The sequence below is a fragment of the Glycine max genome, chromosome 16 (genome assembly GCF_000004515.6).
Source record: "Glycine max cultivar Williams 82 chromosome 16, Glycine_max_v4.0, whole genome shotgun sequence".
NCBI classification, from domain to species: Eukaryota; Viridiplantae; Streptophyta; class Magnoliopsida; order Fabales; family Fabaceae; genus Glycine; species Glycine max.
In genome coordinates this window covers 33,875,087-34,007,767 of record NC_038252.2, presented here as the reverse complement: position 1 = coordinate 34,007,767, position 132,681 = coordinate 33,875,087, and the positions used below count along the sequence as shown (strand labels likewise).

Sequence of the window (132,681 nt, the reverse complement as noted above, 5' to 3'; positions counted from 1 at the left end):
TATTGGTGCTTCATAGATTTTTGTAGTAAAAGTGAAAACAAAAAATCCTCACTTGCTCACAACATACAGCCCTTTATTTGTCTTGCATTCTGCATTCATACAAATATTTATGAAAAGAAAGACAATTGTTAAATGCATACCTTGGAATGTATTTGCATCAATTATTAGAAAATTTGTTAACATATGTTCAATGTATATTTTGGAGTGCAGAGTGGGATCGTTGGGGTGTTCCCAAGCATGTTCCTCTCCCTACAGAATTTCACAAGACGCTAGAGGCACTTACATCTCAATCAGGGAATCATACCGCTGCTGCCAGCTCTAGTGAATCACCATCAAAGGCATGATTTCCACTCACATTAGAGCTTTGGTTTCTCAATTTGAGTATATTTTTATTTTCTTTCTATTGAACTGTTTGCGTGAAATAGTTTCAGACTCGAAGCAGTTTTTGTGGGAGAAAACATGGGCTCCTAAGAATTATTGTTTCACTTTACAAGCACATATTATGCATGAAATGACTTAGTTCACAGGTCCATAATTAGTAATATTCAGAATTTCTGTTTGATCTATTCAAATTTCTCCATCCTATATAATTTAACTCATTAGTTCTGGCTCCTAGTTTCTGAATGACGCACCTTCATCTATGATTAGGTCAGGGATACATCTATCTTAACATTAAATTAGTGGTCAGAATATTAGCTTTTCACAATTATACTTGTTCAGACATCTCCCCACTCTTAACACTTTAAGATGATCAGAACGACTCATGTCAGGAGTTTGTTAGAAATCCTTCATTCTATCCTCAGGCTATGTAACTTCAACATTTTCTTTGGGTTATATTTTGACTGATGAAAAGGAGCAAAAAATAATACTTAGTTCCATTGTTTTTTTTTTTAAATCACTAAGTTTCATTGTTAGACTGATGAAAGGGCCATATTTAGATTGCATCAAAATGTTTTTAACTTGGTTATTAATAGTGCACTATAGTGATGCAGAGTAGCTGTGTCCAGTTACAGAATTTGAATGTTGTTGTGTTATTGAATTGTGGTCATAATGGTGTCAGAGTGTGAATTTTTGTAAAATCTACTTTTGCCCTTAAAATAACATCGTTTTAGGTGCCCAAAATAGATATGGTTTTTCATGCTTCTATCTATTATGCTGATAGAGACAGAGGGTGGGGTAGTGCCTTTGTTCAAGGCAAGGCTCCTCCTAAGAAAGTCTGAAACTGATTCTAAACTTTTCTGCATGCCTTTTATTCATTCATGCAACTCTTACATACTGCAATTATTTACATGTATAACTAATTAAACAAACTAATGGTATTAACAACTAGTTGGTAACTAACCCAACAGATTTAACTAACTATTTACTATGTTTTCTTGGCTGCAATAGCTTCTTCTTAACATTCCCTACCCCATCAAAAACACCTTGTTCTCATGGTGTTGGGTAATGAAAAAAATGGAAATAGGGAAATTCGCAGCAAAAGTCCCACCGGGATAAAAAATGAGAGCATTCTTTGCACCAAAGCTAATGGTCTTTTTGTGGAGTCCATTAGCAATGGCAGCCAACATTCCACTTCTACCTCTAAGAAACTCCTCCACCAGAGGTTTCATCATTCTCTCGTACACTTGAAACTCAGATGAGTCGGAAGAGAAAACACGTGAGAAGCCTCCATAAGTTTCTGATTTGATTCGCTTCGGATCTATCGAGCTTACAGGAGTTGATAGCGTCATCGACTGTGGGTCGTTAACCATTAAGCACGCGGTGGGATTCTTGTTCTTGGAAATTCAGCACCTGGTGGCGCGTTGTTTTTGACGGGGTTCTGAGGCCACGCGCTCTTAGGTCTCTTGCACGGAGCTTGAACGGGCGACAAAAGGAGGGGTCGGATTTGAAGGAAAACTTTTAGATTTTTGTTTTCCGGTTTGGGGAGAGGCGTTGGCGGGGTTTCTAGTGTTTGTGCTGTGGACAAAACGTTGTCGTTTGGGAATGGCGTGATCTTGGGTAAGTGGAAGCTTTGCGGCATCGTTTGGGGAGTGACGCGAGCTCTCCAGGGAACGGTGATTGTGTCGGGGCACCATGGTGAGGTGTTCGGATCCATTGTGTGGTGATGTTCCAGCAGTGCCGTTGGCACTGTGGAATCCATGGAAGGTGGCATGGTTTGCAGAGCTGTGGTACTAAACAAGCTTAACAGACGGTGCCGAGTACTTGCAAAATCAATCCCAATGGATTGAGCTGGATGTACAGAAAGAGAAGGAAGGGATGGCTCCTGCAGGGGTGGTTGTGGGTGGTGTGTTATGGCATGGCCGGGAGTAGAGGTGGAGGCAGTCATGGGCGGCAGGTGGGTGATCGAGAATCGCAGGATATCTAATTTGGCTACATTACGTTGATGGAGGTGAGTGTTGGAATTGAGATGATTATGGTTGGGTGACCGCAGGTGGAGGTGATCGAGAATCGAGTCCACCTTGCCAGAAAGTTCTGCGTATTTGTCATTGAGGGAAGCTTGGCTGTTGGATAGGCGAGCAACTGCGTCTTCAAGTCTTTCCATCGTGGTCTTTCTGGTTGTGTGGTCAGCCATGGCGATACGACAGCGACGACAGGTCGGACCAATTGATAGAGACAGAAGGTGGGGTAGTGCCTTTGTTCGAGGCAAGGCTCCTCCTAAGAAAGTCTTAAACCGATTCTAAGCTTTTCTACATGCCTTTTATTCATTCATGCAACTCTTACATACTACAATTATTTATATGCATAACTAACTAAACAAACTAATGGTATTAACAACTTGTTGGTAACTAACCCAACAGATTTAACTAACTATTTACTATGCTTTCTTGGCTGCAATGGCTTCTTCCTAACATATGCGATGCTTATACTATTTGATTCACACTAACTCATCTTTGGCAATATTTTTCTCTACTCTGAACTCTAATTTGTTTTTGTACTGAGCTCAGAACCTTCAACTTGCTCTACTTTTCATGTGCAACACTCATTTTATATTTGAATGTTTAAGTTGTCTGCATATTTGAAATTGATGACCATGAAGAATTAAGTTTATCTAATTGGATATTTTATACAATATCTTGTTCCATCTCCACCATGTGTGGGTGGGTTTACAATGTGCATTATGGCATCTACTTTTATCATGTATTTTCAGGAGACGGTTGTCTATGCAAACCATATTTTGGTTCAAACATTCTCCGGGAAGTCTCTTGATATACATGATCCATTTATTTGTAAGATAAGAGAATCCTTATGCATATACCATTTTTGTTGATCATTTCACTCAAAAGTTTAAATTTATTATTATTATAATTAGGGGAGAGAGACACTCCCAATCTGTTTACATATTTTAAATAAAAATAAAAATAAAGAAAAGGAAAAGATTTAGAAGTTAAAATAAAATAACTAACAACATGAGAATGATGGATAGTTATTAGGAAAGAGTAGTAGAAGTTTAAAAATTGATAAAATATATAGTTGTCTAAAATTTGTGGAGCTGAAAAGGAGTAGATGGGGCCTCTCCAAATTTTAAATAACAAATCCAACAATTAAAAAAACAAAATTTAAATACATTTAATAAAAAAATGATAGAGTAAAAAAGATTAACAATATAGAAGTAGTGGAAAGTTGCAATAGGTTAGAAGAAAATTTTCAAAATTTAAGAAATGATTTAAAGATAAAATTATCTAATGAAATGTAGATATCCAATGGAGATATTTCCTTTATTATTAATATAGATTAATAATTAATAATATAGATTATTATTATTATTTCTTAAAATAAAAGGCATGCACAGTTTGGAAATTGGAGTGATCTCCATATAGTTTAAACATATGTGATCAAATTATTTTGTTCTAATTATGACAAAATTATGATGATAGATTTATTCATTCAAAATATGTGCCTTCAATTTTCTAATATCTTTGATTCTTAAAAAATTGAAAATAAGGCCCTTATCAAAATATTCAACTCAACAATGTCTTTGACAAACTGAAATTTTGATTATGACAAAGATGCACGTAAATTAATGATATAATACATAGTAATTTATATTTCATTACTAGCACAACGCTAATAAAACTAGAGTCTTCTTGAAATGATCAAAACATGATATAAGTATCTCAATTGCTAGTGAAGAAATGTAAAACAATCATAATTTCCAACTTATTGCCTTTTCCAAGCCTTAACAAGCTTAGACATTGGAGTCATCCAAGAGGGCCAGTGTCTTCAAGGGATTGAATTTTCTAAAAAAAAAAAAAAAAAGAAAGAAAGAAAAGGGAAACAGAATGTTAGATATCAAAATGTGCAAATGAAAACAAATAAAATTCTTATACCTATAAAAAGAAATTTGGAGAAATTAAAGTAATCAGAATAATAACATCAAGTTAATGATAGATTAAAATCACAATAGTTTATAAGAAAAATATTTATGGTAATAATGGAGATCATTAATATTTTAGGATTAAGTATTAAACATCAATAATTATGAGTTTAATGATTATGCAACAATAGTATAATTTTATAGGATAGTTTATGGTAATAATGGAGATCGTTAATATTTTAGGATTAAGTATTGAACATCAATAATTATGAGTTTAATGATTATGCAACGATAATACAATTTTATACCATTAATTAATCTTAATATAATTTTTGTAAAATTCCACAAACTTATCATATACAAAGTTATAAATGATTGGATGACAATATAAATAAATTCTCCGGTATCTCTTCAAAATTAATTATATTAAAAATAGTTCAATGAAATCTTATTGTCACACTTCAAAATTATATTATGTATGAAATCTTTCATGTATATAAACTATATGAAAAGCAAAAGAAAGGACTACAATATTATTACCTGTTAAGCTTCATCCATGCACCTTTGATATTTTATTAGCAAATACTGCTACCTTGACATAAATATTGTCTGATAGATTGTTCAAGAACTTGAAATAAACATGTCTCCAAGAACGCTTTATTAATATTGAGCCAAAGACTCCCCAGAAGCTTGTAACAAATCCAATTGCCATACTAATGTAAAATTCACGGGCAAAAAGCAATTTTTCATCTTCAAGAAGTTTAACAATTGGCTCCTGTGCAGGCTTCCCATCGATACACAATTTCTTCAGTGGCGGTCCACAAAGATATAGATTATCTTCATAACATGAGGCATTGAAACTCTGTAATTGTGTACCAGTTGGAATTTCTCCAGATAGATTGTTATGTGACAAATCTAACATAGAGAGTCGATCAATTTGAGTAAGACTTGAAGGAATTGAACCAACTAGCTGGTTTCTTGACAAATCAAGAAAGTCAAGTGATGTTAACTTCCCAATATTTGAAGGAATTTTTCCAGTCAAATTGTTTCTTGATAAATTTAATGAAACCAATTCAAATAAACTCTCTATTTCTATTGGAATTTCTCCAGAAAAGTGATTGCTTGAAAGATCAATGCCTTTTAAAAGTGATAACACATTCTTTTTGAACATTTGTTCTGAACCTTTCCACATCAAGTGTACATTAAAATCACGTAGTTCAATGAAAAATATTGTTGCAGATGTCTTTTGAGTCATTGAAGTAAAAATTTTTATGCATTTAGGAATTTGCCCAGACATGTTGTTTAGTGAGAGATCCAAGAGTTGAATGTTACTTAGGTAGCAAATTTTCAATGGTAAACTTCCATGGAAATGATTTCTTCTCAAACTTAAAAATTTTAACTCTTGTAATTCGCTCCCAATCCAATCAGGGATAGATCCTGATAACCTATTTTCTGCAATATCTAGCACTACCAGATTTGTGCAACTCCTCAAGGAGAAAGGTATCTCATTTGATAAGTTGTTGTTTCTCAATAGCAATGCTCGAAGATCAACAAGAGATCCCATGGATGTAGGTATCCTTCCTGAAAAATTATTGTGACTTAAGTCCAAATAAGATAATGACTTGAAATGACTCCAACAATCCGGAATTTTTCCAGAGAAATGATTATTTGATATGTCAATATACTCAATTTGATTTTGTGTATTCAGCCATTTGGGAAATACTCGACCTAGCTTGCAAGATCGCAATCCTATGTGGCTCAACTGAAATGGTGGAACCCAATTTTGGCTAAATGCCAAGGCCAATAAAGAGTTCTCAGATAAGTCCAAGATGTCTAACTTAGACATATTAGCGAAATGATAATCAGTGAGCACACCCTTTAAGGAATTTGATTGCATATATAGTACCTCCAGTTGAGGTGGAAATTTAATATCTTTTGAAATCTCTCCATTTAGCTTGTTCCCATAAAGATATAATTCTCTTAAAGATGAGAATATTGAGAGGTCGGGTAGTGTGTCATTGATTTGATTCATGCCTAGATATAATTGTTCCAATGAATATCTAGCACATCCAGACAAGTGATGGATTATCATTGGAAACTCTTCACTCAAGCTATTATTAGACATGTCCAATGAGCGCAAAGCACATGCATTCCCAAATGATTTTGGAATTCCACCTTCTAAAATGTTTGAAGTGATTGACAAAGACTCCAACAGAGATGGCAATTTGGTACTCTCTGGAATTTTGTCATTTAATTGATTTTCTGAAAGATCCAATGTTTTTAAGGCAGAAAATATTGAAAGGTCAGGAAGCGTACCATTGATTTGATTTCCTCTTAAGTTCAATTCTTGCAGCGAGAATCTGGCACACCCAGACAATTGATGGATTATCACCGAAAGCTCTTTATTCAAATTGTTACCAGACATATACAGTGAGCGCAAAGCACATGCATTCCCAAATGATTTTGGAATTCCACCTTCTAAAGTGTTTGATTGGATTGACAGAGATTCCAAATGAATTGGTAAGCGGATTCCTTCAGGTATGTTTCCACTTAATTGATTCATATCGAGAACCAATATTTTTAGAGATGAGAATACTGAAAGGTCAGGTAAAGAGCCAGTGATTTGATTAAATGACAAAACCAAATCTTGTAATGAGTGTCTAACACAACCACTAGACAAATTATGAAGGATTGATGGAAGGTCTTCAGTCAAATGGTTTGCTGGCATGTATAAAGAATGTAAGGTGCATATATTCGCCAAGGATTTCAAATCCTCACCCTTGAATATATTATATGAGAGGTCGAGGTGCTCAAGAGAATTCATTACACGGCCAAAATGGTTTGATGTGGAACCCTCCAAGAGGTTATTACTAAGGTCAAGCTCAACAAGGTTGGAAGTGACGTTGGACAGCCACTGGAGTATCATTGATGACGTGAAGCTGTTCCAGGAAAGATCAAGTCTGGAAAGAGAACTAGAAAAATTGAATTTGGAGGGCCTCAGTGAAAGGATAAAATGATCGGAAAGGCTACAATGAATTAAACTCAGTTCTCTAAGTTTTGGTAGCTTGGCAATCATTTGGAGGAAGCTATGAGAAGTGTTGAGATTAGATATGGAGTCGAAGGAAAGATGGGTTAAGGAAATGAGATTAGACAGCCAATGATCTCCATCGTCAATTTTGAGAGCACCATCATCGTCATAATATGATCCTCCAAGATAAAGCTTCTGCAAATTTGAAAGGTTCCCAAGTTGGGACGGTATACTTCCTTCAAAAGAATTGTAGCTGAGATCAAGATGCTGCAACTGGGAGAGATTTCCAATTTGAGAGGGTATATTTCCTTCAAATTGATTGGCCCTGAGATCAAGATGCTGCAACTGGGAGAGATTTCCAAGTTGACGTGGGATTGAACCCTCCAGATAATAATTCCCAGCAAGATTTAAGTATTTCAAATGAGAAAGAGAGCCAAACTGAGTTGGAATTTTTCCTTCAAAATCAGAATGTGACAGATCAAGGTATCTCAAGTTGGTGAGAGAACCAAGAAACTCTGGGATTCCTCTGCCTTGAAAAGAATTCCAACTGAGGTTTAAATAGTTTAATTGTTGCAACTCCATCAACGACTGGTGGATCTCTCCTCTGAGGCCTAAACTGTGAAGGTCGAGCATTAGAACATGGGCGGTGAGGTTGGAGCAGCGAATCCCTTGCCATTGGCAGCAATCAGAAGTGGTCCAAGAAGAGAGCATGCCATAGTGATCCAGAAGTGCAGCCTTGAATTGGAGGAGTGCTTCTCTCTCAGTCTGAATGCACATAATATGGTCTTGAGCAGAAACAACAACCTGCAACATCATCATCATAAATGTTATTATGCCTTCCATGAATTTCAAACCAACTGGATTAATGGTTGGCATTTTGGTGGTTATGATGAGAAAGGCAAAGTGATTGATGAAATGAATCCACTCAATATGAGAATTAGAATGATACTGATGACTTTAGAATGATAATGATGACTTTAGCACTGCCAATAGCCATGCATATATATATATAATATCCAAAAGTTTTCGAGCGTTTGGTTGAGATTAACTGTTTGCCAACGTGTTACATGTTGTTGTTATAAGTATGGTTTTTTTAATATAATATATTATTTGTCTGTAAAAAAAGTGTTCATAAGTGACAAAACTGACAAAATAAGAAACACATGATGGACGACTTCAAAAAGTCCTCTAATTAAACAAAACAAAATAAAAATAAAAGACGATTTTGAATTGTCAATACGAAAGTAACAAAGCTACTTGCGTACGTCTGCTTGAATACCTTAATAATTATTTTAAATTGGCATTCATCTAAAAGTTTTGTCCCAAAGAATAGCATAATTAATCTTTTTTTTTTATGTAGAATCAATAGCTTTTTTTATGTTTGTTATGCTATAAAAGAGCTATTTGAATGTAAATATTCTAAAGCAAAGCAGACTAAAATAGAAGCTAGCAAAATTTTGTCATGACCCTAATTAAATCAATTTATCTTTTCTAGAGCTAACTTTTTTATTATTTCTACTGATTATTCATCATATAAAATTTTATATTTATATTAATTTACTTTTGATCAATTTTATTAGTTCATACTATTTTTTTTTTATATTAACTAATAAAATCGGTATATATTTAAAAGAGAATTTATGAATAAATTTCACTAGTTGATACTATTAAATACTTCAAATTGAATCCATTAGCTTATTTATTTTCAGCTTTCATTTTTAACTATTCAACTTTTAAACTTTTAAATTTTATTTGAAGTTTCAATTATCAATTAATGATATTTTAAGTAATCGTCCTAAACACAACCTAAATCTATGGTGGCAAACACTTTGAGCAAGATTTTGTGTACTAATTACTTGGCCAATATTTTGTTATGCATTTCAACTGAAAAGTTTTCAGTTTAAAGATGCTAAACGTAGTATATATATTTTCTTATGAGTAAAAGTGACGAAAACTACACAACAACACAACTTTTATTTTATTTTTCAATTTAATATCTAACCAATTAAATAAAAAATAAGACTTGGAAAGATAATTTTAGGAGAGACTCATCAATAATGGAGATATACTGCTGAGTTTAGCAGTGCCAACAGCCACATATATAATATCCAAAAGTTTTCGAACGTTTGGTTGAGATCTACTGTTTGCTAACGTGTTACATGTTGTTATAAGTTTGGTTTTTTTAATATAATATATTATATTATTGGTCTATAAAAAAAAGAAAAAAAGTTTTCAAAAGTTACAAGACTGACAAAATATGAAAAACATGATCGACGACTTCAAAAAGTTCTCTGATTCAAAAATAAATAAATAAACAAAAGACGACTTTGAATTGTGAATACGAAAGGTAAACAAGCTGTTTGCGTACGTCTTCTTGAATACCTGAATAATTATTTAAAATTGGCATTCATAAAAAAAATTGCCCCAAAGAAAAGCATAATTAATCCTTTTGTATGTATAATCAATAAATAGCTTTTTTTATTTGTTGTTCTGTTATAAAAGAGTTATTTGAATGTAAACATTCTAAAGCAAGGCAGACTAAAATAGAATCTGGCAAAATTTTGTCATGACCCTAATTAAATCAATTTATCTTATAAATTAGGCAACAAAAATCATTTTTAGGATATTTAATTTTTTAAATGTTGTAATATACGAATCAAATATAAAAAAAATATATTCAATAAAATTTATGAAATTAGTTATAAAAAAAAAACATTTACACACGCACGCTATGAGAAGGGATACCACTAAAGTCAACTATCAATTAACGATATTAAGTAATCATCCTAAGCACAACCTCAATCTATAGTGATAAACACTTTGAGCAAGATTTTGTGCACTAATTACTTGATCCATATTTTGTTATGCATTTCAACTGAACAATTTTTAGTTTAAAGATGCTAAACGTAGTATATATATTTTCTTATGAGTAAAAGTGACGAAAATTATACAACAACACAACTTTTCTCTTATTTTTCAATTTAATATCTAACTAATTATATAAAAAAATAAGACTTAGAATATAATGTAGTATTCTAAACTATATATATCAGGTGCAGACTAGTAACATTTTAAGAGAGACTCGAAAAAGTCTTCGGTCAAGAAATTACAAAAAAGTTTATAGTATTTCTTCGTAATTAAGGTAATGACATTCATATTTAAAATAATTAGAAAAATAATTAGCACAAAATTTGCAATTTATGAAAACAAAAAACTGCAGTTTGAAAAAAAAAGTGAAAATATAACTCATCCGTAACTTTTACAGTTTGTTTGGATTAGAGGTGAAAGAGAGAAAAATGGAAGAACGAAAAAAAAAAGAGAGAGATAAAAGAGAAACTAGGTGAAAAATTTATATTATTTGAATAAATAGAAATAATAAAAAACTGAATGATTTTTTTTTACCAATCCTCCCATAAGATTAGCATTGCTTCACACAAAATCCTTTCATTTTACCACTGTTTTTTAGGAATCATTTTTTTGGACTCCACTAAATTTATTTTATTTCATTTTCATCCAATCAAAACCAAAAGTTTCTATTTTATTTCCATTCATTTCTTCCCAATTTATTTCCTTTCAAACCATCCTAAACAAGTGGAGGACTTCAAATTATATGTTATTGACATTAAAATGGTGTTGTGCTTTAAGTGACATTCAAATTGAATTTGGCTAAAAAAAGTGACCATGTTCTTAATTAAGAAGAAAAAATTGGGTTTAAAAATGTATACCCTACTTGAAGGGGCTATCAAATTTAAACACAAAAATGTATACCATGCTTGAAGGGGCTATCAAATTCAAACACTCATTTTATAGTTGAATGTTTAAGATGTCTGAATATTTGAAATGAGCATTTTCTTTTTAGTTTGAGCACTTATATGTATATAGTATAAGTTATTTAATATCTAACCAATTAAATAAAAAAACAAGACTTAGAAAATAATGTAGCATTCTAGACGATATATATGAAGTGCAGACTAGTGACATTTTAGGGGAGACTCATCAATAATGGAGATATACTGCTGAGTTTAGCACTGTCAATAGCCACATATATAATATCCAAAAGTTTTCGAACGTTTGGTTGAGATCTACTGTTTTCCAACGTGTTACATGTTGTTATAAGTTTGGTTTTTTTAATATAATATATTATATTATTGGTCTATAAAAAAAAAGTTTTCAAAAGTTACAAGACTGACAAAATATGAAAAACATGATCGACGACTTCAAAAAGTTCTCTGATTCAAAAATAAATAAATAAATAAACAAAAGACGACTTTGAATTGTGAATACGAAAGTAAACAAGCTGTTTGCGTACGTTCATGAAGGACTTGAGAGATCAATACTTTTTAAAAGTGACAACCCATTATTCTCTATTTCTATCGAAGGTCTTCAGTCAAATTGTTAAAAGACATGTATAAAGAATGTAGGGTGCATACATTTATGAAGGACTTGAAAACCTCACCCTTGAATCTATTAAAGGAGAGCTCAAGGTGCTCAAGAGAATTCAAGACCATGCCAAAATGATTTGATGATGTGAAAACCTCCAAGATCCAGCTCAACAAGGTTGGAAGTGATGTTTGACAGCCACTATTCACACTCTTCCCATGCTCTGAACATTGTAAAATATACAATGTCATAATATATATGTAATGTACTATATAAGTCAACAATTCTAAGATACATGTTAAATTATGATTTAATGATAATATAAAATACTATTTTATACTAGGAACATATTTTATTTAAATTTTAATTCACAGACTCTTTTTTATTTTATTTTTTCTTCAAGCTGAGCTCTGGGAAGAATTACATAATACTCTGTTCCAAGAAGAGTTTCTCTGGTTTTAGAAGTTCCATTGCAGATGGATGAAATTTGGGAATAGAAGGCAACTGAACTTTATCCATAAAATTCAGAATAGCAGTGGAGAGTGGATAACTGATATTTCTTAAATTCATCAGGAGATGATAGTATACTTCTTCAAAAAGAAGGTAGTTATGAGCCTTTCTGCTTACAAGGATCTTTCCCCGGGTTTGAAAAGTGCTAGGTTGGAGGAGTTGGGTCGTGATGATGACTAACCAGAGAGTCTAGAGATACATTAATTCTTTTCAAAAGCTTTGACCCATTCCTTGTTTGCAAATCTCTTAAAGAACTAGCTTTACCATGCATCCACCTTATATTGAAACATATCACTCAATGTGAAAATATTAACATGCAAATAAATATTGGAAAATGCTGAATGGTATGAAAACTACGAATGACACCAATCATGTGGTGTCTCATTTACTCTAACCGTTCAGAGTATTATAATATTTTCTTATAGAGGACTAATAAATTTTATTCAAGTGGGGTACAAGGGGTATCATACAACAGATAAGAACCAGCAAAAAAAAGCCTACATACAGGAGTTAGTCCTTTACATTAAAAGTGTTCCTTGTACTCAGCTTCTACTCTAATGCTATAGAGTATGTACTAACCCCGATCCTTCATAAGTTGTATTTTATGAACGCACCTAGAACCTGAAAAAATAAATTAAAAGCCCCAATCCTTCACATGTCTCATAAAAGGGCAAAATGATCTGCAAGTAAGCCAACCATGCATCCTAGATCATAAAAGGGGGTGATTATATCATGGTTCCCTGGTGCAAACTGTAATAATTTTGTTCAACAAAAGGTCTCCTCTGTAGAACTGTTGAGCCAAAATAAGTGATGAAGTCATAGCTAATAAGAAATAAGGAAGTAGTAAAATGTGATTTTAAATTATGAAATCATAGAAAATAAGAGAAATCAAAGAAAAAGTATTGAGGAACTATGCCATGCCAAACTCTCTAATGACTTTACAACAGGGTATGTTGGTCTCTCTAATGACTTTACAACACCGGTCATTGGGGGTTTAGCAAAGACAAACACTTATATGGTTGACGTGCTTATAGTTTGTAAAATGATATAGCCACTGTAATGTAATGACATGCCAGAAAAAAACAAATAATAACCAAACAAATGAGAGAGAAAATAAGAAAAAGTATTGGGGAAGTAGCTAAATACCCAATTTTTTATATAGAAAAACAATTTAGCGAGAAAATAAAAAAGAAAAACCATTCTCACTGTGCCATGAATCTGAAGTGTTGAACAACTCCTCTACGTCTAGAATTCCTAAGGATAAATTTAATTATGAATGCAAAAACTGAATGAAAATCAATTGATTACATTTCCGTAGGAATATGAATTATACCAGAGCTTGTGAAAAAGGCACTATGTCATGCCAAACTCTTTCGAAAATCATACTTTAGCTCTGATTCTAAAGATTACAGGTCCCTTTTCCCCATGTTTGCTTCCTTCATATCCTCAGTTTCCCCATTGATGAATATGGTAAAACCATCAAGCTTCTTTCTCATGTCTGAAGCCAAATCAGGTTTCAACATCATCAGTTATGACAGCAACAAATTCGAACACTTAGTAGGGGGTACTATTTCAAGGCTTAATTCTACATTGAACTATTGCGTGCAGCAGGGTATGAAATTCATTTAAATTTATTTTTAGCTTCTAATGATTCTTACTAATTAAGCATGAGGCGAAAAAATGTAGTAATGATGCGTAAGCCTATTGTTGCACATCTCAGAAATTATATATTATAAATAGATTGTTGCATTTTTTAGTATCAGTATCTGTTGCGTTGGAAACAGGGCAGCTGCAGGAGATGAATGATGCATCTTTCCTGATAAATACGTGGTGTTTTTCTGAATCTGATATCATACTTTAATGTGTAATTTTTGTAATCAAAAGATGGCTTATGTTGTTATACAAATGTTACCTAGTGTGCACGTAACACTTATTGTTGATTTGTTATCATTCATATTAGTTTTCTGGTTAAACATAGCACTATATTTGAGATTAGAGCGTCACCCTCTTTTAGATGATGGAACAATTGTCGTTTGCACTTTTCTATGCTTCTTGTCTACTTAAACATAGTTGATTCTGAGCATATAAATGGTGATCAATAAATCAGCACACCCAAATTCAAACAGAGCTATATTGCTTTTTGGGCCTCCTGGTACTGGAAAAAAATGCTAGCAAAGGCAATTGCTAATGAAGCTAGTGTTCAAGTTTCATTAATGTCTCAATGTCAACCATCATTCACATCAAAATGGTTTGGAGAGGATGAAAAGAACATTCGAGCTCTGTTCACACTGCCTGCTAAGGTTTATAGTATGATTGGACAGAGGACTAGAATAGGAGAGCATGAGGCCATGAGGAAGAGAATGAAAGACATGGTAGCTATTAAACAACTTCTTCTACTCTTTTAAGTTTGACATCTCCATCCATGCAAATTTTGGTATGAGCTGAAGATCTAACTAAATATATGTTGCATCATATTTTAGGAAAAGAAGCAAAGAGAAGAAGAAGGCCAGAGCTCCGAAGATGCTTCAAACAATAAAGACAAGGAAGAACAAGAAATTAAAGCGAGGTCTTTAAACATGGAAGACATGAGACAGGCTAAGAGTCAGGTAGGGTGAACTTTAAATTTCATTCAAATGTATACGGAGTACTTGATTTGGGCATTTGTACAATACTGCACGAACTAGTCAAAAGTGGATTTTTAAAATCTAGAAATTAAAAAACGTTGGTTCGGTTGAATACGGTAATAGATATATGGCACTAGGGTCATCTGATCCATTTTTTTCCACTTAAAATGGTAACTTGTAACCAAAGATTTCATACTAAATATCACACGAGTGGAAGAAGGAAAGTGTTATTTGCAATAGAATATCTTTTCCCATCTACATGAACTTACATATATCTGATTAAATGCAAGTGGATGCAAGTTTTGCATCAGAAGCATCCGTAATGAATGAGTTAAAGCAGTGGAATGATTTGTATGGAGAAGGAGGTTCAAGGAAGAAACAACAGCTGACTCACTTCCTTTAGATTGTGGAATGCTACTTTTATTATTGGATTTGTGACAATTCGTCTTCAATGATACATTTCAACAAAGGAAGGAGTCCTTCACCAGAGATGTTGAACTCAAAGCATGCCTAAATGTCTCACTATATCCCAGATGTCACAGAGATATCATGATTCCCATGCCAGAAAAGCACAAGTTCTGCAACATGCATCTATTCTCTAAAGGACGTGTAGATCATTATGCACTATGTTTAGGAATGGGTTCTCGGTTTTCGTTTGAGTTGTCTACAAACAAATGAGAACCTGTATTAGGGGATTCATGTTATGTCATGCATGGTTTTGGAAGATGCAATGGCTTTGTAGGAAGTAGGAATATTTTACACACAACATTTTAGGTGTGCTGTATTATATATGACAGTAGAATTTTGTAAATTGAATTGTCTTTAAACTGTACTGCTTATACAGTTGTGCAACTGAAATGAATTTTCTTTAAATGGAACTAGTTGAATGCTATTGGAATTGAAAGAAACTCTGAATTTAAATTTGTAATGAAGTTAGATATTAAAAAGAAATTAAAATGAATTACCTAGAAATTTAGTCAACTGATTTAAAGTCTTTTGCAAATGATGAAAGAGGGTTATGTTTTGATTTTTGGGATTTTAAGTAACGACCTAACTTTCACCTAATCCAAACGACTGTGCTCAAGCCTAAGATCATTTTTGGCTAAAGTAGTTCAAGTTCAATTCCTTGACAATGAACCTTTTCAATATCATACAACTTAATTCCTTAAAATGAAATCATACGACTAAGGTAAAAAAGCACAACGAAATTCGTAGCTCAAACACCAATTGTTTCTAATTTCTACATAATCAAAGAGCATGGTCAAAAATCAAGAACCAATAAGCAAACAAATCATTTCCCAATATTATGAAGATTCATCAACTTCATACAAAACAGTAAATTAAGATTTGAAGGACAATCTATCAACAAAATGCTTAGAAAAAAAAATAACTAGATCACAATTCCAATTGGCTCCCTCAAGCCCTAGCCCAAAGAAAATTAGCAACCCATTATTAACTCAAAATACATAAGACATAGGATCCCTTAGTCATCCACTTTTAAAGAAAATAATAAATCTAGAAAAGCCTTCCTTTATTCTCTCTCCAAATCCAACTGTGAGAGATGCCTTCTCACCTTCAAAAGTGGCTCTTTGCATTTTTTCACATCAACAAGCTGGCACCTATAATCCAGAATTTTTCTGCCAAAAATTAAGATATCCTTCAAAAGTTTTCCTCAAATAGATACAACAAGAGAATAAAAAAAAATATGAAATCCCAAGGAGAAAAACTACCCCCCTCAAACTTATGCTCAATTTGACACTAAATAACTTCCAAGGAGAAAAATGATATATAAAAAATGAAGAAAAATAAACATTATTCATATGTAGTTTTTGCGATCAGAAAATAAGTAAAAATTTTATAGCCTACTCCACTACTTAAGTTTTATTACCATCATTGTTTATTACATTTATTTAACTAATACGAAATGATATAAAATTAAATATATTAATATTAATGGATGTCATTTTAAAACTCTAGTAATTGAAGTTAATAATAGTAAAACTCTTTCAACACATTATATACTTTTTAAACAAATAACTTATCAAAAAATGATAATCTTACGTTATTAACATAATCATAAATGATTTGTAGTTTTAAAAGACATTTTGAGATAAGAAAATAGTAAGATTTAGATTGGAGATCTTTCCTTGAATATATATATTATTTTCAAGCATCCTATCATCATTGACTATTAATTAGAAATTAATATTTTGTAAACAATTTAATCTATATTTCAGAAATGCAATAAAATTATTCTTGTTCATTTTTTTATACTTAGATGTTCATCTTTTGTTATTGAATAAATCAAGAAATATGAAACCTCGTAAAAGTGGTGGAATAGGGCCATCAAATTGATTTGATTCAAGAATTGGGGAATATTGAATATACTTTTGTGGAAAATTTGGAAGCATACCCTGTAGATAATTATACCAAAGATCTATTTCCATCCACTTTTCCACAGCTCATTTAGCCAGAACCACTTTGGAACAAAATCTGATACTCCAGTTTTTGAAATGTCAATATAGCTAAAGTCATTTGGGAAATGTCTGACCTAACTTGCAAGATCTCAATCCTATCTAACTCAATGGAAAACATGGGCCCGGTTTTGGCTAATTTCCAGAGCCAATGAGTTATCATATAAATCAATGACTTTAACGTAGACATATTAGCCAAATACAAGTCAGTGATGACACCGTTCAAAGCGTTTGAACTCAAATCTAGTTGTTCTAGGCGAGCTGGAAATCCAACCTCTTCAGAAATTGTCCCATTTAGCTTGTTCCTATAAAGCTACAATCTTCTTAAAGATGGGAACACTGAGAGAGAGTTTGGAAGAGTGCCATTTGATTCATGCCCAAATCTAATTCTTCCAGTGAGTATCCAATATATCTAGATAAGTTATTGATTATCAGTGGAAGATTTCCACTCAAACTGATATTGGATAGCATTGCAAATAACTTGCATTTTGAAGTGATTATGGAACTCCACCCTTTAATTGATTCCCTGATAGAACCAATGTTTCCAACTTCAAAAACATTGAGAATTCAGGCAGTATGCCGTGGATTTTATTCCAACCTAGATTCAGTTCTTGCAATGAGTATCCAAAACACCCAGACAAGTTATTGAATATCACTGTCAGTTCTTCACTAAACTTGTTACCAGAAAGATCCAATGACAACATTGTTTTCACTAGATCCTCTGTTTTTGAATAATAAATTGTAACCTTTTTGGAATCTTTTTTGACAACATGTTTTCACTCATTCAATTTTTTTAGAATAGGAAACAGTAACATTTTTTTAGTAAAAGTGAAAACAAAAAATCCTCACTTGATCACAACAAACAGTCCTTATTTGTCTTGCATTCTGCATTCATACAAATATTTATGGAAAGAAAGACAATTGTTAAATGCATACCTTGGAATGTATTTGCATTAATTATTAGAAAATTTGTTAACATAAGTTCAATGTATATTTTGGAGTGCAGAGTGGGATCGTTGGGGTGTTCCCAAGCATGTTCCTCTCCCTACAGAATTTCACAAGACGTACAGGCACTTACATCTCAATCAGGGAATCATACCGTTGCTGCCAGCTCTAGTGAATCACCGTCAAAGGCATGATTTCCACTCACATTAGAGCTTTGGTTTCTCAATTTGAGTTTATTTTTATTTTCTTTCTATTGAACTGTTTGTGTGAAATAGTTTCAGACTCGAAGTAGTTTTTTGGGAGAAAACATGGGCATAATTGGTTATTAATAGTGCACTATAGTGACACAGAGTAGCCGTGTCCCGTTACAGAATTTGAAGAATGTTGTTGTGTTACTGAATAGTGGTCATAATGGTGTAGGAGTGTGAATTTTCGTAAAATCTACTTTTTCCTTTAAAATAACATCACTTTAGGTGCAGGGGTTGCAATCTTGAGATTTTCCCTGATTTTAAAATTAAAGACATTCCAAAATAGATATGGTTTTTCATGCTATTATGCGATGTTATACTATTTGACTCACACTAACTCATCTTTTGGCAATATTTTGGAAATATTCAGTTGGATATTTTATACAATATCTTGGTTCATCTCCACATGTGTGGGTGGATTTACACTGTGCATTATGGCATCTACTTTTATCCTGCATTTTGAGATGATTGTATATGCAACCATATTTTGATTCAAACATTTTCCGGGAAGTCTCTTGATATAACATGACCCATTTATTTGTAAGATAAGAGAATCTTGATGCATATGCCATTTTTGTTGATGATTTCACTCAAAAGTTTGAATTTATTATTGTGAATGTATGAATACATGATTTCGAGATGCCAAAGAATAATCAAACAAAATTATTTTCAAGATTACTTCAACAAACATTCAAAGGTTAAATATTGCTTCAAGATTAATACAAGTTTTCTTCAACAAATAAGTATTGTTTCAAGATTAATTCAAGATCAATTTTTTGTCTCAAAACAAAGTGTTTACTAGAGATTAAGGCTCTGGTAATCGATTACCAGACAGTGTAATCGATTACTAGAAGATAGATTAATTTAAGATCAAGTTTTTGCCTCAAAACAAAGTGTTTACAAGACATCCAAGACTTTGGTAATCGATTACACTGAAGACAATTTTAAAAAATCAGCTTTTAGAAGAATTTTGAAATTTGAAATTAAAAGTTGTAATCGATTACCATTGATGTGTGTAATCGATTACCAGCAACGAAACTCTTGAAATTCAATTTGAAAAGTCTTAACCCTTCAAAATATAATTGTGTAATTGATTATCAAAAACCTGTAATCGATCATCAGTGAAAAATTTCAGAAAAAACTTTTTGAAAAAACACATCCCTTCAAACCATTTTTGAAAAGGCACTATGGATCTATATATGTGTGTCTGACTTCGAAAAAACAAGAAAAAATATTCCAAGAGAACTTAATTATCAAATGCTCTCTCAACAGCTCTTAGTCAAACACTTGCAAATCTATTAAGAATTCATCCAAGAACTTTAAATTGTATTATCATCTCTAAAAGAGAGAAATTTCTTTTGGAACTTCAATTTGTATCATCCACTCTAAAGGAGATAAAATCTTTTTGTTCATCTCAGAAAGTCAATTGTAATCAAGAGATGGGTTGTCTCTTGGAGAATCTTTGAACATAAGGGTGAGAGATCCCAATGCGTGTTGACTGGACGTAAGCACGGGGAGTGGCCGAACCAATATAAATCGACTTTGCATTTTTCTCTTTCATTATCTCATTTATGTTATTGCAATCAATTTTATCTTGCGCACTTAGAAGAACATTGTCAAATTGATTCCTTCTTCTTCTTCGTTATGAGCCTATCAAATATCAGTTAAAGGCGGGGTTAAAATTTGTTAGTGGAAAATTTTATAAGACTTAATTCATCTCTCTCTTAAGTTATTAAAGTCACTTGTCCAACAATTATTATTATTATTATTATTATTATTATTATTATTATTATTATTAGAGAGAGACACTCTGAATCATTTTACATAATTTAAATAAAAATAAAAAATAAAGAAAAGAAAAAGATTTAGAACTTAAAATAAAATAACTAACAACATGATAATGGTGGATAGTTATTAGGAGAGGATAGTAGATGTTTGAAAATTAATAAAGAATATAATCGTCTAAAATTTATGGACACTAAAAAGGATATTTCTTTTATTAATAACTAGATAATAGATTACGTCTTTCTAAATTTTAAATAATAAGTAAAATAATTTAAAAAGTTAAAAAAATACATTTAATAAAAAAAAGTGATAGAATAAAAAAAATTAGCAATATAGAAGTAGTGGAAAGTTACACTAGGTTAGAAGAAAATTTTTAAAATTTAAGAAATGATTTATAGGTGAAATTATCCAATGTAATATGGATATCAAATGGAGATATTTTCTTTAATAATTAATAATATAGATTATTGTTATTATTATTGTTTCTTTCTTAAAATAAAAGGCATGCATAGTTTGAAAATTGGAGTGATCTCCATATAATTGAAACATATGGTGTCAAATTATGTTGGTCTAATTATGACAAAATGATTATCATAGATTCATTCATTCAAAATATGTGCAAGAAATTTTCTAATTTTATTCTTAAAAAATTGAAAATGAAGCCCTTATCAAATGTTTAACTCAATAATGTTTTTGTCAAACCAAAATTTTGATTAAGAGAAAGATGCAAGTAAAGTATTGATATAATACATTGTAATTTATATTTCATTATAAGCATAACTCTAATAAAACTAGAGTCTTCTTAAAACTATCAAAACATTATATAAGTATCTCAATTAACAGTGAAGAAATGTAAAACAATCATAATTTTCAACTTATTGCCTTCTCCAAGCATTAACAAGCTTAGACATTGGGGTCATCCAAGAGGGCTAGTGTCTTTGAGGGACTGAAAATTAAAAAGAGAAAGAAAGAAAAGAAAAACAGAATGTTAGTTTCCAAAATGTGTAAATGAAAACAAATAAAATTCTTATACCTATAAAAAAAATTCTAGAAATTGAAGTAATTAGAATAATAGCATCAAGTTAATGATAGATTAAAATCACAATAGTTTACAAGAAAACAATTTATAGTAATAATGGAGATCATTAATATTTTAGGATTAAGTATTTAACATCAATAATTATGAGTTTAATGATTATATAATGACAATATAGTTTTATACTATTAATTAATCTTAATATAAATTTTGTAAAATTCCACAAACTTATCACATACATACTAGAAAATAATTAGATGACAGTATAAAATAATTTAATATTATTAATACACAACTTATTTTCTATAATTATATCTCTATTTTATTTTATTATCATGAAAACTTTTCATCCAAATTTTTAAAAGATTACATAGGACATAGATTTATTAAAATAAAGTATTGAATATAAACACTAGACCACCCAACCACATTTTCAATACGTTTTAACTTCAGTATATATATATATATATATATATTCATATCATCTCTCAAATAAACTTAATTAATTTAACTAATCTTGCATATAACTTACGGGTCTAACTTTCTAGTAGCTGTTGACTTGAAATTATCCCATATCTCTTCAAAATTAATTATATTAAAAATAGTTCAAAATTATGAAATCTTACGGTCACAATTCAAAATTATAATATATATGAAATCTGTCATTTATATAAACTATATGAAAAGCAAAAGAAACTATATATATGGAAGGGCTACAATATTATTACCTTGTTAAGCTTCAGCCATGCCCCTTTGATATTTTATTAGCAAATATTGCGACCTTGACATAAATATTGTCTGATAGATTGTTCAAGAACTTGAAATAGGCATGTCTCCAAGAACGCTTGAATAAGATTGAGCCAAACACCACCCAAAAGCTTATAACAAATCCAAATGTCATACTCATGTAAAATTCACGATTGAAAAGTGAATATTCATCCCCTTGAACTTCAACATTTGGTTCTTGTGCTAGCCACTTATCAATACACAATTTCTCAAGTGGCGGTCCACAAAGATCAAGATTATCTTCATAACTCGAGTTGGAATTTTTCCAGTTAGATGGTTATGTGACAAATCTAACACGCCGAGTCCATAAATTTGAGTAAGACTCGGAGGAATTGAACCAACCAACTGGTTTCTTGACAAATCAAGAGATTCAAGTGATGTTAGCTTTCCAATCTTTGAAGGAATTTTCCCTATCAAATTGTTTCTTGATAAATTCAATGAAATCAATTCAAATAAATTATCTATTTCCAGTGGAATTTCCCCAGAGAAGTGATTGCTCGAGAGATCAATGCTTTTTAGAAGTAGTAACACATTATTTTTGAACATTTGTTCTGAACCTTTCCACGTCAAGAGTGCATTCAAATCATATGATTTCACGATCCGATAAGTTCCAGTATTGACCTTATATGAATGACCTTGATAATCTCTTGAAGATGTCTTTTGAGTCATTGAAGTAAAAAATTTTATGCATTTAGGAATTTGCCCAGACATTCTGTTTAGTGAGAGATCCAAGAGTTGAATGTCGCTTAGGTAGCAAATTTGCAATGGTAAACTTCCATGAAAATTATTTATTCCCAAACTTAAAAGTTGCAACTCTTGTAATTCGCTCCCAACCCAAGCAGGGATAAGCCCTGATAATCTGTTTTCTGCAATATCTAGCATTACTAGATTTGTGCAACTCCTCAAGGAGAAAGGTATCTCATCTGTTAAGTTGTTGTTTCTCAATAGCAATGCTTGAAGACGAAGAAGAGATCCCATGGATGTAGGTATCCTTCCTGAAAAATTATTGTGACTTAAGTCCAAATAAGATAATGACTTGAAATGGCTCCAACAATCTGGAATTTTTCCAGAGAACTGATTATTTGAAAGATCTAATTGGTACAAAGTTTCATCTGTACCATTAGCACAAAAAAATGAAAGAGAATCTGAGAATTTATTTTTGGATAAATCAAGAAACAGGGAACCTCGCAGAAATGGTGGAATAGGGCCATCAAATTGATTTGATCCAAGAAATAAGGAATGGTAAAGATTCTTTAGTGGAAAATTTGGAATTATACCATGAATATTATTGTATGAAATATTCATTGAAATGAATTCTCCAAATGCTAATTTAGCCCAAAACCACTTCGGAACCATATCTGCAATTCCAGCATTTGAAATGTCAATATCCAAAAATTGATTTTGTGTTTCCAACCATTTGGGAAATACTGGACCTAGCTTGCAAGATCGCAATCCTAAGTAGCTCAATTGAAATGGTGGGACCCAATTTTGGCTAAATGCCAAGGCCAATAAAGAGTTCTCAGATAACTCCAGGAAGTCTAACTTAGACATATTAGCAAAATGATAGTCAGTGAGCACACCCTTTAAGGAATTTGATTGCATATCTAGTTCCTCCAGTTGAGGTGGAAATTTAATATCTTTAGGAATCTCTCCATTTAGCTTGTTTCCATCAAGATCTAATATTTTTAAAGATGAGAATATTGAAAGGTCAGGAAGTGTACCATTGATTTGATTTCCTTTTAAGTTCAATTCTTGTAGCGAGAATCTAGCACATCCAGACAAGTGATGGATTATCAGTGGAAACTCTTCACTCAAGCTATTATTAGACATGTCCAATGAGCACAAAGCACATGCATTCCCAAATGATTTTGGAATTCCACCTTCTAAAATGTTTGATTTCATTGACAAAGACTCCAACAGAGATGGCAATTTGTTACTCTCTGGAATTTCGCCATTTAATTGATTTCCTGAAAGATCCAATGTTTTCAAGGCAGAAAATATTGAAAGGTCAGGAAGCGTACCATTGATTTGATTTCCTTTTACGTTCAATTCTTCCAGCGAGAATCTAGCACATCCAGACAAGTGATGGATTATCATTGGAAATTCTTCACTCAAGCTATTATCATTGGAATTCCACCTTCTAAAGCGTTTGATCCGATTGATAGAAATTCCAAATGAAAGGGTAAGTTGATGCCTTCAGGTATCTTTCAACTTAATTGATTACTATCAAAAAGCAATGATTTTAGAGACGAGAATACTGAAAGGTCAGGTAAAGAGCCAGTGATTTGATTAAATGCCAAATCCAAATCTTGTAATGAGAGTTTAACACAACCACTGGAAAAATTATGAAGGATTGATGGAAGGTCTTCAGTCAAATGGTTTGCTGGCATGTATAAAGAATGTAAGGTGCATATATTCGCGAAGGATTTCAAATCCTCACCCTTGAATATATATATTATTTGAGAGTTCGAGGTGCTCAAGAGAATTCATTACACGGCCAAAATGGTTTGATGTGGAACCCTCCAAGAGGTTACCACTAAGGTCAAGCTCAACAAGGTTGGAAGTGACGTTGGACAGCCACTGGAGTATCATTGATGACGTGAAGCTGTTCCGGGAAAGATCAAGGAAGGAAAGGGAACTAGAAAAGTTGAATTTGGAGGGCCTCACTGAAAGGATAAAATGATCGGAAAGGCTACAATAACTTAAACTCAGTTCTCTAAGTTTTGGTAGCTTGGCAATCATTTGGAGGAAGCTATGAGAAGTGTTGAGTTTAGATATGGAAAGATGGGTTAAAGAAATGAGATTAGGCAGCCAATGATCTCCATCGTCAATTTTGAGAGCACCACCATGATATGATCCTCCAAGATAAAGCTTCTGCAAATTTGAAAGGTTCCCAAGTTGGGACGGTATTTCCTTCAAAATGATTGAATCTGAGATCAAGATGCTGCAACTGGGAGAGATTTCCAAGTTGATGTGGGATTGAACCCTCCAGATAATCATTCCCAGCAAGATTTAAGTATTTCAAATTAGAAAGAGAGCCAAACTGAGTTGGAATTTTTTTGCCAAAATAGCAATATGACAGATCAAGGTATCTCAAGCAAAGCAGACTAAAATAGAAGCTGGCAAAATTTTGTCATGACCCTAATTGAATCAATTTATCTTATAAATCAGACAACAAAAATCATTTTTTAGGATATTTAATTTTTAAAATGTTGTAATATACGAATCAAATATAAAAAAAAATCTATTCAATAAAATTTATGAAATTAGTTATATAAAAACATATACACACGCAGGCTATGAGATGGGTTCAGCACACAGCTAATTTCCAACCAGACCTCATATAGGTACTACAACGGGTCTAAATAATGATTGACTTATGTGGTCTTGTTTGTTTCTACTAATATAAGACTATTTTTAGAAAAAATAGCGATTTCAAAGGAAATTTAATTTCCGAACGAAAACTTTCATCTAGATGCCATTGAATTTTTATTTTAATTTTAAAATAAAATTTGTTCCTACCTTCTCTTTTAAATATTTACCAATTTTATTAGTTCATATTTTTTTTACAAATATTTACTAATAAAATCGATATATTTTTAAAAGAGAAGTTAGGAGCAGATTTTATTAGTTAATACTATTGATTACTTCAAATTCAATCCATTAGCTTATTTATTTTCAGTTTTCATTTTTTTAACTATTCAACTTTCAATATTTTTAATTTCATCTAAAGTTTCAACTATCAATTAACAATATTTTAAGTTATCGTCCTAAACACAACCTAAATCTATGATGGTAGCAAACACTATGAGCAAGATTTTATGCACTAATTACTTACCCATATTTTGTTATGCATTTCAACTGAGATGCTAAAATGTAATTAATGTAGTATATATTTTTTCTTATTAGTAAAAGTAACGAAAACTAAACAACAACGGTACAATTCCTGCTTCGGTTCTCACTTTTCTTTTATTTTTCAATTTAATATCTAATCAATTAAATTAAAAAAATAAGACTTAAAAATAATGTAGCATTCTAAACGATATATATCAAGGAGAGACTAGTGACATTTTAGGGGAGACTTGGAAGTCTCCCGTCAAGAAGTTCCAAAAAAGTTGATCCTATATCGTAAGAGAGAAAAAGTATGTTAAAATTACAATGTTTTTATTTTTTTCATTCCACCCAACATAACTTTCTTTAGACCCAGTAAGCATAATAAAAAAACTAAAATATCTTTAAGTTAAAAATCAAATATATCATTCCTTTTTCATATTAATCACTCACGTCATTGATGTCTCCTTTTTTTCTTGTTGTACCACGACATCGGACACCATTAACACCTCCTTCTCCTCCTTGTTGCGTCGTGAGTATGTTCCTCCCCTCCTTGTTGTGTTGTGAGTTCGTCCATTTCCTCCGTCGTAATCAACCTACATTCTTTCATTCCATCACACATTCCACCCTGGGTATCCCCTTCCATACATCTTCATTTTTTATTATGTTAAATCATATGAATTGGCAATTCGCATGATGTATGAGGGAATCCGTATGAGCATATGAATTATCCGTAAGGTTCATATGGATTGTCAATCCATATAAAACATACAGATTAACAATCTATATGAAGTAAACAAAGACAATCTATATGGAGGACAACAAAGAACTATCGGAGGAAAAATTAAGGAGGAGTCACGGACGACAAACACACACCGTGAACAATATCAACACTAACTTTGCATAGGAGAAGAAAGAGACCAACAAATGCATAAAAAATTTCAAATGAAAAGTGTCTTGAAAATTGTCAATCCATAGGCTATAGGAATAAAAGAGAAAAAGAAGGGGGAAAAAAGAATAAGTAAAAAATGATGAAGTTAAATTTTTTTAAAATATATTAAATGTAAAAAAAATTGTTGGTATAGGAAGAATAATCCATACTTCACATGTTATTGGATTCCAAAGCACATCCTGAATAGTTCACCTACTTATTCAGTAGGTTTCTTTAGGCCTCTAGGCCTCCAATGCAGAAAAACAAATAAATAAGGGAGAGATCTACATGAATTTTCAAAGCAAAAATATTTATATTTTTATTTTGGCATTTTGAATTTGGTACTAAATTATAATGAAGTAGTATGCAATTTCTCCCCTTAATTTAGCTTTTTATTTATTTTTAAATAAGTTTAAAGATAGCATGACATAGGATTAAGTTGGGACTAGAAAACACGGTCCTAAAGGAATGCAGGGCAGGTCGGATTGCCCATTTTTACTGACAACTCTAGCAATGCGAAAGGAAAATGAAATGAAACGAGATGATAAGTCAGAAAGTAGTGACACTCGAAAGCTTCAAAAAATATTTAAAATTACATAAATCCCCATCAATTTAAGCTCATCTAAAAAAAATGGTATTTTTGTCTAATTGAAAAAGTGTAAGTTGTTAATATAGTCCCACTAAAAGTTTTAGAAGGTGTATATTAGTAACTTTTAAAAAATTTAATTTCATGTTGAAATTAGTTTTTTTAAATATGAATTTGACCCATCCATTTAATTAGATTTAGATTGAATTTTTAAAAATTTAATTCATATCATCCTTATCGAATCCAAAGACATTGGTATCGACCCTTGTGTCCTAACCATTTAGTCATTTACCGCAACATGGACACCTCTACTCAATACTGACCATTGATATAGTGGTATAGTATGAGACTCATCGAGGATAGATGTGTGATTTAAAATGAGACTCTTGCTTAGCATGTCCCTCTTATCGCCTTTAAATACCAACAATTGTCACCTATTGTAAAAAAAAATCATGTTATCACTAAAAAATTAAAGATGATGAGTTTTGATACTATTTTTATTCGATGTTGAACTTCACCACACCTCTTCTCATGTGAGTTTTTTCATGAATTTAGTTCAATCCTATGAAATCGACTTGTAAGGTGAGGATTACTCCCCACTTATTATCTTGACTATCTTCTTCTCGGACTTTACTACACCTTTTCTCACTCTCATCAAAACTACATGCCTAAAACGTGACAATCATGAGGATAATGGAACTTTTACCACACCTTCCCTCACACTCATCAAGACTATTTGCCTAGAGCGTGACAAAGATAGAAATCCTTCCACAATAGCATCTATACATTAATAGTTAAATTTTAATATTATATTACTATTGAAAAGATTGTGACTTTTTTTTATTAAAAAAATCAATAATTTATTTATTTTAATTTTTTGGACTATCATAATATTAATGTGAAATATTTATTAGTTTATCTAATGATAGTCTCTATTAAAAAATCTAATTAATCATTGGTTATGAGATCAAATTTCTTAGTCATATTTTTTCATCACAAAACTGAAATTAAACCTTGAGATGATCAAACCCAATTTCTCTTGGCCAAAGGATAATTGATAGTTTATTTTAATGTTTATCTTTCATGATAGAATGTAGCAATTATTTGTTTTCCCTCACATAAAAATAACCCCGTCACACACCAATTATATTTTAGATGAGTTAGATCAGTATTTTGTAATTTAATTATATTTTATGTCAGTTAGAACGTGTAAACTAATCATATTTTAGATCAGCTCGGCCTGATTCCTGGTTGTCTTCTAATAAATTTTGTCTGATCAATTTAGCTTGAGATTCACACACACAATAATTATATTTTAGAACAGATGTCTAATTAATTTAGCTTGAGATTCCTCTGCGATATCTTGCCCAATTGCATATGGTTTATATGCCAAACATGATTTGATGCTTCTTCGGCCTTTCCATCACCAAATGCAGCATGGTTCCTTATTTGTTGTACGCCCTTAAATCAACGCTTATATACTTAGTTTTTTTAGGTACTAGGCTATGACTTATGAGTGTCTTACAATGTGGATCAATTATTAACTTTGTTTGTGATGTATGATTATAGTTTGATCTATAAAAAAATATACAAGGTAAAAATTAAATAACACATATTCTCATGCATGCTAAAATTATTCTCCCACAAGATGTATACCATTACGTAAAATATAAAATACTATTATGAAAAGGTTTCAATAAAAATAATCTATAATATATATTATAGATTATAGATTATTATTAATGAAACTTTCTGATAGTACTTTATGTTTTATCATCAGGCGATATGGCATTAACACATCACAATACATGATAAAATATTATACTTGTAAGAAAAATACTATATCGAATCTCTATTCTCTCCTTTTCCACCCTCTATACATAATTTCAACATTGGTATATATATATTACTTTTACCAAAAGAAAAACCAGGAGTGGTTTCCTGTGCATTTGGTTGATTATGTAAATGGGTTCTAGGTACCCTTTTACCTATTTATATTATATTAATATTATTTTGTTGATTAAAAAAAACTTTTACCAAAAGAAATAACAAAAGGAACAACCATCATTGACATGCATGACACGTATACCAAACATATCCCATTACTTTTCTTTTTCATAAATTCTTTTCTTCTTCCCTTCAGCCTTGTTATCAAGGGAAGAACCAATACTCTTTGTAAGTTGTCATTTTCTCTTTATGAAGAAAACGTAAACAGCAGATTCAAGAGTTACTTTATGATTGATCGAGTTCATTTTCTCTAGTTTGTTTGAATCTAGTAAATATTAAATATTAGACTTATATTTAATAAAATTATCCAAAAAATTAAAAAAAAATTAACTAATTGAAAGTTAAAAAATTAACCGCACGAATTCTACCTGCAGAGTGAAACATTTTGGCACTGTGCAAAAAAATTTGGAGCCGTCATATCCATTAAATTTTAAATGAATGGTTGGAAATTTTTATTTTCATTTTCCATTTTCTTTATCTTTTTGTCTTTTCCAATTTAACTCTGGCCCTGTCCTCATCTCTCCCACCTGGAAATTACGAACAACACCCCACCTCCTCCGTTCAACAATGGCAGCCAAATTTAAACACAAAAACAAAAACAAAAAAACAGTCAACAAACACCACCGCTTTCTCTTTCACAATCCTCCTCCAATCGTCGGCGCCACCGGAGCCAACACCGATGACGACCTCGATGTCAAAGTCTTCCCTCCTTCTAGTCTCCTCTTCAGACCTCGATTCGTTTCCAGCACTGAGCCAACGACGACGACACCGTTGTGGCCACACCAACGTCATCGAAGGAAACCACCGCAACTTGCCAAGAAACCCACCACTAACCAACACCACAAACCATCGCAAGCCACTACTGTGCCACAACCACGACAACATGTCTCACTCTTTTTCTCAGATTTGGAAGCCACACTCCCTTTCTCGATTTTTTTTTAAAAAAAGACATCTTTCTCAAATCTACAAAAAAATAAAATAAAAACAGAAAAACAGACACACCCAAATAATCAGCGACTCACTTCTCCCTCGACCCCGACCAAGTTACCGGTGTCTTTGTCATCGAGGTCAAACCCGAGATCGAAGACATACCATCACCATCAGCATCCACGCTTAAGAGGAATCATCAACAGCTACAGATCTGTGAGGTAGCCATTGAAACGGAGGAACTCATTCAATTTTGTTTCAATAAACCCCATTATGGTGTTGTTGGCAGTAGTGTGGAGAAAAACAGACTAGGTCTTGTGAGGGAGAGGAGAGATCATCAAAGGGGTTTCCACATCACAAATTGGAAAAAAGAAAAATAAGAAAATCATCAGCCATAGATTTTAACTCTAATAATATCCAATTTCAATGCTCTGTAAATCTTTCCACAGTGCAAAAAGTGTTTTGCTTTCGCACCTAAAATGTATTCCTTAAAATTAGTTACTGAAATAGTTTTAAATATAATTTATTTAAAAATAATAATTAAAAAATTAAATAAATATAATTGAGAATAATCATAGAAAAAAATAAAAATTAAAAACTAACATTTTAAAAATGAATACTTTAATAACATTTTAAAAACCGTTAAAAACTATTTAAAAAATTTATTTATTAAATAATCAAATAAATTTTTATCTAAAAAATTAACTAAAATAGCCTGACAAACATAACCTAAGGAGATTAGTTGTTGGGTTTGACAGTTGGTATAATGTAAAAGCCATCTATGGCCAAGAACGCGCGCTGGTATTTTCGTGGACATTACTCTAATTAATCCCCATGAGTGATATATCGTTAATCTTTTTTAAAAGTGTATATCGTGTATTGAATTTTAAATATTTATTCAGTTCATATTTTAATATTGATATATTAATTATATAAATTATTATTTTTTAAATGTGAGTGCATAACTTTTTTTAGGTTATCACCCTCAAAACTAGTTAAGATAAGAATATGGGTTACACCTAATATAAATTTTTTATAATAAATAATTATAAATAACATATACAATATTTTCATCTAATTATAAATTATTATATAAGATAAATTTATTAATTTTGATAATAATTAACTTAAAATAAGATACTTTTACACCAATTATGTATGTTTATTAAATTCTTTATTTTAATATGATTATGTGTTAGAATTTTGACAAAAGTACCAAATCACTTAATTAATATAGTAGTATGTAAATATCATTTTCACATGGATTTATGCATTAGTTGAATAATCAATCACAATTAATCAGATAGACCACGGAGATTTAAGTAATGAGTGCAAAGAGAATTACAAAAATTAAATGAGTTTACAACAAGAAAACTTTGGGAATTTTGTCAAACAGTTTTTAGTTTTTTTATTGGTTAAAAGTTTTATTTGCATGTTCCATAAACAATTTTTTTAAATAATTTCTTAGTAGTTTTTGGCGTTTTTTTAAAACGTTAGTTTTTAACTTTTAATCTCTAACTCTAATTTTTTATATTTTTTATTTTTATTCTCAATATATTTATTCAATTTCCTTATTATCTTTTTAAGAAAATCATGATTTTTTTTATCATTTTTTAACTATTTCAATAGTTAATTTTACTGAATACTTATAATTTAATAAACTAATTTTTTCAACGTTCCATTAACAACTAGTGACTTTCTACTAGTTTCTCAATTTCTAACTAATTTTTCAGTTAATTTTATCAAACATAATTTAAAAATTTGAGTTGTTATGATCAAATGGAATAGTAATAGTTAAAATCAATTCTAATATTATAATTAAAAGTTTCAACATTTGTAGTCTCAACTCTTATAGTTCTAACATTTGGAGTCTCAATATTAGGAGTATCTAAAGTTAAACTAAATAACTCTAAAAAATTTTATTGGTTCGGTTTAGTTCGATTTTGGTCTGATCTATAAATCTAAATCTGTGACCCAATTCATACATGAACAATTTTTGGTTGGTTAGGTTCGGTTATGACTTAAATACATACATGACTCAACTTAAACTATTCACATAATAGTTTGGGTCAGTTCGGGTTAGTGGGTGACTCATACCCGTAAACACCTGTGGCTAAATCCAATCCAATCCAACATGACTTGTGAACACTCTTGTTCTTAAGTGAGTTCATCGCTTTAAAAAAACTATATTTCTTAAAAATAACCTTCTATCATAATATAAATACTTTATGTATATCTAAAATATAATTTATAAATTACAATAAATTTATTTATTATAAATTTTAATTATTATATATATGATTATAAAATATTCATTTATTTTAAAATTTAATTATGCAAAATAATTCAGATTTACTTGTATGTTTAACAAACTAAAATATTAATAATATCAAGTTATATAAAGATTTTTTTTGTCTTAATCTTTTGATTCATTAGGGGATATGACAGTGACATCCGGAATTCGACCATGAAACTTGGGTAATACCCAAATAATTCAACCTCAACTTCAACACATTAATCATTTATATCCAATCGCTTGATTTAAAAATATCTTTGTAGACCAACTAAATTTTAAAAAGATCATAATCTTAATCAATCTCAATTTAAATTTACTTCTTAAATCTTAAACTTTTGCACACTATATGGGATCAAATTAAAAGTTAATAAATATAGAAATTAACATGCATCTTTATCCAAACAACTTATTCCCATAATTTTATCTTTAATTTCAAAAGAACATATCTCTTAAATTTATTCTTACCTCTTAAATCTCTACTCTTTAATCTCTAATTAAACAAATTCTTAATAATTTTAGATTAAATTACTCATTTGGTCTTTATATATTTATGATTTATACTTTTTATTCCCATGCAAGTGGTATTTTTAGTTTTTTTAATTTATATTTTAATTATCTTTTAGTTTATATAGTTCTAAAAATAATATTTTAAGTTCATGTGATTTGTATTTTTATTCTTTTTTAGTTCTTATACTTTGAAAGTGATCTATTTAGTTTCTATTATTTTAATTATCTTTTACTCCTTATTAAAAAAATATAAAAATAATTAACTACAAATTAGTTATAAATTATTAATTATTTTTTTATAAATTATTTTATAATAAATTAATTATAAATTACTTATTAATATTTTTATAATTAATTGTAATTGATAATACTACTCATGTTTTGATAGTAAGAATTATAAAAGAATTAAAACATAAAGTATAGAAAATAAAAAGATCAATTTTAAATTATAAGGACTAAAAAAAATAAAATACAAATTATAAAAACTAAAAAAATTATTTTTAGACTGCAGGGACTAAAAAAGAATTAAAAATTTACTTAAAAAAATATAATAACTAAAAGATAGAAATCATCAAACTATAAAGATTAAATGATTAATTAAAATATAATTTTATTTGTATTTTCAAAGAAAAATCTTATTACTATTAATTATAAATAATATAATGATTTTGGGAAGACTTGCCAAAGTCTACTCCCTTCCTCTTGCAGAGTTTGCCGGTTCCATTCTCTCTATACCCACTCACCTCTCATTCGTTCTGGTCAATCAATCATTCATTCATTCCTATTCCTTCTTCTTTCTCTTCCAATTCCAAATCACGATCCTTCGTTTTCCCTCTCTAGAACCTTCCTTTTTCCTCTTTCCGTGTCTGTCTGTCTGTCTCTCTCTCCCCCATGGCTTCCGATCTCGAAGCAAAAGCCAAAGAGGCCTTCGTCGAAGACCACTTCGAACTCGCCGTGGACCTTCTTTCTCAGGCCATTCACCTCGAACCCAACAAAGCCGAACTCTACGCCGACCGAGCCCAAGCCAACATCAAACTCAACAACTTCACTGGTACACCATCTCTCCCTCCCTTGAAAAAAGTTTGTGTTTTTCGAATACCCTTTTGCCTGTTCTGTATAAAGCATCGGGTTTTGCTTGCGACGGAATCTGTGTTCAATTGGGTCATCATGGTTGAAGTTGGTTCATTTGACCAAGATGAAATTGTTTTTACTGTCTAATGTCTTGTTTTTTTTTTTTTTTCTGAAGAAAAACAAGAAATTTTGGTATGGTGTTTATTTTGTGTTCATGGCGTCCTGTAGACATGTGGTTGTAATGTTTTACTAATTACTAAATTTTGGGAACTAAATTTTCTTGCTTTTGTGCAGAGGCTGTTGCTGATGCTAACAAAGCAATTGAATTGAATTCTTCTCTACCAAAAGCATATTTGCGGAAAGGGTAAGTACCCCGTCACCTTGTCCTTTCCCTTTCTTAATCATACTATAATTATCACTATTCACTTTGATTTTTTTCTGTATATAAATGATAGGTATGACTTTTAAGATAAGTACTGTAACAGACAACAAACTTATTGTGCATGTCAATTTGTGATTGTAAAAATCTTCTGTTAAGTGTTGTCAAAAGCAGCAACTTAGCTGCCTAGGTATTGAGGTGTGCCTGGGACAAGGAGGGTTGCATGATATATATGTAATGTGGCTGATTTAGCTGCATCATGCAAATTCTGAGGTCTTGCTCAATCAATTTTAATTTGAACACTTAATTATTTTATATGATGGTTAAATGTAATGAGGATATTTGTGGCTAAATTTGATTTAAATTGCTTTCTGTGCGTCATCACACCGCATCCTATTTTATATTTTTACATTGGATGTTCTCAATTCTTTATCCTTGTTCAACTGTGCTATACTTGATTTAATTTTTGCTTTGTTGCATCAATTGCAGTACTGCGTGCATGAAGCTTGAGGAATATGAGACTGCTAAGGCTGCTCTAGAGGTGGGTGCATCATTGTCTCCAGACAACTCAAGGTTTGCTACTTTGATCAAAGAATGTGATAAGCTCATTGCAGGTAAACTCTATTCTTTCTAGTAGTAAAATTCTTTTTATTTGATGAAACTTATTTGTCTTTTGGATTTACTTTCATGTTTTAGAATTTGTTTTATATGTGACCAATGATTGTGTCTTGACTGTTGGAAGGTAAAAATGTGGATTTATGTCATTTTTGGCTTGGAAACTGACATGAGCTTGATGGACATATTGTGTTGAACAGAAGAATCTTATACCATACCTATTATAGAGGAAAAGACCACAACACAGGATGCTACTCCAAAAGATGTTCAGCAACAAGATGATCTTCTAGAGAAGCCAACAGTTGCAGTGACTAAACCTAAATACAGGTCAAACCTGCTTTTACTCTATGGTTGCGTGTATTCATTGTTATGAATATTATTGTATATTTCAAGAGTGCTACTGCTGTTATATTTATTTCACACATCTTTTGATATTTGTTATATGTTGTTAAAAATTAACTTCTCCCAAATGCTTAATTTATTAGATGAAGTTCATGAATGGTTTGCTGTCTAACACTTTTAGGCTTTAGCATGAACAATGCATAGTGCAAACCTTCTGCTGAAATTTAACTTAATGAGGGGAGGAAGGACCTAATTTCTGACTACTTGATTATAGAGACTTTGATACTGTGTTAAGAACTAATCACATCCCAAAAGTTAAGGATTTGGGTAAAGTCAGATGTTTTTTTTAACAATATTTAATTTAGTATCTAATTTATGCAGGCATGAATTCTACCAGAAACCTGATCAGTTGGTTGTGACCATATTTGCAAAGAAAATCCCAAAGGAAAGCATTACTGTTGACTTCGGTGAACAAATAGTATGGGTCACGTTATACTAATATTCAGTCACTGCTTCTTATGCTTGCTTTTGTTACACTTCTGTTCATTTTGGTGATTCTGACTCCCCTGTACCTGCTTTTTCTTCTGTAGCTAAGTGTTAGTATTAATGTCCCTGGAGAAGATGTATATGCTTTTCAACCTCGCTTATTTGGAAAGGTATGAATAAGAGCTTTTTCAGTATAAAAAGCTTGGATCACTGGGACAAATGTATCCAACAGGCTTATAAGCATATACTATAATTTTGGTGGTGTTATAATGTGAATACTAGAAAGATAGTTAAATTTTGGTTATTTCATCTTTATTATTTTTATTTTTTCTGGTCTTAAGCTGTATTGCCGAAGTTGCATTTAAACTCCTTTATATGGTTTATCTTAGTGTTTGTTTTGTTATTCTGTTACTTCTGTATGAGTGTATATTGTGTTGATCTTTGGTTTTCTTCAAACAGATTGTACCTTCCAATTGCCGATATGAAGTTTTGTCCACCAAAATTGAAATTCGCCTTGCGAAAGCAGAACCTATTCACTGGACATCTCTAGAATTCACCACAGATATCGTTGTTCCACAGAGGGTTAATGCTTCTTCAGGTGACTTAAGATTTATCTTGATTCTGGAGTTTCCTTCCTCTGTTTGCTCCTCTATTTCCTGTTTGGTGACTTTGGTAAAATGCTATATCAATGACAGCAGATACAATGCAAATAAAACTTATGTAAAATGCTATATCAATGACAGCAGATACAATGCAAATAAAACTTGGGTAAAATGCTATATCAATGACAACAGATACAATGCAAATGAATCTTTAGCATGCATTTATCATTGATTTAAAGCATAATAGCATAGCAATAAGTCAACGATGACAAACCACAAAAAAACAGAGGTGGGTGTGACCTGCAAAGGCTGAGACAGAGGAATAAACCATGGGAATAGGTTTCAGCTGCTGGGAACTTGCCAAATAGGCTGATTGTGAAAAAGATGTAACCCATGGGCTACTACATCCAATGGTTGGCAAATTTGTATGTTGGCATAATTGTCCTGGATTCTTATCTGTGAGGGATTTGCAAAGAATTGTTCTTGCTGTTGGACCTTATTGTTGGCATATGGATTAAATTGGGTCCCTTCTCTTAATTTTTATCATGAATTTCTTGCAAAAATGTGTTATCCCTTTCCATGAATTTTTGCAGTTACTGGAAGTCAAAGACCTTCTTACCCGTCCTCAAAACAAACAAGAGACTGGGACAAGATTGAAGCTCAAGTCAAGAAAGAGGTTTGCCTGCTATCTTCGTAAAGTGTGTTAATTCTTTGTAATTTAACGGTTGCAACTCTTAGCTCCTAACATTCTTCATTTCAGGAGAAAGACGAAAAGCTTGATGGCGATGCTGCGTTGAACAAATTTTTCCGTGAAATATATCAAGATGCAGATGAGGATACAAGGAGGGCAATGAAAAAGTCTTTTGTAAGTTTTGCACTTGTATCCTTAATTCCTTGTCATAATATATGCCAATTTTTAATTCCTTATTGTGGCATCTTCTCATTTCTTGTTAATTTATATTGAGAATGCCAGCAAATTTTATCTTCACAGCATACTGCAATGTACATTGCACCTGATCTCTTTTCTATTATTTTCTTGTATAGGTTGAGTCTAATGGGACAGTGCTGTCTACAAACTGGAAAGAAGTGGGATCAAAGAAGGTAGAGGGAAGTGCTCCTGATGGCATGGAGTTGAAGAAATGGGAATATTAAGACATTTTCTGGATCAATGTTATACATATTTTGGTGTGAGATTATACTTTGGTTTGTTTTTGTTGGTTAGCTTAACTGCTGAACTAAAGATACTTATTTTCTTTAATTTTTTATTTATTTTCATGAGGTGTGTCCGTCTTCGCTAGGACCTGAATTCATGGTTGTTGGTTGAGAGGACAAGGCTGTTGTCTTTGGTGAATATATTGCAACTTTCTGTTTTACTGTCCCTTTTAAGCTCTGCTTTCTATTAATATAACTGACTATATAATTCATCTATCAAATATTATAATTACTTAAATTGATAGATGCTAAAATTCAAAAACAGTGTAGTTATAAACTAGATGACTTTTCTCCTCTAAACTAGAACAATTCCAAAATCCTGATGTCTTGAAAGATAATATAATTGTACATTGTACCAATTCAATTATTTAAATTTAATCTATTATTAAATCTGGAACTCAACACTACGTGATTGGTTATGGAAATTAACTGTAATCCTGAATGAACTTATGATGTTTAATTCTAAACGAACTTTCGCTATACTGTATAATGTTAAGAGTTTAAATCCTTTATGTGAATGGCGATTTCTTTCAAGTCTCATTTTATGCTAATGATGCTGGAAATTATTTACTATTATTGTGAGCTATTCATTTATTGGCTTAATCTTAACTCATTTGAGTTCATAACCAACTTCTTTGTCCTGTTCACTGTATTGTTGATTAGTATTTTTCTTTGACCCTTTATCTTGTTATTCCAATTAATTAATGAATTAGTACACCTTGCTCCCAACTGTCACCATCAATTTAATCACTAAAAAAAATGGATAAGCACTAGTTATTTATTGAACTTTTAATTCTTTGTTTTCAACTTTCTAGTTATTTCCACTTATTTCTCTTTAATTATTTCTCGCTATCATTCAGGATTTTTTTATCTGAGAATGAATGAAATTATAATTATAATGATATAACTTTAATAATTATTATATTATTTTATATTTTTTAACTTGAATAATATTTTTTAAAATTTTAGTTGGATTAAAAGTTGTTTCATATGGATCACATTTGAAAATTTCCATATAAATATAAAATTATTTGATATTTTATTCATATAAATTAAAATCAACATAATATAAATATTTTTAAATATATGAAAATATGTATCATTTAATTACTTTTTTTATTGTTTAATTTTAATAAAAATTTGACACAAATAATATGTATCTATAATTTAATTATTGAATCAACAAAAATTATATTATATATCAAATTATAAAAATAATATAATAATTGTTAAAACTACATCCATATAATTTTATCTCTTCTCTTTTTCTTTATTATTATTTCACCGTATATCTTTCTCTGTCATAAATGATAATTGATAAGCTATTTAACAAATATACCTCCTCACTTAAGTACTAAGAATATATTGCTACCATTGTTGGTTGGTCCAGAAAAAATAGTAAGTAAAAATAAAAACATTAATGTGTAAAAAAGATTGAAAAAACCTCTATTTGTGGTGTTAATTATTTAAAGAAAGTCGATAAAATTCATCATGTTTTTTTCTCAAAATTGATTGTGTTCACGTACTAATTAAGGTCACGGAAAAATTTAATGGAGCATATATAAGCCATCTTTAATTGTAAGAAAATTAAAGAATGCTACTGCACATAATAAGTCAAAAGTGTTTATATGTAGTTTTTTTTGTTAGGCATTATATGGTGTAGTTTATAAACTTATAACATATTGGCAAATTGATTTTCATATCTTACAATGTAGTTATTTTCAACAAGGGTGGAGTTAATTATTTACTTTAAATTATTTAATATAGGACAAAGATGACGTCATATTCAACAATAGTTTTTAAAAATGGATTAGGAATTGGTAAGAGAAAAACTGTAAATGTGGGAAAAGAGAGATAAATTCTTTTTCTTGAATATTAATGTAGAAATGTTCATATGTAATTATTCAACTAAAAATATAAAACTAGTGATTTAGGAGGAGTACTAGTCATGCATTTTTTCTAACATACTTTATTGTTAATTAAAATTTATAAAACTAGAAAAGAAACTTATTAAATAAAAGGTGATCAATCATAAAAATATAATATTTTATAAATTTCTGATAATAACAAAGAATGGAGTTTGTTATTAATATTTATTTATTTATCAACAAACGTTAATTATTAACTTATGTTAGTAGAAACGTTAAATTCATAATCTTTTTTTTTTCTTTTTTTAACTACTCAACAACCTCTTATATCTCCTATTAATATTTATCTTGATTGAGTATAATTTATAATTCAACATTTAATATTTGATTTGTGCTTGAAATTTATGTAATCGTGATGTACAGTTTGGAGTTCGTTGGTATGTCCTCTCCTTCTCTCTGTTTTTTTTTCTTTCTTCTGAATCATAATATTATTTCTCATGCTTAGAGGATAATAAAATTCAGAAGAAGACAAGGGTTGCATTGAACATAAAGATGTTGATGTTACAACATGCATGGACTTGCCCCCGCTCGTGAATTCAGAGATGCCATTGAGGACCACAAAAGGCATGCTTCCAGAAAATGCTTTGCCAATGTTGCAGATGCAGATGTGTCTTATCTTTCTGGGTCGTCTAGGAGTCCCCAGATTCACTTCCATGGGCGTCGACACATTTTTATGCCACATCCATTTCCCCTACGACTTTGTCAATTTCAAATTATGGCATTGGCAACTCTTACCTGAGTATGAACCAATAATAAAATTAAGGTAACATTAAAGGAACAATAACACGTAATTTCTTGTCCTCTTTATTATTACTGTGTTTTTAATCATGAGAATATCACGATTTTTTGTTTTACTTAAAGTTTTATTCATTTTTAATTCACAATTTTTTAGAATATTATTATTATTATTATTATTATTATTATTATTATTATTATTATTATTATGAGAACATTAAGATTTTTTTTTACTCTCTAAGAGTTTTATTAATTCCTTTTTGTTTCTCTCATTTAATAAAATTATGTAGTTAATCTCTCGTTATCATGGTTCAAAAAAATAGTTGTGAGCGTACTACATCTATCAAGATTTTTAAAATTATTGTACTTGTGATTACATTTGTTCATAATTTCTCACAATAAGATCATGGTGGAATTGCAATCGTGATAACAATTTAAAACTTTTTTTTGTTCTTTTTAAAATTCATGCTTTTATACTGACTAAAACAAAAAATTGTGAGATTTTCAAAAATCAAAAAACATTTAATCCTGATTATTGTAATGCATTTTTAAGCTTTTAATATTGATTGTGTTTATAAAATCATAGACATTGTGTTGCAGCAAGAATTGTTCTTATTACACTAAATATGGTAGCATGTTCCATTGTTACTATTTTGGATGAGTGCTAATATTTTGACTCCCTAATATTTTCAACAATCTATCCACAATTCTCATTTTTTATATATTTTTTTCTTCTCACATCATATCACTTAATTATATATATATATATACACTTTTTTTGTCTATTTGTCTATTAATAATTAGGTGTTAAAATATATTTTTTCTTTCAATATTGACTAACATATGGTGATGGTACGTGTTTTGATCAGGTTGGCCTAATCTTTGCAACTACCTAGCTTCTCTGAAAAATGGACTCAGAAATGTAGGAACTTGTTTTTTTTTTTTTTACTCTGAAGGCAAATTAGTGGTTACTTTCAGTATTTGGCTACATGCTTTTCCTCTTCTATACTGGTGTCAAAACGGACATGAGTGTGGTCCACAGGAGTAGAAGAAATGCCACCAACATAGGGTCTATTGCCATAATGGCACCCTCTCTATGTAGCATATATGGCTTTTGTGCATTTTCACTCATCAAAATACCTACACATTGATCAGGAAACAAAACTTGGAGTTATCTCTGTGGCTTGTTCTCCGTGACCCCTTTCCCAACCATTTGCACAGTTTTAAGTGATCCCAAGATCCTGAATTCGGAGTTTGGGAGATTAGCCCAATCCTCAGCTTTAGTTACTGAGGTGTTCAATTTGTTCCTGATAACAATCCTAACTTTCTCTAAAATTGTGTTTCAGGATTCATCAAGGGCTTGGTTTTCCCTCACTGCTGCAGTTTTGTTTGTGTTATGGGTTGTATTAATCATTCGCCCTGCAATGTTTTGGATCATAAAATAAACCCCAGAGGGTTCACCAGTTAGTGATCACTAGGTCTATTGCATACTTATGTTGGTTTTGTTAGCATCCTATGCCACACATCGAATAGGGCTTTTTGCTCTCTTTGGACCTTTTGTGTTGGGCTTGGCTACCCCAGAGGGGCCTCCATTGGGCACTGCCATCACTAAAAAGATTGACAGTTTTGTTAATTGGGTTTTGATGCCTACTTTTGTGACCACATGTGCAATGAGGGTGGACCTGAGAGACTTCATGAATTGGAGAGAAAAGATGAATGGAGGAATTGGTGAATTCACGGTGCAAACCCTGGTTATTATTTGAGTGACTAGTGTTGTTAAAATAGTTGCAGGCACTTTGCCTCCTTTGTGCAGCAACATGCAAAGGCGTGGTCGAAATGGCTGGATACTCTTTGGTAAGAGATGTCATGGTAAGCATTCTAATCCATAGCTTGTTAATCCAGCTCATAAGTTTGACATAGAAATTGAATCAATTCTGGGGTATAAGAACAAATCTTTAATAAATTCTTGAAAAATTACATTGACAGCATGTAAACTTAGATCAAATTACTTTCAATAACCTAGAGGTTATGTTGCTAACAATGTACATTAATATGACATGATTTATAGAGAGTCTAATCTAGCTCAATTTATTAAGTATAATGTATAAATTATTGTAAATTTTTTATATCTTATTGAATTTTTATGTATAAAAAAATGTAACAAGATTTTATATTTTCTCAAGAAGAAAAGAGTCTGGGGAGTGGGGGCCACATTTATGATGCATTAGGGTCTTATAATAATTTGGATAACATATCTAATTACCTACTGTAATCCTTTGATCCTTGGAGTAATTATTATGATTTTAAAATTTTTAATTATTTTTTAAGCAATTTAAAGGAGAGTGTTGTTTGAAAGAGTATGTCAAGAGACTATGTTACTAGTATTCCTCTTATTCAATTGCTTGTTTATAATGCAAGGCATGCCTGATAACGTGTTCTCCCTGGCAATGGTGTGCATCATCCTAAACGCCACCGCGATGTCAATGCTCTTGACCCACCTCTACGACCCCATGAAGAGATACGCATCTAACTACGATGATATTTACACTTTGGCCCTGACCAAGTTCACTTCGCTCATCGTTCTACCGTTTCATAAGAAATGGTCTTATGATGGGAACTGCATCGAGATAGAAGACGAGACGTTACGAGAGTTGAACTTTCGTGTCATGGAGAGAGCACCATGTTCGGTTGGTACATTAATCGAAAGAGCTAAAATGACGCACGTTTTCTCACCTGAAACGCCTTACACGGTTTGTTTGCTTTTCATTGGAGGGAAAGATGATTGAGAAGCGCTTTTCTTCGCAAAGAGAATAACCAAGAACCCTAATGTGAGGCTCACTGTGGTTAGGTTTCTGGCTTTGAGTGTTGAGTTGAACACAAAGGATTGGCAGGGAATGCTTGACACTGAGATTCTGAATGATATAGAGGAGAAGAAGAAGGTGGGGAGGCTTACGTGAATTACATTGAGAAGAGTGTGATTGGCCTGACATGGCTTTGGTGATTAGGTCTTTGGTGACTGAGTATGATTTGATCATTGGTTGGAGATAAGCTAGGGTTGAAACTCCTCAAACTTGGGGGTTGTTGCAGTGTAGTGAGTATCCAGAACTTTGGGTGTTGGAGGATTTGTTGGCTTCAATAGATGATGTTGGCAAGGCTTCTGTGTTTATCATGCAGCAACAGAGAAGAGAACAGACAAGGATGCTTGAATAATTGGGGAATGTTTGGTTTGGGTTCGTTGGTGCAGATGGGAAATTAAATTGTTTTGTTCTTGAATTGTTGTTGAATTTTTGGTTTTAGGGTGTAGAAAATGTTTTGTAAAGGAGGTATATGTATAGATAGGGTATAATTAAACAAAGGGGTGGAAATTTGTGTTTTAAGTTAGTTGCTTTTCTTTCTCCTTTGGATGTTAGGGATTCAATTCATTATTTTTATGTCCTATGTTATGGTAATTTTATAGGACAGTTTCTGTCAAAAGAAAAAAAAACCCACAAGTTATCCGAGATTGACTGCAAAGGCTATCCTCTTATTATTTATAGTTTTATTAACTCAAATAATTTATACTGTATAATTACTTTTTTTATGCTCTTCATATACATATATCTAAAAAATACTTCTTAAAATCAAAGGGAGCAACAAAAGTTGTTAGGTTCTATATAGGGTGTTCAATGCGGGTTAAATGTGCTCTGAACACTAAAAATCAATTTAAAAAAAACAAAAACTAAAAAAACAAAAAAATCATAAACCAGAAAAATTATTGAATTTTTATTGAGAAAAAAAGGACAATGCCCTCCAATTAAAAATTATTGTTTATCATAAGTTTATGAATTTTTATAAAATTATCTTTAAAATTATATCAATAATGATTATTTATGATTAAATGATAATTATTTTATTCTGATAGTCTATCACCATTAAACTTATTTTTATTATTTGATTGAATCAAATTAGATGTTATATATATATATATATATATATATATATATATATATATATATATATATATATATATATATATATATGTAGAGAGAGATTTAATTATGAAATTGAAATAATGTTCAATTGATTTTTTTCTCTTAATTTTATGCTCAAAATCAACCATCTTTTAGTTTTGAGGGGTACGTCTTTTTATTTTAATGCACTTATAAGATTATTTCTCTAGAATCAATTAAATTTTGTAAACTAGCTAATTCAAACCGACTGTGAACATGCTATACATTTCATATGTATAAGAAAAATATATTTTTTTGTTAGCTATAAGTTGTTCTTCTTGAGTTAGAAAATAAAAATGTTTGATGAACATCAATCATTCTATCCAACATCTAGAAAAGGGTAAAAAGTTAGAGAAAAATATATAATTAATAAGGGTTGAGATATGCAAGAAGAGATAGAGATATAAAAAAAAATAAAAAAAATTCAATAAAGTATTTAAAATAAAAAAGTATTTATGTATCATTAGTTTTATTTTTTATCATTTGTCGTCGCAGTGCAAAATGTCTCCTAGGCACTGCCCAACGCGTTACTTCGGAACTTGTACTTCTTACGTAAAGTTGTTGATTTTTCTTAAATAGTTAAATAATTTCAATGCAATAACAAAGCACAAGGACTCCATGGCCCAATGGATAAGGCGCTGGTCTACGGAACCAGAGATTCTGGGTTCGATCCCCAGTGGAGTCGCTGCTAACATTTTTTTTCTCTTTGGCATTTTCAAAATAGTTACATGAAAAAAAAAAAAAACAGATGCTTTCAACGTTCAAGCCAAATGATGTGCTTGGAACCAAGATCAGGATTTCACCTTTATGTACTCCAGTAGATAACTCACATTGAAGGATTGTGCTTCTTTTTTATCATTTGCTTTCATTTAATTTGTTGAGATGCATGCTCAACGGGTAGGTTAAGATCTGTGTTTAATTTAGAGCTGCACCACTCAGGAAGTGGCCATTTGATTGATCATATTTGACGTGTTTTTGTATCTTGTTGTGACTAAGGTCTAAGGAGCTTGTATTTTATATATATATATATATATATATATATATATATATATATATATATATATATATATATATATATATATATCCGCAAAGACGAAATGGCACTGATGACATGTAGCTTCTTTAATTTACTAGTCTTCAAACCAATTACCACGTTCAGTTTTGAACATTTTGGGGCATTCATCAGATTGGTATATATGATTCTTGGTTGTTGCTGAACCGTATTACCACAACAAAGAGTGCAACAGAAGCACAACGCAGGTCTCGTCCGTAATGCAAAGTGAAAGCAGAACGTGCATGTATTAAGAATAGTAGGAAATAAAGGGGAACCGTTGAAGGCAAAGGTGTGAGGGATAGTGAGAAAACAAAAATGATGGCGTAGTGATAGTGCGTGCGTGTGTATCATGTCTATACACAAATATAGACATCTAAGTTATGTGTAGTAAAATTAGTACCAAGCGTGAAAAATTAGTTTGAAAGTTGAAAAATTGTTTTATTAAAGGATAAATAGTTATTTTCATTCATAAATGTATAGAGCGTCGATAAATTCGTTCACACAATATAAAAATTTAAATTTTAGTTTCTGAAAGTAAAAAAAATACGACAAATTTATTCATCTGTTAATTTTCGTCCATTATCATTAATAAAAAAGCTTACATGACACAGATGAAAAAAAAATGTCATAAAGATTATTGTCTAACATGACTACTGAATAGATTGAATTAAAATGTTAATAAGACTAATCTTTTAAACTCCAAATTTTGTTTCATTTAAAAATAAAATATAATTCAATCTTTATCTTTTTTTGTTTTTATGGTTGTAAGTATAATATTATAATAAATATTTAAAAAATAGAAAAATATATATAAATTAGAATAAATATAATAATAAGTATAAATATTAATTAATAATTATAACTTGTTTGTTGTTCTGAAATTTTTAATGTGATAACATTATATAATTATAAAATCAAATTGCTTATATTAGATAGTAACATGCTAACATTCTTTATGTTTCTGTTAAACACATTTTTGTATTGATTGAAACTTACTAAAATAACAAGAATTATTGACATGTGTAACATATGTGCTGCTCATGGGGTTGGCACTTGAGGTATCAACGCGGTCGTGCTCTTCATGGAGGTGCTAATTGGCTCTCAAAATTGAGTTTTTAATTTCCTTTTCACATCTAATTAATTTGTTGAGCCCCTACCTAACACAAAAGTAAGTTTTGTCAATAAAAGTATGCCTAAACAGTACAAAATTTGGACAGAAACTCATGACTTCAATATTATATGTTAATATATTATATTAATTGAATGAGTTAATTTAACCTCTTATCTCTTTAAGTCTATCTTTTCTAATATCTTTAGTTTTAACTTGGATTAGAATATTTTTTATTTAAAAATTATCAATAATTAAAAATAATAATATAATATATTACAAAATAAATTATTTATCATAATTCAAAATATAATTTACATGTCCAAAGATGATTTATTTATTACACATTTTAATTATAATATAATTATAAATTTAGAAATGATTATTTATTACAAATTATAATTATATAGCATAAACATTTATTTTATTCAATCCACAAATTACAATACTTGTATTTTTAGGATCCATATATATTCATATTCTTATATGGATGGTATTTGATAAATATCTCGCATTCATTTAAACACATGCTTATTTATGCACTACTAATCAGACTAAAATGTCTTCGCACCCACAATGTTAGAGTTCTTTATATTTAATTCAAATATTATAACTATCACACATAGTCTTTTTTTTTTAAAAGCATCAGTCTTTAAGAAACAGAAAATAAAAAGAAAATGAGAGAAGATAAAATATATGCAGATCTGATTAATTATTTTTCTCTATAACCCTCAGAAGAAAATAAGAGCTAGATTTTTGAATGAAATATAAATTTATCTATTTAATATAAAAATAGTTTTTACTCTTACTTTTGCTTTTAACGAAATAAGAAAAAAATAAGGCATCTAATTTTTTTAATGTCCTCTTCGTCTAAATAATTAAAGAGAAAAAGTATTTTTTTCCTCTTTATATTTTTTACCTGTAAAAAATATACATCTCGTGTTTGTCGACATATGCTACTTTTGAAATAAAATACCTCTTATTTTATTAAATATTTACTATAAAATTAAAAAAAAATAGACAGCTAAAATTATGTTGTCAAACATTTTAGAAAAATAATCTTATCCTAATTAGATAAAAAAAACTGCCAGGGATAAAGCTTTTGAATAAAGAGATTTGATACACATACAACAATATTATTTCTCTTAAATAAATAATAAAGGATAAATTTTAATTTTAATTTCTTTTAATTTTTATTTGTAATTTTATTTATTTTTATTTTTTATTCATGTGATTTAGTCTTGCATTTTAAAAATTTTACAATTTTGGTTAAATTATAAATTTTGTATATATTTATTTTTTTATTTTATTCCAATTAAAACCTATATCTAACATATTTATTTAATGTATAATGAAGAAATAATTTAATTAATTAAGATATAAAAATTAAAAAGTAAACATATACAAAATTGAAGATGAAACAAAAATTGTAATTTTTAAAAAGTAGACACTAAAATTACGGGTTAATATTAATAAAAAAATCAAAATTGTAATTTACCCCATACTTAATTTATGATTCAGTAAAAATTTAAACATTGTTAAAAATAATTAAAATTTAAACATGTTTAAATAATTGCTCAGAAAGCAAACAAAATTTGGGTGAGGGAGGAAGGGGGTTGTTGCCAATCAAGCATATCCATAAGCAGTCATCTTAGAATAAATTATTAGGAATATGTTATCACAAGTATTTAAATATTTATATGCATATTATTTTATATTTATGTAATTTTCACCGTCTTCATGTATTTAATTTATGTAATACTCAGCTTAATTTTCATATTTATCTTTTTTTCTTTAAAAAAGGAAATCAAATAAAATAATTAAAAAATCTCAAAAATAAAAATATCATTTTTAATAAATAATAAATATTTTTTAAATAACAAAGATTCAAAATTTAATTTAGTCTTATTTTCAAATTTTCAATTATATCATGTTCAACAAATATAAATTTCATGAAGTTATTCTCCTAAATTTTTCTAGTGAAAGGTAATTGAAATTAAATTATGGCGGCTATTGCACAATACGGAACCTGTTATTCTCTCTTCTCTGCCCTATCCGAGTTGAGGGGTGCTTATCTTTTTGTTTCTTTTATTCCCAATCATTTTCTTTCTTCTTTTCGTTGATAAAATTTGTTACAATTTTTTTTTCCTTCTAATTTCTTCTTTTGAATGATTAGTTCATATAAATTACCAAATTTGCTTTGGTAATTATTTTATAGCCTTAGCCAGTTAGCCTATAAAAAAAAACTCTTATGTAGTCTTATTTTCCCTTGTTTTTTTCGTGGTGATTTTATTAATTTGTTACTATTGGCACCCCATGCTATCTTCCTCCACATATAATTTTGATTGTTGTTAGTGCTGCAACTGTTGGTGGTTAAAAATCTTCAACAAAAAGGAAGAAAAAAACGCCAAAAATAAACAGAAATCGCGTGTTTTTGTTCCTGAGCTGTGAGCAACTGAACCCCAGTATGACTATCAGATTCAAAATCATAACTTTCAATAATTTAAAGTATTTTTTATTTGAATTTTTCTTCGTTTCTTTCTTTTTGTTTTTGGGCTTATATGTTTAAATTTTTCTGGCATGGGTGTTTTGCCGTGTTTGTTCTGTAAAGGTTGTGTATTCATTAAAGTAACATGCTATTGAGGTATAAATAATTGAATTTCGAAGTGGGTGTGCACTGAGCAGATTCATGTGTTGTAAAGCTTATATTTTATTTGCCAGCAACTCTGAATTGTTATTTGTAAGTAACACTTTAAGCCTTTGATGATACGTGTGATATGTTTTGCATCTTTAAATGGGGGAGCCTCTCTCTGCATGCCTTTTAGCATTTTTGTAACTAGAAAAAGATTATTATGTTGATGTTGGATTAAGGCCAAGTTGTGTTGTTCCTGATTGAAATGGTTCTTTGTGAACTGAACTTGTTTTGATTTTCATGGTTTTGGTTTCGATGTAACGAGTTTGACCCTTTTTAATGGTTGATTGATTTAGTTTGCTTCCATTGAGCAAAGCCTTTCCAATTGCTGAAAGTGATGGTTGCCTTTGGAAAGAAGTTGAAAGACAGACAAATTCAAGAATGGCAAGGGTATGCTGTGTTGGGGGTTATAAACTTCGGAGTTTAATATTAGACATTAGTCCTGCGATAATGGTACTTTAGGCTCATAGGTTTGATTATATTTTTTTGCTCTAGATATTACATAAACTACAAACTCATGAAGAAGCGAGTCAAGCAGTATGCCCAACAAATTCAACTTGGAGCACTAGATCGGCGGCATGTACTCAAGGATTTCTCACGAATGCTGGATAATCAGGTTTTTCTGTTTTCTTTGTTGAATGCTTAATTCTGCAATACTGAATGAGGGTTGAACCTTTCCATTACTTTTAATGCCCAAATTTGATTCTATGAGTGAATCTGATTATCTGAGTAGAATGAATCATAATTGTTATCAAACTGTTTTGTTGATATGTTGTTGGGAATCTTGTATGTTGCACATTTGTTTCAACTTTCAATCACCTCCCTTTGTTGCAATTCAGATTGAGAAGATTGTCCTTTTCTTGTTGGAGCAACAAGGACTCTTGGCATGCCAGATAACAAAGCTTGGAGAACAACGTGATGCTCTTCAGGAGGAGCCTGAAATAAGCAAAATAATTGAATTACGAGAAGCTTATAGAGCATTGGGACAAGATCTATTAAAGCTTCTCTTTTTTGTGGAGATCAATGCTATTGGTTTGCGCAAGATATTGAAGAAGTTTGATAAACGCTTTGGCTATAGATTCACAGATTACTATGTCAAAACTCGTGCAAATCATCCTTACTCCCAGCTGCAACAAGTGTTCAAGCATGTGGTAATATGTTTTGTTCAAGAATGACTTTTTCAGAATTAATTAATTAAATACATAACTGATGAACTCCCATATAGCTGATAGAAAACTGGTGTTTTACTTAAGAAAGAACAAGGGATTTCTCCCCTCAGTCCAGTGCCTAACTTGGTGAACTTTGGGGGTTTGCACCTCCGAATGCCTAAAGGCACCATTTCTCTCACAAATGACAACATGATCTCTCTCTTCACCCCTTCCCCCCCTCTTATTTATAGGGCTAGATGCCTTATTTCTCTAGTTATCCCAGCCCCAAGTAACTAGCTCACCTTCACTGATATGTATAGCTAACAAATAGCTACCTAACAAATCTATTGTAAGTAACTACTAATGGGTTTTAATTAACAGTCTATAGTTTTGAAGTATGAATGTTGACTGGCTGATATGGAATTTGCAGGGATTGGGAGCTGTTGTGGGGGCCTTATCTCGCAATCTTCATGATCTTCAGGACCGTCAAGGGAGTTACTTATCAATTTATGATCAACCTACCCTTCCCCTCCAGGTCTCTTTAGCATTTAGTTTGCTCCAGCATACACTTTGTTTGTTATGTTCTTTGCTAATGTTCTCAGGCAGGCTGCTGGTTAGGTATCCCTGTAGCAGCACATGGTTGGTGGGGATTTTTCATCATATATACTTGGTCTTGTATGCAGGATCCAGTCGTGGATTCAATAAATGCAGCTGTTGATAGGTTAACCAACTCGACAAACTTCCTTAACTTTTTGGGGCAGCATGCACTCATTATGCAAGAAGAGCTGCCTAGCCCTACTGAGGAACATGTTGATGATCAACGATACCATTTTATGTCTCTTCTCCTGAACCTGGCAAACACATTTTTATATATGGTCAATACATATATTATTGTCCCAACAGCAGATGATTACTCTATGAGCCTTGGGGCCGCGCCAACAGTTTGTGGGATTGTGATTGGGGCAATGGCTGTTGCACAAGTGTTTTCATCAGTGTATTTTAGTGCATGGTCAAACAAGTCATACTTTAGGCCTCTTGTATTCAGTAGCATAGTTCTTTTTCTTGGAAATATCTTGTATGCCTTGGCATATGATGTTAGTTCAATATGGATTCTCTTAATTGGTCGGCTGTTATGTGGGTAAGCAATCTTTCATTTCTTAATTCCTCTTGTCATTCATTACTTGATGAACATAATTTATTGTATTGTGTATTAACTTTAGATAAGATTAAATCTCTCACTCAAGTCTCACCACTAGGCTTATTACCATTTTCAGTAATCCAGAATAAGACACATCGTAAATTGAATCCATGCAATGCTAATCCTAATTGGAATTAAAAGAGGTTACAAAATAGATTTTAAAATAGGAATCTTAGTATACCATTATTTCATGGTTTTCACAAATTATGTTCTGTGTTTGAGTTCAAAAGTACTTACATTGATTACCATTATCATTATGCTAAGAATATTATGAGGTACTAGTCACATTAAGACCTTTTATGACTGACAAACACTTGATTATTATTGCAGATTTGGTTCTGCCAGAGCTGTTAACCGGCGATATATCAGTGATTGTGTGCCGTTAAAAATCCGCATGCAAGCATCAGCAGGTTTTGTTAGTGCTAGTGCTCTTGGAATGGCTTGTGGTCCTGCATTAGCTGGCATACTGCAAATTAATTTTAAAATTTCCAAGCTTACATTTAATCAGAATACCTTGCCTGGGTGGGTTATGGCTGTTGCTTGGCTGATATATCTTGTATGGTTGTGGATCACTTTTAAGGAACCTTCTCGTGAAGCTGAAGAGGATCACTCCCCACATCAATCAAATGATGGTACTGAACTTATATTGCATCAGCTTTTTACTTATTGTTTAAGACTTAAAGTATTTGGTTCCTTATGTTTTTGGCTGAAATTTTCTAAAAATCATGAATCTGTCTATCGCACTGATTATTGATTTATTTTGAGAATCTTAAAAATAAATGAAAGTAGTCCATAAACATAATAGATCATACTCTTGTTCATCAAAAGTGAGGGAAAAAAGTTGCTATACAAAAGAGGTTGATTATTGGGACTTTTGGCAACAACGATGTGATGACTACATCAATCAAATAATGTCATTGTCTTATGTCAAAAACTTAAAAAGGCCATTTAGATCCTGGTCCTTTTACTATGGTTTCTCTTAGATTTTTCACTAGTTTTCCTACTCCACCTATTTATTTAGTTATTTTCTGTCTGATCTACTTTTCTTACTGGTCTTCTATTCACCTGTTCAAACCATCTTTTAGGTGAGATTCTGTTTCAATGGGTGCTACTACGTTCTTTCTAATACATTTATTGCTGAATCACTTGAATGGTTGATTTGTTGGGACTTGGAATTTTTAAAAATCATGAAGTATGGGTTCAAAATGGTGATCAGCATGTCAATACTATCACTTGAGTCAATGATCACTTCCTAATTGATTCTATTGAGTTTTATTTTTTAATATATATTGGAAATGGTTGTGGACGAATCAATGACCTCTCCATATCCTAGCTACCTCCTATTATGCTATTCACTGATAACCTCTATTAGATGTTTATGTTGGTATGTATCGTCTTTAGCTCAGAAGGGCTTTGTAAATTTTACCCTTATTTTGTTGAGTCTTGAATCTTGATTGGTATTTGTTGTGAATTTTTCCTTGTGCCACTTTGGTCCTAATACATGTAATGCTAAATTGCTACATATTTTGTTGTCCTTTGATATTCTACACGATACACATCACAGCTACTAAGCAAGTGAAATTAGAAAATTAGACTTAGAATCTTAAAAAGGTGTTATCCATTAATCTCTATATTAGCATCTTTCTTTGGAATGCTATATCTAGCAAGTTAGTAAACTAATGATATTTCTGGCTTCAATGGCCTCTGTCTATCAATCCGATCAATATTTATAAAAATCATCTCTGATTGTATTATTACTTTACTTTATGTGATGGTTACATGTATTTTCTTGTCATGAGTTTTATCATTCTGATGAGCGTCAATACTAGTAATAGAAAATGACACAGTTTTTCATCTGTCCAGAAGTAAACAATGCACTTGAGAAAGGCTTAAAACAACCATTACTGATTAGTTCAGAGAATAAGGTAGATGAAGATGCTGACCAAGATTGTGATGATAGTGAAGAAGCACCAGAGGAATCTCGCCAGCCAGTGAATTCAATTAGAATGGCATACAGACTCCTTACACCTTCTGTAAAGGTTTGTGAGCAACTTCCTGTCACCGCTATTATATTGGATTTCTATCTATAAAAAATTACTTCATTAGATGATTTATAAGCTTTAACTTATTGTTAATCTTAAGATGGAAAACTAATTTATTGATGTAAAAGTGACACGCGTATGTTCCTGTATGAGTATGAAAGACTAGTTATATGTAAAAAAAATTATAAATATAAATTAAACTGCTAATTGCATTTACATATATAATTTCTGACGGCTGAAAACTTGTGAAATAGACTCATGTGCCACTTGCCAGATAACAGATACGATCCTCTTTTGAAGTTGGGATATAGTAATTGTTAAATAATTGTCAAGATCATATGTATCACTGAGCTTATTAAGTACCATTTTGGATTGTATAAGATCTCTTGTGATATTTTTCTGATACAGATAACAGATACGATCCTCTTTTGAAGTTGGGATATAGTAATTGTTAAATAATTGTCAAGATCATATGTATCACTGAGCTTATTAAGTACCATTTTGGATTGTATAAGATCTCTTGTGATATTTTTCTGATATTATAGTTCACCATGTTCCAGTGGAATATGATGGTTAGATAAAAAAAATTAAAAAGTTAAACAATTTACCTGACAAAATTTGTGTAAAATCTCCAGGTTCAATTAATAATATATTTCATGCTCAAATATGTAATGGAGATTTTGCTATCGGAATCTAGTGTCATTACAACATACTACTTCAACTGGTCAACAAGCACAGTTGCAGTTTTTCTTGCTTGCCTTGGCTTGACAGTTCTTCCTGTAAACATTGTTGTTGGAAGCTATATAAGCAACATGTTCCAGGACAGGTAATGTCTAATAAAACCCATACTTCATTTGATTGTGATCCATAATCAGATTAATGCTCTAGCTGGATTTGCTGAAAGATATAGAATGATATTTAGAGCTTCACTCAGTTGATATTTAATAAAATGAGAAGGAAAAAAAATCTAGAGATTTTAGATCCTCACTCAGTCTTAAAGAACCCTTTAGAGCCTTAAAATTGTTGAAATATTTTCCATGTGCATCTGAGATTATTTTTAATCTGTTTTAGGCAAATTCTGTTGGCATCAGAAATTATGGTTCTCATAGGCGTTCTACTGAGTTTCCAAGTAATCATTCCATATTCTGAGCCACAATACATCTGTTCGGGTCTCCTTTTATTTGTTTCTGCCGAAGTACTTGAAGGTAAGATCTTATTTTGCTTTATTATTTTTTATTATGGACAGATTTGTATTGTAGAAATGCAAAGGAACTAGGGAAGCAATGCTTTAAGATATCCTACATTTGGTTAGGAATATGACCATAATGAAGTTAGGCTATAATGTTTTGTCCCATTATGTGAAACCAGGAAATTTCAGTAATAAAAACTGATAAAACATATCTAACTTTTTAGCATCATGAACAGTATTATACTATTATTTCAGGGGCAATAAATAGCATGTGGTTGTCTTTCACTTATGATCTTAGTTCGATTAAATTCCCAAATGTCAATGTTATATGATATTAATTTTCCAACTGAGATTTTTGAATTACATATTTTGACCACCAGGCTGTTTCCCATTCTTTTCTTTGAGCCTTATATCACTTCTTTTGATGGATTCCACCTTTCTGTTTTAAAAACTAAAAGACAAGACATTTCATCAAGGAACATGAAACAAGTTAGGCTTTGTAAGGCTCATTTGTGCCGCTTCTGTATCTGTCCAACTAATATATCAAGCTTCATGAGAATACTGATGGCTTAATTATAACTGCATAACCCATGATCAGATGGTCATTTAGTCATTGTTAGACATGAACTTTTGATGCCAGTGGGATAAGGACACAATGTTATAGCTCCTTGCTGACACAAACATCAAAAGGGTTTTGGTAGTTGCTGATGTATATTGTTTTTCCTTACCAGAGTGTTGTTGATTTGTATAACCTTGCACTTTCATCCATTCCAGGTGTCAACTTGTCACTGCTTTCGCGAGTAATGTCATCGAGGCTTTCTCGTGGAACCTACAACGGTGGACTTTTGTCTACGGAGGCAGGGACACTTGCTAGGGTGGTTGCTGATGCAACTATTACCCTTGCCGGGTACGTTCGTCAGAGTATGCTCCTTAATGTGACCCTCCTTCCTTCACTCTTCATCTGTGTAACTTCCATCCTTGCAACATGTTTTACGTACAATTCTTTATATTGATTTGTCTGAGGCTGAGATTGAGATGAAAAGAGGAGAATGCTCTTCAGCAAAACCTCAGTCTCTTCACCACTTGGCTCTGTATTCTTTCCTACATTCAATATTTTTTATCATTGAAGTTTTCAATGGCTCCATATAGTTGGAAAAGTAGCTAGGCTCAACATGTAGGTAGGCCAAATGTGTATTTCTTTATGGTATGGATTCCTCTTTTGTCATTATCATTTTGCTGTAGAGATGGGTTACTTTGTTGTCTTTTGTTAATAGATCCAGAATGTATGAACGAAATGAAATGCTTATTATTATCCCTTGGCGTGCCATTCATTTTAACTCCGGTATATAGAAAAGCAGGGATGCAAATAAATTGAATTATTTGTTATATTAATTACTGGATCAAGTTAATTTGTTTATATTTTAGACAGATTAGTTAAGTTTGAATCTATATATGATTATATAATGCTTAATTAGATTTAAATACTTTTTTAAGTCCTTGTTATTTAGTGTTTCTTTACTTATCGTTTTTGTAAAAAAAAAAAATAGTACTTTGCAAATTATGTTCATAGTATTTTAGATAACATTTTGCACTGTTCAAAGTGCTTTAATTTTGAAAATTTTAAAAAATAAAAACATAATTTATGAAGATTAAAAAAATAGTTTTATAAAAATGAAAAACATAAATAATATTAAAGACAGGAAATATATATATAAAGACAGGAAAAATAAAGCGCATGTATGTGACCGTCGTATATAACCAAGCCTAAATAATAATTTATTTTTTTATTTCATTTAAGATTTGAAGAATTAATCCAAAGACACACTATTCAATATTCTTTGGTTATTAATCTTCTGTCATATAAGGATTGATAAATATTTTTATGATACATTTATGGAAAAAATCTATTGAAGATCCAATTACTTATTTCAAAAAGTAATATGTATTTAGGGTTGAAAAAATTTCAAAAAGAATCATTATTATTTATTAACTTTATGTTAAACATAATTTATTCTCTAAAGGAGTCGTAAATTTCTCGATTTAGTCTATACTGTTATGTAATATGGAACACAGCTTCTGGACAAAAAAGCAATTTTGTTTTTATGTTGATAAAAAGGTGGTAACGTGCAGGGTTAAATACTAGGAAAATGCGCTTTCTTTGTTTTTCTGACATATGAATCTTTTATGTATTACTATATAATGAATGTTTTTACTCATGAGTAAACTACAATTAGTCTCTCTTTGTTATAAATTCTCAATTTGATTTTTATATGTAAAAATCATTATTAAACTTTCCTTAAATGCTTTAACATTCTAATTTTTTTCTCTATCTATGCTTTAATAATTGACTAGTAGTTTAAAAGAAAGTAATAATTGCTAAATTTGCAAAAACTATATTAAATGACGCAAATCCAATATAACCATAGTTCTCAACTAATTCTCATATTTCCCAAACAAAAAAGAAGACGGTAGCAACTTACATTGCATGTGACTCTGGTCAGACATAACCTGAACTATTAATAAAGAGGAAGCAATATTTTAGTAATATCATAAAATTGTACAATGTAAAGCATGTCTTCATTCATTTAACTGACACACACTTTGTCTCTTTCTTTCCATGACTTGAGAAGTTTGTCTAATGCCACACGCGAAGACCCACCTTCTCTTGTAGCAGCCTTGGCTTCATCCTTCGCAACCCTGACTCGGTTCCTGACTCGCTCACCTCTCTCCGATTCCATCAACTCCCTAACTCGCTTCTCCACCTCAATCGCCGCCACAAAACCCGACTCTGCAGACTCATGCATCCACAGTGCAACCTTCATTTCCTCCACCAACACCACCCTATTGAACCTCTGCTCCGCGTAAAGCGGCCATGCTATCATGGGCACCCCAGCACACACCGCTTCAAGCACCGAGTTCCACCCGCAGTGACTCACAAACCCACCCACCGAGTCATGACTCAGCACCGCCGCTTGTGGGACCCAGTTTTTCACGACTAACCCCTTTTCTTTGGTTCTGTCCAAGAAACCCTTTGGCAGCAAAAACTCCAAATCAGGGTCCTCTTGTGTTCCCAAAGCAAGGTTATGCTTTTGGTCGCTAACGGGGTTTCGCACTACCCATAAAAATCGTTGTTCACTTTTCTCCAACCCGATAGCGATTTCACATAGCTGCTCTCTAGAAAACACACCCAAGCTTCCAAAACAGAGAAACACGACACTCTTACTAGGTTGCAAGTCCAGCCACCTTAAACATTCATGGTCGCTGGAGTTGTTTTGGTTTTGTTCAGTGGTGGTTACTAGAGGACCCAAACAATAAAGGGGTGAGGTTGGGGAATTCGGTAAGCACAAACCGTCACAAATTGCTTTGGTGCTACTTGGTTCAAGAGCTTCGAACGTGTTGACGATAAGGCCTGCGGCTTTGGGTGCTGCAAGACTACAACTCAAAAAGTTTTTGTAAACTTCATCGTTGCGTTCGAGCAAGGGTTTTGGCATGTCCCTCGCTGGCATTGGTGGGACACCGGGAATGTTGAGAAAGGTGTTGTTGAGATCTTTGAAACTCTTGTGGTAGGTTTCATGGAGTGTGCTGTGGTAGAGAAAAGCAGCGAGGAGTGAAGCACTTGCTGGGACGAAAAGGTAACAAGGGAGGTTGAGTTGTGAAGCAACGGAAATAGATTGGGAGGATAAGATGTCTACGATGAGGGCATGGAGGGTGTGGGTTTGGGAGAGGGAAAGTAGGGTTTGGTGGATGTGAGGGTTGTTGTGGTGGAGGACATGGAACAAGAGGGTTTCGTGGTTGAGTGAGGAAGAGAGAAGGGTTTGTGGGGGGGTGAAGGTGGGGAGGGTGTGGAAAGTAATGGAAGGGAGGGTGGTGGAGACGGTGGAGATGTAGTTGGAAGTGGAGGATGTGTCGTAGGGTGCTATGGTTATGAGGATGTGAATAGAGAGGGATGGTTGGTGAGTGAGGATGAACTTGCATAGTTCTATGGTGGAGACTAAGTGACCTATGAGAGGTGCAGGGTAGAAAACTACAGCTTCTTTCATTGCTTTTGCGTTTGGTTGTTAGTCTCCACTGTGGTGTATATATATACTACTATAAACAATGATAGTTGGACTTGCACACTATAAGATTATAAATTAACACCTATGACACCTATTTGGCCATTTTTAATGTAGATTTTTTTTTGGATTATTAAGTAGATCCTACTTATATGTATTATTTATTTTTATGCTCTCTTTTTTTTAAGTTAAGCACCTTATTAGCATCGAGATTTTGCATCAAAAACAGAAAGAGAGGAAGAGGGAGAAATAAGAAAAATCTTGATAAGAACATGTCACAACTAAATAGAATAACCAATGTGAAAATAAAAATCTCAGTACCGATTATTTGTATAGCAGAAGCCAGCAAGAGTGTTGTCAGAGTGAAATGTGAGAGTCTTGTGATTAGAGCAGCACTCGTGGTTGAGAAGAGAAACAAAGGTTTAGTTAAAAGGGATATCAAGAGTCTCGAGTCATAAAAGAGTGGCAAGCTTTTCCATCTGAATTATTGAGATGCCCACGGCTGTTTGGACCCTAAACAACACTTATTAATTACAGGTAATTACAAAACCACAAAGCTAATGAACCGTTTGATTGGCTTAATTTGTATAATGTTAAAAGGATTTGGGGATATAGTAGCGTACTACCAATAGGAGTTGGTTTTAGTAGAAAAGGCTAATCTCTCCGAATATTATAATTTAAATTCTTATTGAAAAAGTTGTCTATATTTAGTGTACAACATTCTCTCAAATAGAACTACAATATTGAAAAAACATACGTGTGGGGAAGAGAAAAAAAAAAGAATTTGGGACATGCAAGGTTCCTGAGCAGCTTAACATTTAGTTCTTGCAAGCTGATAACTCTCCCATATGTATCGAAAAATTGGTTCTGACGGAAATCATATACTGTTTTAGCTAATGTTTTTAAGACCTGATTAAATTGATGAAAACACTATTCGAGATTTAATGATTTAACCATGGCTGAATTGTAGTCAAATCGGTAGTAATTAAATTTTTGTTTAATATTATGTATCATTCTGAGTAATAAAATAATATAAAATTATAAGAAATTAGAACATAATAAATTATAAATGACTAAGTTATATGTTTAATAGGATAAAAATTAATAATAATTGATAAAATAATCAATACTTATGTTTCATGCTCTCAGTCAATGTTTATAATTTATATACTCTATTTCATATTTATTTTTGTTTAAGATTCACTACAGCAAAAAAAACATGACAATTTTAAACAACATATAAATAATGTTGATAGTCTTTAATTTTAGATAGGTTTCAAAAAATCATCTAAAAAAAGTGTCCTTCTAACATGATTTTTCAAAAAAATCATTTTAAAATGTCTTTTTTTAAAAAATAAAAATAAAAATCTAATAAAATAATAGAAAAGAGAAAAATTCTAATAATAGAAAAGATTAATATAGAAGCACCCGTCACACACACCACCTTTCGTGCTTTGTTGTTGCTCATTGATCCTATACCTATTCAACCCAACACACCTTTCATTTCTCTCACCTACCCTTCACCAACAAAGACACTTTCATTCCCCTGCAAAAGCAACCAAAAGTAGACTTCCACATTCTCAACCAAACTAATTAAACTATAAATTCAACTATGTATAGAAAGGGCCTGCATAACATAAATAAATGATTTATGCAGAAAAAATCCCAACTCCATTGAGGACACATATATCTTACAGTTGGTCTTAAGCAGCTTTTCACCTGCAAATAAAACAATATTAATAAAGTAAAAATAAGAAAACCTTAATCCTTAATTTTCAGACTTCAGATTCCCCAGCAGTCAAGATAGAAAGAAGACCTTAATGATTTAAAATGAAAGTAGCTTGGATACTATAACTAGCCACCAAGTGCAAGATGATCATCATACGCAGACAAAATGAGAAATAAAAAAAAATATTTTACAAGCATATATCACCAGCACCATGTTAGTGGGTACCGTTCCTCCAATTCCTTTAAATAAAAAAATATGTTATGGTATGTACCACATTCACGTAATCTTAAGCATGCGTTCGAGAAGATCTTCCAATAAAGGTAATCTTGATTACTTGTTCGTCATGATTAAAGGTTCGTTCTAGAAGAAGCTCTTCTTACAGACCCGCCCCAATCATGCATTCTATTTTGGGACCACCAATCCATCAATAATTATTTCCAGCTATGAAGAACTATGCACGAGGAGGAGAGGGACGTTCAAATTGGAGTCTCACAAATATATTTGAAAAAAATATTTTTAAACATAAAATTAAAGTTTTATTTTTATAATCATTATCGTACTTTAATTTATTGATATTTATTTGAATGAGTTATTGAGCTAAAATCATAATTTTAGTTTAATATATTTTAAATAATTTTAAAGATAATAATTAAGGAATAAATAAATAGAAATTTTGTAAATAAAAATAATATTAAAATTATATTAAAAATGAGAACACATTATAATAATTACTAAAGCACTTATGAAAATTTAACTTTTAGTTAAAGAGTAATACCCAAAAAACTTACAGCTTATTTGGTAATTAGGATATCATATGAGTAGGATATGATAAAATGACAATGAACTTTAACTGTCTAATGTTTGGGGTACAATAAACCCATTATTGTGGCCCAATGGTATTATTGTGTTATCCTGTCTCGTATTTGACATGAATTAGATAATAATAGTATAAGATATAAATTAGGTTCAAATGACAAAATCATTATTTTGTAAAAATTATGTATAATTTTATAAATGTAAATTTAATTTATTTTTTAATTTCACAAATTATAAAAAGTATAATTTAATCTAAATTATAAAAAATATTTTTTGTCATGTTATTACTTTTCTTATTCTTAAAATTAGTAAAAGAATATTTATTTTAAAAATTATGATAATTTGAATTCTAATATTTAATATTTAACATCTTAATTGATAATATAATTTAAATTTACAAGCGAAAATTATTATAAATTTATATTAAATAATATGCTGAATAAAAATTTTATAATATATAGAGAGATTATCTTATTTTATTATTTTTACACTTCAATAATGGGATAAAATAGGCATATGTATAAAGTAAATAAATATTAAGTATCAAATAATATGTATAAAAGTATAAAATACTTAATTATGCATATAGAAATATTTTAAAATAATTCTTATTAGGAGTGGAAAAACACAAACCCGTCATCACATCCACACGTTTTATCAGAGTCCACAATGAGAAGAAAACTTAACATGAATAAACAACGTACTTGAATTCTAGACAAATGACAACAGTCAATCAGTCATTATCTTATTTTATAGAGAAAATAATACTTTCTCGAGATTTCTCAGTGCAGTGTATTTAACTTAATCATTCAGCAAAAAAAAAAAAAAGTGTATTTAACTTAATGTCATTAAGGTAAATTGTCCCGGCCCCTTCCTTAAGGGATGTGTAGTGAGTACGACAGCTTCCTCCTTTCTCATATGGTCAAGGGTCTTAGTAATAAATGTGTTTTTAAGTATAGATTAAAGAATTAAAAGTAAAAAAAATTATTATGAGGATTATAAGAGAGAGAAAAATTATAAATAATATAATTTTATGTATTTTAATATATATATATATATATATATATATTAATTCTTTAATTAATGTCCTAAGTGTATTGATTAATATTTATTTATGTTAAAATTTATTAAAAAATTATAAAATCAAGAGAGGCAGTAATTAAATATGATTTGAAATCCATCAAATTTTATCATTTTTAATAAATTTCAATAAATAAAAAGATGTGTTAAAAAATATGTTCCTAGTATTATGTTAACGCTTTCCCTCTTGTATTAAAATATAAAGTTTACTTTATATTTAGATTATTATCCTTAAAAGATATTCTTTAAAAGGCTCTATAGTAATTAACATATATACTAAAAATATATAAATTTAATTTGTATCACTTTATATAAAGTTGGTGTAATAATTTTTGTTTTAATTTACAAAATGTCAATGTATTTTATACTACACCGATTATTAATGAATCAATGCAATAAATGGAGGTGTAGAATAACTTTCGTGTAATAGTAAATGTATATGCATCAATTGATTGGAATCATGTCTCGTGACACTACAGTTCTTCATTATCACTAGAAATAGCATTAGAGCAACTTAAGATGCATATATATAATGGTAAAATTGTATTTTTGGTTTCTCAGTTTATCTTCAGTTTTAAATTTGATCCCCCAATAATTTAATTTACAAATTTAATCCTCTTATTTTGTAAAATCGTGTAATATTGATCCCAGGCCACAATTAGACGTTGACGGTTAACAAATGATGTTGATTGTCACATGTCATGTTTTTAGTAGACGATGACTGTCACGTGTTATGTTCTGATTGGTCAATGAAAATAACAATTCATTTCATCTTTTATGGAGTTGATATCCAATCAGAACATGACACGTGACAGTCATTATCCAATAAGAACGTGACACATGACAATCAACATCACAATGATCAATGTTCAATTGTGGTCTGGGGACAAACATTGCACGATTTTACAAAATGAGAAAATTAAATTTGTGAATTAAATCATTGAGGATCAAATATAAAACTAAAGATAAATTGGGGGATCAAATTTACAATTTTACCATATATAATTAGTTAAACCAATAACTCCCTTGTTAAATAAAGATCAAAAAGTAAAATTTTCTCTTCTTGTTCTTCACTTCTAAATGCATTTGAAAAATACTACTAACATATTTTTTTAATATGATTTAAAATTTATTAAAAATAAAATAAATATGTGTGGATCACTCCTCTTATACTTTTCTCATTCTGAAAGAACAAAAATAATTATAATATATATGAACCACTATCTCATTAAATAATATAAGAAAAATGATATATTTAGACACGTTCTAATCTTATATACTTTATTAATAATTATTATTTTATTTTCTTATTATATCACTTACTATATTTTTATATTTCTCGTAGGTATTAAATAAGTGTTATAATTGTCAAGAAATTATTAAGTAGGTTGAAACTATTGTGTGTTTATAATCCCAACCAATATCTATGAAATACTATATTCATCCTTAAGCACATATAAAACACTTTTAACTTATTCATACATATTAAGAAAATTGATTGTCTAATTAATTAATAACATTAAATTTGTTAATAATTTATATATATATATATATATATATATATATATATATATATATATTAATTATCCTTAAATTTGAATAGTTTCAAAATTTCAAGAATCAATTCTACTCCTCAAGATCATAGTGATACCATGAAAAAATATAAATAATAGTTTTGTTTTGTCTTCACCATAAAAAATTGATTATTTCTCATTATAAATCTAATCTAAACATATTAGTCAATTTTTTAGTTATCTTATTAATTTCTAATATTTATGTAAAATAATTAAGAATATTTCGTTAAAAAGAAAACTAATGCAAGAGACAACTAAAAATTTTTTATAAATAGAGATAAACAATTTTAACTAATATATCATGCAGAAAGAATCATAATCCCAAACCATCTAATACTCACTACTTGGTGTCTACTGGTAAGAAATAAGAATATTCTCTTTATAATATGAAGTCATCAAAGTTAGTCCAAAAAATGAGTAATATTTTTTTTTTTTGTCTTTCTTCTTATTGCACCATAAATTTTATTAAATCTCTCTATATTTTTTTTTTCCTTCGATATCCTTAGATGTATCATAGAACAATCGGTGCTCACCAGACATTTTCCTTAAAAAAAAAAAAAATAACAGTAGAGTGGCTCACTGTCCATAAATAGAGCAAGCATCTTTGTTGGAACTAGATCCAATTCCATTTCAAAAACTCATACCTCTTCTCCAACATGAAAGACACCATTGTTCTATACCCTAATCTTGGTAGGGGACACCTAGTTTCCATGGTGGAGTTGGGAAAACTCATACTGACCCACCACCCTTCACTTTCCATCACTATTCTCATCCTCACTCCTCCCACCACCCCTTCCACCACCACCACCTTAGCCTGCAACTCTAATGCTCAATACATCGCCACCGTCACCGCCACCACTCCCTCCATCACGTTCCACCGCGTTCCCCTCGCCGCACTCCCCTTCAACACCCCCTTCCTCCCCCCTCACCTCCTCTCCCTCGAACTCACCCGCCACAGCACGCAAAACATCGCCGTTGCACTCCAAACCCTCGCCAAAGCTTCGAACCTCAAAGCCATCGTCATGGACTTCATGAACTTCAACGACCCCAAAGCCCTCACTGAAAATCTCAACAACAACGTCCCCACTTACTTCTACTACACTTCCGGCGCCTCCCCTCTCGCTTTACTCCTTTACTACCCCCCCATTAACCAAGTCCTTATAGAAAAAAAGGACAAAGACCAACCTTTGCAAATCCAAATCCCTGGATTACCCACAATTACAGCCGATGATTTTCCAAACGAATGCAAAGACCCTTTGAGTTACGTTTGCCAAGTCTTCCTTCAGATAGCGGAAACCATGATGGGTGGTGCCGGGATTATAGTAAACACATTTGAAGCCATTGAAGAAGAAGCCATCAGAGCGTTAAGTGAGGATGCGACAGTACCACCACCCTTGTTTTGTGTCGGACCCGTGATTTCTGCACCGTATGGAGAAGAAGACAAAGGGTGTCTGAGTTGGCTAAACTTGCAACCGAGTCAGAGCGTCGTGTTGCTGTGTTTCGGAAGCATGGGAAGGTTCTCGAGGGCTCAGTTGAAGGAGATAGCTATTGGGTTGGAGAAGAGTGAGCAAAGGTTCTTGTGGGTTGTGAGAACCGAGTTGGGTGGTGCTGATGACTCGGCGGAGGAACTGAGTCTGGACGAGTTGTTGCCAGAAGGGTTTTTGGAGAGGACCAAGGAGAAGGGAATGGTGGTGAGGGACTGGGCCCCACAGGCGGCGATTCTGAGTCACGACTCGGTGGGTGGGTTCGTGACTCACTGCGGTTGGAACTCGGTGTTGGAAGCGGTGTGTGAAGGGGTGCCGATGGTGGCGTGGCCTCTCTACGCGGAGCAGAAGATGAACAGGATGGTTATGGTGAAGGAAATGAAGGTGGCTTTGGCGGTGAAAGAGAACAAGGATGGGTTCGTGAGTTCGACTGAGTTGGGGGACCGAGTTAGGGAACTCATGGAATCAGACAAAGGGAAAGAGATTCGTCAGAGGATTTTCAAGATGAAAATGAGTGCTGCGGAAGCAATGGCTGAAGGCGGAACATCACGTGCTTCGTTGGATAAGTTGGCTAAGCTGTGGAAACAGAGTTGATTCTCAGTTTGACATTGACTTGTCCTCTAAATATTATACCATTTGGTTTCCAAACTTTAAACTTGTAGACTTAATTTTTTAAGTTGAATTTGTTTCAATTAGTGATCCTTGCTCATCTAAAACATTTATGACACCTTTCATTTTTATCTTTTTATTAAATCAAATATTTATTATATTTATAATTTTTTTATCATTTTTAATCTCTTATTTTTCTTTGTTTTAGAAAAATTATTTATGAACATTTAATATGTTATTATACACTTAGTTTGTGAACGAGAGAAAAAATGAAAAAAAGGAAAAAAGAGCAAATAATTTCAGCCTTTGATTTAAAAAGCAATATATCTAACGGTGTAAATTTTGTTTCCCACAGTGTGAAAAACTTACTTCATTTTCTCAGGCCAAAAACCGTCTTGTTAGTCATTGTGCGTCAATATCTTTATTAGTCATTAAAGTCATTTATGAAGTTTAATGTTAGCAGCAGCACGAGACCTGTGCGTGCCAAGAAAGTGCCTCTGCACTTACGTGACTATCACGTGACGGGTTTACCGGGAGGGAATAAAAGCTTGTACATGAAATAATAATAAAGCACGTGATGATAAGAATTAATAGTTACAACAGAATTAGGCAGGGCAGTTATCCTGGCATGTACCACTAGCTATAAAAGGCTGATATACATTATAATATCTTGGATCGAGTGGTCTCAAAATAATTAAGAAGGGAGATTGAATTAATTATTTTTAAACTTTTACCAATTAAAAAATTATTCTTTTAAGGCTTTTACTAAATTGTTAAGAGAATGAGGAGTAGAAGAGAAACTTAACAAAAAGTAAAAGCGAAAATTAAATGCACAGCGGAAAGTAAAAGAGTAGGGAAGAAGGAAACAAACACACACGAGTTTTTATACTGGTTCGGCAACAACTTGTGTCTACATCCAGTCCCCAAGCGACCTGCGGTCCTTGAGCTTTCTTTCAACCTTGTAAAAATTCTTTTACAAGCAAAGATCCACAAGGGATGTATCCTTCCTTGTTCTCTTTGAACCTAGTGGATATACCCTACACTAGAACTGATCCACAAGAGACGTACCATCTCTTGTTCTCAGTCAAACCCAAGTAGATGTACCATCTACTTGTACCACAAAGGATGTACCCTCCAATGTGTTAAGACAAAGATCTCAGGTTGTTAAACCTTTGATACTTTGTGAATGGAGATACAAAAGAATTCTCAGGCGGTTAGTCCTTTGAACACTTTTGTATTAGGGAAAGGAAAGAATCAAAAGAATTCTCAGACTGTGTCGTTTTGAATTCTTTGACAAGGGAGAAGGGAGACACAAAAGAATTCAGGCTGTTAGTCCTTTGTTCTTTTGGAAAAGGGAGAAAAGAGACACAAAAAGAATTCAGGCGGTTAGTCCTTGACGAATTCTTTTTGGCAAAGGGAGAAGAGAATGAAAAGGATGAATAGCACAAGTTTTCAAGGTTTAGAAAACCAGAAAACTTCAGAAAGCTTTTTGGTACAAAGAAGAAGAAGAAGTTCAAAGAGATTTCAAGGCTTGTAAAGGATTGATTGGAAAAGCAAAAAGTATTTTTGATCGTTGAAATGTAAAACAAAGCCTTGCTTTTATAGACTCTTCATGTCTTGTCAAGAAGACCATTCAGAAGAGTTATAACTTTTAGAAAAACTTAAAACCCATTTGAAATAGTCAAAACCTTTTTGAAGAGTTACATCTTTTGATTTTTTCAGAAACAGTCACTGGTAATCGATTACCAAATAAGTGTAATCGATTACACAAAGCTTTTGAGTGAAAAGATGTGACTCTTCACATTTAAATTTGAATTTCAACGTTCAAGAGCATTGGTAATCGATTACCAAAACATTGTAATCGATTACAGCCTTTTGAAAATAATTGGAACGTTGTAAACTCAGTTTGAAAACTTTTTCAAACTCATTTTGCTACTAGTAAACGATTACAATAATATGGTAATCGATTACCAGAGAGTAAAAACTCTTTGGTAAAGGTTTTGTCAAAAAACCATGTACTATTCAAAGTTTTGAAAAAACTTTTTAATACTTATCTTGATTGAGTCTTTTCTTCATTCTTGAATCTTGATCTTGATTCTTGAGATCTTGAATCTTGATTCTTGATTCTAGGCTTTCTTCTTGAGTCTTGAATTCTTCTTAATTCTTGAACTCTTGACTTGTTCTTGATTCACTTGAGATGTTCTTTGATTCACTTGAGTTGTTCTTTGATCTTTGAGCTTTTTGTTCATCACCTTTGTCATCATCTTTTGTTGTCATCATTGTTATCATCAAAACACCTTTGAATCACATTCACCATGAAGCCTTGCTACTACATAATAAAGGCATGAGAAATATACGTTTTACTCAAGAGTTATTCCCTTCCTCGAATAAGGGCGCATCCTTCCCTCTTCACGTCTAGATTCATTCCTCCACCGCGAGCCATCGTGCTCTTCCTTTTCCCTTCGTGCAACACCTAACAACTGGTCCGACCTCCGCCGTCTCCATCTCCATGGCTGACCACGGAACCAGGAAAACAACAACTGATCGCCTTGAAGAAGCCATTGTGAGGCTCTCTAATGGCCATGCTTCTATCAATGAACGTTACAACGACCTTGCGGGCAAGGTAGACTCCATTCTAGAGCACCTTCGTTCCAACGATTCCGGCAACCACACAAACACACCTGCCACAAACCATCATAGCCATCAATGCAACACAGTTAAACTAGATATACCGCGTTTTGATGGACGCGATCCATTAGGCCGAATCTTCAAGATCACGCAGCTTTTCCAATATCAAAATGCACCTGAGGAAGAACGAATCACAGTCGCATCCCTATACCTCGACGGCGCCGCCTTAAACTGGTATCAATGGATGTTCAGCAACGACTTTATCACGTCCTGGGAAGGCTTTCTGCAAGCTCTTGAATCACGATTTGTGCCAACATTTTATGATGATCCTAAAGGAGCATTGTTCAAATTAACGCAAACATGCACGGTGAACGAATACCTAACGGAGTTTGAGAGGTAAGCAAACCGCGTGGTAGGTCATCCACCTCCTTTCCTTTTAAGTTGCTTTATCTCAGGATTAAACCCTGAAGTTCGACGTGAGGTCATGGCTCTTCAACCAATATCCCTACTCCAAGCTACAGCCCTAGCTAAGCTTCAAGAAGAGAAGCTACGTGATCGAACGAACCAGGCACCCCGAAGCTTTCCCCAACCCAGGCCCTTCGTTCCTCAAGCTTCGAATACTTCATCCAAAACTACACCATTTGTGAAGCGCACGCCGGCAGAAATGGCTTTCCGGCGAGAAAAAAGGATTATGCTATAATTGTGATGAAAAATGGAGTGCTAACCACAGGTGCAAGGGTCGAGTGTTACTCTTCATCACTGACGAACAGTCACAAATCAATGAGGCCATTGAACCTGAACCACAAGATGATCAGACAGCAGCTCACGGGAACTCTCCAAAACCGATACCGGAGGCGGTCTGCTCACACATCAGTCTTCACGCTCTTGGTGGACTACCCTCATCGGAAACCTTCCGAATCTTTGGCACCATTAAAAAAGCACGTCTCACAGTCCTGATTGATAGTGGAAGTACTCATAACTTCCTTCAACCACGAATCGCGCAATTCCTTAAACTTCTTCTACAAACTACTCATCCCCTCCAAGTAATGGTGGGCAACGGTTCTACGTTAGCCAGTGACCAGGTTTGTCCTGAAACTCAGGTCACTATCCAAGGTCACCCCTTCGTGGTCTCCTTCCACTTGCTCCAGATAAGTGGTGCAGATGCAGTGTTAGGGATAGATTGGTTGAAACACCTGGGTCCAGTTACGACTGACTACGCAGAATGCATCATGCATTTTAACCACCTGGGTCGAGATATCACACTCAAGGCAGATGTTAATCTTGGGCCCGAACCAGCCTCAGCGGCCGAACTGAAGCACTTCATCCAAACGGGTTCCACTTCGGCCTTATACCAACTACACCTCCTACCCACGGACCAACCCGACCCAACCACGACCCAACACCCTTTCATCTCTGTGGAACACCTCCTTCACCAATATGAGCACGTGTTCCGGACCCTATCTCGACTCCTTTCGCCACGCTAGGTGGTTCACCGTATCACCCTTCATCCCTTCACTACCCCAATATCCGTTCGACCTTACCGCTATCCACACTTCCAAAAGAATGAGATTGAAAGACAAGTCTCGGACCTCCTCGTCGCCAGACTGATCAGATCGAGTACCAGTCCTTATTCTTCCCCCGTACTCTTGGTTAAGAAGAAGGACGCCACTTGGCGGCTATGTGTTGACTACAGAGCCTTAAACTCAGTCACCATTCGCGACCACTTCCCCATTCCGACAATAGATGAATTGCTTGACGAATTGGGCCATGCTTCGTGGTTCTCAAAGCTGGACCTCCGACAGGGGTTCCACCAGATCTTGATGAGTGAACTAGACATCGAGAAAACAGCCTTCCGCACCCATAATGGCCACTTCGAATATTTGGTGATGCCCTTTGGGCTCTGCAATGCACCTTCCGCTCTGCAATGCACCTTCAACATTCCAATCCGCTATGAACCAACTCCTGCAACCATTCCTACGAAGGTTTGCCAGAGTTTTTTTGACGATATATTGGTTTATAGTGATTCGTTATCCTCACATTTATACCACCTGGAGATTATATTTCAAGCCCTCCAACACGCTGAGTTTTACCTTAAGCATTCTAAGTGCCTCTTTGCTCAAGAATCCATTGAATATCTCGGCCACATCGTGTCTGGCAAGGGTGTTACTCCAGAACCCTCCAAGGTCCAAGCTATGTTGCAGTGGCCACCACCAACTTCGGTCCGAGAACTACGTGCATTCTAAGGGCTTACTGGATTTTATAGAAAATTTATTAAAGGGTATGCTTCCATCACGACCTCACTCATGACCTTGCTTTGCAAAGACGCCTTCGATTGGTCCCCGGACTCTCAGCAGGCCTTCGACCAGCTCAAACTCGCCATGACCAATGCACCTGTACTTGCCCTACCTAACTTCTCCGAGCCCTTCGTGGTTGAAACTGATGCATCTGGAACAACTATTAGTGCAGTGCTGTTGCAGAATGGCCACCCCTTGGCGTATTTTAGTAAGCACCTTGGACCTCGGCTACTTCATGCATCCACGTATATACGTGAACTCCACGCCGTCGTGACGGCAGTGAGGAAGTGGAGGCAATACCTCCTGGGCCGGCCATTCACGATCCTCACCGATCACAAAAGTCTCCGAGAGTTAATGACACAAGTCATTCAAACGCCGAAACAACATTATTACCTTTCGAAACTGCTTGGCTATGAGAACTCCATCCAGTACAAGTCCGGCGCAATGAATGTAGTAGTAGATGCCCTTTCGTGAGCTCCAAACCCAGAGGGCCAGTTCCTCATCCTCTCCATACCACAACTTGATTTCCTCCATGATATTAAGTAGTCACTCGCTGATAACCTGAAATTCTAGCAACTCAAGGATGCCATTCAGGAACACCCAACCTCTTACCTTGATTACTCTTTCGGCGATGGATTAATATTGTTCAAGGGACGCATCTGGCTTAATAACAGCAATCCTTATCTCCATATCCTCATTTCGGAGCATCACGCGACCCCACTTGGAGGCCATTTAGGTGTTGCCAAAACAACCCATCGTCTCGCATCAAGTTTTTTCTGGCTCAACCTTCAATAGGATGTTAAGAGGTTTATTAAAGAATGTGTTACCTGCCAACAGAATAAAAATCTCCATAAGCGCCCAGCTGGACTGCTGCAACCCTTGCCGGCACCGGAGGGCGTGTGGGAAGACCTTTCAATGGATTTCATCACCCATTTACCAACCTCTAACGGATTTACTGTCATCATGGTTGTGGTAGATAGGTTCTTGAAGGGGGTGCATTTGGGTGCTCTTCCCACGGGATTCACAGCGTTCAGGGTCGCCGGCCTCTTCATTGACACCGTCTGTAAACAACATGGGTTTCCTAAAAGCATAGTGTCTGACCGCGACCCTATCTTCTTAAGCAAGTTCTGGAAGGAGTTATTCCGATTAAGCGGCACACGATTGCGACTCAGCACGACGTACCACCCTCAGTCCGATGGCCAGACGAAGGTGATGAACCGAATACTTGAGCAATACCTCCGCTGCTTCGTTCATGATCAACCATCCACATGGCACCAGTATCTATCCCTTGCAGAGTGGAGTTACAATACTCACTTCACTCGAGCTTTGGCATGACTCCATTTGAGATCATCTACGGTAAGCCACCACCTACAATCCTCGATTATGTCACGGGCATGACGAATAACGAAGTTGTCCAAACCTTGCTTGAGTCTCGTCAACAATTGCACTCCAAACTTAAGCAACGCTTAAAGAAGGCCCAAGATGCTATGAAGAGGTACGTTGATGTCAAATGCGATGATATCACCTTCGAATAGGGGCAATGGGTATATGTCAAGCTGCGCCCAAGACGACAGACGTCGGTCACCGGACCGTGCCACCCAAAACTCTCTAAGCGCTTCTTTGGCCCATTTCAAATTGTTGAACGCATTGGTCTGGTCGCCTATCGACTCAATCTCCCACCGGACGCACATATCCACCCAGTCTTCCATTGCTCCCTTCTCCGTTCCCATCACGGCCCACCACCGCCCTCTGAATATAACTGGCCCCTACAGGTCCTGAACAACAAGCCACTTTGGCGGCCGCTATGTTTAATATTATGTATCATTCTGAGTAATAAAATAATATAAAATTATAAGAAATTAGAACATAATAAATTATAAATGACTAAGTTATATGTTTAATAGGATAAAAATTAATAATAATTGATAAAATAATCAATACTTATTTTTCATGCTCTCCGTCAATGTTTCGCTCACTTATATATTCTAATGTGTGATTACTTTTAATATATGTGAGACTTAGATTATTTTCAACATACCATCTTAAAATGAATAATATGAGAGACCTAACTGAACCCCAAAAACTAGCTCAACGGGTGAAGGTTGTCCCTCACTTATATATTCTTATTTTTATTTAAAATTCATTACAACAAAAAAGACGTACAATGACAATTCTAAACAACATATAAATAATGTTAATAGTCTATTTTTAAAGATGGTTTCAAAAAAACCATCTTAGAAAAATGTGTTTCTCTAAGGTGATTTTTCAAAAAATCATTTTAAAATGTTTTTTTAAATAAAAATAAAAATATAATAAAATAATAGAAAAAAGAAAATTTCTAATAATAGAAAAGGTTAATATAGAAGCACCCGTCACACACACCACCTTTCGTGCGTTGTTGTTGCTCATTGATCCCATACCTATTCAACCCAACACACCTTTCATTTCTCTCACCTACCCTTCACCAACAAAGACATTTTCATTCCCCTGCAAAAGCAACCAAAAATAGACTTCCACATTCTCAACCAACCAAATTAAACTATAAATTCAACTATGTATAGAAAGGGCCTGCATAACATAAATAAATGATTTATGCAGAAAAAATCCCAACTCCATTGAGGACACATATATCTTACAGTTGGTCTTAAGCAGCTTTTCACCTGCAAATAAAACAATATTAATAAAGTAAAAATAAGAAAACCTTAATCCTTTTCTTGGATCTGATTCCACTCCATGGCTTCATCGCTTAATCCTTTTCGGTCTTCAGATCCCCCATCAGTCAAGATAGAAAGAAGACCTTAATGATTTAAAATGAAAGTTGCTTGGATACTATAACTAGCCACCAAGTGCAAGATGATCATACGCAGACAAAATGAGACAAACAGAATAAAAGACAGATAGCCAGACATCAAGCATAGATATAGATATATTCATGCAACAATAAATCCCTATGAAGACAGGAAGTGTTCATTCACATTATGAGGGCACCATTGACTATGTTTACGGTAAGGATTAATAGTTTATTATTTTACCTTTGCAAACTCCAAAAGCTGAGACCATGTGTCCCTAGATATTGCTTTGTTATGCCGAGCCTGAGTATGTAGTATCAAAATTTATCAATTTGAGTAAAATGATCGAGTATTAGCAGATCCCTCTGAAAGCCATCCTAATAAGAAAGCTTCACAACATAACTCGAGAAAGTTAAAAATGTGTAAATAAATAATAATCAAGTATATTACCTGCAAGAACTGGCACCAATGATCAACCAGCGGCCACATACCAATAGTTGTATCCAATGCAAGAGATCAACCAGCGGCCACATACCTATTATGCCACTTCTTGATGCATACTCTTCACTACACAGCAAGTGGGGATCAACTTCACTTTCATTTAGCCACTCCATATTCTCTAGTTCAGGTAGCTCAAACCACACTTCTACATCGACCTTGAAAGGTTAAGTTGTAAAGAAAAATCTCATTGATGTTGTCCTATGTTATAAAGTTCATAAAAAAAAGAATGTAAGAAAATGCAGCACCAGTTTACTTACTTGTGATGCAGGGATACCAGAGACTTCAATAGTTGATTCACTAACCAGTTTCTCTCCCATTATGCTAACTTGTTTGTCATGTAGTTTTTCTACCTCTTCAATTGGCCACTGCATCAACCACTTCCCACTTTTATGAAGCCAAACTTGCCTTGGAATACTCTACATAGCCAAACAACACACTATCTCAAAATATGTAGATCACTTTATGATGATAATATGGTCCTAAAACAATTTTTAACATGGAGGGTGCTGAAATAATTAAAAGAAAATACCCAACATGGAGATAAAATACCTGTAGACCAGCCCATCCTTTCTCATAATCATCTTGTGTGGTTTCACACTCCTTTGACCATCCCCATAATATCCTTCTGTTCTTGGCATAGTCAAAAAATGAGTTGGAAGCATAAAACATTCCATGGTCCAATAATAAGTTCAGGTTAGTTCCTTCCAAATCTTCAACATCCTCATTGAATGAACTGTTTGCAGGTTTACGAGCTGCTTGTTTTCTCAGCTGCCTTGAGGTTTTACCACCTTTATCCTCCTCACCAGCAATAGAAGATCTTCTGTTCTTCCTTAGAGAGCACGATATTGAGCCATCCTTTTTTCTCTTATTAGAATCTTGACAAGCATGGTAAATGACATGAAAAGATATATACAATCAGATTCACAAATGACATGAATACTATAATAAAACCACCTGACATAAGCATGATGATGAAATTCAAAACGAGTGAAGCACATAATCAAAAGGATCCATGATGCAACTAATTTAGATCGAGTACAGTTGTATCCAAATCTGGAAATAAGAATAAGAATACTGAGCATGGTGCAAACTTGGAATTTAGATTATGATAGCAATTTTAATTTGGCATTCATAGCAGAGGTAGTTAAACTTGAAAACAGTTAATTAATCATCAAAATAACAGTAATTAAATTGGCCAGGAACGAACTCTAGGTCTTCATCTTCAACAATAATACCTTGTTTGGATGAATCTGCATCTTTCTGTAACCAGAAAGGAATGTCTAAGCTTCTAAATAGGATAGTTAGAGACAAGAACCCATTAAGACTACAAAGGTAATATATGATTAGTTTTCCTTTAAATGACTCACCAAGATTTCCACAATCTCCACAAACTTCTTACAAAGGGAAGGCAAAAACCCCATTCAAAAATTTCCAACAAGTGTATTCTTAGAGATGCTGTTTTCAAATTCCTTAATGATGACAGAGATTGTCCTGTTCCATTACAATGAATTCAGAACTAATGATAATGACTGATGACATAATTTTAATGAAATGTCTATAACTTAAATTTTATTCGTTAATTAAGAAAAACAACACAAGCAGCTGACACAAAATTTGGGTGACCAATATAATGCAGTATGCAATTTTGAGTTAATGAAGTTAACCATATGTTCTTTTTATTTATTTTGAGTTCAGTAATCCTGAGTCCAGACAGACATTTACAATATAAATAGATAAAAATAAATGAATAGTATATGCACATAAAACAACGCTACTTGCTTTTCATGAAATAGAAACAGCAAGAGCCAAATTTGGAGTCTGCATATAAAATAAATAAATAAAAAACACATGGGAAAAGAAAGCTGGATAGAATGTTAATAGAATTGGATCATAGTTTTGCTACCCAAAAGAAACATGGCTAAGGCTATTTATATTCTTACATTTATAATGATTCTAGTATGAACTGTAAACTGAAATAGACAAACATGAACAGGAAAAGATACTGAAAGCTACCATTTTTCAGCTTCTCCTACTACCAAAGCATTCAGGACATTTTTAAAAGTCATAGCATTCAATCACAACACACTTCACACATTCATCTGCACATATGCGCCTCCAAAGATCAGAGTCCTTTCCTGGAAATTGAGCTGCCATATCCAGTGCTAAGGGAATCTGCAAATGTAGGCAACAAGTCAATTATATGAACTGGTAACAAACACATGCATATGAAAAAATAAATCTCACACAGACCTTGCTTGCAAGCCGAAACGATGGCCACTGAATTATTTTCAAGCTAGGATCTGATGAGTATGCAATCATAGTTCAGTAATCAAAAGATGAAGGAGAAAGAAAAGAAGCTAGGATTTAGCAGGAAAAGCAACTAAAGAGTTAGGCTCTGAAGCCTTTCCTATCACTTATGATATCTTCCTCACTTAGAGCAGCACTCGTGGTTGAGAAGAGAAACAAGGGTTTAGTTAAAAAGGATATCACACATGGGAGAGTTATCAGCTTGCAAGAACTAAATGTTAAGCTGCTCAGTAACCTTGCATGTCCCAAATTCTTTTTCTTTTCTCCCCCACATGTATGTTTTTTCAATGTAGTTCTATTTGAGAGAATGTTGTACACTAAATATAGACAACTTTTTCAATAAGAATTTAAATTATAATTTGCCACATTTGGAGAGATTAGCCTTTTCGACTAAAACCAATTCCTGTTGGTAGTACCCTACTATACCCCTAAATCCTTTTAACATCATACAAATTAAACCAATCAAAAAGTTCATTAACTTTGTGGTTTTTTAATTAATAAGTGTTGTTTAGGGTCCCAACTGCCGTGGGCATCTGTACAATGTCTCACAATAATTCAGATGAAAAAGGTTGCCACTCTTTTTTGACTCGAGACTCTTGCACGGTTGAAATATTTTTTTTCTTAATGCCTCGTGTTTATGCTCTTGTAGAATGATAAATAGTAATATTTAAGTTATTCTCTCAACCGAAACTGGACACGTCTTAGAAAAGACAATTTAATTAATAAATAATTACTTTTTTCACAAAACGATCTATTTATATTTAATTTAAATATTACACCTATTTTTATGTATTATTTTTATATATTAATACTCTTTTTTTAAATAATTACACATACTTTTTTACTATCAGTGATACATAATTTGCGCAATTAATTATTCTTTAAATTTTTTTAGCAGCCCAAAAAGAATTTTATTAACACTGGCTTTGGATATGACACAAGTCCAATTCTAATTCCCTAACCCACTCTGACGCCCCCATAAAAGAAAAAGTGACAATTACATAAGGTTTATAGTACAATCAGCATGTATAGATTAAAATATCAATCCAACAACTTGATTAAGATAATAATCGTATCTAACAATCCAACCTCCACTTAAGCAATTTCCTTCACGTTAACTTCACTGCCATTACAGTACTGCAGAGCCTCAAGTGATTCTTCAATAATTCTATATATGACTCTGATTCTCTACAACATTTCCTGTCCATGCTCCTCTCCTCATTGAAATTCTGACAATTATTTCTTTATTTAATATAGATATAAACTACTTTCTTAAATAGGCTTAATAGAAATATTAACTGATATTATATTTGACACCTTGATAATATATTCTTTATTAATTATTAAATAAAATTTATATCATTTTTTAATAATAAAAAATATATATTAAAAATGGCAATTGGTGCTTGGCTATTATTTCTTTATTTTGAATGAATATCAAAATTCAGAAAATAGTCTCTTAAATCTATTTAAAAGGTCAATTTCTTTCCATATATATGTTATGTTGTGTACCACATTCACGTAATCTTAAACATGCGTTCGAGAAGATCTTCCAATAAAGATAATCTTGATTACTCGTTCGTCATAAAGGTTCGTTCTAGAAGAAGCTCTTCTTACAGACCCGCCCCAATCATGCATTCTATTTTGGGATCATCAATCCATCAATAATTATTTCCAGCTATGAAGAACTGTTATACACGACGAGGAGAGGGACGTGCAAGTTGGAGTCTCACAAATATATTTGAAAAAAATATTTTTAAACATAAAATTAAACTTTTATTTTGATAATCATTATCGTACTTTAATTTATTGATATTTATTTGAATGAGTTATTGAGCTAAAATCATAATTTTAGTTTAATATATTTTAAAGATAATAATTAAGGAATAAATAAATAGAAATTTTGTAAATAAAAATAATATTAAAAATGAGAACACATTATAAAAAATATAATTTTAATTACTAAAGCACTTATGAAAACTTAACTTTTAGTTAAAGAGTAATACCCAAAAAACTTACAGCTTATTTGGTAATTAGGATATAATTTGAGTAGAATATGATAAGATGAGAATGAACTTTACTTGTCTAATGTTTGGTGTACAATAAACCTATTATTGTGGCCCAATGGTATTATTGTGTTATCCTGTCTCGTATTTGACATGAATTAGATGATAATAGTATAAGATATAAATTAGGTTGAAATGGCAAAATCATCATTTTATAAAAATTATGTATAATTTTATAAATGTAACTTTAATTTATTTTTGAATTTTACAAATTATAAAAAGTATAATTTTATCTAAATTATAAAAAATAATTTTTGTCATGTTATTACTTTTCTTAAAATTAGTAAAAGAATATTTATTTTAAAAATTATGATAATTTGAATTCTAATATTTAATATTTAACATCTTAATCGATAATATAATTTTAATTTACAAGTCAAAATTATTATAAATTTATATTAAATAATATGTTGAATAAAAATTTTATAATATATAGTGAGATTACCTTATTTTATTATTTTTACACTTCACTAATGGGATAAAATAGGAATATGTATAAAGTAAATAAATATTAAGTATTAAATAATATGTATGAAATTATAAAATACTTAATTATGCATATAGAAATATTTTAAAATAGTTCTTATCAGAGTAGAAAAACACAAACCCGTCATCACATCCACACGTTTTATCAGTGTCCACAATGAGAAGAAAACTTAACATGAATAAACAACGTACCTGAATTCTAGACAAATGACAACAGTCAATCAGTCATTATCTTGTTTTATAGAGAAAATAATACTTTCTCGAGATTTCTTGAAAACTATGAATATTATATTATATTTTTTCTTATTATATCTTAACATTGACAATGTAGTGTATTTAACTTAATCATTCAACCAAAAAAAGTGTATTTAACTTAATGTCATTAAGTTAAATTGTCCCGGCCCCTTCCTTAAGGGACGTCTCGTGTGTGCGACAGCTTCCTGCTTTCATATGGTCAAGGGTCTTAGTAATAAGTGTTTTTTTTAAGTATTGATTAAAGAATTAAAAGAAAAAATTATTATGAGAATTACAGGAGAATGTAGAAAAAAAGTTATGTATCATATAATTTTATGTATTTTAATAAAAAAAATTAATTTTTAATCAATATTATAAGGATATTGATTAATATTTGTTTATGTTAAAATATAAAGTTTACTTTATATTTAGATTATTATATATTCTTTAAAAGGCTCTATAGCAATTAATATATATACTTAAAATATATAAATTTAATTTGTATTGATTTATATAAAGTTGGTGTAATATTTTTTGTTTTAATTTACAAAATGTCAATGTATTTTATTTTACACCGATTCTTAATGAATTGAACCGATGCAATAAACGGTGGGGTAGAATAACTTTCGTGTAATAGTGAATGTATATGCATTATAAAATCAATTGATTGCATTGGAACCATATGTCTCATGACACTACAGTTCTTCATTATCACAATAAACAGTATTAGAGCAACTTAAAATGCATATATATAATCAGTTAAACCAATAACTCACTTGTTAAATAAAGATCAAAAAGTAAGATTTTCTCTTCTTGTTCTTGACTTCTAAACCAACTTGATGCATATATGTAATAAGTTGAACCAATAAATCCCTTGTTAAATAAAGATCAAAAAGTAAGATTTCCTCTTCTTGTTCTTCACTTCTAAATACATTTGAAAAATACTAACACCATATTTTTTTTATTTAAAATTTATTAAAAATAAAATAAATGCGTGTGGATCACTCCTCTTATATTTTCCTCTTATATTTTTCTCATTCTGAAAGAACAAAAAATAATTATAATATATATAAACAATTATCTCATTAAATAATATAAGAAAAATTATATATTTAGACACGTTCTAATCTTATATACTTTATTAATACTTATTATTTTATTTTCTTATTATATCACTTACCATATTTTTATGTTTCTCATAGATATTAAATAAGTGTTATGATTGTCAAGAAATTATTTGAAACTATTGTGTGTTTATAATCCCAACCAATATCTATGAAATACTATATTCATCCTTAAACACATATAAAACACTTTTAACTTATTCATACATATTAAGAATTAAGAAAACTAATTACTAATTAGTTAATAACATTTAATTTGTTAATAATTTATATATATATATATATATATATTTAATTATCCTTAAATTTAAATAGTTTCAAGATTTCAAGAATCACTTCTACCCCTCAAGATCACTGTGATACCTTGAAATAATAGTGTTGTTTTGTCTTTATCATAAAAAAAAAATCGATTATTTCTTATTATAAATTTAATCTAAACATATTAGTCAATTTTTTAGTTATCTTATTAATTTATAATATTTATGTAAAATAATTAAGAATATTTCGTTAAAAAGAAAACTAATGCAAGAGACAACTAAAAAAAAATTATAAATAGAGATAAACAATTTGTTTTCAAAAAAAAAAATTCTTACATTGAAAGATAAAGATAATATATTCAAAATTTTAATTTATGAGAAGTAATTAGAAACAATTTTAACTAATATATCATGCAGAAAGAATCATAATCCCAAACCATCTAATACTCACTACTTGGTGTCTACTGGTAAGAAATAAGAATATTCTCTTTATAATATGAAGTCATCAAAGTTAGTCCAAAAAATGAGTAATATTTTCTTTTTTTGTCTTTCTTCTTATTGCACCATAAATTTTATTAAATCTCTCTATATTTTTTTTTCTTCGATATCCTTAGATGTATCATAGATCAATCGGTGCTCACCAGACATTTTCCTTAAAAAAAAAAAAAATAACAGTAGGGTGGCTCACTGTCCATAAATAGAGCAAGCATCTTTGTTGGAACTAGATCCAATTCCATTTCAAAAACTCATACCTCTTCTCCAACATGAAAGACACCATTGTTCTATACCCTAATCTTGGTAGGGGACACCTAGTTTCCATGGTGGAGTTGGGAAAACTCATACTGACCCACCACCCTTCACTTTCCATCACTATTCTCATCCTCACTCCTCCCACCACCCCTTCCACCACCACCACCACCTTAGCCTGCGACTCTAATGCTCAATACATCGCCACCGTCACCGCCACCACTCCCTCCATCACGTTCCACCGCGTTCCCCTCGCCGCACTCCCCTTCAACACCCCCTTCCTCCCCCCTCACCTCCTCTCCCTCGAACTCACCCGCCACAGCACGCAAAACATCGCCGTTGCACTCCAAACCCTCGCCAAAGCTTCGAACCTCAAAGCCATCGTCATTGACTTCATGAACTTCAACGACCCCAAAGCCCTCACTGAAAATCTCAACAACAACGTCCCCACTTACTTCTACTACACTTCTGGCGCCTCCACTCTCGCTTTACTCCTTTACTACCCCACCATTCACCCAACCCTCATAGAAAAAAAGGATACAGACCAACCTTTGCAAATCCAAATCCCTGGATTATCCACAATTACAGCCGATGATTTTCCAAACGAATGCAAAGACCCCTTGAGTTACGCTTGCCAAGTCTTCCTTCAGATAGCGGAAACCATGATGGGTGGTGCCGGGATTATAGTAAACACATTTGAAGCCATTGAAGAAGAAGCCATCAGAGCGTTAAGTGAGGATGCGACAGTACCACCACCCTTGTTTTGTGTCGGACCCGTGATTTCTGCACCGTATGGAGAAGAAGACAAAGGGTGTCTGAGTTGGCTAAACTTGCAACCGAGTCAGAGCGTCGTGTTGCTGTGTTTCGGAAGCATGGGAAGGTTCTCGAGGGCTCAGTTGAAGGAGATAGCTATTGGGTTGGAGAAGAGTGAGCAAAGGTTCTTGTGGGTTGTGAGAACCGAGTTGGGTGGTGCTGATGACTCGGCGGAGGAACTGAGTCTGGACGAGTTGCTGCCAGAAGGGTTTTTGGAGAGGACCAAGGAGAAGGGAATGGTGGTGAGGGACTGGGCCCCACAGGCGGCGATTCTGAGTCACGACTCGGTGGGTGGGTTCGTGACTCACTGCGGTTGGAACTCGGTGTTGGAAGCGGTGTGTGAAGGGGTGCCGATGGTGGCGTGGCCTCTCTACGCGGAGCAGAAGATGAACAGGATGGTTATGGTGAAGGAAATGAAGGTGGCTTTGGCGGTGAACGAGAACAAGGATGGGTTCGTGAGTTCGACTGAGTTGGGGGACCGAGTTAGGGAACTCATGGAATCAGACAAAGGGAAAGAGATTCGTCAGAGGATTTTCAAGATGAAAATGAGTGCTGCGGAAGCAATGGCTGAAGGCGGAACATCACGTGCTTCGTTGGATAAGTTGGCTAAGCTGTGGAAACAGAGTTGATTCTCAGTTTGACATTGACTTGTCCTCTAAAAATTCTACCATTTGGTTTCCAAACTTTAAACTTGTAGACTTAATTTTTTAAGTTGAATTTGTTTCAGATTAGTGATCCTTGCTCATCTAAAAATTTATGATGCCTGTTAGCTCTTTGGCAAGTGTACCAAATCGCTCGTAGTAATAATTTCTCGGTAAGCCGAGTGTCGTACCACAGGGATTTTGTTGCAATTATGTGAAGTACTTTTCAGTTTGTAAATTGTAAATTTAGTTAAAATAATCTAAATCTAGCAAGGGATAAGAAATTTAAAATTTAAAATAAAAGATAAGGATAATAGATAAGATAAAGGAAATTTAAAATTTAAAATAAAAGATAAAGATAATAGATAAGATAAGCTAAAAGATTTAAAATTTAAAATAAAAGATAAAGATAATAGATAAGATAAGCTAAAAGATTTAAAGATAGATTAGAGGATAAAATATTTAAATTGCAATAAAGATAACTACTTCTACGAAATTCAAATAATTAAAATCTAAATCTACTAAATATAATTGCTTACTCCTAAAACCCGATAGTAAAATAAGGAATAACTACTTCTAAGAAAGACCAACAATAAAAATAAAGAATAAAATCTATATATTAAAATCGCTAAAACCTGACAAGTCTAATTAGCCTAGATATATGGATTCTGGATTTGTCTGTTATCAATACCAGTGAACTAATTCTGCCCCACATCTATCCATTTACTTGCCCCTGATGCCTCACGATGACAAGCCTACCTTAATTACCTATCTTCCAAATGCCCTTTGCGAAGACTTAATAACTAAGATGCATTAGGATTACATTCTAGATGTTTGCTAAAGCATGGGCATTGGGGCATTAAGTCATGCTAACCCAATAATTTCTTTCTTTAATTGTTCTATTAAGCGTTACCCTCTCCCGAGTGGCCTAACCCTTAAAACCGATTCACACATTCATTCCTTATCCCTAATTAGGCTTTACCCTCTCCCGAGTGGCCTAAAGACTAACAGGAAACAAAGTCCGAGATGCAGAATAAGCAAGAAAGAAAAGCAGATAAAAGATACTGGAAGAAAAACCCTCTAAAAGATAACCCGATAATTTCCTCCTTTTAGTGTTCTCTTAAGCGTTACCCTCTCCCGAGTGGCCTAACCCTTAAAACAGATTCAAGTATTCATTCCTTACCCCTAATTAGGTTTTACCCTCTCCCGAGTGGACTAAACCCTAACAGAAAGCAAGTTCAGAGATACAGGATGTAAAAAGAAAGAACGGTAAATAAATAAAGAACCTGGAGGGAATTCCTCTTTTTATCGATAACTCTTGAAATGCTCCATACATCATTGGCTTTTTAGGCCTGCCAGGCCCTAGCTAGGGGGATTAGCCACTCATGGTCATGAGGGCTTTACAATGAGAGGATGGGGTGAAAGAAAGAGAGTAAATGAAACCCCTAGGAGAGGGGGTTCTGTGGTGGTGTCTTTGTCCCTTGGACTGACTCTCTATTTATAGCTGCTGAAGTGGGCTTTGGGCCTTTGTAGGCACGCTTAGCGTGACACCCTGCGCTTAGCGAGTGTACTTCCTGGCCCGCTTAGCCCGTGACGCGCGCTGAGCGCGCGTATTGGATTGGGCCTTTTTCAAATTTTCTTCTTTTCTTCAATTTTTTTGCCCTTTTTGCTTGTTACACCTCCAATTTTTATATCTGCACCCAAAAATTCAATTTAATTAATTTTCTAACTTTTAATCACAAATAACTACTAAATAATTAATTTCAGGCTAATATTTGACTAATTTTCTACTATCAAAATACAATTATTTAGCAGTTATCAATGCCTTTCATTTTTATCTTTTTAATAAATCAAATATTTATTATATCTATCATTTTTTATTATTTTTAATCTCTTATTTTTCTTTGTTTTAGAAAAATTATTTATGAACATTTAATATGTCATTATACACTTAGTTTGTGAAAGAGAGAAAAAATGAAAAAAATGGAAAAAAGAGCAAATAATTTCTGCCTTTGATTTAAAAAAAATATATCTAACGGTGTAAATTTTGTTTCCCACAGTGTGAAAAACTTACTTCATTTTCTCACGCTAAAAACCGTCTTGTTAGTCATTGTTGGCCAATATCTTTGTTAGCCATTAAAGTCATTTATGAAGTTTAAGTTTGTTACAAGACACCTAGCATCAGAAAGTGGCGTAGGCATGTACCATGGGAATTTTTGTTCAACTTTTGGATACATCAACTCAATGAATCACATTTTTTTTCCTAGTCTCAATTATATAGGGAATTTTTTTTACAAACATTTTTTTCCTAGTCTCAACTGTAGGGATTGTTTTTTACAAACACTTACAAACACAGTATCCCACGCAGTGACTGGTGAGACTGAGATTAAATTTGGACAATACGATCTTTATGTATTTTTTTTCATTGTTGTTCTGTGAGCAGAATCAATTTTATTTCATAAACCTCATCTTTAGCCATAATTCCTGCCATGTCATTGTTTCAAGATTTTCGTCGTGGTTGGTCACTTCAAAGGATCAATTATCATTTTTTATTTTTTTTTAAAAATATATTATAACCTGTAACTCTTGTAGTAGTGATAGGGAAGACTAAGAGCATTGAATGTGAGATAAAAAAATTGAACCTTATATTCTATGTAGATTTCTACCATTCCATTCGGTTGGCAGCATCGACTACACTGATGTTTCTCCCATGCCAACTATGTTCCTATATTGACCTGTTTTTCCTCTTTTAAAAAAAAAATCAAATTTGTTCCATTTTATGCTAAAACTGGATTTTGCATGACTCATTTGGTGATTCTCCTTTTCGTGGTTTTAATTTTGTTGAATATGAAACTGAAAGGGAGTGCAATGGGCATTATGGGACTGCAACATGTTAAAGCTTTGTTTAAATTTAACTTAAGAATGAAGAGTAGCACCTTGTTAGCTTCAAGCATGCAGGGAAACAAGTGAAAGAAGAAAGTTGTTGTTAAGCTAGAGAGAGAAAAAGGATCTCTTTTTAGTCCAGATTTTTTTTTTGGATATCCATGTTCATGGAGTACCGCTAAAACTTTGTAAAAAGTGATTTCTTACGGTTGAGATCAGGATAAGAAGGCGATCCATTGAGTAACAGAGATAAATTCAAAGGCTGAGAAAAATTCCCCATGTTATTACATGACCTATATATCCCTTTTCCATGGTAGAAGGCGTCTTGTTACAAACTTATGCATTTTGTCATGCAAAAGAAAAAGGATATAAAAGTTTGTGCTATTCTAAAAAAGAAATAAAAATATTTCATATTTCCTCAATATTATTTTATTTGATAATTCGCTTTGGAATAAAGGGTGTCACAATGTGTAATTGTTTTTATATCATATATTCAGGCACCATTTTTTACGTACTCTTGTTAGTCAATAATTGTTACGCTTTACAATCTATATTCTTAAATGTGTATGTTACACATTATATATTCTTGACTTGTCTAATATTGTGCTAATTATGATTGATATATTCTAGTTGTTATGTGCGTGTTCTACCTATCTCTATTTTCCATACTTTGAGCATGATGTGGGATGCATATATATCACTCCAATTGTTTCTTTGTGTTCTTCGTATGGCATATATGATGTATAGGTGAAATCTATCAAGACCCTATAAGGAGTGTGGGTTGAAGACGAGGCTTAGGTAGTTAGGTATCATTGGCTTCTCTTTTTGTTTATGATTTGGAATATTGTAAGTTCAAACATTGGGGCATGGGTTATTTAGGGTATGTTTTGGATTGTAGTGAAAATTATATTATTACAATAATAATTTATTATATTTATAATTGATTATAAGTTTTTGTTTAGGTAAATTTGTTGAACAAATATTTTATGGTAATTAATTTCGTTTGGATGTAACAAAATAAATCAACTTTTATACAGTAAAAGAACATGAAAACAACTGACAAGAAATAAAGAAAATTGTTAAAATATAATCATAAGCTACAACTTTTTAGATAAAAAAAAAGATACCTTATTTTTTAGAATTTTTTTTATCACAAATTTCAGCTATTGTACCAAACACAACTTATTTTGGAAACAACGCTTTTGCTCTAAAAACACAACTGTGAAATCTCAAGAATATTTCAGCTATCCTAAACATGCTCTTATTGTCTTATCCATTTGGTTTTTGAACTTTAAACTAGTAGACTTCTTTAAGTTGAATTCTCTTGAAGGGCTTCTAAGGCCAGTTGTGGGTTAATATATTTATTAGCCATTAAAGTCATTTATGAAGTTTAAGTTTGCTACAAGTTATGTATGTGATGCTTTTTGCCGTGCAAAAGAAAAAATTATGAAACTTTGTGTGTGTGTGTGTTTTGTGCAAACAAAGAAAAATCTATCCCATTCCCACAATATTATTTAATTATTAGCTTTGAAGTAGGTTCCAAAATGTATCATTGGTTTTACACCTTATATTCAAGTGTCATTTTTTAGGTGTTATAGTTAGCAAATAATTCTTACGCCTTGCATACTACCTTATCAAATGTGTATTTTAAAGCCTGTATGTTCTTGATTTTTGTAATACTGTCTCCATTGTCATACTTTGAGCATAATATGGGATGTATCTCACTTCATTTGTTTCTGTGTTTCTTTGTATCGTATGATGCACATGTGATGTCCATGAAGACCGTAACGAGTCGGCTAAAGACGAGGCTTAATTAGGCCTCATTGGTTGTCCTTTTCGTTTATAATTAGGAGTGTAAGCTAAAAGATTCCATCAGCATAAATGTAAACTCCAGATGTAAAAAATTTTGAATTGATTTTTGAAATGAGACTTAAAATGTGGTATCACCATTTTTGAAATATTCTTATTACCTATGTGAAAAGGGAAATCAGTCGAAGAAGAAAAAAAAAGGAAAACATCCTAAATTTAATTTAAATGTTTGATCATAAATTTTGTTTCTTTATATTTATTTTAATTCTCATTTATTTAGTTTTTAGTAAAATACGATTGAATTTTTTTTGGACTTCATTCCTATGTGGAGTAAAAACCCAAATAAGAATATTCATTTTATCTCACTTATTTAAGTGAAGAGGAGTCACATTAGAGAGACAGACACATAGTTAGATATAGTAAGAGAAACTCATTCGAGAAAGAAAAAGAGTTACAAATCATTGAGGGAGAAAGAAGGAGAGAGAAAATCATTATGATTTTTGCATACGCACCAGAGAGCATTTTTTAGATTGTAACTGCGAATTCGTTCTTCGTTAGATTAGATTGATTTTTGTACAACAAGTTCTACAAGGGTGATACTTCAAATTTTTTGGTTGGATCGGAAAAAGGATCTTTGTAGAGAGAGATAAGTGTTTTGTATTATCTGCTCTCTATTTTAGGGTTATCTTTTTGTCTTTATTGTACTAATTGAAGATTTGTTTTGATTTGACTGTTTGTAGTACGTGTTAATGCACTTGTTGAAGGTTCTCTTGTATCTTCATTGATTATAGTGAAATTATTTCTTTGGTATGAACGACTCGTGGTTTTTACACTTGCATTGAGAAATTTTTCACATTAAACAAATTGTGTTTCTATTTTTTCCTTAATTTCTATATTGCACTCTATATTTTATTGATGTTTCTCACAAGTTCTTGCAAGTTTGGAAAAATTTATTTTCAGTTCTCACTGCTTATTACTCTGTTATAGAGTTTGTTATTGTGTTGGTCTATTTCCCCATCAGAGTGGTATCAGAACTCTTTGGTTATGGGGTTGTTTTTCTACTTGCTTGAATGATGGAGGCACATATGAAGGGTGATATAGACAAAAGCAGAAGCAAGTCTAGGTTTCGATACAAGAATGTTGATTGTTATTATTGTCAAAGAACAAGGCATGTCCAGAGGAATTGTTTTATATGAAAGAAGGAAAATAAAGATATTAAGGGTAAGCAAAAAGAGAAGGATCATGATGATGACCGTGTGACTACTGCTATTAATGATGATCTTGTTATTTCCCATGATCCTGATTCGCTTAATCTTGTATCTGATTAGAGCATGTGAATAATTTGATAGTAGTACTACACTGCATGTTACACTCATGAAGGAGTTCTTCACATCTTACACTCCATGTTATTTTAGAGTCTTGAAGATGGATAATGATGGTGTGTCCATGGTGATTGGTGTTGGTGAATTGGAGGGGACACGTTACTCTAGCTACTTGTGGTACTTGTACTGGCGCTTCAATTTTAATCATATAAAAAAAATAGAAGGTACTAAAAGTTTTTCACAAAGAATAAAAGAAGATAATAGTTGTTGAAGTCTGTGGCATACCATATTTTCCTCCTTCAACCGTTGATTGAAGAAAAGGAAAGGATTGAATTTTTAAAAAAACTCTCCCAAATCGTTAATCGAACCAAAACTTCATGTATCTATATTTTTCTCTATTCATTGAGAGTATCAAAGCCTTACAAGTTACGTCATATTGATACATCTTTCTAAAGGATCGCAAGCCTTGTATTTGTAATTCTAATTATTCTTAATTGTAATCTCACCAAAACTATGAAACAGTATAAAAACTGAATATGTTATCTGTTTCTTAAAAGGCCTCAATGATAGCTTTCATACTGTTAAAGCTCAAATCCTTCTGCTTAATCCTCTTCCATCAATCAACAAAGCTTTATGAAAAATAGTTAGTAATCTTAAATTATTTTACACAATCCAAAAAGGACTAATAAATAAAAAAAATAACAATTTTATAAAATTAATATTATCATTATTAATTCATTTTATTTTATTGTACATATCATCAATATCATAAGATATATAAAGTAAAAAAAATATGATATTAAAAAAATTAAAATAAAAGTCCTTTATTAAGAACATTTTTTTTCAAATAAATTCAATAAATTCAAATTTTGTAAATATTTTGAGAATTTTTTCTTCTTACACTAAATTATAATGAGAACAACAGAGTAATAAAAATCATGCGGACCTCATAATTTCAAATTAATGTCTAAGAATACTCCATAATAACATGTGGAGTAGTATTTTTTATATATATAATATAAATAAACCCATAATCATTTGTGAAAAAGTTAGTGTAATAAAATAGTAAGACTATTAGTCTGTTAGATGGCTCACTCTCCGTCACCATAAATACATAGAGCTAACATCTCCCTTGAACTCCATCCAAAGAACCAAATCCATCTCAAAATCTCATCACTTTTCAAACATGAAAGACACCATTGTTCTATACCCTAATGTTCTAAGGGGACACCTAGTTTCCATGGTGGAGCTAGGCAAACTCATACTAACTCACCACCCTTCACTTTCCATCACTATCCTCATCCTCACTCCAACCACCACCTCTTCCACCACCAGCGTCTCCTGCAACTCTAATGCTCGATACATCGCCACCGTCACCGCCACGACCCCCGCCATCACATTCCACCACGCCCCCTTCGCCACACTCCCCCCCTCCACTCCTTCCCTCCCCTCTCACATCCTCTCCATCGAACTCACCCGCCACAGCACGCAAAACCTCGCCGTTGCCCTCCAAACCCTCGCCAAAGCCTCGAACCTCAAAGCCCTCGTCATTGACTTCATGAACTTCAACGACCCCAAAGCCCTCACTGAAAATCTCAACAACAACGTCCCCACTTACTTCTACTTCGCTTCATGCGCGTCCTTTCTCTCTCTACTCCTTCGTTTACCAACCATTCACCAAACCGTTACTAGAGAGAAGGTCAAAGACCAACCGCTGCAGATTCAAATCCCTGGATTACCCACAATCTCCACCGACGATTTTCCAAACGAGGCCAAAGACCCTTCGAGTGAAAGCTACCAGTCCTTGCTTCAGGTAGCGGAAAACATGAGGTGCAGTGTTGGCATTATAGCAAACACGTTTGAAGCCCTTGAAGAGAAATCCATCAGGGCGTTATGCAAAGATGGGACGTTGCCGCCTTTGTTTTTTATCGGACCGTTGATCTCTGCACCGTATGAAGAAGACAAAGGGTGCCTGAGTTGGCTAGACTCGCAACCGAGTCAGAGCGTCGTGTTGCTGAGTTTCGGAAGCCTCGGAAGGTTTTCTAGGGCTCAGTTGAAGGAGATAGCCATTGGGTTGGAGAAGAGTGAGCAAAGGTTCTTGTGGGTTGTGAGGTCCAGGTTGGATGATGCTGACTCGATGGAGGAACTGAGTCTGGACGAGTTGATGCCAGAAGGGTTTCTGGAGAGGACCAAAGAGAAGGGGCTGATAATGAGAAACTGGGCCCCACAGGTTCAGTTACTGAGTCATGACTCGGTGGGTGGGTTCGTGACTCACTGCGGGTGGAACTCGGTGTTGGAAGCAGTGTGTGAAGGGGTGCCGATGGTGGCGTGGCCCCTCTACGCGGAGCAGAAGATGAATAGGGTGATTATGGTGAAGGAAATGAAGGTGGCTTTGGAGGTGAACGAGAACAAAGATGGGTTGGTGAGTGCAACAGAGTTGGGGGACCGAGTCAGGGAACTGATGGACTCGGTAAAGGGAAAAGAGATTAGACAAAGGGTTTTCGAGATGAAAAAAAGGGCTGAGGAAGCAATGGCTGAAGGTGGAACCTCGTGCGTCACGTTAGATAAGTTGGCTATCAAGTTGTGGAAAGGAAACATGATTGACATCTAACTGTTTGTATTAAATTTATACTGCGTAGGGACTACCCTTAACATGTCTCCTCTAACTAGGGCTCATTATCACAAATTCTGATACCATATTAAATTTATAGTAGAGTATAGATATTCGAAAGATTCCTTTAAAAACCGATTTATAAATGATGATCTATCTAACTATATCAACATTTATCATGTTTATGAATTACATTGTCTCTTCGATCTTTCTTCTGTTTGTACATTTGTTATCTCATTATGTTTCTTTCTCTTTCTTTCCTTTTCATAATTATATGAAATTGCTATATATAGAAGTAAATTGTATAGATAAGTTTCTCTCTAGTTCTTCTCTTCAAAAGAGTAAATTAAGACAATCAATAATTTATTATGCTGTTAATATATATATATATATATATTTTGTTAGTGTTGTTAATATATATTTAATGTACATTACTTGTTTAACATTTAAATTTGTATGTAATTATTTAATGAAACATAATAATGTGTCAAGTATTTATTGCACAATTGTATATAAAATTAAAAAGAGTGTATTTTTTGTATGAGTTAAAAGAGTGTATGTAGTACTGCATTCGATAACAATTAATTTTGTATGTATTTATTATTTTTTCTTATGAAATATCACACGTTATGAGATAACGAGAAGTATCATTTTTTCTTTCTATTTCAGAGTAAATATATACAAATTGTTTTCCATTTCTATTTTTATAATAAATGTATAAGCTGATTAAAACTTAGATAATAGATAAAGGTACGTATAATAAAAAAGAACAATTTTTTTAAAGCACTGACACTCAAAAGAAGAGAAAGTATCAAAATAAAATTTTCTATTAAAAGTAGAAGTGTATTATATAAATATGAGTGTATATAACAAAAAGGATATAAATATGAGTGTTACGTCTCAACACACTTGAAAATATAAAGTTGGTTGAGGAATTAAAAAAGAAATAAAAAATATAAATTTGATCTCTTTTATTAAAAATTAATAATTAGTATTTATCGATAATAAAATATGCTATCATATTTTTTTTACGGGCAGATTGGGTGGATGTGATTATTTAAGTTATATTATTCCCATAATAATTTTGTAATATTATATTTTATTTTATACTTTTATCTCTTTTTTTTATAAAATATGGTATGTACAATATAAATATAATTATACTATTAATTTTACAATATAATTAAATAATGGAAGAAACAAATTAATTATTAATTTTATATCATTAGTTCAGTACCCTTATGATTTAGTTTTGAAGATATTAAATAAATGTAAAATATTTCATAAATTAAATTTTACAAAAATATCTACTTTTAGTTTTGAAAAATTAAAATTATTTTAAAAAAATATTAAATATCCTTTAATTAATATTTTGAAATATTTATTTTAATTAATGAATAATTAATGGTCTCATTTTCGAAACTAAACTAGATCCTTGACACACTCATTTTATCATACTGACTGACTCTTTTATTCTAAAAAAATATTTTTTAAGCCAAAATTATTTTTACATGATGGTAGAAATTAGAGATGTAACTTTTTTATAAAAAAAAATACCAAAAAAATTATAACAAAATAATGGCTAAATTATATTTTTATTTAGCTAGAATATCACTATATATTGTATTATTTTTAAAATATCGACTCTTTCATGTAGTCTGTTGTTAATTTTATCTATTCAGTAGAGCTCCTGTGGGTCTAGACTTACTCTTGCCAGTGGAAATGGCCATGGCTTTTTCTTCTTCTTCTTTTTGAATATTGATTGGGATGGGTCATGGGTTTTCTCTATTAGGTGTGTTCCGTTGAAATTCTGTGTTCCTTTAATTTATTTTCCTTACATACATCACAAAAAGGTAACAAAATTATTAGGCAATGACAAAAAAGCCAAAAATATTCTATCATTGAAATGAGTATGAACCGGGATGGTCTGCAACCTTGGCCCACGTTGTGAGCGACAACCTGCCCTATAATTTTAAAATGGAGAAATATGCCGATCATGATTAGCAGTACACGCCCACTAAACTTTGGGAAGTAGCCATCACATAGTGCAAAAATTAAACAAGTATAATTTTGGATTAAAGTTTTGAAGTTAAATTTGCATGCAAATTGAGTATGTAAAAGCATATACCAAGTTTAATTTGCTCTTATAAAACTTTATTTTTTGTTATAACGTGATAGGAATTTAAATGATCAATAAATAAATTATTTAGTCAACAAATAGTATAAAATTGTATCACAAATGAAATGCTCTTTTAATTAGTATTATCCTCTAATCAGAGTTTGAATTTCACGCTGAGAATCCACTGGAACCTTTAATGTTAACCTTTAGAGCCTGAATTATTAATTATTAAGGTCAAATTCTAATAGTATTAAAAAGAACAACAAAAGTATATTTGATATTACTCGTGAGTTTTATTGTCAATAACATGCCTTTTAAATTGAAAAATATTTTTTATGCTTTTATAAATAATTGGAAAAGAATTGTGTTACACTTATTTTTAAAAGTAATTCATCTTGAATATTCTATTTCTTAGTTTTAATTTAAATTTATATATTCCACTGCTTACATGTAACTAATATTTATAGGAGCAAAATTCAGACTTATTGTTTTGCTTTTGGTCAAATATAAATAAGGGAAAAAATAATTTTTCCATATACTTAAATGGAAATTTTAAATAGTGATTAGAAAATTCACTATATTGATCAGACGTTTGGAATTTGACATAATGAATTAGGAAATAAACCAAATTTACTAAAATGTCAATAAATTAGTCAGAAAGTTAGAATAAATAAAATTAAATATTTAATATATTTTAAAATACCTATTAAGTTGATTTTAGCCTAGTGAATCGATTTGTTTGGTAAAAAATATATTACAAACTTTTAAAACACTAATCTCCAAATTTAGATTCTTTTCTCAAATTTTGACTATGAAGAAAAGAAGTCAAAGAATGAATCCCTCAAAATAAATATAAATGTTTCAATTTATGAAATATAAATTAAAGAATTTTGATTTGTTATGATATGCAATAATTTTTCATAAGTAAACTAAATTTATTAAGTGCAATTGCCTAATTTTTCTTTGCAGAATTTTAACCGTATTTTTTATTATAATCAAAGAAAATCAAAATTCAAAATATAACTAATGTATTTCGCTTTTAAAGTTAAATTAACAGAGTAGTTAGTTATAATCAAATTGGTTTATATCTAATTTTTTTTCTGTAAAAAAATTCTTATTTATAAAGAAGAGATATATTTTAATTAATAAGTAATTATGTATTTAAATTTACACTTATAAAAATGAAATTTAAAGATATATATTTCATGTTTATGTTTAGCTGTTTACATAAATATTTTCATTTTGATTAATTTTTTTTTTAGTTTTTGGTTTGTATTCTTTGTGAAGAAAAAGTTTCTTCAATTAGAAAAATGTCAAAGCCAATATTTTATAATTTTTCAACAGAACATAGAAAAATATCATTCATGTTTTAAAGAATTGTATTGTCTATGTTTTTAACAAATAGATTTTGAAATGATAATGCATATTTTGATTTTGCCATTTTACAACGATTAAGATACTTTTAAATTATTTTATTGATAATTTCTAAATATTTCAAAAAATTATGTATCATGCTATTATTATTTTATTTTTTAGTGGACATTCTTTAACTTGTGCTTCTATTGCTCTCAATAACTTAAAGAATCAATCATTTTAAAATTTGGTTACGAAGGACGAGCTTTTTAGTGTGATTTTTAGTATCTTAAATACATTCCATATTGTGGTATAAATTCAAGGATCTTTATATATTTTGAACTTTGTATAGGTTAAAATGTACATATTAAATTATCTTTCAAAAAAATAATAGACTTAGAAAGAAAAAACTTGATCAACAGATACTAGAAATAACTTGGAAACTTTTTTAGGTATCATCATGTTCATAAATTTATCATGTTCATAAATTTATAACTGTTGAGTTTTTTAACTCTCTTCTTATATGGAATAAATGCTCAAATGAAAAGGTTTGTATATCTCACTTATTTTAATGAAGAGAGATCAGATTAAAGAGAGTGAGATACACTCAGAGGAACTCATTTGAGAGGAAAAAAATAGTTACAAATCATTAAGAGAGAAAGAAGAACAGGAAAAATCATTGTGATTTTTGCATACCTATCAAAAAGTGTTTTTAAGATTGCAACTGTGGATTTGTTCACTGTTGGATCGGACTGATTTTTGGCCAGGAGACTCTACACACGTGATATTTCAAGTTGTTCGGTTGGATCATGAAAAAGATACCTGGAGAGAGAGAGATAAGTGTTTCGTATTATCTGTTCTATATTTTGGAGTTTTATCTTCTTGTCTCTATTGTACCAATTGAAAGTTTATTTTGATTTGACTGCTTGTAGCATGTTTTAGTATACTTGTTGGATGTTTTCTTGTATCTTCATTGATTATAGTGGAGTTATTTTTTTGGTCTAGACGACCTATAGTTTTTATCCTTGCATTGAGGGGTTTTCCACGTTACACAAAATGTGTCTGATTTCTTTCATTTTTATTTCGCGCTCTATACTTTATTGGTGATCCTCACAAATTCTTGTAAGTTTAACGGAATTTATTTCCACTGTCTATTACTCACTTATAGAATTTGTTATTGTGTTGACCTATTTCCCCATCAGAGTGGTATCACAACTCTTGGTTAAGGGATTGTTTTTCTACTTGTTTGAACAATGGAAGCACATATAAAGGCGATAGAGACAAGAGCAGAAGCAAGTCTAGGTCTTGGTACAAGAATGTTGAGTGTCATTATTGTCACAGAACATAGCATATCGAGAGGAATTATTTTCTACGGAAGAAAGAGAGTAAAGACAAGAAGGGTAAGCAAAAAGAGAAGAATCATGATGATGACCGTATGACTACTGCTACCAGTGATGATCTTATTATTCTCCATGACCTTGATTCGCTTAATCTTGTACTTGATGAGAGCGTGTGAATAATTGATAGTGGTGCTACACTACATGTTACAACCAAGAAGGAGTTCTTCACATCTTACACTTCAGGTGATTTTGGAGTCTTCAAGATGGATAATGAAGACATGTCTAAGGTGATTGGTGTTGGTGATGTTTGTTTGCAAACCAACATGGGAATGTAGTTGCTACTTAGAGGAGTGAAACATGATCTAGATGTCCGCTTTAATTTGATCTTTGTGCAAGTACTTGATGATGCTGGTTATGATAACCACTTTGGTTCTGGAAAATGGAAACTCACCAAGGGTAACTTGGTTGTGGCCAAGGGGGAGAAAATTTCAAAGTTGTATTAGACAAAAGTTTTGGTAGCTAGAGACAGTATGGATGCTATGGATATGGAGGCATCTTTGTGGCACCAAAGGCTTAGTCATATAAGTGAGAAGGGGTTAAATTGTTTAGCCAAGAAAGATATGCTTCCAGGATTGAAGAATGTAGATTTGGAAAAATGTTCTCATTGCATGGTTGGTAAGCAAACTAGAGTATCCTTCAAGAAGCATCCTCCCTCCAGAAAATTTGAGTTGCTTGAATTGGTGTATTCAGATGTTTGTGGCCCTTTGAAGGTTAAATCCTTTAGTGATGCTGATATGATGACTAAGGCATTACTAAGATGGAAGTTTGAAGCTTGCTCTGAGATCATCAGTTTGGCAGTTACCTTTACATAGTTGTGAGGGAGAGATTTGTTGGGTTTTTTGGGCTCCCCCTATGTGGAGTAAAGACTCAAGTGAGAAAACTCGTATGTCTCACTTATTTAAGTGGAGAATGGTCAAATTAGAGAGTGAGATACAATGAGAGGAACTCATTTGAAAGGGGAAAAAGTGATAAATCATTGCGAGAGAAAGAATGAGAAGGAAAATCATTGTGATTTTCGCATACCCATGATAGAGTGATTTTCAGATTACAACTATGGATTCGTTGACCGTTGGATCAGACTGATTTTTGGGCAAGGGGTTCTATACACGTTATATTTCAATTTTTTTGGTTGGATCATGAAAAATATATCTGGAGAGAGAGATAATTGTTTTGAGATTTTTTATATTTTGAGATTATCTGTTTTATATTTTGAGATTTTTTCTTCTTGTCTCTATTGTACCAATTGGAGTTTGTTTTGATTTGACTGTTTGTAGCACGTTTTAGTGCATTTGTTAGAGGTTCTCTTGTATCTTCATTGAATATAGTTGAGTTATTTCTTTGGTTTGAATGACCTATGATTTTTTTCCTTGCATTGAGGGGTTTTTCATGTTAAAGAAATTGTCTCTCTGTTTTCTTTCATTTTTATTTTGTGCTCTATACTTTATCGATGTTCCTCAGAGATTCTTGCAAGTTTTGGAGAATTTATTTCCGTGGTCTATTACTCTATTATAGAGTTTGTTATTGTGTTAGCCTATTTCTCCATCAATAGCTTGTTACATTTTTTTTAATGATTTTACGTATTTTTTTAATGATTTAACAAATTTTTTATGTCACTAAGTAAAAGTTTAAAATGTAAAAGTTAATAGGAAATGAAATAAAAACTAGGAAATAAAAATACAACTAATCGGCCTGTTATGTTATAATTTTTTTTTAGCTGTTTAGCTCTTTTAACATGAATTTGTAGTTTAAAAAACATAAATGCTCTTTTTTTTCTAATTTTTTTATTTATCTGGTTGAAGGAAATTAAAATCATTAACTTATATGATATGACTAAGTAAAAACTAACCAACGACAATGAATTTGAAGACTTAATTAGACCAATAAATTAATCCCCGTTAAGAAATTGTGAAATTTTAGCCATTTATAAATTGACTTTGATATGAAGGTTGTTTTGGATTCACTAAGCTACAATAAGAAATCAGTTCATGCACAAATATGTGAAATATTCCACGATGGTTTATTGTTCTAGAATTGGACGAACTTGAATTAGTTTTACATAAAACAATGGATGATTAGTTTGTCTAGAATTGTTTAATTATTCTAACCCTATTGCTCATGTTCTAAGACATAGAACATGCCATTCCCCAGTGTTATCGGAATTAAGGGTATTCTTAATTTAGAAGAAAGAAATAGAGATGAGAAAATATATATATTTTTAAAAAAATTAAAGTAGAATTAAAAAAATACGAGTCTCATAAAATAAAGTATAAAAATTTTCTCTTTCAAAAAGCAACCACACTCTAAAGGTGGTGTGAACTTTGTATGACCTTCCCAAATTGTTCGACTTGATTTCTGAGTCAAATGGTCCTAGAAATTTGGGCAATGGGATCCGTTACTAATTTTATGCACCAATGGTATCCACGTGAAATTCGCGACCGTACATGTCCAACAACAGGACCAAACTGATTAGTTGGCTCCGATAATGGTATCCGTAAGTGCATTTTGTAGTATATGATATGATATCTAATATATATAAATTTTGTATGATTATTATTACGAGTATTTTGGGTACGTATCATTTGGAAACAATTTTATTTTTTAAAGTTAGACTTAAGAGTGAATGAGAATGATTCATTTCAACTCTTAATTTTAATACGGATAAAATTAAATGATTTAATTAAACTAACATAATAATCGAAACTTAATTATCACTAAGACATATAAAATTATTACAATCAATAAAAAATTTAATCTGAATTTTTAATACATATTTAGGACTCAAACTCAAAATTAATCTTTTTTTTATCAGTAAATAGGACATATAAACAAAAGATATTGTTACAACAAATACAAAAAAGATGGTCATTGCATTGCTTTCTTACACAATATTAGGTTCACAGACCAATCATAAGGAAAAGGTGCAATCCTTCATCTTAGCACTTAACCATATTGCAATCTAAATTTTATAAGATCCATTACATACAAGGCTTGTGTCTACTCTTCTTGAACGACGATGTTATTTTTATCTAACCATTGCGACCAAACCGTAGCAAACCACACAATCCACTAAGCCTTTTTTTACTTTTTCCATGTGAGATCACAACAATGTTTCACAAAATGATTCTTATTGTCCTCGGATATCACCACTTGAAAGCCAGGCCAATTGTCTATAGCATAGTTTCCAGATGGATGAAGAGAAGAAAACATGTGAGCATAAGATGAGCAGCGCAAAATGGAACACAACACCAATATTGTTCAATGCAATATATCTTCTAATAAGACTATCTTCGGTTTGTATCCTGTTCCATTGAAATTTCCAAGTAAAATTAGATACATTTGAAGTGGCCCTGATGCTCCAAAAGAACTTAAAAAAGGATTAGTCTTTGAAACCTCCTATTCATACAACAATGAGTATGTGTAACTTTTATTGTGTACGCTCTTGCGTTATCACCTTTCATATCCAATAGTCAGAAGATTCGATCCTTGTTTTTTTTTTAATTGTACTTTATTAATCTCCTGCATAAACTTTTGCATTATTTCTGCATAAACTTTTGCATTATTTGGATCTCCCACTCAAACCTAACTTTAATTTCCTCCATCTAAAGCACCATTCCCAACTCGCCCTAACTATCTCTTCATCTCTCCTTTGTGCATTACTTTTGCTCTAAGTTCCCAAATAACACACACACACACACAACTAACTATCTCTTCATCTCTCCTTTGTGCATTACTTTTGCTCTAAGTTCCCAAATAGTTTGTAATATTCTGTACTTATACTTTCTCCTCCCAATCTACACACTTGCTATGAACTACATACCTTATTCCAACATACCCAAATCTTTGGATATGGTTAATCCTATGAGCCAAACCTTTAGGTATTTTGAAAAACGACAAAAATAAAGGAGAAAGGAAAGTACCAAATTAATAAGCCACACTCTCTCTCTGAACAAAAGATGTTTGTGTTTTCATAAAGACATTTTTTCCTTCAAACTTTTGCACAATGAGTTTCCGAGTTGATTCTGTTAGGTGCTGGGTTTGTTTACTGACTTCGAAGGTCAGCACCTCCAGACCAAAGAGAAAGGAGAAGAAGAAGATAAACGCAAGGTAAGAAAGAAATTTTATATATCCTGCTTATTTATTTACATGACTATATATAGAGGAATTCAAATAACATATTTGTGTCAATTCTATCTAAAAGGAATATTCTAATAACAGATTTTGTTATGCGTGTTTGCCTATGAGGGAGCAAACACCACAAGCATGATTTGGTGCTGATTCTACTAATTTGTTCTTTCAATTCTGCTCCTTAGACGTAATCATCAAGTTACGTTGGTTTCATCACTCTTCTCTTGATCCCTTCTTCTCTTTGCACCTTTGTTGCTTGTGCTTCCTCTATTTCTGGGATTATAAGCTTGCTCATATCAGATTCCCTCCTTGGGTTTGCCCCCACGTACCCAAATGCCCAGTTACACAAACATAGCAATCATTGAATGGCAATTTAACAATGCAACATACCTTTGAATCATGCTTTCTTCTATTGTCACCACTCCTGCTAACTTGCTCTTGTAGAAATTTACTTTATGTGCTGAAACTAATTTGAAGCATCTCAATATGCTCTTTACAATTATGAAATTCTTGACCAATAGTTCACTGTAAAACGAAGTATCATGTGTGAATTAAGAGATATTCCTTCCTTCTGCAAACAAAAGGAAAAGAATTAGGACAATGAGATCACCTTACCTCGATCCTTTTTCGGTCTAGCTTGAACTATATATCTTCCTGAACTTCCATTTACCAAGATTACACATTCCAAATTTTGTACAACCTAATCCACCTAGCCCGTTTGTTGATGAACCCCATTTGATTCATCATGCAATAGCTCGGTATAGTTACAATTAATTATTTTACATTTTAAAGTAATATAATTTGCTTTAGAGCATCTCCAATAAATGTAATTTAAACAATCCACTTTATGTTTCTTATCTTATGTTAATTTTAACTCTCCTAATCATAATTAAGCAACTTATATAAAATTTACTCAAATGGTATAGTTCAAGCGTTGCTTAAATGATCACTTAGTCTTAGATGATAAAAAAAATATTTTTTTAATCATAAGTAACCAATACTTATAGAAACAATGAAGTGTAATTTTAAACCGCCTGACATCACACATAAATATTCTCCAATGATATAAAAAAATCCGAAGCAATTGTATCTTAAAATAAGCAACCGCGCTGCTCTTAGAGAAGCTAGATACAGTAATATTAACAAGACAATCACTGGTAGTGTTGTTGCTTTTTAATTACTTAATTATGAGTAGTTTAGTTGATTTTTATTCAACAAAAAAGTTTATTTGATTTTTAAAAAATATAAATTTATAAGAAAAAAAAAGGGATATAAGAATATAAGATAATTTTTTATAAGTTAAAATTAATTTATATATATCTTAACTTAAAAAAATTATATACCCATTTTAAAAATTAAAATACATAAATAAATTTTAACTTAAAGTTTAATTTGTGTCATTGTATTTCTTATAAATACTTGTGAAGAATTTTAATTATTTAAAACAACTTAAGTCGTTAACAACAAACTAACTTAAACATGAATCTAACATATGATTTTCTTAAAGGGTCTTATTAATTAATATTTTTAGGATATCGATAAAATAATAAAAAAATAAAATATTTATTAGATAACTTATATGAAAATGTAAATTTTTTTATAAATAACATTATTTTTTATTTTTTAAATAAAAAATATTTTCATTTTAATTTTTTTAACCAATATTCTTAACATGTTATGGATTCTCTTGTAACAATCGAAGCCTGTCATTTACTTTTCAATGGTACAACTGATTAAGGTATTATTTAAAGCAACTTAAGTTGCCAAACGGACAACAAACTTAAACGTTAAGTGAATTAATGATATTGAAAATGTGGCGGTCCTATAATATTACTCCATGCCTAATTACTTTTTTCGCAGCCCTTCATGACAAATGACAAATTGATAGCCAAATAAGTAGTACGTAGCATTAGCATTATGACCATTCAATGCCTACCAACTTGCTTAACAACTAGCACATGCTCCACAGTAGAAATGGGACAAGCCCATAAGTGTAGTGTCACTTGTCACATCTCTATTGGCTCCTTACTTCATTATTTTTAGTTTTAGGCATCACGTTTTGTTCTTAGCTCTCTTTTGATCAATCTTTTTTCTTAGCAGACTCTTCTTTGAATCCTATGCTACCTCAAATTTAAATATTTTGATAATTTTTTACTTTAGTGGTGTAACTAAGTAAAAATAAAAATTGTATTTAATACATTATTCTACATTTTATGCTTTTTATATCTTTATTTTTATTTTAAATTAAATAGTAACCTATTATATTTAAAAAAAATAATGAATAAATGAAAAAGTAAAATTTATCTAAGAATGTCATTACCACAAAATCATCTAAATATTTGGCAGATTTAATATCTCTGCCCGTTACATTTAAATTAAATTTAAGTGTGTAAGTGCATGAGACAAACGCCAATTTAGTACGTGTATGATAATTTTTCATATAAAAAAGAAAATAAAGAGTGCATGCATGTGACTGCTAATTCAGGGAAATTTTGTCACATTAGCAAATGAGTTATTATAGATATATCATCGTACATTATTTACTTTTTTTTTATCTTTTTTATTTTTATAAAGAATAAAATGGGGATGGAAATATGATTCTACTGATGATCAACACACAAATATATAAACAGCATAGGCTTGAAGCCCACGACAATGATCACCAAAACAACTCCAACAATTTTTCCTAAGAACTGGCTATAATCTCTGTAGACAGCTTATGTAATATATGCTGATAATAAATATTCTAAAATATAGTGAAATCAAATATTCAACTAGAATATTAATCACAACAAATTAAATCTTGATAATAAAGAGATTATTGGTATATTACTGATTTCTCATGTTGGTACATCATGGAAGGTTCTGAATGCATAATTTTCCAAGAAAGAAAGTCATGATGAATTGCAGGCATGCATATTCCTAAAGCCTTGATAAAAAAAATATATGTAATTTGCACGCGAGTTGACACGCAAGTTGGTTGAATATGTTTTTGCAGAATCTCAAAAATGTTAGTCCACCTCAATGTATTTTGTATATATGTTCATAAAAGACTGAGTTTTTCCGGCAATGTGTGTAAAGTTGTTTGACAGTCACAGTAAAGGTGTACGTAACTACGTATAGATTAATGAGAATGCATTATACAAATGCAAGAGAGTATATATATATGGACTTGAATATTTTAGCTCACAGGTGGTACTAGCCATGGAACTATATTATGTTTCCACTGAAGGATGAGACACCTGTGTTAGTACTAGCCAATGGTGATTTAATTTCTTTCTCTATCAAATCTTCCTCTTCTTTTATACAAATCTTGATTTGTGAGTTCTTTATCGGTTGGTGCTTATCATTTATATTTGAATGTACATTCTTGATTAATAAGATGTTGAACGCATGATTTGGCATATTCCAATTGGGACTGATAAGATTTGTGATTGTTAATAATTGGTTAATTTGATATAGAATTAGTTTTATTAATAATTAGTTTGGTGTGACATAGAAGGCGAGTGATAATCTAATCCAAATTAATGAAATTCTAGATGCTTAATTCGTTAGCTATTCTTTTGAAATTAAGTGTGGCTCTATTAGTTATCTTTGGGGTCATACAATAATTAAATTAAGAATTCGGATTATTAGATATGTAGAACTGATGATAGATCTAATTATTTTAATTAACCAGTAACCCCGCCTTATTAATGGTCGGTTTAGAATGGATGACAGTAGAAGGAAAGAACAACATTTCTACATTAATTTTAAATTTGTATGGTTGAAGTAAAAATGAAAGAAAAATAAGAATAATAGCTGACTTCTAAAAACAAAACCTTTTGATTAATTTGAGTTTTTATTTTTAAAAAAATAATTATATTTTAAAATTTTTAAGATTTAGAAAACATTGGTATTATCGTGTGTTTTAGTTCTTTAGAAAAGACTGAAAATATTAACTTATTATTTTTAGTTTTGATCTTATTTATTAAAATATTTTTAGAAAAAAAAATATTTTTTAAATTTAAGTAAACATATTATCACTCTTATTTTTTATTTTTTAAAAAAAATAAAAAAATTCTAATCTAGAGAAACCTAAACTTTTCTTTCCTTCCACTGTTTTAATTCTCCTAATATAATGTTTAAAACTTTTCTTTGTTTTTTCATTTTGTTTCCCCTCCACCAAATATATAGGGTAAATGGAGGTGTTTTAGTTTTTCATATGACAATACATTCGCTGCCCTTCATTTCAATGCCTAACTAACTACTAGAGAATGTTAGAGAAGCAACTAGCATGCACCTGCTCCCATCTAAATCGAGCCATCATTATCGTCACTTCTCATTGACTCCTTCAATTCATAGTTTTCATTTTTTCTATACATGCACATTTAGCCATTACTTTTGAAAGATTCAAGAGCATGCATCTCTTTATGCTCCGAATAACTTCTTAGTTTTTAATTCACTTTTCTTATAATAATTTTGACAACCTTTTGCGCCAATAATAGCAGCTTAAATTGTATTTTACCCATTAATTACTACTTTATACTTTTATTTCTTTTCTTTAATTTATTTCAAAACAATAACTTATTCATATTTTAATTTTCAAATAAATAAATAAATAAAGAGAAGATTATATTAAATTAAAATATGACAAATTTAATATCTCTGCCCATTACATTTCAATAAGAAAATATGTTTAAAATAATTATTTCAATTAATTATTTTCCTATTTTTCGTTTTCCGTTCTTCTTCAATTCCTTTTAGCTTCCTATAATAATATATATAAAAGAATTAGAAAATATATATTTCTGCGACTCTGCCCCATCGTTTAACGGAGTAGCTGTTTGCATTTTTCTCTTTCTTTTTTGTAACTTGCCCATCAATCTATTTTGGCTCTCAAATTATTTAAAAGAAAAAAAGATAAAAATCTAATCCATTTTAAAATAGATTTAGGGTAGAACAATAGATAAATAATAAGAAACTAAAAGAAAGAATACAAAATATATAATAATTAATACAATAGAAAGAGAAGAAAAAAATAAATAGAAATGAGTTTTAAAAAGTGTAACTAATGCATGCACATTTGTTACACTGTCATATATATATCATAAATGACTGTATTTGACAAGTTTATTGATTCTATATAATAATTATATTAAAATCTATATCAATAATATTTTCTAATTAATAGGTAGTATATATTTTTTGTATCAAGAATGCAGAAAAATTAAATTCACAAAAATAATTATATACCCTTATTTTAAAATTGAAAAACTTCATTTTAAGACTGGATTGAAGAAGAAGCAAGTTGAGGACGGTTAGTTCCCAAGTGGTCAACGACGACGTGTTCCACCGTCTTTTGAAACTCGCGCAGCTTCTGCCTAATTAAAAAACATGATCTAGCGTACAAAGTGTTCCTTCTAGATGTGAGTTTGTTCACGACTCTGCAACTAGCTTCGTGTGAGAGCCATTGAAGAAGTGGTCACTTTCCCATCATATTGGATATATGGTTCAAAAATAAAATCATAGATTTCATTTCTTTTCTTAATAAATTAATAATTAATATTTATTTCTGGTTGAAATCACTTGTCAATTTTTCTGACGTGATGATCCAGAACTGATTTATCGTATATATGTAGTATCTACAATATTTAATTAGACTAGTATAACGGGTCATATATTAATTAATATAATATACTATCGGTTCCTTCATATATGATAAAATATGTTTTTCTTTTTTTAAGTTTTAAAATTTAATTTTAGGTTTTCAAAAGTATTTTAATCCCTTTAGAAAAAAGCATTTTAACCTATTCTCATTCTTCTAATTTAGAAATATTTCACTTTTTTTTTTTACTGAAACTTCACTTTTTTTTCTTTTTCTTGGGGGGTGTGTGTGATTTATAACTGTCATTCAACGTTAGCTATAATAACTTTGAGCATTAAAAATGAAGTATTTCTAAATTAGATAAAAAAAAAATAAGACAAAAAAACTTGAAGGACTAAATAAAATTTAATTTTTTTAAAGAAAAAAAATATATTTTACTCTTTTAGATTTTATAGAGGTTATAAGAACCGCAGTTTTTTATATATATAAAAAAAAATACCTTTTCTTGTAGTGATATAGTCCTTTTGTATAGAACTTTTTTATAAATGAGTCTTCAACCTTTTCTCATAGGAGGATATATAGATAACACAATTTAGTCTCTTCTTAAAGGTCATCGGTCTTATGTTTTATTCGTGATTATTAAAATTGAGGGCCTAACCATCTTCCTAATAAAATGGGATCGATAAACAAGTATTATAAACATATGTATATAATGATAGCAAAATAGAAATGGTAAGTAAGGATGATTTCTCGATCAAGTTATCGATAAATTTAATCTGTCCCATAAAAGAAGATAACCTAGACTCATTATTTCTAACTTCAATCAGATTTATTAAATCAACACAATGCACCATCACTTCATCATTTCGATGCTAATAATCATATTTGGATGATTGCATGCCATATAATGAAACTAATAAGACCAACAAATCGATATGTTTATGGTGCATCTTCAATTACTGTGGTGAAAGAACATAATTTACCAACTTTTCTATGTTGTAATTTAAAAAAATAAAAATCGTCGTAGTTTTATTACGTTGCAGACTTATTTTTTTAACCGCTAACGGCCAATTCCCGTGACATGTGTAGCAGAAGAAAATGTCTTCGTCTTCCATCAAATCAGCGAAATGACAAATTAACAGTGTCCAAAAGATCCAAAGTTCATATTTATTATATTAATTTTAGTCATTAATTAAACAAAAAAGTCCAATTAAGGAATGCGTGAAAAGGGTTATGAAAATGAACACTAGTATCTTAATAATTCTAAATGAACATTACCCTAAACCATTCACACATGCACTACATGTCGTCTTAATTAGAAGTTAGATCAATCAGATACCATTTTTCTCATTAATCATTCGTTAATTTCTTAATTAATTTAAGTACAAAAATGATACGAAAAAAACAGTTTAATATGCATTCTTAATTTGTTCAACAAACTAAAGACATGAGAAGTGACATTTAATTTTAAAAATCATAAAAATTGTATGATTTTAAAAAGACATGAGAAGTGACAACCAAATCCGTAACTTAGACGCAATTCATAATTAATCTTGCAAACATGCATTCGTAATTAACAACAACTGATCTCGTGCTCGTTGTTTATTTGAGAAAGACATTAAGCTTTTTATAATGAATCACACTTTTTTCTGAACTTAATAATATTCTATCGATCTCTAATTCTATACTACTAGTGCTCCCTCCATAGTTCCACTAACTTATTCAAAGCCATGATTGAAGATCCACCTTTCGCCATTGCTTCCGTGGCACTGATTTTCATTTTAAAAATCCTCTGTCTAATCTCCTTCCCTTTGTCCGAGTCCATGAGTTCCATCACTCGGTCCCCCAACTCGGTGGAACTCACTAACCCGTCTTTGTTCTGCTTCACCGCCAAACCCACCTTCATTTCCTCCACCAAGATCACCTTATTCAGCTTCTGCTCTGCGTAGAGAGGCCACGCCACCATTGGCACACCTTCACACACCGCCTCCAACACCGAGTTCCACCCGCAGTGAGTCACGAACCCACCCACCGAGTCATGACTCAGTATCGCCGCCTGTGGGGCCCAGTCCCTCACCACTAACCCCTTTTCCTTTGTCCTCTCCAAAAACCCTTCTGGCAACAACTCGTCCAAACTCGGTGGCTCCCCCGAGTCACCCTCTTCGAACTCGCTCCTCACGACCCACAAGAACCTTTGCTCACTCTTCTCCAACCCAATAGCAATCTCTCTCAACTGAGTCCTCGAGAATCTCCCCATGCTTCCGAAACTCAGAAACACAACACTATGACTCGGTTGTGAATCGAGCCAACTCAAACACCCGTTATCATCCTTTCTACAAGGAGCAGAAGAAATCACGGGTCCAATGCAAAACACTTTCGGCGTGGTTCCTTCCATCAATCCTTCGGAAAAAGCTTCTACAACCCTACCTTCCATGGCTTCACAAGTATTTACTATAACCCCGTCACTGTCCCTCATGCACGTGGCGATGTCGATAAAAACCTGGTAACCTTCGTTCGCACGATCCTGCATCTGCTCCGGCAAGTCATCGGTGTGAATCTTGGGTAACCCTGGGATTACGAGGTGCATGTTGAGGTCCTTGAAGGACTTGGTGCTGTTTTCGTGAATGATGATTTGCTGAAGGAAAATGGCGAGGGTGGAGGCGCCGGAAGTGTAGTAGAAGTAAGTGGGGATTTGAAGCGCGTTGGTGACACGTGCGGCGCTGTAGTTCATGAAGTCCAAGACTATTGCTTTGAGGTTTGAGGTTTGGGAGATGGAGTTGAGGATGCGACGGAGGTGGTGGCCGGTGGCGCGGCAGAGCTCGAAGGTGAGGGCCATGGGAGGGAGAACGGTGGGGACGGAGATCTGGGGGATGCGGTGGAAGGTGATGGAGGGGGTGGAGGCGGTGACGGCGGCGATGTATTTGGCGGTGGCGTCGCAGGTGAAGGCGGTGGGGGAGGTGGGGGTGTCTTGGTTGGGGGGTGGGGTTAGGAAAAGAATGGTGATGGAAAGTGAAGGGTGGTGGCTTAGTATGAGTTTACCTAGTTCCACCATTGAAACAAGGTGTCCTCTTCCCAAAGCTGAATATAGAACTATGGAGTCTTTCATGGTCATGATGATTAAGAGAAAGTCTTTCTTTTTCTTTTTCCTTCTCTTTCTCTCGTGGTGATTGTAAGGAGAATTGGTGTGTGTGAAGGGGAAGAGTTTCTTGCTCTATTTATGGCCAACGTAGAGTCCCCAAGCTTCATCATATGTGGCCGATCTAGAATTTTTTTTATTTAAATAATAGCAAGTGTGTTTTATTAAATATAATTTTTCTGTTACATAACACTTTTTTGTTATTATTGAAGTGAGTATTTATTACTTTTGTTGGTGGTAATTTTTTATTAAAAAATTCAGTCGATTAATTTTAGTAGGTCTTTTTTTTAATTATATTTTTTTATTCATATGATTTTTAATGTTGAGATTAAGAGATCAAATTCGATTCAACTGTATCAACAACTTGTTAATTACAGTTATATGTTTAAATTTAAAATCTAAATTATTATTAAATTAGAATAATTTTGCACCGTTAATTAATTTTAGTATTCTAATTATTATTATGATAAAGTTAAAAAAATACATATATAACGGAGTAGGTAATATAATTTGATACAAAAAGTTAGATAAATAAATAAAAAAGTGTAAAATAAATAAGGGTGTAAACGACTTTAAGTCATCATTATTGTTATTAGTTATTATTTTAAAATAAACTAAAAGTAGGGGTCAAGATGTAATGATATTTTATTGTTATGCATGCCTATGCTTCTAGATGTTGAATATTTAATGGTTAATCACTTGAGTGTGTTCACTTGGAGCTGTGTGGTGTGATACGGTGATCTGTGATCTGTCAGTATTTGAATGCACATGTATATTAATATTTTAATGAGAGGAATTTCAAGGAATCTTTAAAAAAAAATTCACATTTTTTATATGTTATACTCATTAAATCATGTCCTTAAAAAAAAAACAAGTATATTAAAATCAACTCTCTTATAATTATTTACTATACTACATTTCTACTACAGTTTCTTTTTATTTATTTTTTCTATAATTCCCATCACAACATTCATTGCATCTATAATTTTTTTTATCTCTTTTCTTATTCTAAAGTGATGTTAAATACACATCACTATATATCAAACATTTCATCGGATTCTTATTATTTCTCTTTATCATCTTTATATCTATTTTTTTATTCATTTTTTTCTTTAGTTGTTAACATTTACTGTCAACATATTTCCCACTCAAAAATGGAGTGTAGGTTACAAGTGTTCTCTTAACATTTTTTTCTAATAATTAAATTTTTTATTATTAACTAAAATTTACTTGAAGATTATAAAATAAGTGAAATTCATTAAACAATAAATGGAAAATTTATAAAATTAAATATTTTAGCATGTTTTAAATAATAAGAAAGAATATATTTTAAAAAATGTGTCAGAATATTCCCAGCATTTCTCGGACGGTGATATTTTTCCATTTTAAAATGAACCAAAACTATGAAATATCAATAAATGTTTATTTTATGCTTATATGTGCATGTGTTTTTAGAAGATTTAATATTTAATGACTATATTGTGTTCGCTTGGAGTGGTGTGGTTTATGGTTTGTCATTATTTGAACTCATATATGTGTTGATTTTAATATTATTGTAATTATACTTTGTACGGCTACTAAGAATATTTTTAATGGAATTTTTTTGAAAAAAAATTTAGTGAAAAATTTATTTTTTATCGTTTGTTCCACATTGGAACAAATTTATCTAATAAGGAGGAAGAATTTCTTAAAAATGAGATATGTATTTTCTACCAGAAATAATTTTTTAACGATAAAAAATAAAATTCATCTTGACACATAAGAACGCCATAATTAAATCATCATTAAATAGAAATAAAAATGCTCAAAGCAATTCAGAAAACGGGTTTTCGTTCGGTTGGATTTAAATGCTTCATATGATTATATTAAATTCAATCTTTTTTGGAGTGTACAATAATTTTTTACTTGAGACAATCTCAAGTTGAGTAAAACTATTATGATCAATAAAAGAATTCTTGAAAGTAGCAGCATGTTTGGATTTGAACTTCAAATTACTGATTAAACTGAAGCAAAAAGATGAAATATACAAGAATAGAATAAGAATAAATCCTAAATTAATAGATAAATTCCTCTAATTATTAATTTTTATCTAAAAATAATACATATTTTTTTACAATGATAATCCATTATAATATCAAGTTGTATTGAATCTCTTATTCTTAATCATATATATAAGATTCTTTCTGTCAAAAAAATAAACGTAAAACTTATTTAACCCTAAATCATAAATGTAATATAATTAAATTACATATCCAATTCAAAATAAATATACAATCTAGAAGATTATAATGGTTATATTACATATATAACTGTATTTACTCTCCTTTTTCCAATCTAAGGAATTTTTTGGTGAAAAGTTAGGAAGTAGTATATGAAAGTATTAAGATTTGTTCAAGAAGATGACATATTCCATATGGTTAGTCATGCATATATCGTGAAGTCTTTTTAATCTTCAGTGCCTTGTCTCTTTTTCTAGCTATCCTGGTATGGAAAATTTGTGACAAATTGAAGGGTGTTAACTAGGGAACCTTTGTTCAGTTACTATATGAGCATATATATATATATAGCCTTTGAAGACTGGTTTCCCATGGCGTGTAATTTTCTTTTTCTTTTTTACTTATGAGTATATAATTCTGGAACTAAAAGATGCTTTAGTTTTTTGTCTTGTATTTGGTGTTTGTTTGTTTTTACTTATATTTCTTTTGATATTTGCTAACAATGTTGGGCTATAAGCTCCAGTGCGCTGGCAATGACAGTGAGCAGAGATCTGTAGCTTTTTTCTTTTTGGTATAAAAAATGTTTAGATGTGTTGAATTTTGGGAGTTCACAAGATTCAAAAAATACTTGTAAAAAATTTTATAAATTACTTATCAATAATATTTTTATATTAAAAATGAGAATTGAACTACATCGAATATGTAAATTTATTTTTTTATCAATTGAATCAATTTTTATTGATAATTCTGTACCTTTTATCTCCACGGAGGAATCAATGCACCTGTTTTTGGTGGTCCTTGTTCGTCTTCAATTGGAAATTAACTATTATACCTAAGTACTTTGGTAGAATCACAAATATTATCTCTAATGCTTGTTTACGACGCTTATTTGATCTCATGTGATGTTGGATCTGTCATTAATTATTTGAACCCATATGTGATATTTTCAATATTGATTTCACTTTGTTTAGCTCAACTACTTATAGAAACTTGCTCATGGTTGGTTCGGTTTACATGGACTTCACACTAATACCAAATTCAACTTAATTTAAGTTGATCTTTATAAAGGATAAACTATAAGTGTTGTTATTTTTAGTGTTATTCTTTCATCAATATTAAAGTTTGAGTTATTCTGTATATATGGATGCAAACGTAAGTTTTAGTTATTTGCCACTAACTCACTAAGTGTATAAATCAAGTCAATTATTCAAATTTAATAAGGATTTTAAGTTTATATTTTAGATATATAATTACATTAAATATTTGAATAAATCTTTTTGTCATCCATCCACTAAAAATACATATGATCTGAAAAAAAAAAAGGCATAAGGTGTTATATTTAGCCACAATTAATTAAAAATTTACACTTGGGAGATGTTAAACAAAGTATATAATAGTCGGATATCGGTAGATTTTTCATTATATTTCAACTCTGATAAACTCACTTAGATTTAGGCTTCTAGGCTTCGGCTTGAGTGACAGAGTTTATGCATGAACAATTTTTGTTTTAGAAATCTGATGAACAATTAATTCTAAAATAAATTAATTCAACGTGCACGCGCAAATCATCATTTTGATGCAACAAAAAATGCTGGCTATCCCAGTTTAATGGTACATGTGATGCAAGAAAGATCCAAGTTCATGTGACATTAACAATCCTTTACTGTGTACTGATGACAATATACTTATAAATAATATATCAATGAAAAAAAATATTTTTTCTATGTACCTATATAAGTACTATAAGATACATCCGAAACTCAATTTTGTACTAGCAAATATAAGTTTATTGGGGGTGTTGTTGGGTCATTGAAGCCTAAAAATATGGGTCATGTCTCGTAATTGAATGATGCCATTATTTTGTAATTTCAATCAAGTTATCATATGCAGTTAATTAGGGCCTAAATTAATTGAACATTTTAACTCATGCATCAAGCTTAAATTAATTAGTACCTATTCTCGATCAGCAACTAGTTGCTACTTGCTCGGCAATGTTTGCATGAAATTGGGGTGGGATAATGTGTGTATGGTAAAATTAATTTATAAAGGTAAATACCTTTTCATTATCTTTTTAATAAATTAAATTCACTTTCATCTTTTATCTTTGAAATTTTTATTTTTAAAATTAGGGTTAATATTGCTTATGTGCGTGGTGCTGCTGCATCATACTCATCCTAACTTAAAGTCGTGCTTGCTTGCTGAAATTTTAGGAGTGACTTTCACCAACAAATTTTAAAAAAAAAATATTAGGAAATAAAAACAAAATTCAATCTCTTATCAAAAGGCAAAAACATATTTAAGTCAAATGAAAAAAGAAGAAGAAAAGTAGTAGACTTTAAAATGATAGTTAGAGTAGCATATGAAATTAAGTTAATTAGAATTGAATCTACTAAAATAAGTTCATATATAAATAAATTTATTATGATCAAATCAATTTATAATTTTTTTTACTGGAATCAATTTATAATTTAGTTGATCTAGTTTATAAGCTACTAAAATGACTTACTAATATGCACATTTTAAGTTATAAACTTTAAGAAGAAGAAAAAATCAAAATTTTAACTTAATTAGTTAAATTGGAATAGCTAGTTATAATTATTTTTTTATAATATTACCCCAATTAAAACTATCATCTCATATTAGTGCAAACTCAATTATTGTATTTTCTTTTCATCACAAATATGACTTTACTATAATTTTATACAGATAAAAGAATTGGAAAATCAATATGGTATATACGAATCTTTGTGGCATGTAACGACAATTTTGTTTTTTTTTTTAATGCAAACTTATACAATTACAAAATCAAATCAAGCAGAGTTAATTAAATTCATCGTACTAAGAACTGTTTTAATCGTGAAACGATATTATGAATTGCTTATAAATGTATAATATTGGGACTTGCTTTCTTAATTCTGTAAAAAAAGGACGCCAAAATCTCTTCTTTTTTCCCCCTTGAAAATAACATTATATCTGAATGTAACGGTAACTACACGTAGATACCAAATCGAGGTAAAATACGAACCTAAGATTGTTCTTTTTTTAAACATTGTTACTTCTGATATATAAGGGAAACAATGTTATAATAGTTTAATTTTATATCACAATATGATAGAATAGAAGTGGATCAGCGTCAGAAAAATTGGCAACTCATTCTGACCTTTCTTCAACCTCAATTATGAATCTTACATATGACACTGACTATAGAATCGTGTCCAATAACTCGCGCATCTAGAAAGAAAGGGGGTTGAACTTTGTTATTTCAATAATTAATGTATTATTTATTATTAATGGCTTTTATTTTATGTTATTAGATTAAATTAAATGAATCAGATAAAAAATTAAATAAAATAATATGAATTTAAATAAATAATATCGATTTATTAGGGGATAATGGAAATATAAAGTTTCTTTTTTATTTATTTATAGATTTACAAAAATTTCATTGAAAAATAAAGAGATTCTAATTGAAAAAAAACTATAATGTTTTTGTTATTGTGATTGATAACGGTAAAGATATTATAACAAATGTCAAAGAACGTATTATAGATTTACAAAAATTTCATTGAAAAATAAAGAGATTCTAATTGAAAAAAAACTATAATGTTTTTGTTATTGTGATTGATAACGGTAAAGATATTATAACAAATGTCAAAGAACGTATTATAGATCATAAGAATTTTGATAAATTGTCCTAGATTATAAACATGTGAATTTTTAGTTTTTGAATAAAAAATAAATATTAAAAATATTTCAAGAAATGATATTAGAGCATGTCTTCCTTGTTTGATTGTTAGGATTCAAATTTTTCTATATAAAACATTATGTGTCATTGGAAATCCTTTTGATGTAATTGCCTTGATGCTATGTACATGCCAATTTTTTTTTTAAGAATATGTGTCTTTGTGCTTCCTTGATATATGAAATCGGTGATGTTATAATAAATTATCACGATTAAATAATTGGAGTTGATTACTAGAAAAGTTATTTAAGTAAGTTACTTAAGTTATTGTTAGTTACTCAAGTTAGTTATTTTTTGTCTTTGTATAAATAAATCAATTTTATAATACTTTATGAATGTATCCAAAAATTATTTTTCATCTATCTTTCATTTATGATATAAATTTAATATAGCGTGATAAAATTATTTATGGATGTGATATTTATTTGCCGTAATTTAAGTGTAAATTAATTATAAACTTAAATATAATTTAAGAATATAATATTTACTTGTTGTGATTAATATTTCTATATTTATTGCTATCATTAGGTGCAAATTTAGTAGCTACGAATTCTTTCCATTTATTTATATGTCTGGTAAATTAAATTGATCAACACAATATATCATCAAAATAATTTATATTGTAAAAATTAATTTTATTAAAATTACATAGATATTTGTATGAGATTATTTTTGTAAATTGTGTTCTGCTTAAAGAAAGACACAATTTGACCAAATAATAACATACATGTGATGATAATTACGTGACAATAATAAATATTATCATATGAATAATGGTGAGTCCAAAGAAGGATTATTATTTGACACAACTAATTGTTAATATTTGATTTTGAGAGTACTAATTACAAATTAATTTTTCTATTCAAAGACTAAGAATTAATGTTGTGCTGAATATCTTGTGATGATTTATTATTTGATATATTTGCATGTCTCATTATATATATATATAATGAGACATGCAAATATTTGTAAACATGTTATATATTAGGAATGATTTTTGTTATTGACTATATGATTTATTGTTGATACAAGATCAATGAAATATTGATTTGGATACAATATTAGTATATACCACAATACACATAAGTGCAAGTGGTTTGTAAATTAACATGATTCCATTCTATGTTATGACGAGTAACATAATTTTTCTTTTTCGTATAAGAATAATTACGAAAGTCTCATTAAAGAATAAAGATATTTTGGTTGAGAAAGAATTATAATATCATTATTTATAATTGTGATTGATAATCGTAAAAATCTTACAACAAATATAAAAAAAATACTTAGATAAGAAATCAGAAATCAATTATGGATTCTGATATTTTATTTATCCTTAACAATTGAATATATTATAAATCCTATGACTTTTTGTGAATTATCCTAAATTATGTATTTGTGAATTTTTACCTTTCACATAAAAATAAAGATTAAAGATAAAAAATATTCCAAACAAAAAATCTCATAAGCTTATACATTATTAGTTACTAGTTAGCCGAACTTCTTTAACAACACTTGCTAATTAATGTCCGTCTAATAACGGACAAATTGAGTAGTTTAGTACTACTGGCATACAAAAATAAGGAGCATCTTCCCAAACTATACTAACTTTATGATGGATAATGGATTTTAAGGTGGACCATTGTAGGTGTCGCATAAGGGGGCAAGCACAGCCTTGGCTTTTCTCAGCTCCCTCTTTCCAATAATTGATCCTTTGTGTGTATATATAAGAAAAAATAGAAAAATTAAAAGGAAAAAATATATCTATATATATATATATATAATATGTTTTAGAATTGATGTTTGTTTACTTTTTTTAATAGTAGGTTATATCTTTAATTTTATTCATAAATTTAATAATATATTCTTTAAAAATTATTATTTATTAGAACTTAAATATTTAAAAAATTATGTAAAAAAAATCCTACCCCTTTTAATACAATCCTGGAGTCGTTCTGCTCAGATCCTTCACAATTATATTGTTTTTCTCACTCAACTCTTACTCCAATAACCCTAGTTGTCCACTAGCATGGTGGTAGACATTTTATTTTATCAACAGATATAAGATGTTAGTATTATTAATTTTTTGTTATTGAAAAAATTAGAATTTATGAACTCTTTATCTTTTTCTTCTCCCTTCATCACTATATTTATCTTATATCTCTATATTTGTTGTTTTTGTTATCCATGATTATGATTAAACATGAATCTCTCACTAATCACAATCTATTATATTTTCAATTTGAAAACTTTTTTTATTTTTGTGAATATTTTAAAACTTATTTGATCACAAACAAAAGTAGCTTGAGACACAATAATATTATCACTGTTCTCAAAGGCTTGTCCATATGATGCACAAATTCTTCAAGATTTAATAGGTTCTTTCCAATAATAATTGGAGAAACAAAACTAAAAAAAATGTAAATAACATATGAAATTTATTTTTTTTATTTAATTACACTATCAAGGTAAAAAAATAATAATCTGTCAAAAAAAGTAAAAAATAATAAAAAATTTAAAATTTGATGTATTTTTTTTCAGTCAACAAAATAAAATATATAATTGTAGGTACAAGACTAGATAAATACAGAGTATTCAAATGTAGCGAACTGCCCCCAGCATATGGAAATACTATTCCCAGATAAATTTGATGTAGTATTGATGCATTCATAAAAGTGAATTAAGAACAAAAATAATGCCTGAATCAGTAGAGCACCATTGAAAATACACTTACATAATCTTCCATAACATGATGCCTAAATTTACACAGAGAAAAAAAAAAACTCCAATAATGAATGAAGAAGCCAATAGATGAATTACAGTGTCACGAGCAGCATGTGCTCGTTGAAAGACAAAGTAGTCAGGCATGGAAAGTAAATGATTTTTATTGGCTGTCAATTTGTCATACAAAAATCAAAGGCTGCAAATGTAATATAATAGGATAGGATAGGAAAACCACTTGTTCAGTTCACTTTTAAGTTTGTTGTTTAACGACTTAAGTTGTTTTAAATAAAATTCTTCACGAGAGTTTATAAAAACATAAATAAAGCAATAAAAATAAAATAAACATTAAGATAAAATTAAATTATATATTTTAATTTTTTTATAACTCATTTAATTTTTTTAAAATAGATTAAGATGTAAAAACTAAGTTTAACTTATGAAATAAAAATTTAATATATCTTATATATATTGTCTCTCATGCCCCATCGTAAGAAATATATAAATCGGTTGCAACAATGATGAAGTAGAATGTGATCTCTTTTCTAGTTAGATGCATGGCCCAAATATTCCTAAATGACCATGATTTTACAAATTGCATGCAATCCTTTGAATAATGTGTGAATTTGAATGAATAAAAAGAGAATTTTCTAAAATTGAGAGACTAAAAAAATAAACTTAAATATGAAAGGTAAAAAATAAAAGTAATCTACATTTAAGAGACAAAAAATATATTTAGATTATGATTGTAGGTCAAAATCTTCTAGAAAAAAGGTCCAGAACTATTTATTGGTCATGTATATTATATTTTTCACAATTCTTAAATTTTACATTATTTTCCATGAACATGTATTAATTTAAGTAAACATTTATATACTATTTATTAAGATATATTTTATAAATGAGAAAGTAAAAAAATATTAAACATTTATAAATTATAAACTTACCCGTGATAAGGATTAATAAACCAGTTAATTATTATGAAAAATAAGCTTGAATTATATTGAAGTTAATAATATTTTAGGAAGCATTTCCATCATAAAGTGAATTAGTTAATATGAATCATATGGGTTCAAATAATGACAAATCACACGTCATATCACTCCGAGTGGACACAGCTTTAAGTGATGACTATTAAACAATTAATTAATCTTCTAGAAGCATGAAATAAACATTACTCAGTGTCCTCGTAGATTTTTAATTTTCATCACAAGTATAATAGTTAATTAATTAAATTTATATTATTATTTTTATTGTATCTTCAAATAAATATGGGATTATTTATGAGGAGATGTAATATTTTAGATAAATTTTGTGGTTAGTTAATACTTTATCTACCATGTATTGTTCTTTAGAAGAAAAGTAATCACCAGAAAAAAAATCACGCACAGCATATCCATAAGAATAAAATATCACTTCTTCATTGATCCCTTATAGTTTATAATTTATTAATGCAGAAACACTTACGCAGCCTGCTACTAATAACAACGCCTTTGAATCAGGAGAGTAATGGAAAAAGAAAATACAAAGACGACTTTCTCTTGAAACTTCATGATCAATCAAAACAATGACTCCTATACTTCTATGGTCCCCTTGAGGTTGCGTCCTTAAAATATTGTTTTTTTAGTAGTGGCAGCCGACTCCTCCCCACCACGTTGACCATAAATTAAATAAGAAACACTTTTATTTCCTTGCACACATTAATCACTTTTAGAATCAGAAAAGTAAAATGAAACAGAAAATTAAGTATACAAAATAGTAGTAAGACTTGACTAATAGGATTGATTAGTTAGTAGTTGAAATGGAAATTGAAAAGTAAAATGTTATGGATTCAAATCTTTTCTGTTAATAAAAACTAATAAATTAATAATTAATATTTACTAAAAGATAAAAAATAAAAAATAGAATAGTCAGGCTTAGTATTTTTATTTTATGAATTTTATCATTTTTGCTGCAAATTTTACTATTAAAATTTTTAGCTTTTGCATATTTTTCTAATGTTGGAGTGTCACTGAAAAAACTTACCGGATTTTTTCAAAATAATATTATTTTGTTATTAATATGATAGTAAAATGTGTAGAAATAGAATTTTAATAATAAAATTTATGAAATAATGATAAGTTTGGTAATAAAATCTGCAATTAAGGGTATGTTTGTTCTAGAGGTTTGAAAAGGAATAAAAATAGATGAAGGAAAAGGGAAAGATAGTGTTAAGTTAGGTTGTTTGATTGAAATGAAAGAGAGTGTAAATAAGAGGAAAGTTTTGAATTAAAGTAATAAATAAATAAGAAAAAGAAAAAGTAAGAAAAAAATGAGACAAATGTCCATTTACTTCCCATACAAAAACATGTTTCCTGATTAGGTGAGACCGAAACAAAATCCAAAATTATTGAGAAATAAACGTCTATACGTTGCACATATTTGATTATTGGTGAGAGTTGCAACCTGGCACCCTTTGTTTGATCACCTATTGATTATTGTAGATGTATAAATGATTATCAGCTACAACGAGGCGCCATTAGACCACTTGAGTGAGAGGGGCAATTTTAACAATAGAGATAAAAATATATTGTGTTTCGTATACTTTTCACTTTCACTCCATTTTATCACAATTTGAGATGAAAGTAAAAGCATGGGGAGCCCAGGTTTTTTTTCTTTCAAATCTTGCAGCTTCATTTCATATGTAACAGATATTCAATTCATCTACTTTCATTCCAACTGAACACATTTTACTTTCAATAATGCTAATTCAACCATTTAAACCAAACACTACCAAAGTTATATAGTAACCTAAAATTAAAATCAATACATGTGGGTTAAAAATGATGACAGATGGCATATCACTGATCTCTCCTCAAGTGAACAAACTTGAGTGATAATAGCCATAAAATATACAATCTTCTAGAAACGCGGCATGTATAACTCTATAAGCATAAAATAATGATTTCGTGCTTCCCTCGTTGTTTCTAGTTAATCTAAAATATACCCACACACTGATAATCCAATACACTTGCCAACTTGCATGGCTCGCTGCTCCACACACACAAATCCTCCTTTGAATCAGGAAAGATAGAGACAAAAGAAAAGACAAGAAAAGATAGACTACCTCTTGAATCAACTTTGAGGAGGGACACCTAGTCTTCATGGTGAAACTAGGCAAACTCATACTCATTCTACATAGAGAGATAATTAATACTGGATTATTAACTTGACTTGTTTCATATTTTCTTCGATTCGGCACTCTTAGAAAGTGAGTTTTAGGTTAAATTTAACCTCAAAAACTAACTTAAGAGGTAAGGGTTGCTTCTAATGTATGATTACTTTTAATCGATGTGTGACTTAAATTATTTTCAACACACACCCTCAAGTCAAACACTTTCTGGACTTAGGGTGTGAACAACAAATAGTGAGTGTTTGTCATCATAAAATAAGGACTAGCGGAAGCGTGGTCTTAGGATTAGAACGGGCCCTGATACCATCTTTAAAAGGAAATTTTGAATTTAACTTAACCCCAAAAACTAACTCAAGAGATAAAAATTATCTCTAATATAAGATTACTTTTAGCCATGTGAGACTTTGATTATTTCCAATAAACACATGTAAATATCGAATTCTCAAATCCCTTTTAGAAATACATAGATAAATGTAACTTGTTAGAGTTTCTCGTCTCATACACATGTGAAAGTATATAAGTGATATCGCCATTATATACTTAATCTTCTAGATCGAAGCACATGCATAGGCATAAAATAAAAATTACGTAGTCTCTTTATAGATTTTTAATTTTCATCACAAGTGAAAGGGCACTCTGCAATACATGTGGTCCAAACAGCGACAGATCGCATGTAGTATAAGCCGACACAACAGTCAACAGCACTCCAAGACCCTTAACATGTGGGTTCACTCTTCTAGAAGCACATGGATGTATGATACAGCAAATAAAAATAAATTTAAAATTAATTTTAAACTCAAATCAATTCTTTAACATTAAATCAAACAAGGCTTAATATTATATTTTGTAACCATCCTAATTAATATATTTTGAGATATATTTTTATAAATTTCAGTCCTTTCTGCGTAGAACCCTCCTTAAAAAAATTGTATTTAATAGGAATAATGGAATTCATGTCCTTCCCACAACCTGTGTTACCAGCAGAGTTATAAGAAAATAAAAAATAAACCAGCCAAGCCGACATATAATTCAAGACACTTAATTACGCGGTCTTCATTCACCTTCCAACGCTGCCAATAAATAGAGCAAGAAAAACACTTTCCCTCCACACACAAATCACCCTCCTTAGAATCAGAACAGAAAGAGAAAGAGAAAAGGCAAAAAGAAAAAAAAAGACTTTCTCTTGAATCATCATGACCATGAAAGATTCCATTGTTCTATATTCAGCTTTGGGAAGAGGACACCTTGTTTCAATGGTGGAACTAGGTAAACTCATACTAAGCCACCACCCTTCACTTTCCATCACCATTCTTTTCCTAACCCCACCCCCCAACCAAGACACCCCCACCTCCCCCACCGCCTTCACCTGCGACGCCACCGCCAAATACATCGCCGCCGTCACCGCCGCCACTCCCTCCATTGCCTTTCACCGCATCCCTCAGATCTCAATTCCCACCGTCCTCCATCCCCATGCCCTCAACTTCGAGCTCTGCCGCGCCACCGGCCACCACCTCCGCCGCATCCTCAACTCCATCTCCCAAACCTCAAACCTCAAAGCAATAGTCTTGGACTTCATGAACTACAGTGCCGCACGTGTCACCAACACGCTTCAAATCCCCACTTACTTCTACTACACTTCCGGCGCCTCCACCCTCGCCGTTTTCCTTCAGCAAATCATCATTCACGAAAACAACACCAAGTCCATCAAGGAACTCATCATACCAGGGTTACCGAAAATTCACACCGATGATTTGCCAGAGCAAGGGAAGGACCAGGTTTTTATTGACATTGCCACGTGCATGAGGGACAGTTACGGGGTTATAGTAAACACCTTTGATGCTATCGAAAGTAGGGTTATAGAAGCGTTCAACGAAGGGTTGATGGAAGGAACTACGCCACCAGTGTTTTGCATTGGACCGGTGGTTTCGGCTCCTTGTAGAGGCGATGATAACGGGTGTTTGAGTTGGCTCGATTCACAACCGAGTCACAGCGTTGTTTTCTTGAGTTTCGGAAGCATGGGGAGATTCTCGAGGACTCAGTTGAGAGAGATTGCTATTGGGTTGGAGAAGAGTGAGCAAAGGTTCTTGTGGGTCGTGAGGAGCGAGTTCGAAGAGGGTGACTCGGCGGAGCCACCGAGCTTGGACGAGTTGTTGCCAGAAGGGTTTTTGGAGAGGACCAAGGAGAAGGGCTTAGTGGTGAGGGACTGGGCCCCACAGGCGGCGATACTGAGTCATGACTCGGTGGGAGGGTTTGTGACTCACTGCGGGTGGAACTCGGTGTTGGAGGCGGTGTGTGAAGGTGTGCCAATGGTGGCGTGGCCTCTCTACGCGGAGCAGAAGCTGAATAGGGTGATATTGGTGGAGGAAATGAAGGTGGGTTTGGCGGTGAAGCAGAACAAAGACGGGTTAGTGAGTTCCACCGAGTTGGGGGACCGAGTGATGGAACTCATGGACTCGGACAGAGGGAAGGAGATTAGACAGAGGATTTTTAAGATGAAAATCAGTGCCACCGAAGCAATGTCTGAAGGTGGATCTTCTGTCGTTACTTTGAATCGGTTGGTAGATATATGGAGGGAGCACTAATTAATGTAATGTTTATGCAGCTAAGCATAATTTATTTGGTAGAGAATTACTGTGAGAGAATAATTAAGCTTTGAAAAGTGTGATTTAGTTCAGAAGGGAAGTTCCTCCTCGATAAAGAATGAGCACGAGTTAATTTGTTGTGCTCAAGACTGTGTAACTAGGTTAAAATATCAAAAGTTTGACTGTGCAATTGTGTTTGGAATGTTACAAAACTTTTAAAAAAATAAAATATTTAATTTTTATTGTTAGTTGTAAAATAATTTTATATTATTATTTAATTATAAATCATTATTTAAATTATTTTAAAACTATTATTTTAGAAATTAATAAACTTATTATATATGATAAATTTTTATTAAATAATTATATAAATGTTTTATTCAATAATTGTATAAAATTTTTTATAATATCTTGACTTTTTCTGAAATAAAATTTTAATTCTTTTTACATAACTAGGACAAAAAATTGTAAAAATGATGAAAACAAATAAAACTCTGGTAAAATTTATATAATAGTAGATATTGGATATGAAAAAAGATGAAAACATCTGTATGACGGCAACAACTTAAATAATGTAATAACTACCTACCAAAATTTTAGAAAAATTATGTAAGCAATATTTTTAAGTAAATAATAATATTAATATTAGTTAATTTTAGTAATTTTAAAATCAAATAATTACTTTAGATAACTGTTACAATTATTTTAATAAAATAACATAACATAAATACAAAAATAAATTTAAAAAATTAAAATTAATTTTTGGGCTATCCTTTTTATATGGGCTAGACGTATAAACCAAGGCCCTGTATAGTGACAGATCTAAATATATTTTTAATGAGGGGAAATAGATAATTTATCATATTTGCATAGAAGAAAATTAAATATTACAAGTTTTACAAAATTCATAACATCATAAAAATTCAAAATATTTATGATTTTACCAATCATAATTGTTCTTTACATTTTTATATTGTTAAAATGTTGTATGATTTTTTCATTTTTAATTCTATAAAAAAATTGTAAAAGTACGTAAACAGGTAAAATTAATATCAATTTATTTTTTTTCTTTTATCTATTATAATTTTAGAATTTATTTTAAAAAAAATATCTTACAGGAAAATACTAAATACTTTTATGGGAGTAAAATTAGAAGTGATTGAACATATTGAGAAAAAAAAATCTTGTATGGACAATTATCCCATACATGAAACCCAACTCAAATTAACAAAATAATGGTGAAATTAATTCTTCGTTAATAAAGTAAAAGTGTAATTACAAACAGGTCCAATATTACATATCGATCTATTTCCACTTAGCTAAATATATTGTATGTATCACTCTATGGAGAGGCCTAAGACATTACTCTTGTTAAAAAAGAGGATCAAATCCTATCCACCGAACTTGTATAGTTAATAAACAAACAAAACACGATACAAAAGTAAACCATAAAGTATTAGCCTCTTAGGCTTACACTAACAAAAAGTAAAGTTACTCCTGCCTTCTATTTAGTTTTTTAAATTTAAAAGATAGCCTTGATCATGGGCAGTGCTAATAATATTAAAAAAAAAACATTGGTGTTTTGCCTAATTGACGCTAACTAATTATCTTAAAAAATTTCATCTTAGCCCGAAATGTAGAACTATTCTCACCTTGTATTTTTAAAAAATTTAAAAGGAAGCGACGGCCTCCTAATATATTAGAAAAAGTTGTTTTTAAGCATTAGTTTGGCTGGCGCTACTAATATTAAAAAATGTAAATTTTTAACGTTGGTTTGGCCATCACTTATATTCTCTATTTCATCTTCAATCTTTCCTCTTGTTTGCTTTCTTTTAATTTCTTAGACTTATTGAAGAGGTTCTTTTCTCTGTATTGTAGGTGGTTTTGGAGACGGTGGATATTGGCAATAGAGATGGCAGTTTAAGTTTTGGGGTGGTGGTGTGGTTGCATGCAATGGTAGTGAATTTTCCTTTTTTTTTCCTATTGATGGTTTCTTTTTTGTAAGTAGTGGTAGCTAGCTCTATGTTTGTAGCTGTGGTAGTTTTAGGTTTTGGGTGGCGACGTGCGATGGTGGTTTGGGAAAAAAATGGAGAACATTAAATTGCAAACAATGACAATACTTTTTTAATTTTGTTCAATTTTTACGATTTTGCGTCATTTTAAACGATGGTCAGGCTCACACTAGTAAGCATTGGTCTTGTTTGGCTAATTAACGCAATCCAGTTAGTGTCAAACTTATTAGTGTTGGCTTTTGGCCTTTTTTTTTTACAATTTTTTTGTAGATTTCTATTTTAAAATCTTAAATGAATAAAGTTTATAAATAATTCCAAATTTTGATAAGTAGATATTTTTACTTTGACATGCATGTGGATGTGTTATTTACTTTATTTTGTAATTTTGTTGTTAACTTTTAGGCCGCTATGAGCTTTTAGTGGAGTGCATGCAATTAATGAGGCATGTAGTATTATTTTATGCCTACTTGAAAACCCCATATGTATTTTTTGAAGTTTAATTCGATGTGTTGGCCATGGGCTATCTTTAGAATTGATAAAATTTTAATAATTATGCTATTTGTGGTGGAATTCAATGTAACATTTTTTATATCAGAGTATTCGATCGTACTCTTGGATAGAATAAGAAATTTAAGAGTGATTAAATTTTAAACTAAAAATTAATTTTATAGTTATCATAAAGTATAAAACTTATGAAAATATTTGAAGATGTATGTTAGTTTACTCTTTCTACCTTTATTTTTATAATAAAAAAAGAAAAAGAAAAAGTATATTGATAATGACATGAAAGAAAAGTAGACTCCGCGACATTTAGCAAAAAGGAAAAGAAGAGACTTTTTGACATTTGATGTTAGTTTATATTCAATCCTTTTTATCATCTACATTTATTAGAACGTAACGTAACAAGCCACATACTTTAAAAAACCAAGTCATTTTCAAGCGTTTCAAAGTCAAATTATTTAATGTTATTTGGCATGTATATGCATATCTATCATGTCACTTTGATTAAACATTTATAAAGTATTACAGGGAAAATAAATTTTTGTGAAGAGATTAATTGTGTTTTAGTCAACTAAAGCATGTGAGAGGCGTCGGCAACCATAAAAATATTACAGGGAAAATAAATTTTTGTGAAGAAGTATTAACGAATTTTAAAATAAAATTTTGCAAATTCAACTTATTAATTATAAAAAATTCACTTCTATGATTAAATTAATGAAATTTAAAATTCAAAAAATATTAATAAATATCTAAAAAAATTAATTAATAAATACTAAAAGCAAATTAAGGGAGAATTATTACATAGAGTAGTTCCATTTAGTAGGAAAATTTTCAGTACGAATTTATATGAAATGGAGGTGCAGATATGTTATTAATTGATAAATGATTAAATAACAATAAAAAATTAAAAAAATAAATCATTTCGCTCGTGCATCATCAATCGTCTCAAATTTTTGGTACTTCCAGTCTTTCCCTAATACAAAAATGAAATAAACTAACATTAATAATTTGATTTTATATTAAATAAGTAGGAGTAATGATACGTGATACTTTTATTAGAAACACCCATTGTCACTTGTCACACGGGTTAATGCTTCATGTATATATATGTAAGACATAAATGGTAAATGAAATTAGAAATATGATAAAACAAGAAGATAAAAAAAGATGGAAATATAAAATACTGTTTGAAATGAGAGTTCAGTAGTGAAGTACGTACATTGCCAAAAATAATTTCACGTTCTAGCTAGTTAATATCCAACTAGCTTCTACGAACAATTTATATATTAGGGGCATATCAATATACACAGACAAAAGAAGATTGTCACCATATCTCGCATATAGGAGTATATAAAATTCAGTAATGTGAATACAAACGCGCCTTTCTTCAATTCCCCTCTAAGAGAAAGTACGTTTCTGAACCATAAAAGACGAATGAGATTGCTGATTAACCAAACAACTTGCTACAATTTCTCATTTTTATATATATGCATGTTGATTTCAAAAGCCAATAGTCACTTGACATGAGGTAGACATATATGATAAATTTTGTATTTAATTAATTACGGAATGAATATATATGTTGTTCGTTATCGAAAAGTTCAAATCAATAACTTTTTTTTTTTATCTTTTTCTTCTCTATTTGTCATTAAGTCAATTTTATAAAAAAAATTAATAATTAACTAACTATTTAACATTTAACCAATTAAAAAATATGTTAATTTAATGGTTTTTGTGTGCGGCAAGAGAAACGATGACAAGCAAATGAAAAAAGAAATAACGTCATTAGTGGCGAGATTATTGCCTTATATTGACATCAATAGAACGCATGAAGCTATCGAGAAGCAAAACAATGAAGAGATGCCATGTATCAGTGCATACAGGTTGGTACGGATTAAAATTAAAGTATATATATCAAGTATACGATACCATGAGGATGCTTCAAAATAAGTTGAATAGCTGTTAAATATTGTTCGAATTCCTATGATCTGCAGGGTATATGGTACAAATTAAATAAGAATTCAATGCTCATTTTTTTTTTTTTGTTTTTCACATATTATTTCCTTCCAGAGTCAATTATGTTCGAATACGATTGAATTTTAAATGGTGACACATTTTTCTAACAGAAATTCAAATATTTATTAAGTTATGTGAGATTAGTTTCTTCCATTATACTCAACCCCTATTAATAATTCAATGCTCATATTTTCAAGTTATATTAATTAACATAAATGCATCATGTAAGTAATACTATCTTTTTACCAAACTTCTGGTAATGGCAACATACATACTAAATTAAAGACCTACAGTTTTCTATCCCATAAAAAAAATCAAAAACAAAAAACCGATTGGAAAAGTAATCCAATAGAAAAGCTACAAATTCACAACATCCAAAATCCCACTTGGTTCCAATTCCATCAAAATAAATATATAGTGTTTATAGTCTACAAATAGTACAAAAGCTACTTAATTACTATGAAACCCCACAGAGTACCTATCAAAGGTGATATATTCTGCCTTATTAATTGTATTTCTACATTGGAAAATCCAATGGAATCAATGGTTTAATATTATAGTTGGCCATGGTTAAACTAATTTGGATCTACATACCACCACAAATTCATAGGGCCCAGAACAGTAAAAGTGAATTTATGTCATGTACTGCAATGACAGCATTGCAGATAATTTTCTAAACCATGTACATCTTGATATCGAATTCTCAAACTTCTTTTAAAAAAACTAAAGATAAATGCAATGCAGCTTGTTACAATTCCTCATCTCATATATGTGTGTGTTTGAAAGTATATATATAAAATCCAATAATATGAAGACAAATGCAACTTGCTACAATTTCTAGGAGAGAAAGTATGTTGTTGAACCATAATGACAAATGACATGGCCGATTAATCAAAAACCTTGCTACAACAAAATGTAAGACTAAGAACAATAAACACACTATGCTTCTCAATGATAGACATGTACAGGAAGAACAGTAATGCATTGCATGCAGCACAAACCAGAAAGGAAAGTTTTATTAGCTCGTTCCGATGTCAAGCTAACAATCCTAAGGAATTCAGCTTCTCTTCTATCCTTCACTCTCTTTTTTTTCATTTTAATTATTTATTTATTTATTTGTTATCAACGTACTCACTTGTCACATCTATAATTTCTCTCTCAAATTTTATTTTATTTATCTATTTCTCTTTTCCTTTCACCTGCTCGTTCCAAAATTAGGATGCACAATTAACTTTTTCCTTGTTGGTAATACGCACTATGTCAAGCATGATGCATGTGTTAAGTTAAAATATTTTTCTTTTATTGATTTCATGGGTTAAAATATTAAGAACCGTGCAGATCGACTGCAGAAGCACGTGCAACCAACAAATGCAGTTGCTAATTACAAAATAGTGGCACGGTTCAATTACCAGTCATTGACCCATATTCTGAGGCTACAATGATGCCAACACTCCTGGTATTTTTTTTATTATTATTATAGGAATTAAAAATAATGTTAAGATTTATAATAATTATATCAAGGTCAATTAATTGAGTTAAAAGTTCTTAGTCACTCCAGTATAATTAAGCATTCTGTGCTCCAAAAACAGAAAGAAAAAGAAAAAAATTACAATACATAATGTGATAAAGTATTAAAAAAACAGTATAAACATTAAAATCCTTGTCATTATTCAGGAATGATACTGGTGGGGGTGAATGTTAATTTATCAGTTAACTAGTATTTTATTCTTTACATTGAATGTAATAAATGTTTTTTAAATAATTAAAATTTGTTATAAATAAATATTTTTAAATATAAATTATATTTTAGATCTATAATGAATAATTTAAATTATGATATAATATTATTTTAAAATTTTAAAGTAATACTATTAAAAATTATTTTGGAAATAAAGGCAAAAAACATTAAATTGAAAAGGATAGACAGTGGAGAATATCAAATATCACATATAAATAACATGCAAGGAAACGTAACCTACACGACGTGCAACTTATTTTCATGCCATAATGGAGGACAGAAAACATATATATTGCCCTGGCTCAAGTCAGCTTTCCCTCTTATTCGTTCATAGTTAATTTAATTAAGCTATCATTTCAATCCACGAGATAATTTGAATAGAGAAACTATTTTCCTTGTTACAATTGGATGTACATGCTTTTGTCTTCTAATCAAATATAATCCACCTTTTCTGTCGTAAAAAAAAGGAATAAGACAAAAGTTGATGTAATAAATTTAATTTAAATTATTATGAAAAACTTGCAAGATTGAATTAGGCTGAATTTGATAATATTTTAGCAAGCATTCAAATCACATATCACATCAATCCAAGTAAACACAGTTTTAAGTGATATAGCCATTAAATATTTAATCTTCTAGAAGCATATGCACGCATAAGCATAAGATAAACATAATCTCCTTATAGATTTATAATTTTCATCCCAAGTATTAAGTATACTAAATTTATATTAACTTTTCAATTGTATACATCTTTAAATGAATTTGAAATTATTTTAATTTATAATTTGACATTTATCATTTTCTTTTACTTATATTTATACCCTAAATTTATGATATCATGAGAAGGCTTCAAAAAAGGTTGAACCGCTGGCATGTTATTTTGGCGTAATTTTAAAATAAGTCACATGTGTGTTGTATATTATTTGATCAAATAATGTTATGTGATTTATTTCATCATCAAACTTTCAAGTTTAATTTTTTATTTTTTTTTTCAATTAAAACCTAAGGACTTTTAACAAATTTAATATTTTTATTTTTAATTTATATATTTTAAAAAGACACTTTAATCCTCAATTAATTCTCAATCTTCTTCATTTTAGATCTAATTTTTCCTGTGTTCTATCAATCTTTACCCGGATGTACCTAGTTGTTTGTTAGGTCAGTGATTGATGTTTATTTCATACCAAATTCAAACTTAATTATTTGCGAAACCTGTTTCATAGTCTTAGATGTGTCATATCCAATTTGTCATCTTGCAACATGTGTTTATGTTAAAGTTAGATTTAATTCCACTGAATAATTTCTAAGCAAAGTATTTTGATTGTGAATGCGATGATTCTGAAGGCCAATTCTCACGACATTGAAATATAAAGGAGAAGGACTAATTATGCCCAAAAGCTAGAGAGAAATAATTTTCTAATAATGTCTAGTTGCAACTATATCTATTAGATGCATTGTGGCCTTGGCCATATCCTAGGTCATACAAGTTTAGGAATAACCATTGAACAAATTCCAATTGAAATTAATTGACAAGAACTATATATAGGTAACCTTAAGCTGGTTTGACCTATTTCACTTGGTTGATTGGATTGACAAACATCGATTAATTATTTTTGGGAAGGCTAGGTTTATAATCTAAAAGATTAAGAATTAATTATGGATTAAAGTATCTTTTTAAAATACATTAAATTTAAAATAAAAATATCAAATTTGTAAAAAGATTCTTAGGTTTTAATTGCAAAATAAACCTTTGGTTTTAATTGCAAAAAATCAAAACATTAAACTTAATTATGTGATAAAATAAATCAAGTGACATTATATGATTGGATAATATATAATAATGTAACTTATTTTAAAATCACACTAAAATAAGGGCCCTAAATGTATTCATATGATTTCTGCATGGTACGAATAAGAATCCAACACTCATATATATTTTAGTTATATTAACTAACAAAAATGAATCAAGTAAGTAATATAATATCTTTGCCAAACTTCTGGTAATGCATGGCAACACAGATAGTCAGATACTAAATAATAGACCTTAAGGTTTCGATATTTTAAGAATAAAAAACAAAAACCCTATTGTTGGACGAATAATCCAATAGCAAAAGTACAAATCCACAACATCCAAAATCCCATTTGGTAATTAAATATATCTACACATAGTATACAAAGCTACTTCCAGAAAATCTCGACAGTGTCCCAAGCAAAGGTGTACGCTACCTTATTAATATAATATATTTCTACGTTGGAAAAACCATTGGAATCAATGGCTTAATATTATAGTTAGACAAGGTTAAATGAATCTGGATTTTGTATCTACCACCAAAAGTTCATATGGCTCAGAACAGTCGTCGTGAATGTCATGTACTGCAAGTGCAATGACAGCATTGTAA

The 132,681-nt window shown here is 31.3% G+C and overlaps 11 protein-coding genes, 1 long non-coding RNA gene and 1 other non-coding gene across 22 annotated transcripts; 8 read left to right on the top strand and 5 right to left on the bottom strand.

Moving 5' to 3' along the window:
- Positions 1 to 3,836: 3,836 nt before the first annotated feature.
- Positions 3,837 to 8,326, bottom strand: LOC100780710 (receptor-like protein EIX1). Of its 2 annotated transcripts, XM_006599474.4 has the most exons (3): positions 6,632 to 8,325; positions 4,856 to 5,896; positions 3,837 to 4,238 (listed from the first exon to the last, which is right to left on the bottom strand). In XM_006599474.4, the coding sequence occupies exons 1-2, from the start codon at positions 8,217 to 8,219 to the stop codon at positions 4,866 to 4,868; spliced, it is 2,619 nt and encodes an 872-aa protein (XP_006599537.1). In that variant the 5' UTR covers positions 8,220 to 8,325; the 3' UTR covers positions 3,837 to 4,238; positions 4,856 to 4,865. The 2 variants fall into 2 exon arrangements, with proteins under 2 accessions (XP_006599537.1, XP_006599535.1); XM_006599472.3 differs by having other exon boundaries at positions 4,856 to 8,326.
- Positions 8,327 to 13,560: 5,234 nt separating this feature from the next.
- Positions 13,561 to 15,735, top strand: LOC106796504 (uncharacterized). Its single transcript, XR_001385454.2, has 2 exons — positions 13,561 to 14,605; positions 14,714 to 15,735. It is a non-coding gene; the product is annotated as an uncharacterized lncRNA (long non-coding RNA).
- A 7,315-nt stretch (positions 15,736 to 23,050) lies between these two features.
- Positions 23,051 to 30,371, bottom strand: LOC106796463 (receptor-like protein EIX1). Its single transcript, XM_026126127.1, has 4 exons — positions 30,095 to 30,371; positions 24,666 to 24,797; positions 23,474 to 24,098; positions 23,051 to 23,126 (listed from the first exon to the last, which is right to left on the bottom strand). The coding sequence occupies exons 1-4, from the start codon at positions 30,369 to 30,371 to the stop codon at positions 23,051 to 23,053; spliced, it is 1,110 nt and encodes a 369-aa protein (XP_025981912.1).
- Positions 30,372 to 33,885: 3,514 nt separating this feature from the next.
- On the top strand, positions 33,886 to 38,084 carry LOC100780174 (protein SGT1 homolog). The gene is made up of 10 exons (XM_003548101.5): positions 33,886 to 34,267; positions 34,582 to 34,651; positions 35,156 to 35,280; positions 35,482 to 35,608; positions 36,005 to 36,101; positions 36,214 to 36,279; positions 36,569 to 36,707; positions 37,305 to 37,387; positions 37,472 to 37,576; positions 37,756 to 38,084. The coding sequence occupies exons 1-10, from the start codon at positions 34,108 to 34,110 to the stop codon at positions 37,861 to 37,863; spliced, it is 1,080 nt and encodes a 359-aa protein (XP_003548149.1). The 5' UTR covers positions 33,886 to 34,107; the 3' UTR covers positions 37,864 to 38,084.
- Positions 38,085 to 45,187: 7,103 nt separating this feature from the next.
- TRNAR-ACG (transfer RNA arginine (anticodon ACG)) lies at positions 45,188 to 45,260 on the top strand. Its single transcript has one exon. It is a non-coding gene; the product is annotated as a tRNA-Arg (tRNA).
- Positions 45,261 to 48,764: 3,504 nt separating this feature from the next.
- LOC100778938 (SPX domain-containing membrane protein At4g22990) lies at positions 48,765 to 56,318 on the top strand. 9 transcript variants are annotated; one of them, XM_006599469.4, is made up of 11 exons: positions 48,765 to 48,804; positions 49,726 to 49,819; positions 49,925 to 50,045; positions 50,269 to 50,580; positions 51,008 to 51,112; positions 51,261 to 51,715; positions 52,106 to 52,407; positions 53,639 to 53,814; positions 54,453 to 54,643; positions 54,889 to 55,022; positions 55,781 to 56,318. In XM_006599469.4, the coding sequence occupies exons 2-11, from the start codon at positions 49,767 to 49,769 to the stop codon at positions 56,017 to 56,019; spliced, it is 2,088 nt and encodes a 695-aa protein (XP_006599532.1). In that variant the 5' UTR covers positions 48,765 to 48,804; positions 49,726 to 49,766; the 3' UTR covers positions 56,020 to 56,318. The 9 variants fall into 9 exon arrangements, with proteins under 9 accessions (XP_006599532.1, XP_006599531.1, XP_006599530.1 ...); XM_006599468.4 differs by having other exon boundaries at positions 48,803 to 49,184; XM_006599467.4 differs by lacking the exon at positions 48,765 to 48,804 and adding an exon at positions 48,809 to 49,202.
- A 1,105-nt stretch (positions 56,319 to 57,423) lies between these two features.
- IF7GT5 (isoflavone 7-O-glucosyltransferase UGT5) lies at positions 57,424 to 60,978 on the bottom strand. The gene has a single exon (XM_003548097.5). The coding sequence runs from the start codon at positions 59,044 to 59,046 to the stop codon at positions 57,592 to 57,594; it is 1,455 nt and encodes a 484-aa protein (XP_003548145.1). The 5' UTR covers positions 59,047 to 60,978; the 3' UTR covers positions 57,424 to 57,591.
- Positions 60,979 to 64,869: 3,891 nt separating this feature from the next.
- Positions 64,870 to 66,476, top strand: UGT7 (isoflavone 7-O-glucosyltransferase UGT7). Its single transcript, NM_001317558.2, has one exon. The coding sequence runs from the start codon at positions 64,917 to 64,919 to the stop codon at positions 66,336 to 66,338; it is 1,422 nt and encodes a 473-aa protein (NP_001304487.1). The 5' UTR covers positions 64,870 to 64,916; the 3' UTR covers positions 66,339 to 66,476.
- Positions 66,477 to 68,561: 2,085 nt separating this feature from the next.
- On the bottom strand, positions 68,562 to 76,884 carry LOC102667385 (beta-fructofuranosidase, insoluble isoenzyme 6). Its single transcript, XM_041010385.1, has 7 exons — positions 76,816 to 76,884; positions 76,659 to 76,737; positions 75,115 to 75,440; positions 74,823 to 74,981; positions 74,515 to 74,720; positions 74,308 to 74,367; positions 68,562 to 73,762 (listed from the first exon to the last, which is right to left on the bottom strand). The coding sequence occupies exons 1-7, from the start codon at positions 76,882 to 76,884 to the stop codon at positions 73,726 to 73,728; spliced, it is 936 nt and encodes a 311-aa protein (XP_040866319.1). The 3' UTR covers positions 68,562 to 73,725.
- Positions 76,885 to 81,756: 4,872 nt separating this feature from the next.
- Positions 81,757 to 83,361, top strand: IF7GT (UDP-glucose:isoflavone 7-O-glucosyltransferase). Its single transcript, NM_001248232.2, has one exon. The coding sequence runs from the start codon at positions 81,804 to 81,806 to the stop codon at positions 83,226 to 83,228; it is 1,425 nt and encodes a 474-aa protein (NP_001235161.1). The 5' UTR covers positions 81,757 to 81,803; the 3' UTR covers positions 83,229 to 83,361.
- A 7,079-nt stretch (positions 83,362 to 90,440) lies between these two features.
- On the top strand, positions 90,441 to 91,865 carry UGT8 (isoflavone 7-O-glucosyltransferase UGT8). Its single transcript, NM_001292092.1, has one exon. The coding sequence runs from the start codon at positions 90,441 to 90,443 to the stop codon at positions 91,863 to 91,865; it is 1,425 nt and encodes a 474-aa protein (NP_001279021.1).
- A 16,013-nt stretch (positions 91,866 to 107,878) lies between these two features.
- Positions 107,879 to 109,687, bottom strand: UGT4 (isoflavone 7-O-glucosyltransferase UGT4). Its single transcript, NM_001317511.2, has one exon. The coding sequence runs from the start codon at positions 109,559 to 109,561 to the stop codon at positions 108,140 to 108,142; it is 1,422 nt and encodes a 473-aa protein (NP_001304440.2). The 5' UTR covers positions 109,562 to 109,687; the 3' UTR covers positions 107,879 to 108,139.
- Positions 109,688 to 122,551: 12,864 nt separating this feature from the next.
- On the top strand, positions 122,552 to 124,236 carry UGT2 (isoflavone 7-O-glucosyltransferase). Its single transcript, NM_001292091.2, has one exon. It carries the CDS (start codon positions 122,627 to 122,629, stop codon positions 124,013 to 124,015), a length of 1,389 nt encoding a protein of 462 aa, NP_001279020.1. The 5' UTR covers positions 122,552 to 122,626; the 3' UTR covers positions 124,016 to 124,236.
- The last annotated feature ends 8,445 nt before the right edge of the window (positions 124,237 to 132,681 follow it).

Bases quoted from the DNA above. Each gene is read 5' to 3' on its own strand.
- UGT8 (NM_001292092.1), top strand. From the start codon at position 90,441: ATGAAAGACACCATTGTTCTATACCCTAATGTTCTAAGGGGACACCTA.
- LOC100780174 (XM_003548101.5), top strand. From the start codon at position 34,108: ATGGCTTCCGATCTCGAAGCAAAAGCCAAAGAGGCCTTCGTCGAAGAC. The intron at 34,652-35,155 runs GTAAGTACCCCG...CATCAATTGCAG, and splicing joins AAAGCATATTTGCGGAAAGG to TACTGCGTGCATGAAGCTTG. The intron at 37,388-37,471 runs GTTTGCCTGCTA...TCTTCATTTCAG, and splicing joins AAGCTCAAGTCAAGAAAGAG to GAGAAAGACGAAAAGCTTGA.
- UGT7 (NM_001317558.2), top strand. From the start codon at position 64,917: ATGAAAGACACCATTGTTCTATACCCTAATCTTGGTAGGGGACACCTA.
- LOC100780710 (XM_006599472.3), bottom strand. From the start codon at position 8,219: ATGCCAACCATTAATCCAGTTGGTTTGAAATTCATGGAAGGCATAATA.
- LOC106796463 (XM_026126127.1), bottom strand. From the start codon at position 30,371: ATGTTGTCGTGGTTGTGGCACAGTAGTGGCTTGCGATGGTTTGTGGTG. The intron at 24,099-24,665 runs GTAACCTCTTGG...TGGATCTTTCAG, and splicing joins TGTTGAGCTTGACCTTAGTG to GAAATCAATTAAATGGCGAA. The intron at 23,127-23,473 runs GTTTTGGGCTAA...ATAATTTTTCAG, and splicing joins GCAGATATGGTTCCGAAGTG to GAAGGATACCTACATCCATG.
- UGT2 (NM_001292091.2), top strand. From the start codon at position 122,627: ATGACCATGAAAGATTCCATTGTTCTATATTCAGCTTTGGGAAGAGGA.
- UGT4 (NM_001317511.2), bottom strand. From the start codon at position 109,561: ATGACCATGAAAGACTCCATAGTTCTATATTCAGCTTTGGGAAGAGGA.
- LOC102667385 (XM_041010385.1), bottom strand. From the start codon at position 76,884: ATGATTGCATACTCATCAGATCCTAGCTTGAAAATAATTCAGTGGCCA. The intron at 74,721-74,822 runs GTAAGTAAACTG...TAACCTTTCAAG, and splicing joins CTGGTATCCCTGCATCACAA to GTCGATGTAGAAGTGTGGTT. The intron at 74,368-74,514 runs GTAATATACTTG...CTACATACTCAG, and splicing joins ATTGGTGCCAGTTCTTGCAG to GCTCGGCATAACAAAGCAAT.
- IF7GT (NM_001248232.2), top strand. From the start codon at position 81,804: ATGAAAGACACCATTGTTCTATACCCTAATCTTGGTAGGGGACACCTA.
- LOC100778938 (XM_006599469.4), top strand. From the start codon at position 49,767: ATGGTTGCCTTTGGAAAGAAGTTGAAAGACAGACAAATTCAAGAATGG. The intron at 49,820-49,924 runs GTATGCTGTGTT...TTTTTGCTCTAG, and splicing joins CAAATTCAAGAATGGCAAGG to ATATTACATAAACTACAAAC. The intron at 51,113-51,260 runs GTCTCTTTAGCA...TCTTGTATGCAG, and splicing joins AACCTACCCTTCCCCTCCAG to GATCCAGTCGTGGATTCAAT.
- IF7GT5 (XM_003548097.5), bottom strand. From the start codon at position 59,046: ATGAAAGAAGCTGTAGTTTTCTACCCTGCACCTCTCATAGGTCACTTA.